This window comes from Podarcis raffonei, chromosome 12, assembly GCF_027172205.1.
Source record: "Podarcis raffonei isolate rPodRaf1 chromosome 12, rPodRaf1.pri, whole genome shotgun sequence".
NCBI classification, from domain to species: domain Eukaryota; kingdom Metazoa; phylum Chordata; class Lepidosauria; order Squamata; family Lacertidae; genus Podarcis; species Podarcis raffonei.
In genome coordinates, this window is record NC_070613.1 from 2,571 (window position 1) to 143,309 (window position 140,739).

A 140,739-nucleotide genomic window follows, 5' to 3' on the forward strand; every position below is an offset into this window, starting at 1 on the left:
GGGGCGACGCTGCCGACTGGGAGACTGTACTCCATGTCTGAAGACGAAATGCAAGAACTCAGGGAGTTCATAGATCGCAATTTGAAGCGGGGATTCATCCGGGAATCCAAAGCAGTGGGGGGCAGTCCCGTGTTTTTCGTGAAGAAGAGAGACACGCCCGAACGGAGGCTCATAGTGGATTATAGAATCATCAATTCCAGGACAAAGCCCACAGCATTCCCCATGCCCAAAATTGACGACCTGCTCGCGACGGTGAGGAAGGGACGGATCTTCACCAAGTTGGATCTACGAGGGGCCTACAACCTTATACGCATGCGGGAGGGCGAGTGGAAGACAGCCATGTTTACGCCTTTAGGAACCTATGAATACAGAGTCATGCCGTTTGGTCTCCAAAATGGCTCCCATTGTTTCCAAGCTTTCATGCACCACGTGCTAGCGGGACTCCTCTACAAGAAGTGCGTCTGCTTTTTAGATGATATCCTGATCTTTTCGGACTCGCAGGAGGCGCACGAGGAGGACGTCAAGGAGGTCCTGCAGAGACTACGGGAGCACAGACTTTACGCCAAACTGGAGAAGTGCCAGTTCGACACGACAGAGGTGGATTTCCTGGGCTACAAGCTGTCCGACAAGGGACTTGCCATGGACAGCGCCAAGGTCCGCTCACTGTTGGACTGGAAGAGCCCGCGCAACCGGAAGGAGGTCCAGAAGTTCGTCGGTTTCGCCAACTTTTATCGCAAGTTCATCAAGGGGTTCGCGAAGGAGACGGCGGCCATCACGGACACCCTCAGCTCCAAGAAGAAGAAGTTCACCTGGACGGACCAGGCGGAGCAGTCCTTTCGGAGGCTCAAGCGTCTCTTCGCGTCCGAAGAACAGCTGCTACACGTAAACCCCAGCAAACCGATGAGGGTTGAAACGGACGCCTCGGACAGAGCGGTGGGGGCGGTCCTGTTGCAGCAAGATCCGCAAGGGGACTGGAGACCGTGCGCATTCTACTCCAGGAAGCTCAGCACGTCGGAGCAGAACTACACCATCTGGGACAGGGAGTTGCTGGCCATTCATGCAGCCTTCAAGGCGTGGCGGCACTTCCTCGTCGGAGCCAGACACACAGTGCAGGTCCGCACGGACCACAAGAACCTGGAGTACTGGCGCATGGCGAAGTTCCTGAACCAGAGACACATCCGCTGGGCGGAGTTCTTTGCAGATTTCGATTTCCGGATAGAATACATCCCGGGAGACAACAACGTCATGGCGGATGCGCTATCCAGGAAGCCGCAGTATCTCGAGGAAGCGGCACCGGCAGCGGCCAAACACATTTTCGCACCAGAGGTGTGGGCGTGCGCTTCAGCCGCAGTGGACCTGGACGCAGTCCGTCGCGCGCTACAGGCGGATTCGTTTGCGCAATCCAAGATGGAGGAGGTGCGAAACGGCACAGCGAGGGACGACGAGTTCCAGATACGCGACGGACTACTCCTCCGCAAAGGGGCTCTCTACGTACCGGGAGACGACCTTCGCGCGAGAGTCTTGCAGCAGCTGCACGACGCGCCCAGCGCTGGGCACTTCGGCAAGGACAAGACGGCGGAATTAGTCACCAGGGACTTTTGGTGGCCCAAGGTGCGGGGAGAAGTTGCGGATTACGTTTCCAGGTGTGACACCTGCCAAAGGGCCAAGCCAGTACACAGGAAGCCGGCAGGTCTGCTGGAACCGCTGCAGACGCCGCTCGAACCATGGGAGAAAGTGGCCCTGGACTTTGTTACAGATCTGCCCAGTTCGCGTGGCAAAACAGCGGTACTCGTGGTCGTAGACCTCTTCACCAAGATGGCGCATTTCATTCCGTGCGCGAAGGTGGCCACAGCGGAACAGACCGCCAAGTTGTTCATAGACCACGTGTTCAAAGCTCACGGCCTGCCGCGGTCCATCCTGTCCGACCGGGGCCGCCAATTCATCTCGAACTTCTGGCAGAAGCTGCTGGGCATCCTGAACGTCAAGATCAACTTAGCGTCGGCACGACACCCGCAGACCAACGGACAAGCGGAGAGGGTCAACGCCATCATGCAGCAGTACCTGCGATGCTACGCCAATCAACAGCCCTCGACCTGGGTGGACTACCTACCGCTAGCCGAGTTTGCCTACAACAACACGAAGCACGGGTCTACAGGGGTGACACCGTTCTTCGCCAACAATGGGCGCCACCCCAGAACCTTCCCGGGGTTGGAGACCGAGGCAGAGGGGGAGCCACGGGGGGCAGAGCACTTAGCCGCAGAGTTACAGGAGGTCCATGAGCAACTCCGAAGGCACTTGGAACTCGCGAAACACGCCTACAAGATGCAGGCAGACAGGCACAGGAGGGTTGGGGAAGACATACAGGTAGGGGACTGGGTCTGGTTAGCAGCTCAGGCAGTGCCGGCCAGAACGCTAGCTAAGAGGAAGCTAGGACACAAGCAGCTGGGACCTTACCAGGTCGCGGCACAAATCAATCCAGTGGCCTACCGGTTGACACTCCCGGAGGGCTCCAGAATGCACCCAGTCTTTCACAGGTCAGTGCTCACGCCTTACAAGGCGCCCCACAGGTTTCAGGCGCCAGGGACCGCACCAGCTCCACGTAGCCCATCGCCAACAGGGGAGGGACCACAGAGGGCGACCCCACTCAACGAGGTCACACAGATTTTGGACTCCAGATGGGGGGAAGAGGGAGTTGAATATCTCCTCGCCAGGGAGGGTACTCCGGCCAGCGCCAACGAGTGGGTGCCGTGCTACGCCGTGGAGGAGCACTACCTCAAAGACGAGTTCCATTCGATCTTCCCACACAGACCCATGCCGGAGGAGTATTTCGACGACTGGCTTTTCACACCCACACTGTCAGCCAGCACGTTCCAGGGTTTCTCCTCAGATGAGGAGCCGACGCCGGGGATGAGCTCCCCGGAGGGGTCGCTCTCGGGGTTTGCCACGGACCGCTCCTATTGGTGGGACACTCAACCAGAAGTGGGGTGGAGCAGGGAACTGCTGAGGGGGCCCTTGCACACAGCCTCACCCGAGGGACCGGGTGGAGAGGAGGACATGGAGGTGTGGGGGGAGGATCTTGGTTTTGAGCACAACAGCAGAGAAATGGAAGCAGAGGAAGTCGACGTCGACGAACCCATCGTGGGGGGGCCTGATCCCGCTGGCCGGTTGCACACCAGGGGGAGAGAACGGAAGCCAGCACTCACACCCCCAGCGCTGGAGCACCTGGAACCCACACCCGAAGAGGGGGAGGGGGGAAGGGGGGGCTTCGAGGGGGGGATGGATGTCAGAGGTTCAGGAGCAGAAGAGCAGGGGAGAGAGCAAATAGAGAGCGGAGGAGAGGAATCGGAGGGGAGCGTAGGGGAATATGACAGTGGACCGAGAGATTCCATGAGCTTCTCCAGCGAATCTGAAGATTCCCAGGAGGGGGCGCCTATGGTAAGGGCGAGGCGAATCCCAGAGGGGACGATCCATAAACAAGGAACCAGAGGGGAGTCCCAAGGGAGTAGCGGAGCAGTAGGGCCAGTTCCCCCACCAGAGCACAGTGGGGGGGAAGAGTCACGTGAGTCAGGGCCAGCTTCTCCTCCATCGGGGAGTGGGGAGACGGAGGGAAGGCCAGGTCCAGCTAGCCTCCCCGAAAGGGGGAGCAGTGACACAAGTGTAACGGTCAGAAGGAAAGTGGGAGGCTGCGCGCGCGCGCCAAGTTCAAATGTGGAGGAGCGCGGGACAGCAGAAAACCCGGATTGGGAGCCAGGTCCTAAAGCCCGAAAGAGGGGGGGGGAGGAGTCGGGAGAATCAGCGTCAGAAGAATCTCGGAGGGCTGAGACTCCGACTAGCAGAAAGACCCAGAGAAAGAAGGAACAGAGGAAGAGGTGGAGTAAGGCTAGAATCTTAAGCTGGTGTCAGGGGGGAGGAGACTCAGATGGGAGTTCTACGGTCTGACGGATAGATGTAGCGTTGCGCGCTGCGCGTCTAGAAATGAGACTGAACTTCAATAAAGACTTTTAAACTTGAGCAAGGAGCAGCGTTGGTCTTGTGTGAGCTGGGACCTTGGGCAGCGCTGACAAGTACTGTTTTTGGGGGACAGGAGGCGGGCAGGTGTGGAGGATTCCCTGGTCCTGAATGGGGTAACTGTGCCCCTGAAGGACCAGGTGCGCAGCCTGGGAGTCATTTTGGACTCACAGCTGTCCATGGAGGCACAGGTCAAATCTGTGTCCAGGGCAGCTGTTTACCAGCTCCATCTGGTACATAGGCTGAGACCCTATCTGCCTGCGGACTGTCTCGCCAGAGTGGTGCATGCTCTGGTTATCTCCCGCTTGGACTACTGCAATGCGCTCTACGTGGGGCTACCTTTGAAGGGGACTCGGAAACTACAACTAATCCAGAATGCGGCAGCTAGACTGGTGACTGGGGGCAGCCGCCGAGACCATATAACACCGATCTTGAAAGACCTACATTGGCTCCCAGTACGTTTCCGAGCACAATTCAAAGTGTTGGTGCTGACCTTTAAAGCCCTAAACGGCCTCGGTCCAGTATACCTGAAGGAGCGTATACCTGAAGGACCCTAACCCTAACCCATCATTCTGCCCAGACGCTGAGGTCCAGCGCAGAGGGCCTTCTGGCGGTTCCCTCATTGCGAGAAGCAAAGCTACAGGGAACCAGGCAGAGGGCCTTCTCGGTAGTGGCGCCCGCCCTGTGGAACGCCCTTCCAGCAGATGTCAAAGAGATAAACAACTACCTGACATTCAGAAGACATCTTAAGGCAGCCCTGTTCAGGGAAGTTTTTAACGTGTGTCAGAGCTGCCCGAGGTCCCAGCTCACAAAGGACCAACGCTGCTTCGTTGTTTAGTATAAAAGTCTTTATTGAAGTTCAGTTTCACTTTCACAGCTGCAGCGCGCAGCCCTACGTCTCAAACTCTAGACCGCTGAAGCTCCGTCTGAATCTCCTCCCCCCAGACACCAGTTTAAGACTCTAGCCTTGCTCCACCTCTTCCTTTGCTCTCTCCTCCTCTGGGTCCGCCTGTCTGTCGGGGTCTCGCCCTTCCTAGACTCTTCTGACGCTGAGTCCCCTGAATCTTTCCCCTCCCTCCGGCGGGCTTTAGGACCTGGTTCCCAATCCGGGTTTCCTGCTGTCCCGCGCGCCTGTACATTTGAACTTGGCGCGCGCGCCCAGCCTGCAACCTCCTGACCTTTGCACTGCTGCTGTCACTGCTCCCCCCTTCGGGGGGGCTAGCTGGAACTGACCTCGCCTCCGTTCCCCCACTTTCCGATGGGGGTGTGGTCAGCCCTGACTCATCTTCTCAGGGCTGATGATGGTGTGAGTGCTGGATGCCGTTCTCTCCCCCGGGTGTGCAACCAGCCAGCGGGATCAGGCCCGCCCGCGATGGGTTCGTCGACGTCAATTTCCTCTGCTTCCATTTCTCTGCTGTCGTGCTCAAATCCAGGATCCTCCCCCAACACATCCATGTCCTCCTCTCCACCCGGTCCCTCGGGTGAGGCTGTGTGTAAGTGCCCCCTCAGCAGTTCCCTGCTCCACCCCACCTCTGGTTGAGTGTCCCACCAATAGGAGCGGTCTGTGACCAACCCCGAGAGTGACCCCTCCGGGGAGCTTGTTCCTGGCTTCGGCTCCTCAGCTGATGAGAAACCCTGGAACGTACTGGCTGACAGTGTGGGTGTGAAAAGCCAGTCATCGAAATACTCCGCCGGCATGGGTCTGTGTGGGAAGATTGAATGGAACTCGTCTTTGAGGTAGTGCTCCTAAACGGCATAGCACGGTACCCACTCGTTGGCGCTGGCCGGGGTACCTTCCCTGGCGAGGAGATATTCAACTCCCTCTTCCCCCCATCTCGAGTCCAAAATCTCCGTGACCTCGTTGAGTGGCGTCACCCTCTGGGACCCCTCCCCTGTTGGCGATTTGCTACGTGGGTCTGGTGCGTTTTCGCGCTCAAATTGCTTCGGAAAGACTTTAGGGATGAGGAGGAGAAAGTGGGTTTCATAATCACTCATCTGCATGGGGAAGCTAAGTCGTGGCTGCGAACCTTGTTACGCGAAAATGACCCCGCCCTCAAAGATTCAAGCACCTTAATTGAAGCCATGGACGCTTGCTTTAAATCAACGGTGGATGTGGATGTCGCTAGAAGGGAAATGCATGGATTGCGGCAAGGAAAAGCGACGGTGCGCCAGTATCATTCCCGCTTTTTTGGGTTAGTAAATGTGCTGGGCTGGCAGAAGGACTCAGCTGCCGTCAGGGATCTGTTCTGGGAGGGGCTGAATGGAGCCGTGAAAGATGAGCTGGCGAGGGGGGAGAGACCCCAAAATACCACAGAAGTAGTCCAAAGGGCGCTCGCAATTGGGGTGCGCCTGGAAGAACGCCCGTGGAGCAGGGAGGAGGGACGAAGAGCACACACGTCAGTTAGAACAACTCCCTTCCTACCCAGAGAGACAGAGCGCGCTCAATCAACGCTTCCGCTGGGGAGGGGAGAGGAGCCGATGGAGATTGGAGGTGCAAGGGCTCAGACAGCAAGCAGAGCCCAAACACCAGGAGCAGTCAAGGCGAAGGCTCCTAGAGGGAGCAGGAAGTGTTACATCTGCGACAGTGCACTGCACATGGCCAAAGAGTGTCCCCAGAGGCTCCAGAAGCACACTGCAGCCTCAGCAACTGTAAAAGGAGCAATTCAGCAGGGGAAACAGCAGCAGGGAAACGACGAAGCCTGGTTGGAGACGGAGGCACTGGGGCTCAACCAGGCGAGTCAGTGAAGCAGTCCCCAGAGATTTTGCAGCCCACAGACCCCCTCCCACCCAAACCAGTGGTGCAACTCACTGCATCGCTCCAGCTGCCCGATGGGCTCACCCTGGAGGTCCCTATTACCATTGACTCTGGTAGCAACGCAGACTTTGTAGGGTTAGACTTCGTCAAGCAGCATCGCATAGCACTCCTGCCAGCCACGACGCCCCTAAATGTTGTCACGGTAGATGGCAGGAAGATACTGGGAGGAGAGGTGGTACAGCAGACACCGCCTCTGGTGATGCAAATTGGAAACCACCGTGAAGTCATCAGTTTCAACGTCACCCACCTGTCGGACACGCCCATAGTGTTGGGCATGAGTTGGCTGGATAGGCACAGCCCGGCATTAGCGTGGTACCAGCGGCAATTGACCTTCTGCTCTTCCTACTGCGCAGCGCACTGCATCCAGACCTGCCAGGAAGAGGAGGGGCAAGAGGATGCACCGCAGCTACACCTAGGCATGGTGCAAGCGGTGCCCAACAAGTACAAGGCCTTTTTGGAAGTCTTCTGCGAGAAGGAAGCAGACAAGCTGCCTCCCCACAGACCCTACGACTGCAAGATTGACCTCCTGCCAGGGGCGACGCTGCCGACTGGGAGACTGTACTCCATGTCTGAAGACGAAATGCAAGAACTCAGGGAGTTCATAGATCGCAATTTGAAGCGGGGATTCATCCGGGAATCCAAAGCAGTGGGGGGCAGTCCCGTGTTTTTCGTGAAGAAGAGAGACACGCCCGAACGGAGGCTCATAGTGGATTATAGAATCATCAACTCCAGGACAAAGCCCACAGCATTCCCCATGCCCAAAATTGACGACCTGCTCGCGACGGTGAGGAAGGGACAGATCTTCACCAAGTTGGATCTACGAGGGGCCTACAACCTTATACGCATGCGGGAGGGCGACGAGTGGAAGACAGCCATGTTTTCGCCTTTAGGAACCTACGAATACAGAGTCATGCCGTTTGGTCTCCAAAATGGCTCCCATTGTTTCCAAGCTTTCATGCACCACGTGCTAGCGGGACTCCTCTACAAGAAGTGCGTCTGTTTCTTAGATGATATCCTGATCTTTTCGGACTCGCAGGAGGCGCACGAGGAGGACGTCAAGGAGGTCCTGCAGAGACTACGGGAGCACAGACTTTACGCCAAACTGGAGAAGTGCCAGTTCGACACGACAGAGGTGGATTTCCTGGGCTACAAGCTGTCCGACAAGGGCCTTGCCATGGACAGCGCCAAGGTCCGCTCAGTGTTGGACTGGAAGAGCCCGCGCAACCGGAAGGAGGTCCAGAAGTTCGTCGGTTTCGCTAACTTTTATCGCAAGTTCATCAAGGGGTTCGCGAAGGAGACGGCAGCCATCACGGACACCCTCAGCTCCAAGAAGAAGAAGTTCACCTGGACGGACCAGGCGGAGCAGTCCTTTCGGAGGCTCAAGCGTCTCTTCGCGTCCGAAGAACAGCTGCTACACGTAAACCCCAGCAAACCGATGAGGGTTGAAACGGACGCCTCGGACAGAGCGGTGGGGGCGGTCCTGTTGCAGCAAGATCCGCAAGGGGACTGGAGACCGTGCGCATTCTACTCCAGGAAGCTCAGCACGTCGGAGCAGAACTACACCATCTGGGACAGGGAGTTGCTGGCCATTCATGCAGCCTTCAAGGCGTGGCGGCACTTCCTCGTCGGAGCAAGACACACAGTGCAGGTCCGCACGGACCACAAGAAACTGGAGTACTGGCGCACGGCGAAGTTCCTGAACCAGAGACACATCCGCTGGGCGGAGTTCTTTGCAGATTTCGATTTCCGGATAGAATACATCCCGGGAGACAACAACGTCATGGTGGATGCGCTATCCAGGAAGCCGCAGTATCTCGAGGAAGCGGCACCGGCAGCGGCCAAACACATTTTCGCACCAGAGGTGTGGGCGTGCGCTTCAGCCGCAGTGGACCTGGACGCAGTCCGTCGCACGCTACAGGTGGATTCGTTTGCGCAATCCAAGATGGAGGAGATGCGAAACGGCACAGCGAGGGACGACGAGTTCCAGATACGCGACGGACTACTCCTCCGCAAAGGGGCTCTCTACGTACCGGGAGACGACCTTCGCGCGAGAGTCTTGCAGCAGCTGCACGACGCGCCCAGCGCTGGGCACTTCGGCAAGGACAAGACGGCGGAATTAGTCACCAGGGACTTTTGGTGGCCCAGGGTGCGGGGAGAAGTTGCGGATTACGTTTCCAGGTGTGACACCTGCCAAAGGGCCAAGCCAGTACACAGGAAGCCGGCGGGTCTGCTGGAACCGCTGCAGACGCCGCTCGAACCATGGGAGAAAGTGGCCCTGGACTTTGTTACAGATCTGCCCAGTTCGCGCGGCAAAACAGCGGTACTCGTGGTCGTAGACCTCTTCACCAAGATGGCGCATTTCATTCCGTGCGCGAAGGTGGCCACAGCGGAACAGACCGCCAAGCTGTTCATAGACCACGTATTCAAAGCTCACGGCCTGCCGCGGTCCATCCTGTCCGACCGGGGCCGCCAATTCATCTCGAACTTCTGGCAGAAGCTGCTGGGCATCCTGAACGTCAAGATCAACTTAGCGTCGGCACGACACCCGCAGACCAACGGACAAGCGGAGAGGGTCAACGCCATCATGCAGCAGTACCTGCGATGCTACGCCAATCAACAGCCCTCAACCTGGGTGGACTACCTACCGCTAGCCGAGTTTGCCTACAACAACACGAAGCACGGGTCTACAGGGGTGACACCGTTCTTCGCCAACAATGGGCGCCACCCCAGAACCTTCCCGGGGTTGGAGACCGAGGCAGAGGGGGAGCCACGGGGGGCAGAGCACTTAGCCGCAGAGTTACAGGAGGTCCATGAGCAACTCCGAAGGCACTTGGAACTCGCGAAACACGCCTACAAGATGCAGGCAGACAGGCACAGGAGGGTTGGGGAAGACATACAGGTAGGGGACTGGGTCTGGTTAGCAGCTCAGGCAGTGCCGGCCAGAACGCTAGCTAAGAGGAAGCTAGGACACAAGCAGCTGGGACCTTACCAGGTCGCGGCACAAATCAATCCAGTGGCCTACCGGTTGACACTCCCGGAGGGCTCCAGAATGCACCCAGTCTTTCACAGGTCAGTGCTCACGCCTTACAAGGCACCCCACAGGTTTCAGGCGCCAGGGAACGCACCAGCCCCACGTAGCCCATCGCCAACAGGGGAGGGACCACAGAGGGCGACGCCACTCAACGAGGTCACACAGATTTTGGACTCCAGATGGGGGGAAGAGGGAGTTGAATATCTCCTCGCCAGGGAGGGTACTCCGGCCAGCGCCAACGAGTGGGTGCCGTGCTACGCCGTGGAGGAGCACTACCTCAAAGACGAGTTCCATTCGATCTTCCCACACAGACCCATGCCGGAGGAGTATTTCGACGACTGGCTTTTCACACCCACACTGTCAGCCAGCACGTTCCAAGGTTTCTCCTCAGATGAGGAGCCGACGCCGGGGATGAGCTCCCCGGAGGGGTCACTCTCGGGGTTTGCCACGGACCGCTCCTATTGGTGGGACACTCAACCAGAAGTGGGGTGGAGCAGGGAACTGCTGAGGGGGCCCTTGCACACAGCCTCACCCGAGGGACCGGGTGGAGAAGTGGACATGGACGTGTGGGGGGAGGATCTTGGTTTTGAGCACGACAGCAGAGAAATGGAAGCAGAGGAAGTCGACGTCGACGAACCCATCGTGGGGGGGCCTGATCCCGCTGGCCGGTTGCACACCAGGGGGAGAGAACGGAAGCCAGCACTCACACCCCCAGCGCTGGAGCACCTGGAACCCACACCCGAAGAGGGGGAGGGGGGAGGGGGGGCTTCGAGGGGGGGATGGATGTCAGAGGCTCAGGAGCAGAAGAGCAGGGGAGAGAGCAAATAGAGAGCGGAGGAGAGGAATCAGAGGGGAGCGTAGGGGAATATGACAGTGGACCGAGAGATTCCATGAGCTTCTCCAGCGAATCAGAAGATTCCCAGGAGGGGGCGCCTATGGTAAGGGCGAGGCGAGTCCCAGGGGGGACGATCCATAAACAAGGAACCAGAGGGGAGTCCCAAAGGAGTAGCGGAGGAGTAGGGCCAGTTCCCCCACCAGAGCACAGTGGGGGGGAAGAGTCACGTGAGTCAGGACCAGCTTCTCCTCCATCGGGGAGTGGGGAGACGGAGGGAAGGCCAGGTCCAGCTAGCCTCCCCGAAAGGGGGAGCAGTGACACAAGTGTAACGGTCAGAAGGAAAGTGGGAGGCTGCGCGCGCGCGCCAAGTTCAAATGTGGAGGAGCGCGGGACAGCAGAAAACCCGGATTGGGAGCCAGGTCCTAAAGCCCGAAAGAGGGGGGGGGAGGAGTCGGGAGAATCAGCGTCAGAAGAATCTCGGAGGGCTGAGACTCCGACTAGCAGAAAGACCCAGAGAAAGAAGGAACAGAGGAAGAGGTGGAGTAAGGCTAGAATCTTAAGCTGGTGTCAGGGGGGAGGAGACTCAGATGGGAGTTCTACGGTCTGACGGATAGATGTAGCGTTGCGCGCTGCGCGTCTAGAAATGAGACTGAACTTCAATAAAGACTTTTAAACTTGAGCAAGGAGCAGCGTTGGTCTTGTGTGAGCTGGGACCTTGGGCAGCGCTGACAATAAGAAATGGAAGAAAGGGGGAATCGCAAAGGAGGAGTATACATGAGTAGCCAATGGTTGCAGAGTGAAGGTCAGGCTGGCTAAAGCTCAGAATGAGCTCAGGCTTACAAGAGAGGTTAAAAATAATTTTAAAAATGTTTTTTTGTCCATGTCCGAAGTAAGAGGAAGAACAAGCAAGTGGTAGGAAGACAGAGAAATGCTGTTGGGTGACAAACACCTACTTTGTCTTTGCCCAAAAGGAAAGTGATGCCCGACCTGGTGATGACACAATAAGTGATGCAAGGAGGGAGCTGCAACCCAAGATAGGAAAAGGGGTGGTAAGGGAACACCTAGATACCTTAAATGAATTCAAATCTTCTAACCAATTGGTCCCTTCTAATCATATTCAGCAGGACCTCCAGATGCCCTCCTTCTTATCTATATGAAACCACTGGGAGACCTCAGCAGCGGGTTGGGGCTGAGTGTTCATCAATATTCAGATGATACTCAGCTCTACCTCTTGTTTAAATTGGAACCAGTAATGGCAGTGAAGGTCCTGCGTGAATGTCTGGAAGCAGTTGGAGGGTGGGGGTGGTTAATGGATTGAAACTGAATCCCAACAAGACAGAAGTACTGTTTCTGAGAGACAGGGGACGAGCAGGTGTGGGGAACTGTGCCCCTAAAAGACCAGGCACACAGTGTGGGGGTCATTTTGGATTTACAGCTGTCCATGGAGGCGCAGGTCAACTCTGCGTCCAGGGTGACTGTCTACCAACTCCATCTGGTATGCCAGCTGAAACTCTACCTTCCTGGCCACTGTCTCGTCAGAGTATTACATGTTCTGGTTTTCTCACATTTGGGCTAAAAGATCTACAATGACTCCCAGTACATTTCCCAGGACAATTCAAAGTGTTGGGGTTAATATTTAAAGTCCCTCACAGCTTCGGCCCTGTGTACCTGAAGGAGTGTCCCCACCCCTTGGTCAGCCCATACACTGAGGCCCAGCTCTGAGAGCCTTCTGGTGCTTCCCTCACAGTGAGATTACAGGGAACCAGGCAGAAGGTTTGTGGAACTGTATAAATTTTCATCTGAAGAGCCGTATCCTGGGAAGCTTTTAATGTGTGAACACAGTCATAGTATTGTAAAGCTGGATGGGACACCAAGGGGCATCCAGTCTTACCCCCTACAATGCAGGAAACCTTCCCACAGCCATCCCTGGGTAGGGTTGAAGTAACAAATCTCTGGTTAACAGCCAGATGCACTGACCCATTTCATGTTGTTGTTGTTCCTGTTACGATATAGAAACAATGCTGCTGCGAGCTGCTTGCTTGAAAACATCACATGATGTTGGGACTGTCCGTGGGAAACAGAGGGCACCGGAATTAGCTCAGAGTGTAATATGAGCTGTACAGGAAGTGTTTGCTCTCTCGACTGCTGGAGTTTGAAGAGAGCAGTCATGTTTTTTTGTAACGCTGCAAAGACAGAAATAAAGGCATGTAAATACGTTTCTGTCTATCTCTTTCCCCTGCTGGGGGGGCAACAAAGAGGGGGGGGTGTTCTTCTCACGCTGAGAAGGATCGCCTATCGCGACCTCTGCCTGGATCCTGCCGCGAAAGCAGACAGGGAGGTCAACAGGAGACCAACAGGAGACCAAGCCGGGTGCCTGGGAGAGTTGCCAGTTTCTCCTGATAAAGGCTTGAATCTCGACATCTGGTAGCATGGAGCCGATGGCATCGATCCATGAAAGCAGCAAGAGAGGTTGATGGATCGTACTTGAAAGAGTTTTGTGACAAGGTTAAGAATATTCATGATGCTAACATTGATTGTCTTTTCACAGATGAAAAGCCAGTTTTTCTTTTACAGGATTTTCAGGATTTCCTGGATAAGAAAGGCATAAGGCACAAGACTGCTGTTTCTGCAGGAGCATGGAACAAAAGTGTCTGTGTGCAAGTGAACAAAGAATTGCAAAATGGGATGAAGGCGCAATTGCTGAGTTCACATCTGCCACATGAGTATTGGGCTGAATCTTTATCTTGCTTTTGTTACTCTTGGTTGAGAAAGGTTTCAAAAGGTTTAGGAAGTTCTCCTTTTGAAAAGCTATTTCATAGAAAACCTTCTGTTGCCCATTTAAAGGTTTTTGGGTCTCATGTCTTGACTGATGCTCCAGGTGGAGTAAAGAATGCTAGAGGCATTTTTGTGGGTTATGAAAAGGGTCTCTACAGAGTAATTTTGTCTGAATCTGGTCAGGTGATTCTCACAAAATTTCTAGAGAGTGCTCCTGAACAGGAGAGAGTAATTGTTCACACATTTCCCACTGAGGACAGTTCAGATGATGATGAGGATTTTACTGATTACAGTGGTACTGAGAGTAACAGTGATAGCTCGAAGAGCTCAGTTGACACAGTCATTGAGAGGAAATCTCACACAATGGCTAGACCTTCACAGGTGAATGATGAACCACTGTTTACTATTGGAACTGGTTCTCCAAAGAGTCCTGAGACTGAACCAGTGAGCAGAGAGGATCAGCACCTCATACGCAGGTCCGAGAGAGTTACAAAGGGTGTACCACCCAAGAGGTATTCAAAAGAGTTTGCTAACTCAGCTGTAGCATGTGTTACTATTGTTGACAACTCAAGACAGGTTAAAGCTGTGTCTAAGTCAGAGACAAAGACACAACTAACCCTAACACTACATTTCCTAGCCAAGGTAATGCAGATGCACTCATTCCTTGGAAGTCAGACAACCAGAGAGGTACACTGGGGAAACCAGTGGCGGGTAGTTCCAAGGGTGGAACTGAAACAACAGGGGAGTGTTATATGTATAACAACTGTTTGTTTTCTTCTCTGGATCAAGCTTTGCTCACAGCGCACATTGATTCATATGGGGGAGTATGTTACGATATAGAAACAATGCTGCTGTGAGCTGCTTGCTTGAAAACATCACATGATGTTGGGACTGTCCGTGGGAAACAGAGGGCACCGGAATTAGCTCAGAGTGTAATATGAGCTGTACAGGAAGTGTTTGCTCTCTCGACTGCTGGAGTTTGAAGAGAGCAGTCATGTTTTTTTGTAACGCTGCAAAGACAGAAATAAAGGCATGTAAATACGTTTCTGTCTATCTCTTTCCCCTGCTGGGGGGGCAACAAAGAGGGGGGGGTGTTCTTCTCACGCTGAGAAGGATCGCCTATCGCGACCTCTGCCTGGATCCTGCCGCGAAAGCAGACAGGGAGGTCAACAGGAGACCAAGCCGGGTGCCTGGGAGAGTTGCCAGTTTCTCCTGATAAAGGCTTGAATCTCGACAGTTCCCTGTTGTCAGCGCTGCCCAAGGTCCCAGCTCACACAAGACCAACGCTGCTTCTTGCTCAAGTTTAAAAGTCTTTATTGAAGTTCAGTCTCATTTCCAGACGTGCAGCGCGCAACGCTACATCTATCCGTCAGATCGTAGAAGTCCCATCTGAATCTCCGCCCCCCTGACACCAGCTTAAGATTCTAGCTTTACTCCACCTCTTCCTCTGTTCCTTCTTTCTCTGGGTCCTTCTGCTAGTCGGAGTCTCTGCCCTCCGAGATTCTTCTGACGCTGATTCTCCCGACTCCTCCCCCCCCCTCTTTCGGGCTTTAGGACCTGGCTCCCAATCCGGGTCTTCTGCTGTCCCGCGCTCCTCCACATTTGAACTTGGCGCGCGCGCGCAGCCTCCCACTTTCCTTCTGACCGTTACACTTGTGTCACTGCTCCCCCTTTCGGGGAGGCTAGCTGGACCTGGCCTTCCCTCCTTCTCCCCACTCCCCGATGGAGGAGAAGGTGGTCCTGACTCACGTGACTCTTCCCCCCCACTGTGCTCTGGTGGGGAAACTGGCCCTACTCCTCCGCTGCTCCTTTGGGACTCCCCTCTGGTTCCTTGTTTATGGATCGTCCCCTCTGGGATTCGCCTCGCCCTTACCATAGGCGCCCTCTCCTGGGAATCTTCTGATTCGCTGGAGAAGCTCATGGAATCTCTCGGTCCACTGTCATATTCCCCTACGCTCCCCTCTGATTCCTCTCCTCCGCTCTCTATCTGCTCTCTCCCCTGCTCTTCTGCTCCTGAGCCTCTGACACCTGTATTTTTGCTGGAAGCCACCCAGAGTGGTTGGGTAGGGTATAAGAAACACACATGATGATGATGATGATTCTGTATTATTTTTGGTATTGGCATTTCTATCCCCTGAAAGGTGTCCATGGCACCAAAACATAATGCAATTATGAAATAAAACAGTGAGAATATAGGAAGAGCATGGCTGTTGGATTAGACCAATGACCCACATCCTGGTCTCACAGGAACCAACCAAATGCCTCAGCTGAAAGCCCTGGCTGGACCGAAGCGCAGCAGCATTTCCCCCTGTGGAGGCAGAGCATGGGCCTCATGGCTAGCAGCATGTTAAAGATTTAAGCCCTCCCAGTCTCTTGAAAAAGCGGGATCAGCCCCATTGGGACCCTCCTGCCCTAACTGTGTGTTTTGCTGCTATGAGGTACAGGCTGTTAGACTAGTTGGGTCTTTGGTCTGATCCAGCTGCAGGGCTCTCATTAGGTCTGTGTGAGAAAAGTTCAGGCCAAACTCCCCCCCCCATAACACACACACACACATTGAGTTATGCCACATATATGAGAAACATGTTTTTATCCAGCTCTGCACCTGCGTCTTCAGCCATTCAAAACTCCAGAAAGTTATTGAGGTGAAACTTCTTCCACTTGTAATTATCAAAATCACAGTGATTTCTTCTTTTAAAAGCTCCAGAGATATTTCTGGAGATTGCATAAGCATCAGAAACAACAACATGATATTAATAACACCGTGGCAGTGAAAGAAAACATTGCTGAAGAGGATATTTCCTGTGTCGGAGACAGACTGAGCCATGATTTAGTGCAAGCAAAAGGCTGGGGAAAGGGGAATATATGTGTAAGATGCAGAGCCAGAATGAGATGCCTGCTGCTTCTGTTGCTGCTTCTGCTGCTAATGATGCACCATGTAGTCTGCAGGAACCGGAAGGCAAAATGCCCCTTGAACCTGGTCAGGGATCAAACTGGTGCTTGCAGCTATTACCGGGCTGGCGACTTTCTCATTAGTGGCATTGTATCTTCAAAACATTTTGTTAATCAAGATGCATATATCTTTTCCAAGACACCCTTTACCAGCACTGAGAAGTATGTCATCCTGTACAGAGGGATGTCACGCTTACCAGTACTTCTGCTGTGGTTCCTATTTATCAAGGAAATAGCCCTTATTTCAGAGTTGGGGGGCTGGGGGCCCTACTGATGTCACTGGACTAGAACCCCCATCATCCCTGACCAGTAGCCTACTGGCTGGGCTTCATGGGATTTGGAAGCTGGGAAAAGAGTCTCCTCAAAACCTCTCCCATTTCCTTGTCCCCTGGGTCTTCCCTAGTAAAATATTCTACTCATGCTGCTGTGTTGCATTTTGAAGGTGGTAAAACAATAATGTAAATGAATCTGGTCTGGAATCAAAAGAATGCACTGAATTATCCCACCTGCGGGGTGGCACAAAACTCAGGCAGTCACCAAGCTTCAATGATTTTATTTATTATTATTCTATTTGGACAATTTATAAACTATTTAATCAGAGTTGTCTTTTAGGAATGTAACGGTTTAAAACATTTTAAAACCCTCTGTGTGACATTTCATGCTGAAAAGCAGAAAAAATATGCTTTGAATTAAACAAATGAAATAATGCAGGTAATATGACTTAATTGTTAGTGGAGTCAGATCTCTAAAATGTGAACAAGAAATATTCATTTTTTTCACACACACATTTTCAACACCACAGGCTTCATCTGTAATTAAAGAGGCATTTTCTGCTTCCTCTCTAGGACACAAATTGTTCCTAACCAACTGTTTTCTAACATTGTGGTCATTTTTGGCAAAACCCTCCTCCTCCTTGACCCCCATTTTTCCTTCTGAAGAACAACTGAGGAATTTACACAGCTCCTCCGGGAAGCAGCCAAGACCACTGAAGCAAAAGCAACCTTTGCGGCTTCACAGTATTTCACAAACTTCATTTTTTAATCAGTTTTATTACATGGAGACTCTGCGTCTGTTCTCCTGTAATGGAGCATGAATTGCCCAATCTTTATTGTATAATGGACAGGAAAAAATATTGGATATAAATGCAATAAGATAATTAAATAAATACTAATCTCTGTTGGTCAGATAATGTTTGTTTTCATTCAGCTGTGAATTGTAGCTTTATACTTCTTTATTCCTTTATTGTAGAGAGTCACCTTGGTTCTACTGGCGCATATCGTCCTTCTTGTTCACCATCCAGGAGATCAACCAGGATCTCAGGCTCTTACCCAACATCACCCTGGGCTACAGCCTCTATGAGAACTACGCAGATGCAAGGATGACTTCAGATGCCATGCTAGAGCTGCTTACAGGCAGTGGAAGCAATATTCCCAATTATCACTGTGGCGATCCAAATGACCTGCTAGTTGTTCTTGAAAGGGGAAATTCTGCCATCTCAAAAGAGATATCAGCCATGTCAAGCATCTACAAAATCCCACAGGTATGAAGGGGTAATGGAAGGTCAGAGAATTTGAAATGCATACAGTAATCTTTTCATTTCCTCACTAGATCAGTTATGGCTTCACTGCCCAGGGTCTTGAAGATAAAACTCAGTTCCCTTTTGTCTACCGGATGCTCCCCAAAGAGAAAACTCAGCACCAAGGAATTGTCGAGTTGCTCCTGCATTTTGGATGGACGTGGATTGGCCTCTTGGCTCCGGACAATAACAGTGGAGAAATGTTTGTGAGCGCCTTGACACCTCTGCTGATCAGCAGGGGGATTTGCACTGCCTTATCAAAAATAATAAAGGAAAATGATCTAGCACTTAGGATCAGCCCAGGTGAACCTTTTTTCATCTGGAGACAAGTCAGTGTATTTGTTTGCTATGTATCTGACACAGTGGGAATCTTCAAAATTGTGTCGATACACGGAATGTATGAAAAGGAAATAGGGGCGAAAGTCTGGATCACAACATCTTTTCAGGAAATCAGTATTAGCTTGTCTATTCCCCCTATGTACTTCCAGTACATTCATGGGTCTCTCTCCTTCGTAATGAAGACCAGAATAAAGAGCACAAAACGTGATTACTATGCAGTACTTTCCAATCTTCTTCAGCATTTTCTGGGGAAAATGTTTCAATGTTCATATTCAAAGCCTGTGTTGTCTGTGAAAGGCCAGACAAGATGCAGAGAGGAGGAGAACCTGGAGGCTCTGCCGCAAGAGGAGCTGGAGAGAGCCCTGTCTCAAGACAGCTACAGCACTTACATCAACGCTCAGGCTGTGGCTCAGGCTGTCAATGCTGCATTTTCATCTAGATCAAAGCGGCTGCTGATGGTGGGGGAAGGAAACAAGGGGAAACATCAAAGGCTACAACCATGGCAGGTATTTTCTTCCCCGTTTTGCAAATTGAATTACACCGTCCTAACTACAATACAATTTAGAGGTCAGGCAAAAAATAACAACCCTCTTTTGGGATTCCAGTGCATATAAAAACCTGTACATATCATACCCTCCAACATTTCTCTGATGAAAATAGGGACGTCCCATTCCATAATAATAATTTTACTATTTATATCCCACACCTCTTACTGGGTTGCCCCAGCCACTCTGGGCAGCTTCCAACACATATAAAAACGTAATAAAACATTAAACATTAAAAAACAAAAACACTTTCCTAAACAGGATTGTCTTCAGATGGCTCAGGAGTTGGATAACTCCATACCCTCCCAACATTTCTCCAATGAAAATAGGGACAGCCTAAGGAAAAGTGGGACATTTGGGGATCAAATCAGAAACTAGGATGGCTTCTCTAAATCAGGGACGTCCCTGAGAAATTAGGGACACTGGGAGTGTCTCTATTCCGTGGTTTTATATACTAATTTTGTGTCAAGGCTCAGATCAGTAAGTCAGCAATAAAACATCAAATCACCAGAAACCAGTAAACTTAACTCTTTATTCAAAGTGAAACAGAAGCAGCTCTGCCCTCATTGTCCCAGTAACACTTCTCTGAAGGTCTGGCTGGATTGAGGCAGTTGCAAGAACTGAAGGCCCCCACTTTCCCTGCCCCCCCATGCTACTCCTGCCCAAGTCACTAACCAGACAAAAGGAAGGTAATGTAGACACCGAGAGAAATAAAAAGAGTCGCTCTGGCCACAGGTCTCAGCAGGGGAGGCTATCAGGGTAAACTGAGTCTGATGCCACAAAAGAAATCTGTGCTTTGGAATTCTAGGGGTTGTGGAAGTGGGAGAAAGGGGAGAAGTTCCTGCAAAGGCCAGTGGCGGGTTCAGGAGGGCTCTCTCTGCAATGCAAGGCCACTGTGTGGGGCTCTTTGCCACTGAGATGACCATGCTGTAAGATCTGGACTCACTCCAGCTCAACTTAAAGCTATGGCAGTCTCTACTTCTCTTGCTTCTCAAAGGAACCCTGACCCTGGGGGAGCACCTGGAAACGCCTTGGAATCTCACTACTGCTCTGAAGGGACTGGGAGTAGTGCATGGCTTGTGGCACCCTTCTAGTTGCTGTTGCTGTTGCTGTTGCTGTTAACTGTCCTTTGTCCAAAGATCACAGGGCAGATCATAGCATAAAAATATAGAATGAGGGGAAAAACCTGTAACAATAAAATAAGAAAAGCAAATCAATAACCCTCCTCTCACAAACTCATTTAAAAGGCCATGGATTGTGATTTAAGATCTGGATACAGAGGAATGCTTTTGTCAGCACTTAAAAATATGTCATGAAGGCAAGCCTCCCTTCCGCAGAAAAGTGCCGCTCTCATGTTGCAACCCTCTGAACCTCTTGCGAAGGAGGCACAGCACAGATGACAAGGGCAGGGTCTGTGCAGGCCTTCTCTGCAGTTACCCTCGTAATGTGCAATAATCTTCACTCGAGATAAAAGAGACTCCTGTGGAAATGCTGCTCTCTCAGCTCGTTCCAATGCACTTATTCCCAAGCACTGTTTTTTAGGATTGTGCCTGTTAGACATTTTGGATGTCTACGTTCTTTGTGGGTTTTAAAATAGTATTGTCATTTGTATTAATCTCATTCTTCAAAGCTCCTTGTTATTTTATATGTAAATTATATAAATACTTTAATCCAGAGGTTTTCAGCCTTTTTTGAGTCCACAGCTCCCTTGACCAGCCACATTCTTTCTGTGGCTCACCAGCGGAGAAACAAGCTCCAGACCTCAGAAGCCCAGTTATTTCAACCTTTGCCTGCAGATCAGGCAGCCCCTCGCCCCTTTTCAAATACCATCCCTTGTGGAGTGTTCCCTCAGTCTCCTCTCCTCTTCTGTCCCTTCTCCTTGGGAGTCCTGCAGGCAGCCACCACAGCCGTCCCTGATCCCTGAGCCACCCCCCCGCCTCAAAGAAAGATGACTCCTCATGCGGCCCCATGGGGGCCTGGAAAGAGCCAGCCTTAGTGGTCCCACAAGCACAAGAAAGGCCAGTGTGGTGCCTGCCTGCCTGGCCTCCCACTTGTTTGTCCCTTCCACAAAGCAAGGGCTGGTGGACTGGCTGGCTGGGCTGCCTCACCCACCTGCTTGCTTACTCCAAGGCACCTCAGCTCCTGGCACCCAACACCCCCTGGCCAGCCCCAGGGGCACCATTCGTCTGGGGAGCTTGTAGACAAGCTTGTAGCCGCTGCAACCAACAGCTGTGCAAGCCTTTGGGAGGCAGAGATGCAAGAGGGCATCAAAGGAGGGAGGGAAGGAAAGAGGGATGGAGACCAGTGTTGCCCACGGCACCCCTGACTATCATCTGACACCCCAGGGTGCCATGGCACACTGGCTGAAAACTCCTGCTTTAATCAATCAAATGAAATGCCTGAATAGGGCTTCTAGTCTAAATGAGTCTAGCCCCAGTTCATGTGAGTAGAACTAAGATATTCAACATGGTTTCTTAATACTGCCTTCCCTGTCATTCCAGCTTCATCCTTTCTTAAGTGAAATTCAGTGTTTCAATACTTCCAGGGGCAGACTTTGTTTGGATGAGAATTGGGAGCTGCCTTCTGACTTTGATATCATGAATTTGGTGATGTTTCCCAATGAGTCTCGTGCAATGGTGAACATTGGGGGCATCAGGAGAGAGGAATCGGGTGTAATAAAATTCACCATTAATCCAGACGCTATCGAGTGGCCTAATAAATTTAACAAGGTAGGGGGTGTAAGAGATGGAGATGCTTAGGCTCTTCCTTGAGCAACTGCTGTAAAATGACATTTTGTGGCCCGCCAATGGTGCCTTAACTACCCAGTCACAGCTGCAACTCCTCATGTCATGAACCCCTGGAAAGTGTGGGTTCACTGCAGGCCATGGGAAAATCATGGGCCACTGGACCCAAACTTTCAGAAGGGTCCTCAGCAGCCTGGGCCAGCTCTCTTGCCATGAACATCCTCTGCCTTGCGACCCCTGCAGGGCTGTTCAGATATTAAATTAGATGGGAGAAAGCTGCAGAAATCACCTTGCGATCATTGGAGGAAAGGTCAGAGGATGATGATAGCAGTGATGATGATTATGATCGCCAGAGGGGGAACTTCTCTGTTATGTAGGAGCTTCCCACAAGAGGTTCATTTCTCCCCTTCTTTCCCAGGACTCAAAATTTATTTTAATAATGATCCAAGAGTCAGTTTTTCATTACTGTATTCAGGTGTCAGTATTTTCAATTAGTAATCTTCATCAGTTTGTTCTGTAGCTGCCCTTTTCTTAATGCTGTGGTTCTAGGATTGCTATTTGCTTTATGTATATTTTGTCCTCTGCCTTGAGCAGACCTTTGTATAGAAAAGTGTGATATAAATGTTAAAACAAGCAAGCAAACACACCCAAGTGGTCTCCCTGCCATGCTGTTCTGCATCAAAAACGATTCTCCGCCAGAGTAGATGGGGTGAGTGGGATGAGAGATCCTGTTTGGTGGGTCATTTCCAAATTCTATGAGGGAATTTTATCTGCACAAATACTCTGGACACTTTCCCCTCAATACATCTTCTTCTCTCTATGGTTAGACTGCACCTCGTTCCAGGTGTACTGAAAGATGTCGACCTGGATATGCCAAGGTGGTTCAAGAAGGAAAGCCTGTTTGCTGCTATGCTTGCGTTCCATGTGCAGAAGGGGCGTTCTCCACTCAGGCAGGTTGGTTGGTTGCTCTAAGGGAAAGGCTCCTTGGGAGAATAAATTCAGGGCGGAGATTCATTCAGGTGCATTTTTTGTGGGAATTCTGAAGACATTGCTGAATGTACATCCTTTCTCTTCTCTTCTTAATCACCTTCATTCCAGGAAGTGATTTGAAAGAAATGCCACAAGTCAGCAATCACTGGGGTTCAAAACGGGAATCATTGCTTTTTGCTATTTTATACTGAGCTTCCAATGATAAAGGAACTAAAACAGCACTAAAAAAGAAATGAATTTAGAAAGTGATTAAGTAGAACTAACAAATGATGAGAAGTGGCAGATTTTTAACACAGTAAAAGCGTAATACAAAATAAATGATACAGTATATGAAAATGATTACAATGCAATAGATGGACTATTCTGATCTCACTAGTATGAGAATTGCATGGAAGCAATAGAAAACTGTTTGCATTAACAAGGATAAGTTAAACAAATGTGCCTTCAGGATTATGCAGGAACCATATAATGCAGTAAACCAATGTGGAGGCCATTGCCTCTCAGTTAATCCAAGATCACAATGTTGCTTTGGTGATTAAAATGAGAATAAGATTGTGCACCCCCTCTATTTCTCTGGAGGAAAGGCAAAATAAAAAGGGTAAACATTTTTCTAAAACCAACAAACTATTTCCCCCTCTCTTTACCTATTTACACATTCTTATCTCCTGACCTATGCCACATCAGCATAGACTTTCAAAAAGCCACTCTGGGTGCCCATATGGAACAACTGCATATCCCTGCATGAGAGGATTCCTTTCCAACTCTACAGTTCTGTGATTCTATTATTCTCTTTCTCAGATACAGAACATTGCACCAAATGCCCAGAAGATAAGCATCCAAACAAGGACAGAGATCAATGTGTCCCCAAGACTGTGACCTTCCTGGCTTCTGAAGAACATTTGGGGATTATATTAGCTTGCATTGCATTCTTCTTGTCTTTAGCAACAGGCATCGTATTAGCAATCTTCATTAAATACAAAGAAACTCCACTAGTCAAAGCCAACAACCGGAACCTCTCCTACATCCTGCTTGTCTCCCTTCTGCTTTCCTGTTTGTCCTCCTTCCTCTTCATTGGGCAACCAAGAATAGCGACCTGCCTTCTCCGACAAACGGCCTTCAGCATCATCTTCTCCGTTGCAGTTTCTTCTGTCTTGGCCAAGACCATCACGGTGGTGCTGGCCTTCCTGGCCACAAGGCCAGGGAACAGGGTGAGGAGATGGCTAGGGAAGAGTCTGGCCAACTCCATTGTCATCTCCTGTTCTGGTGTGCAAGTTCTCATCTGCACCATCTGGCTGGGCTCTTCTCCCCCATTCCCAGAGCCCGACATGCACTCCCAGGCGGAAGAGATCATCTTGCAATGCAACGAAGGCTCTGTGGCCATGTTTTATGTTGCCCTCGGCTACCTGGGCTTCCTGGCTGCCATCTGCTTCATGGTGGCATTCCTAGCCAGGAAGCTGCCTGGCTCCTTCAATGAAGCCAAGCTGATCACATTCAGCATGCTGGTCTTCTGCAGTGTTTGGGTGTCTTTTGTGCCCACCTACCTGAGCACCAAGGGCAAGTACATGGTGGCTGTGCAGATCTTCTCTATGTTGGCCTCCAGTGCTGGGCTCCTGGGCTGCATCTTCCTTCCCAAGTGCTACGTTATTGTGCTGAGGCCTGATCTGAATACCAAGGAGCACCTGGGAACAAGAACTTAAGATGGCATCTGAGGCTTAAAACATTCAATGCTGTCGATGGCCAGCACAGTAGAAAGGAAGCACATGTAGTTGTCTTGGGATTGTAGCTTCACATAGTCCTCTTCATTTCACATGAATCCTGCAGATGAAAATGAATGTATATGTCATGCAATGCCCCCCAAGTAAACTGGGTTCAATGTTTAATGTCCTTTATTACTACCTGATTTCTCACTACATAACTGATCAGGCTTGTTGGTCCAGCTTCTCCAGAGGATTGGGGGGACCCAACACAACATCACATGTGCAACATTACACAAGGCCCTGATGTTATGAGGAGCTGGGAGTGGAGCCAAATGCCCTCTGAAAATTGGTGTGAGTTGGCCCTTTTAGGCCAAGTGAACCAGGAACAGGCTGCATGTCTCTATTTCTGCTGACTTTGCTCCAACATGTTTGGTTTTTGGTGCTGATGTGTTTCCATGTATTCCTCAGCTCTGCTCCCTGGCTATGTCTAGAGTCCTCCTTAGCAGTGGCAGGGCAAAAGGAAGCTCAGTGAGTGGCTACTGTTTGCCAGTGAACATAAATACAAAGAGATGGTGGTCCTACCTCACAGAGCTGTGCTCTCTGTATGCATATGTGTCAGCGCTGCCCAAGGTCCCAGCTCACACAAGACCAACGCTGCTTCTTGCTCAAGTTAAAAAGTCTTTATTGAAGTTCAGTCTCATTTCCAGACGCGCAGCGCGCAACGCTACATCTATCCATCAGACCGTAGAAGTCCCATCTGAATCTCCTCCCCCCTGACACCAGCTTAAGATTCTAGCCTTACTCCACCTCTTCCTCTGTTCCTTCTTTCTCTGGGTCCTTCTGCTAGTCGGAGTCTCAGCCCTCCGAGATTCTTCTGACGCTGATTCTCCCGACTCCTCCCCCCCCCTCTTTCGGGCTTTAGGACCTGGCTCCCAATCCGGGTTTTCTGCTGTCCCGCGCTCCTCCACATTTGAACTTGGCGCGCGCGCGCAGCCTCCCACTTTCCTTCTGACCGTTACACTTGTGTCACTGCTCCCCCTTTCGGGGAGGCTAGCTGGACCTGGTCTTCCCTCCGTCTCCCCACTCCCCGATGGAGGAGAAGCTGGCCCTGACTCACGTGACTCTTCCCCCCCACTGTGCTCTGGTGGGGGAACTGGCCCTACTGCTCCGCTACTCCCTTGGGACTCCCCTCTGGTTCCTTGTTTATGGATCGTCCCCTCTGGGATTCGCCTCGCCCTTACCATAGGCGCCCCCTCCTGGGAATCTTCAGATTCGCTGGAGAAGCTCATGGAATCTCTCGGTCCACTGTCATATTCCCCTACGCTCCCCTCCGATTCCTCTCCTCCGCTCTCTATTTGCTCTCTCCCCTGCTCTTCTGCTCCTGAGCCTCTGACATCCATCCCCCCCTCGAAGTCCCCCCTTCCCCCCTCCCCCTCTTCGGGTGTGGGTTCCAGGTGCTCCAACGCTGGGGGTGTGAGTGCTGGCTTCCGTTCTCTCCCCCTGGTGTGCAACCGGCCAGCGGGATCAGGCCCCCCCACGATGGGTTCGTCGACGTCGACTTCCTCTGCTTCCATTTCTCTGCTGTCGTGCTCAAAACCAAGATCCTCCCCCCACACGTCCATGTCCTCCTCTCCACCCGGTCCCTCGGGTGAGGCTGTGTGCAAGGGCCCCCTCAGCAGTTCCCTGCTCCACCCTACTTCTGGTTGAGTGTCCCACCAATAGGAGCGGTCCGTGGCAAACCCCGAGAGCGACCCCTCCGGGGAGCTCATCCCCGGTGTCGGCTCCTCATCTGAGGAGAAACCCTGGAACGTGCTGGCTGACAGTGTGGGTGTGAAAAGCCAGTCGTCGAAATACTTCTCCGGCATGGGTCTGTGTGGGAAGATCGAATGGAACTCGTCTTTGAGGTAGTGCTCCTCCACGGCGTAGCACGGCACCCACTCGTTGGCGCTGGCCGGAGTACCCTCCCTGGCGAGGAGATATTCAACTCCCTCTTCCCCCCATCTGGAGTCCAAAATCTGTGTGACCTCGTTGAGTGGGGTCGCCCTCTGTGGTCCCTCCCCTGTTGGCGATGGGCTACGTGGAGCTGGTGCGGTCCCTGGCGCCTGAAACCTGTGGGGCGCCTTGTAAGGCGTGAGCACTGACCTGTGAAAGACTGGGTGCATTCTGGAGCCCTCCGGGAGTGTCAACCGGTAGGCCACTGGATTGATTTGTGCCGCGACCTGGTAAGGTCCCAGCTGCTTGTGTCCTAGCTTCCTCTTAGCTAGCGTTCTGGCCGGCACTGCCTGAGCTGCTAACCAGACCCAGTCCCCTACCTGTATGTCTTCCCCAACCCTCCTGTGCCTGTCTGCCTGCATCTTGTAGGCGTGTTTCGCGAGTTCCAAGTGCCTTCGGAGTTGCTCATGGACCTCCTGTAACTCTGCGGCTAAGTGCTCTGCCCCCTGTGGCTCCCCCTCTGCCTCGGTCTCCAACCCCGGGAAGGTTCTGGGGTGGCGCCCATTGTTGGCGAAGAACGGTGTCACCCCTGTAGACCCGTGCTTCGTGTTGTTGTAGGCAAACTCGGCTAGCGGTAGGTAGTCCACCCAGGTCGAGGGCTGTTGATTGGCGTAGCATCGCAGGTACTGCTGCATGATGGCGTTGACCCTCTCCGCTTGTCCGTTGGTCTGCGGGTGTCGTGCCGACGCTAAGTTGATCTTGACGTTCAGGATGCCCAGCAGCTTCTGCCAGAAGTTCGAGATGAATTGGCGGCCCCGGTCTGACAGGATGGACCGTGGCAGGCCGTGAGCCTTGAACACGTGGTCTATGAACAACTTGGCGGTCTGTTCCGCTGTGGCCACCTTCGCGCACGGAATGAAATGCGCCATCTTGGTGAAGAGGTCTACGACCACGAGTACCGCTGTTTTGCCGCGCGAACTGGGCAGATCTGTAACAAAGTCCAGGGCCACTTTCTCCCATGGTTCGAGCGGCGTCTGCAGTGGTTCCAGCAGACCTGCCGGCTTCCTGTGTACTGGCTTGGCCCTTTGGCAGGTGTCACACCTGGAAACGTAATCCGCAACTTCTCCCCGCACCTTGGGCCACCAAAAGTCCCTGGTGACTAATTCCGCCGTCTTGTCCTTGCCGAAGTGCCCAGCGCTGGGCGCGTCGTGCAGCTGCTGCAAGACTCTCGCGCGAAGGTCGTCTCCCGGTACGTAGAGAGCCCCTTTGTGGAGGAGTAGTCCGTCGCGTATCTGGAACTCGTCGTCCCCCGCTGTGCCGTTTCGCACCTCCTCCATCTTGGATTGCGCAAACGAATCCGCCTGTAGCGCGCGACGGACTGCGTCCAGGTCCACTGCGGCTGAAGCGCACGCCCACACCTCTGGTGCGAAAATGTGTTTGGCCGCTGCCGGTGCCGCTTCCTCGAGATACTGCGGCTTCCTGGATAGCGCATCCGCCATGACGTTGTTGTCTCCCGGGATGTATTCTATCCGGAAATCGAAATCTGCAAAGAACTCCGCCCAGCGGATGTGTCTCTGGTTCAGGAACTTCGCCGTGCGCCAGTACTCCAGGTTCTTGTGGTCCGTGCGGACCTGCACTGTGTGTCTGGCTCCGACGAGGAAGTGCCGCCACGCCTTGAAGGCTGCATGAATGGCCAGCAACTCCCTGTCCCAGATGGTGTAGTTCTGCTCCGACGTGCTGAGCTTCCTGGAGTAGAATGCGCACGGTCTCCAGTCCCCTTGCGGATCTTGCTGCAACAGGACCGCCCCCACCGCTCTGTCCGAGGCGTCCGTTTCAACCCTCATCGGTTTGCTGGGGTTTACGTGTAGCAGCTGTTCTTCGGACGCGAAGAGACGCTTGAGCCTCCGAAAGGACTGCTCCGCCTGGTCCGTCCAGGTGAACTTCTTCTTCTTGGAGCTGAGGGTGTCCGTGATGGCCGCCGTCTCCTTCGCGAACCCCTTGATGAACTTGCGATAAAAGTTGGCGAAACCGACGAACTTCTGGACCTCCTTCCGGTTGCGCGGGCTCTTCCAGTCCAACAGTGAGCGGACCTTGGCGCTGTCCATGGCAAGTCCCTTGTCGGACAGCTTGTATCCCAGGAAATCCACCTCTGTCGTGTCGAACTGGCACTTCTCCAGTTTGGCATAAAGTCTGTGCTCCCGTAGTCTCTGCAGGACCTCCTTGACGTCCTCCTCGTGAGCCTCCTGCGAGTCCGAAAAGATCAGGATATCATCTAAAAAGCAGACGCACTTCTTGTAGAGGAGTCCCGCTAGCACGTGGTGCATGAAAGCTTGGAAACAATGGGAGCCATTTTGGAGACCAAACGGCATGACTCTGTATTCATAGGTTCCTAAAGGCGTAAACATGGCTGTCTTCCACTCGTCGCCCTCCCGCATGCGTATAAGGTTGTAGGCCCCTCGTAGATCCAACTTGGTGAAGATCCGTCCCTTCCTCACCGTCGCGAGCAGGTCGTCAATTTTGGGCATGGGGAATGCTGTGGGCTTTGTCCTGGAATTGATGATTCTATAATCCACTATGAGCCTCCGTTCGGGCGTGTCTCTCTTCTTCACGAAAAACACGGGACTGCCCCCCACTGCTTTGGATTCCCGGATGAATCCCCGCTTCAAATTGCGATCTATGAACTCCCTGAGTTCTTGCATTTCGTCTTCAGACATGGAGTACAGTCTCCCAGTCGGCAGCGTCGCCCCTGGCAGGAGGTCAATCTTGCAGTCGTAGGGTCTGTGGGGAGGCAGCTTGTCTGCTTCCTTCTCGCAGAAGACTTCCAAAAAGGCCTTGTACTTGTTGGGCACCGCTTGCACCATGCCTAGGTGTAGCTGCGGTGCATCCTCTTGCCCCTCCTCTTCCTGGCAGGTCTGGATGCAGTGCGCTGCGCAGTAGGAAGAGCAGAAGGTCAATTGCCGCTGGTACCACGCTAATGCCGGGCTGTGCCTATCCAGCCAACTCATGCCCAACACTATGGGCGTGTCCGACAGGTGGGTGACGTTGAAACTGATGACTTCACGGTGGTTCCCAATTTGCATCACCAGAGGCGGTGTCTGCTGTACCACCTCTCCTCCCAGTATCTTCCTGCCATCTACCGTGACAACATTTAGGGGCATCGTGGCTGGCAGGAGTGCTATGCGATGCTGCTTGACGAAGTCCAACCCTACAAAGTCTGCGTTGCTACCAGAGTCAATGGTAATAGGGACCTCCAGGGTGAGCCCATCGGGCAGCTGGAGCGATGCAGTGAGTTGCACCACTGGTTTGGGTGGGAGGGGGTCTGTGGGCTGCAAAATCTCTGGGGACTGCTTCACTGACTCGCCTGGTTGAGCCCCAGAGCCTCCATCTCCAACCAGGCGTCGCCTTTTCCCTGCTGCTCAACTCCCTGCTGAATTCCTCCTTTAACAGTTGCTGAGGCTGCAGTGTGCTTCTGGAGCCTCTGGGGACACTCTTTCGCCATGTGCTGTGCACTGTCGCAGATGTAACACTTCCTGCTCCCTCTAGGAGCCTTCGCCTTGACTGCTCCTGGTGTATGGGCTCTGCTTGCTGTCTGAGCCCTTGCACCTCCGATTTCCATTGGCTCCTCTCCACTCATGAGAGGAGGCGTGGACTGAGCGCGCTCTGTCTCTCTGGGTAGGAAGGGAGTCGTTCTAACTGACGTGTTTGCTCTTCGCCCCTCCTCCCTGCTCCATGGGCGTTCTTCCAGGCGCACCCCAATTGCGAGCGCCCTCTGGACTACTTCTGCTGTATTTTGGGGTCTCTCTCCCCTGGCCAGCTCATCTTTCACGGCTCCATTCAGCCCCTCCCAGAACAGATCCCTGACGGCAGCTGAGTCCTTCTGCCAGCCCAGCACATTTACTAACCCAAAAAAGCGGGAATGATACTGGCGCACCGTCGCTCTTCCTTGTCGTAATCCGTGCATTTCCCTTCTAGCGACATCCACATCCACCGTTGATTTAAAGCAAGCGTCCATGGCTCCAATAAAAGCGCTTGAATCTTTGAGGGCGGGGTCATTTTCGCGTAGCAAGGTTCGCAGCCACGACTTAGCTTCCCCATGCAGATGAGTGATTATGAAACCCACTTTCTCCTCCTCATCTCTAAAATCTTTCCGAAGCAAATTGAGCGCGAAGACTACTTCTGCTCTGAAGTTAGGGTACTGCTGCAGGTTCCCGTCAAAATGGGTCACAAGGCTTGCCCCCCTTTTCCCGAGGCTAACTCCCTCCGGCTTGGCTCCCAGCTGCCCCTCCTTTCCCCATTTGTCCCACCTGGCTTGCAGATCCTGGCAGAGCGCAGCTGTGTCTTCTTCTTTTTTCTTAGACGCAGCCAATTCTGCGTAGAGCGTTGACACCGCTTCCTGCAATTGCTTGACTTTTTCCTCAGTCGTCATCTTTGCCTATCTCCGTGAGCTCGCAGAGTTTACTGAGATGGGAGTTACTGTCAGCGCTGCCCAAGGTCCCAGCTCACACAAGACCAACGCTGCTCCTTGCTCAAGTTTAAAAGTCTTTATTGAAGTTCAGTCTCATTTCTAGACGCGCAGCGCGCAACGCTACATCTATCCGTCAGACCGTAGAACTCCCATCTGAGTCTCCTCCCCCCTGACACCAGCTTAAGATTCTAGCCTTACTCCACCTCTTCCTCTGTTCCTTCTTTCTCTGGGTCTTTCTGCTAGTCGGAGTCTCAGCCCTCCGAGATTCTTCTGACGCTGATTCTCCCGACTCCTCCCCCCCCCTCTTTCGGGCTTTAGGACCTGGCTCCCAATCCGGGTTTTCTGCTGTCCCGCGCTCCTCCACATTTGAACTTGGCGCGCGCGCGCAGCCTCCCACTTTCCTTCTGACCGTTACACTTGTGTCACTGCTCCCCCTTTCGGGGAGGCTAGCTGGACCTGGTCTTCCCTCCGTCTCCCCACTCCCCGATGGAGGAGAAGCTGGCCCTGACTCACGTGACTCTTCCCCCCCACTGTGCTCTGGTGGGGGAACTGGCCCTACTGCTCCGCTACTCCCTTGGGACTCCCCTCTGGTTCCTTGTTTATGGATCGTCCCCTCTGGGATTCGCCTCGCCCTTACCATAGGCGCCCCCTCCTGGGAATCTTCAGATTCGCTGGAGAAGCTCATGGAATCTCTCGGTCCACTGTCATATTCCCCTACGCTCCCCTCCGATTCCTCTCCTCCGCTCTCTATTTGCTCTCTCCCCTGCTCTTCTGCTCCTGAACCTCTGACACTTATGCATGCCCTTCTTTAACTCTCAGCTCTTCTGTAAGTTCCTTATGCAACCCCACTGGTCCCACTTTTCTTTCTTGTTGGAATTGTCTGCATGTTGGCATATGTAAGTCAATTCAAAATAGGGCATTGACCTAATGTGTGTCTAGTACAACTATACTCAGAAGGATACATTTGAGAAAGGACTTCTTTTTATAAAAGCACTAATATTTTAAAATATCATGATATGGACTTCCAGTGAATTTTCTAAGTGAGCATAACATGGAGATGAACTTACATTTTCTCACTTTTTCTGGCCATTATTTGCTCTCTGTTGTTCAGATCAGGCCTCAACAAAAGTATGTAACATTTGGGGAAAAAGATGCAGCCCAGTAAGCCAGCGCTAGAGCATAAGATGGAGAAAATCTCCACGGCCACCAAGTATTTCCCTTTGGTGCTCAGGTAGGTTGGAACAAAGGACAACCAAACACTACAAAACACCAACATGCTGAAAGTGATAAATTTGGCTTCATTGAAACTATCAGGTAATTTCCTGGCCAGAAAAGCCACAATGAAGCTGATTATGGCCAGGGAACCCATATAGCCCAAGACACAGTAAAACATGGTAGATGAACCCTCATTGCATTCCAATATGATCTTCCCATTCAAGGATTGCATGTCCCTATCTGGGAATGGAGGGGAAGTACTTAACCACAGAGCACAAATGGCAGCTTGAATGAAGGTGGAGGAGAGGACAATTGAAATGGTCAGTCTTTTCCCCACCCATTTCCTCATCCCAGATCCTGGCTTGGTTGCCATGAATGCCAGAACCACGGTGATGGTTTTTGCCAATACGCAGGAAAGAGCCACAGAGAAGACAATGCCAAAGACCATTTGGCGTAGAAGGCAGATCCCTTTTCCTGGCTGCCCAATGAAGAGCAAAGCACAGAGGAAGCAAAGAAGAAGGGAGATGAGGAGAGTGTAAGTGAGGGTCCGGTTGTTGGCCTTGACGATGGGCGTGTTCCTGAGTTTCACAAAACTTCCCAGCACTAAAATTGTGATGAAAGAGAAAGAAATGGCCAAGATAGCCAAGATAATCCCTAAATTTTCTTTGTAAGAGAGGTAGCTTAGAACTTTGGGAATACATTGACTGTGGTCCTTGCTGGGATACTGGTCTTCTGGACAATTGATACAAGCTTCCATATCTGAGGGGAGGAATGAAAAGCTGGTTATTTCTAGACATTTACCAATTATTACCTGAACAGTACATTAGAAGAGTCAGATTCATTTTCTACCTTCCTGAAATTCTTTTAACTATTTCAAGAAAAGCATTCCCAGTAATGAGAATGAATCTTTCTGTGTTCACGTGTTCATGTTTGAGTTCATGCTTTGTAATAGCTAAATGTTTCTCTGTGTGATGGTAAGGCACAATGGACAGCAATTCAGTGTAAGATATATTCTTCAAATAAATAATTACTATGCTACATTATCGAAAATTATTAGTATCTATGTACATATAGCTTCCTACCCTCCTGGTTGGAGATCATCCCTTCTGGACACTGAACACAATTATAGCAGCAGAATTTCTCTCCCTCCTTCTTTTTCTTGCTGTAGCCAGGATAGCAGTAGTCATTGCACAGAGAAACAGGCAGCACCTGTGCAGAAACAGGGAGATTAGGAATAAGAGAGATGCCTTATTCTGTATCACATGAAAGGGAGACTAAAGAAGAAGCCAAGGGCTCAGTTCTGTCTACTCCACCTCCACCTCCTGGGAGCAAGGATGCCTTCTTGGCTGTCTTCACTGCCACTCGGTAGGCTTGAGGATGAGCCTCACCAGGGTTGAAACTGCATTCAGTAGACATTAGATAGACTACCGTATTTTTCGCACTATAGGACGCACTTTTCCCCCTCCAAAAATGAAGGGGAAATGTGTGTGCGTCCTATGGTGCGAATGCAGGCTTTCGCTGAAGCCTGGAGAGCGAGAGGGGTCGGTGCGCACCGACCCCTCTAGCTCTCCAGGCTTCAGGAGAGCCCCACCGCCAGCCCCACAAGCTTGGGGGACAGCGGGAGAGGCGCAGCGCGCCCTTCCTGCTGTCCCCCGACTTGGCTAGAAGGCTGGCGATGGGGAGAAGCCTGCTCCTCCCCGTCGCCAGCCCCGCAAACTCGGGAGACAGCGGGAGAGGCGCAGAGCGCCATCCCGCTGTCCCCCGACTTGGCTAGAAGGCTGGCGGGGGGGAGAAGCCTGCTCCTCCCCGTCGCCAGCCCCGCAAACTCGGGAGACAGCGGGAGAGGCGCAGAGCGCCATCCCGCTGTCCCCCGACTTGGCTAGAAGGCTGGCGGGGGGGAGAAGCCTGCTCCTCCCCGTCGCCAGCCCCGCAAACTCGGGAGACAGCGGGAGAGGCGCAGAGCGCCATCCCGCTGTCCCCCGACTTGGCTAGAAGGCTGGCGGGGGGGGGGAGAAGCCTGCTCCTCCCTGTCGCCAGCCCTGCAAACTCGGGAGACAGCGGGAGAGGCGCAGCGCGCCCTTCCCGCTGTCCCCCGACTTGGCTAGAAGGCTGGCGGGGGGGGGAGAAGCCTGCTCCTCCCCGTCGCCAGCCCCGCAAACTCGGGGGACAGCGGGAGAGGCGCAGCGCGCCCTTCCTGTTGTCCCCCGACTTGGCTAGAAGGCTGGCAACGGGGAGAAGCCTGCTCCTCCCCGTCGCCAGCCCCGCAAACTCAGGGGACAGCGGGAGAGGCGCAGCGCGCCCTTCCTGCTGTCCCCCGACTTGGCTAGAAGGCTGGCAACGGGGAGAAGCCTGCTCCTCCCCGTCGCCAGCCCCGCAAACTCAGGGGACAGCGGGAGAGGCGCAGCGCGCCATCCCGCTGTCTCCCGACTTGGCTAGAAGGCTGGCGGGGGGGGGGAGAAGCCTGCTCCTCCCCGTCGCCAGCCCCGCAAACTCGGGGGACATCGGGAGAGGCGCAGCGCGCCATCCCGCTGTCTCCCGACATGGTTTGGAGACTGGCGGAGGGCTTCCTCCTCCCCCAGCCCCGCAAGCTCCCAGAGCGATGCGAAAGCTGCGCGCAGCTTCGGCATGGCTCTGGGTCCCGTTCTGGGGGAGGGGGAAGCTCGGGCTTCCCCCGCCCCAGCCCCGCGCCGGGGGGGAAAAATAAATTTCCCCCCCTTTATTTCCCCCCCAAATCTAGGTGCGTCCTATGGACCGGTGCATCCTATTGTGCGAAAAATACGGTACCTTGCTTCAGAACGAATATATTATTTTACATATCATGTATCACATTTTTTTCAGTTGATTCTCTGCTATTTTATGCTTGATACTGAATTATTTTTAATCCTGTGCATGAAGTTTACCTAATTTTCTCTTGGTTTTTAATGTCATATATTATTCAACCAGAAGGGCTTTGGGAGGGGAAAACAAATGGAGGCGGTGGCTAATTTTTCTCTGATGGAACCAACTTTCTTTTTTCCAAAAATGATTGGAAAACTGTAACAACATTCAAAATCAATGGTTAGAGTTATGCCCTCTTGAAACCTAACCACATTTTTTAAAAAAATGGGAGGTTGAAAAGAGCACTTCTTGGGTCTCTCTCATTCACTTAGAACTGAGCTGGCTTCACCAATGGAGCAACAGGAACCAGGCGGCCCCAAGAGGGGCAGGTTAAATGAAGAGTAAGCAAGGATCAGATCTGAATCAGCTTCCACAAATTTGTTTCATTGGTTTGGTGAGACTGAGCATTAAAAATGCATTATTGTCATCATGTCCAGAATTTGGAAATACCTTACAAGATGTTTGCACTAAGCCCCCAGCAACCCGTGAGGCTGGAGGAGGAGAGATAATCATCCCCCAAGAGTCGCTTGAGGCCAGAGGTTCGTCCCCAGCTCAGAGAACTGCACGCGGTCCTTTTCATTTCATATATGGAAGTGTTTGCAGTTATGGCTCACCTGTTTAGCTGCCAAACAATTTATATTCTTTTACTTAGAAGGGAAGGAGCTGCTATATATATATATAATGCTAACTAGAATCATTCAGAAGCTGAACAGCATGTCAAATGATAAACTGATTTAAAAAATGGGTTTCCCCCCCTTTTATATACACAAGTATTTGTAGCTGTGTCACACCTGATTAAATCTTGGATGCCAAACAATCAGGTCATCATGAATGGTTAATTCTTTGCCCAGAGGAGCCTGAGGTTCCAGTCCTCCAACTTTGACTCGAACCACAGAGCCATTGGGGAACATCACCCAGTTTGTAACATCAAATCCAGTAACTTGTTCACCATTTTCATCAAAGCGCACTGTGTCTCCAGCACTATTATTGATTACCATACTCTTTAGAAACTGATGCACCTAGATTGAACGAAAATATGAACAAGGGGATCAAGGTATTGCAATGATTTAAGTGAGGTTCACAAATGCCTCTCATACTCATTTTTTATTTTAAAAACATGGTGACTTGATATGCCTTGATATCATTTTGGTTCCTTTAGTCGAAAACGGAAAATAAAAGAAAGCCCCACACATTTGTTTATTTTAAATGGAATTGGATTCTGCAAAACTAGAGTGACTTTGGAACAAAATTTAGCATGGTTTTTAAAAAAAAGTTTTGAGTTGTAATTACCTATTATAAACAACAAACAAACAAACAAACAAACAAACAAACAAACAAACAAACAACCTTTGTTGTTTATAATAGTTTTAGAAGTATTAGCACAAATAATAAGTTGTAATCAAGATATTAAAGGTGTAAGAGTGGAACAGAGACAATATAAATTAAAAGCATTTGCAGACGACGTGGTGATATCTGTAGATGAACCAATAGAGTCAACCCCCAAAGTATTACCAGAGATAACAACATTTGGTGAGGTAGCAGGTCTTAAGATAAATATAATAAATATAATAAATCTTAATAAAGAAAAAATCAATTTTTGGTTAAAAATATGAAGGAGGAGAGTAAAAACAAATTACAAGATGTATCTGGTTTAAAAATTGAAAGAAAGGTTAAATATTTAGGTATATGGGTAACAGCAAATAATAGAAAATTTATATAAAGACAATTATCTTAAAACCTGGGAAGATATTAAAAGAAATTTGCAAATTTCGGACAGAATGAATCTTTCATTATTAGGTAAAATGTTGACTATAAAGATGAATGTGTTGCCAAGAATGTTATTTCTGTTTCAAATTATTCCGGAGATTGGCAGGACAGATTGATTCAATGCATGGCAAAAAGATATTTCTAAATATATTTGGCAAGAGAAAAACCCAAGAATAAAATATAAAATATTGATAGATGCAAAAGAAAGAGGAGGTGTCCCCCTACCAGATATGAGATTATATTATGAGGCAACCTGTCTTTGTTGGTTGAAGGAAAGGATGAGGTTAGAGAATTCACATATTTTACACTTAGAAGGTCATGATAATATTTTTTGGCTGGCACGCTTATTTATGATACAAAAAGGTGAAAGTTCATGAAACCAGAAGCTTTTCTTTTGGGAATTATAGGACAGAACTACCTAAATTGTATAGAAATTTATTTATGTATGTTACTACAGCTGCCAGAATGCTACTCGCCCCAAAATTCAAAGAAGCAGAAGTCCCAGCAAAGGAAGAATGGATACAAAAACTTATGGACTATGCAGATATAGTGAAACTTACCAGAAGAAGAATAAATCAAGCTAACTTCTTATAAAAGAATGGAAATGGTTTATTGAATATTTACAGATAAATTGCAAACAGATAAAACATTGGCAGGATTATTGTAATAACCTGCAGTTTCATAAGAGTATATATTTAAAGTAGATAATTAAATGAATTTGGATATGCAGAAGATATTAAAAAATAAATTTAAGGAAGCACAGAAAGTGGGGGAAGGAATTCAAGTTTTGTAATGTTTAAATGACTGTAAAATTAATGAAATGCATCAATTTGAAAAATATTAATAAAAACTTTTAAAAAGAGTTGTAATTACCTGCCAAGACTGCACATTCTGAAATGCCAGTCTGTCTCCTCCCAGTCTTCTGTGTTTGGTGATGGATTTGTATATAGCATTCAAAGCATGTGTCAGAGCATAGACAGCATTGTAGACATTGTAGCTGTGGCCTGTCATTTTCATTTCAAATAAAATTCCAGGAATGCTTTCCAATTTCTCCTCCCCAGTGCAGCTTGTCTTCTCCTCTTCCTCCTGTCCTTTAGGCAGTTTTAATGAACAGCTGAAGGATTGTTCCCAGAAGTCCTGGATAAAACCATCTCTTTGGGCCCAGGAAGGTCTTATCATCTGAAGGAACTCTTGGAATCCTACCAGCTGGTTTGAGTGAACAGTGAAGGTTAGGGAGCCATGAAAGGTTTGTATATCAAACTGTTTGTGAAGAGATTGTGATGCAAAATCCCAGTGGGATGTAACAAGCCAGACTTTACCCAGAGGTGGTGATGAATAATATAATGGTATTCCCAACAGCATAATTCTCAAAATCATAAAGGAAGGAGGTTCTCCATAAATAAATACTACATTGGCTTTTCTCTGAAAGGCACTTACATAGTTTCTCAGACTTTCAATGCCTAATTCTAGCATTTCATCCACATAATTCCATTTTGGGATTCTGACTATGAAGTCATAACAAATATGATTCTGCGAAAGCATTGGTACAATTGTCTGTAAAAACTTGTCCCCTTTGTCATCATCCACAGCCAAGAGCCCAATCCATGTCCATTTGAAATGCTGAAGTAACAGCACCACTCCCTTGTGCTGGTGGGCTTCATTTGGGACCATCTGGTACAAAAACGGGAACAGCCTTTTGGCACCTTGTACTGGCAGAAATGATCCATAAGTAAGCTGAAATAAAATGCATGAATATTTTTTCAGATGGAGAAGATCATGCTACACCTGTGAATCACAGTTGCAGGGCCATTTTTGAGAAGCATTACAAGATAATTTTAATTATAATGTTCCAGAGAATCCAGCAGGTTGTCATGTTTAACATCCTGCTTAGACTCATAGAATTGCAGCGTTCAGGTCCTACGCTCTGGAGCAGCAGAAAACAAGCTTGCTCCATCTTCCATGTGACAGTCCTTGAGATGGGACCCCTGGATCCTTTTCACATGTACTGCTAGTAAGCTTGGTGTCCCACATCTTATACCGCTGCAGCTGGTTCTTCCTGCCTAAGTGCAGAACCTTACATTTGTCCCAATTGAAATTCATTTTTAAGCTTGGTCCCAGGTCTCCAACCTGTTACAGTCATTTTGAATCACAGTTCAGTCTTCTGCAACATTGGCTACCCCTCCCATTTTGGTGTTCACCTGCAAATTTGATGAGCATCCCCTCAATTCCTTCATCCAAATCATTTATGAAGATGTTGAACAACAACGGGCCCAGGGCAGAACCCTGTGACACCCCACTTGTCACTTTCTTTCAGAATGACAAGGAATCATTAATGAGTCCTCTTTGGGTTTGGTCAGCTACAAATCTATTTAACAGTTATCTTGCTCCACACACATTTTAACAAGCTTCCTTGCAAGAATATCATTGGGGACTTTGTCAAAAGTCTAACTAAAAGTGAAGGGAGAAGGAAGGGTTAAACTCAATATTATCTGCACCCAAACTAACTTCTGCAGTTGTGGTAAAGCAGCTAGCAAAAACCGCAATTGCTTCAGTTCTGCAAGCCAGAAGCTGCTTCTTGTTTCATGCTTCTTGCTTCAGTAACGCAAGAGAAGAAAGGGAGGGGGGCTTAGCTTGCCATATAACCATATGGCATATAAGGTAATAAGTTATAACCTTGCCAGCTGATTGGGGGGATTGGGGAGATGAGTGTATGCTCTCAGGTATAAAAGAATGCTTGTTTACGTGTATTGGCGCCGCCAGTCTTTGGAAAGTATTCCACTGGCTGCCTCTGCGCAGATCTCAATAAAACTCTTTTCTCCGAAGAAGAAGTTGCTTCCCTGGTGCTTTTGTTCTCTCCTCGGTCCTGGGGCAAGCGGGCAAATGAATCCCCTGTAAACTAAGGCTTCAAAATCATGATACACTATGTCTACAGTGTTCTCCTGATCTACTAAGCTTGTAATTCCATAAAAAAAGAGAGATTCGTCTGGCATGACTTATTTTTGAGAAACCCATGCTTGGCCTTAGTAATCACTATTCTGCCTTGGCCAGGCCATACTTGAAATACTGTGTCCAATTCATTAGAAATATTAATAACCCTTCCACTTTTTTTACCAGCTGCACATTGATATAGATTCTTTCCAATCTTTCATCTGAGTCATTGATTCAAAATTTCAGTTCAGTCCCAGAATATAGTTTTTAGGGGGACTCCATTTAACCTCCCTCCATTTGATGTTAAGCCATCGCTGAACACTCAGTGAGTACTGTTTTCTAAAGAGCTATGTATTCGCTAGATAAGCTAACACTTAGTCCACATTTAAACTGTTCATTAAAGAAAATATATCAGGGAACATTTTCAAAGCTTTGTGGGCATCTAGATTGTGTGTCACAATTGTGAAATCTCCACACTCATGCACACAGCTTACCTGTGGAGTCTTGTAGATGTCTGAAATGATGGCCACATTGGCAGAGATTTCAGAGATGCACCCTCCAATGAGAGCTATCAGATTGTTGTGGTTGTGACACTTGAAGTTGGGGACAAAGTGACGTTGTGCAGAAAAGAGGCTGAGGGTGGCCTTATAGGTCATCCTGGCAGTGTAGTAGCTGTTGAGGATTTTGAAGCCAAGAGAGATATTTGATAAGATGTTGGGATTCTCATTGATCTCTTTGACAGCAAATGCTAAGGCCAGAACATGCTGGTAGTTCTTTGGCACTGAACTGAAAAAGGTACAGCCTGTTTTACTGAAACAGCAGGAGCAGCAGCAGCAACAACATCATCATCATCATCATTATGAATAAAAACATATTTGTAGATTTCATCCTTAGTTACCTGGAAGCTTCCAAATTGGAGGAGTAACTTAAAACTATGTAAGATGATAGACTGAACTACAATAAATGTAATACATGAAAGAAACATTTTTTGGATCATTCCAGTTGCTTCATAAACTATTCCAAGCAGTTAATGGAATTACCACCTTTGGCTTAAACAATGGAATTAAATGAGGGTAAGTAGAAAACTGAAGACAGGAGTGCCTGGTGTGCTCTGGTCCATGGGGTCATGAAGAGTCGGACACGACTAAACGATTAAACAACAACAACAAGTAGAAAACTATGGGCTGGCCCACCCATGTGGTAGGAGGAGGCAGTGGCATCAGGCGGCAGCTGCAGTCTCGCCCAGGCCCACCTGCCGCAGCCTCCTTTTCCTACCCCACAACCTTCACAACTGGGGGGTGGGGGGTGGCAGGAGGGCGGCATTTTGTTTTCCTCAATTGGCCAAACACCCTTGGTTGGCCCTGACAAAATCTGCCTAACCTTTGCCGAATGAACCCAAATGAACAGATGGAAATTCTTGTCATTTTACTCAGTACATTCTTATTTAAAACCTTTTACAGGTAAAAAGTCATTTTTATATCTGAAATCTGAGATACCATAATACAGATATAAAGACAACTTCCATAAGTTCATGAAATTAGAGAAGATTTAAGGAAGTGCAAAGGGGATGCTCAGAAGTTCCCACAAACTTGCCTGCTTTGAAAGCCATTCTCCTGAGATGGGCCTGGTGCTCAAGGACCTATATACATTTTTAAAAGAAGAAGATCAAACTGTGATATATTTTTCTTGCAGGGGGGGGGGCGTTGAGTGTGGACTTGATTAGTATTGGCAAATGTGTGTGCAGCATTTATCTCCCACTCATCACCATAAATTGTACCTGTGTGAGTCACAATATTCAAAGTGAATGCGGGAATCCATCACATATACAATACTTAATTTTTTTTTTAAAATCCAAATATAAAATGGAATATATATTATTGCATCTGTCACAACTTTTCCTAAACTTTTGTCTGATCTCCAAAATTCTGGTAGGGAAAAAAAGCCAAGGGTTATTCAAATCCAAATTATTCTGATTCATTCTTCTTATAAAGATTGGTAGTATCCTCTATATGTGATAACTTGGAATGGAATATTGAAAAGACAATAAAACTAGAAAATTTGGAGGAGGGAGAAGGAGGACAAGGATTCCAAAATGTGGAAAGAACAGAACAATTGGGAGGGGTGTTAAAAAGGACAAAATCCACCATGTTGTCATATACCCTCCTTAAAAAAGGGTAAAAGTAAAGGACCCCTGGGAGGTTACGTTCAGTCAAGGCAACTATGGGTTGTGGCGCTCATCTTGCTTTTCAGGCCAAGGGAATCAGCGTTTGTCCACAGACAGCTTTCCGGGTCATGTGGGCAGCAAAACTCAACTGCTTCTGGCACAATGGGACACCATGACGGAAACCAGAGCGCACAGAAACACTGCTTAGCTTCCCACCACAGCAGTACCTATTTATTTATTTATTTATTTATTTACTTATTTATTTACCTGCTCCCCACCCCCACACCATGGTTGCAGTAACCCCCTAAGCAGTCTTCTACAGTTATTCTGCGGAGGTTCTAAAAATACACAGGATCCATGGATTTTAATGGGCTTTGGTGAAGGGAAATTTGTTTGTGCCCACATTGTAATGGAGAAGACACTATATGTATTATCAATCCAAAATGCTTGTTTCTTCATTCCCAAAAAGTAAATAAAGAATGGCATTTCTTAGTGATGTGTCCTTAGTAATTATGGACTGTACATCATTTAGAATGAGAGGAGTATAAAGAATAATTACTTACACAGGCTCATCAATCAAGTTCTGTGTCGGCTGTTTCCTCAAATCGAGTGTATCGTGCATGAAGACAACTTGAGAAACAATCTCGCCAATGACCAGGTCTCCTGGCTGGTAATATTGATGAGGGATCGGGAGGGGATCATCATATATGCTGCAATTAATGGATTGTGTCTTGCATGCAGCATGATCTAGCAGTATGAGATGCAACATCAGCAGATGGATGGCCCGGTTGACAAAACTTTGCTTTCCCATCTTTCAAACTACAGTATTATTTCTGGCTATCAGTTTTTCTATTGCCTCTGTTGATTGGAGTTACTACACTGATTTAATGGTGTTGCTAAGTGGCTCTGACCAGCCCTTTTCCTTGTTCTTGATTTATCTCAAAGAGCGAGGGAGAATAATATATATGTATTATTCTTAACATCTTCACACAAAGCTGTTCAGCTACGGGTATTAACTTTTTCTCTGTCTGAAAAGGGGGGTGGGGGACACAACCTTGTGAGATCTCTAACACCTATCCAAAAGCACACCAGGCACAAAAGGGCAGGGTCCAGGTGTGTGTTAATAATCACTGGTCAGCCAGCTCTAAGTTTTCACATTAAGAATATTTGGTGCAGAAGATTAACTGCACGAGTAGAAAGACTGAGAATGAGAGATAGTCATTCTTTAGATAAAGATTGTGGCAAAATTAACTCTATAAAGAAAAATTCACACAAAAGAATGCCTGCAGTGTATATGTCTAAATAGGGTTCTCAACATCATGAAGATTTTATATATTTTTAATCGTATGCTGATAATTCATGGCACTAACAGGCTCTGGGTGTACACTGTATAAGAGAATGAAAACCAGTAATTTTCATAATGATAGGAGTTGTAATTTTCCTAGTGTGTTTTTGACTTCTGAATTTGCCTCACACGTGAAATAAACTGTTAAGAGTCAAGACACACATGTAATTCCTACAATTCTGAGGGATAATAAAATAGCTAGAGGGTATATTCCAGTAAGTCCAGGTTAGCTCTGCCAAGAAGTGAAATTATGTTCACCCACAAATCATAACAGAATTGTTAGGAGATCCCTATTCCTCTGCCAGAGCTTCAGTTCCCAGGATGGTTTAGCAATCAAACTCTCTTTATGGGTAGCTCTGGGGATTGTAGGCTTCAAATGCAGGGCCAGTTAACAGTACTAGATTTATCCTACACATTTTATAATGAGCAACTTTATCCAGTGGTGCTCAAGTAGGTTGGAGCAAAGAATAACTGTTTCCAAAAAGGAAACAAAAGCAAAACCCTGTGCTGCTATTGTAATAAATTTGACTTCATTGATAACTTCCTGGCTAGGAAAGATGTTTAGAAGACGACGATGAAGAGAAAGGCCTCATTGCCCAATATGCACTAAATTAAGCAGTTGAACCTGCAGTATATTTAATAATAATAATAATAATAATAATAATAATAATAATAATAATATAATTTATTATTTCTACCTCGCCCATCTGGCTGAGTTTCCCCAGCCACTCTGGGCGGCTTCCAGTCAAGTGTTAAAAACAGTACAGCATTAAATATTAAAAACTTCCCTAAACAGGGCTGCCTTCAAGTGTCTTTTAAAGATAGGATAGCTGCTTATTTCCTTGACATCTGATGGGAGGGCGTTCCACAGGGCAAGCGCCACTACCGAGAAGGCCCTCTGCCTGGTTCCCTGTAACCGCAATAAGGGAACCGCCAGAAGGCCCTCAGCGCTGGACCTCAGTGTCCGGGCAGAACGATGGGGCTGGAGACGCTCCTTCAGGTATACAGGACCGAGGCCATTTAGGGCTTTAAAGGTCAGCACCAACACATTGAATTGTGCTCGGAAATGTACTGGGAGCCAATGCAGATCTCTCAGGACCGGTGTTATGTGGTCTCGGTGGCCACTCCCAGTCACCAGTCTAGCTGCCACATTCTGGATTAGTTGTAGTTTCCGGGTCACCTTCAAAGGTAGCCCCACGTAGAGCGCATTGCAGTAGTTCAAGCGGGAGATAACCAGAGCATGCACCACTCTGGCAAGGCAGTCCGCAGGCAGATAGGATCTTAGCCTGCGTACCAGATGGAGCTGGTAGACAGCCGCCCTGGACACAAAATTAACCTGCACCTCCATGGACAGCTGTGAGTCCAAAATGACTCTCAGGCTGCGCACCTGGTCCTTCAGAGGCACAGTTACCCCATTCAGGACCAGGGAATCCCCCACACCCACCCACACCCTGTCCGCCAAAAACAGTGCTTCTGTCTTGTCAGGATTCAACCTTGATCTGTTAGCCACCATCCATCCTCCAACTGCCTCCAGACACTCACACAGGACCTTCACCGCCTTCACTGGTTCTGATTTAAAGGAGAGGTAGAGCTGGGTGTCATCTGCATACTGATGAACACCCAGCCCAAACCCTGTTTAGTGACTGCACACCCAAACTTTCCCCCCACGTATTTCCTGCTTCTTGGATTTTTGTTATATCTTCAAACAGTCTCGTTTCACCTGAGCACTGGAATTGTTTCTGGGGTTCACATGACGTGAATCCAAGCTCCATTAGCGCATCAGTTCCCATCACCCTTGAAAGCAAAGAATGGGCAGTATCTGGCAAGAAGGTTAAAAGAGGAATAGTATACCCTCCAAGTCTTCTGATTTTCCATGGACAGTTTCATAATTCCAAAAGAGCCATCATGGCTTCTGATTTGATCCTGCATTGTCCCTATTTCCCAAGCCAGTTCTGTCAGCACCAACTCGGAAGGAGGATGAGCCAGGGCTTGTCCTGAGTGGTGGCAACAGTGGAGGTGGCCAGGAAGCCTCCTCTTGCCTCTCCATGGCTGCCGCTGCTGGCATCCTCCCTTGGGCAGCTCATAGCAGCTGCTGGGGAGCAGGTGGGGAGGAGAGGCTGTCTCTGCCCAGGCCAACCCTGCAAGGCGCGCTGACTTTGAGGGGCAGGCGGAGAGCAGGGCTCCCCTGGGTGGGGAGAAAGGGGAAGGGGAGCAGAAGGGAGCACAAGGAATCTTGATTTTTTTAATAACGAAAATGCTTTATTCATCTGCATCTAATCTTGTCCCTTTCTAACATTTATTTTTGGGTGTGTGTTTTTCTTTTGAGGGTGCCCAAATACCTTGATTCTGAATCTCCATTTTGTCCAGGAAAGCATAGAAAGTGATAAATCTGGAGACCAGGGAAGTTGTATTCTATACCAGCTGACTTCATTTTACATTGATCAATCAAAGGGACTCTTGCTCCATATATAAAAATTGTAAGAACTCCAGATCCTGGAAATGTCTCTCTGACCTCATGATCCACTGCCCAATTTAGCCAACCACAGCTACAACCTCAATTTGACTTATTTAGAACCCTGCACTGTGAACTGAAGCAATGGCCACTACTCAGGGCTGCCATATATCTGGGTTTTCCCAAACTCATCCAGGAATTGGGCAACGAAATGGCATCCGGGCTGATTTCCGCTGAATTGGCAAAAATACCTAATTGTCTTCAACTGGCAATTCAGAATATGTGTAGTTAATGACTTCACTGTGACTGTGGTTTTACTGCATGTAATTGATGTTCACGAAACCGAGATTTTATGTCTTTATGTCTTAAGATTTTATAGTTTTATGGCAGGATGCATGGTTGGTTTGGGATGAGAAAGCCAGAGTAACAGAATGCAGGCCTGGACTCTGGCGCTGCCATCAGGATTTGAGATGCCTTTCACTCCTAATTTATTCCCAACATGAATTGAGGAAAACCCTGAATAAAAAATCAGCTTTGGGTCCTATTCCAATCTCTCTGGAAACCGCCAACATAGAAGTAGGGATGGGGGTATTTGTGGCACATTGACTGAGTCAAGAACCACGCTGAAAGGAGTTTCCCTAAGCAAATACGCATAGCCAAATCCTCTCGAGATCTCCATCATCAGCATTTGTCTAGATGCACAATGAAGAGATGGCCATACTCTTTCATTTTGCTTTTCTTATGAGCTGCTCCCTGTCGTTCAGCTCAGGCCTCAGCAGAACGATGTAGCGTTTCGGAGAAAAGATGCAACTCGGTAATCCAGCACCGGATGATAAGATGGAGAAGATCTCCACAGCCACCATGTATTTCCCTTTGGTGCTTAGGTAAGTTGGGAGGAATGATAACCAAACACTGCAAAATGCCAACATGCTGAAGGTGATGAACTTGGCTTCATTGAAACTATCTGGCAACCTCCTGGCTAGGAAAGCCACAAAGAAGCTGACAAAGGCTAGCCAGCTCATAGAGCCCAAGACACAGTAAAACATGGTAACTGAACCCTCATTGCATTGCAGGATGGTTTTCCCTTTCAGTGAGTGTGTGTCCCTATCTGGGAATGGAGGGGAAGTGCTTAACCACAGAGCACAGATTCTGGTTTGAATGGAGGTGCAGGACAGGACAAGAGCATTGGCCGGCCCTTTCCCCACCCATCTTCTCACCCTGGATCCTGCTTCCGTTGCCATGAATGCTAGAACCACAGTGATGGTTTTGGCCAAAATGCTGGAAAGGGCCACCGAGAAAATGATGCCAAAGGCTGCTTGTCGGAGAAGGCAGACCACCTGTCAGAGCTGCCCGAGGTCCCAGCTCACAAAGGACCAACGCCGGTTCGTTGTTAAGTACAAAAGTCTTTATTGAAGTTCAGTTTCGCTTTCACAGCCGCAGCGTGCAGCTCTACGTCTCAAACTCTAGACCGCCGAAGCTCCGTCTGAATCTCCTCCCCCCAGACACCAGTTTAAGACTCTAGCCTTGCTCCACCTCTTCCTTTGCTCTTTCCTCCTCTGGTTCCGCCTGTCCGTCGGGGTCTCCCCCTTCCTAGACTCTTCTGACGCTGAGTCCCCTGAGTCTTCCCCCTGCCTCCGGCGGGCTTTAGGACCTGGTTCCCAATCCGGGTTTTCTGCTGTCCCGCGCGCCTGTACATTTGAACTTGGCGCGCGCGCCCAGCCGGCAACCTTCCTCCTGACCGTTCCACTGCTGCTGTCACTGCTTCCCCCTTCGGGGAGGCTAGCTGGAACTGACCTCCCCTCCGTTCCCCTACTCTCCGATGGAGGCATGGTCAGCCCTGACTCATCTTCTCTCCCTGCTGGAGGAGACGCTGGTCCTGACACATGGGACTCTTCCCCCCCACTACGCTCTGGTGGGGAAGCTGGTCCTGATCTCCCGCTGCTGCTTTGGGAGTCCCCGCTGGCCCCTTGTTTCTGGTGCGTCCCCCCTGGGACCCCTCTTGCCCTGACCATCGGCGCCCCCTTCTGGGAATCTTCTGATTCGCTGGAGAAGCTCATGGAATCTCTCGGGTCACTGCCATACTCCCCTACGCTGCCCTCGGATTCTTCCCCTTCGCTCTCCATTTCCTCTCTCCCCTGTGCTTCTGCTCCTGAGCCCCTGACACCACCTTTCTGGGCTGACCAATGAAGAGCACGGAGCAGAGGAAGCAGAGAAGGAGGGAGAGGAGGGGGACGTAGGTGAGGCTCCGGTTGTTGGCTTTGACGATGGGAGTGTCCTTGTGCTTCACAAAAGTTCCAAGTACTAAAAGAGTGATTAAAGAGAAAGAAATGGCAAAAATAGCTAAAAGGAATCCTTTGCATACTTGTCATCAGGACAATTGGCACAAACATCCACATCTGAAAAAGAGAAAAAACAATTTTAATACTTCAGGATATTGACAAACATCCATCAAATGGAATCTGTTGTAGCAGCTAATGAAAGAGTGTCTTAAAAAAATACTCTTTAAAAACTTCTTGATGTTTTTAACTTGAGCTGGTAGACTGGACTGACTGATTGATTCTCTGTACACCAGGAAATTCCTGATTACCGGTAAATGAAATAATGCCTAATGTTCATCAATCATTATCTGTGTAGGCTGTTCTGTGAAAGAGAGGTTACTGTAGAGGAAAAAGACCTGAGAAACAATTCCCCCAATGACCAGGTCGCCCGGCTGGTAAAAATTATGAGGAATAGGAAGAGGATCATCAAGGATGCTGCAGTCAATAGAATGTGTCTTGCACACCGTATGACAAAGCAGTAACAGCAGAAACACCATAACCAACACAATCCTATGGAAAACACTTTCCCTCCCAACATAGACTGTCATGTTTTGCCTCAATCTTCTTATCTGTTTTGCTACAAACTCCCTTGAATGGTGCCAAATGGTGGTGCTACACTGATTTACACCAGAGCCTGGCATTTTAGGGACTGCATGAACTATAGCCTGGTCTTTGCATTTAGTAATGGCTCTGTGATCATCAGTGTTCCTGAAGAGGGTGTTCTATTTCTCCCTTCACTCCCCCTCCCCCCCCAAAAAACCTGCTGAGTGCCAGGTATGTAAAAAATGATGAAGAACAGTGTATACTTTGGGGGTTAAAATCACGGCAGAATCATCTGGTGGGAAGCAGACCCTAACCTGCACAGGGAAAATGATGATGCAGGTGAATGACAGAGCCCTACCTGTGTCCAGATCCACTGGTCAACAACACAAGGGTTTTATATCTTTCTTTCTTGTTCAGATTCTGACTGATGGTCTTGCCAATGACACACATTGTGTACGAGGATGGAAACCAGTAATTTTGACAGTGAGAGGAGTGATGATAATTTCTCCTGAGTGTTGATGTTCCTTGAAACTGCATCATGAGCAATTGAAGTAGTAGGGGGTTTTTCTACCTGAACTCTACAACTATTTTTTCTTCCTTGAATGACATGCATTTGGTTGCACTTAGTTAGGAAGGCTGCTTTGTCCCTGATTAGAGATAAATTATCACACGTGGCTCACACACACTTGGCATACACCTACCTCATCATCATCTTTACCCAGACTTCTCCATAAAGTTCCCAAGTGAGTTGTACACACACACTGTCAAAAGTCTGGGCTTAAAGCGTAAGTTACATTGAAATCAATCTAGGTATTACCAAAATCACAGTGGGCGGAATCTAAAACCTGTGATGTAAAGAGCTGATATAATACAATCTGCAGATAAGCTATGAGTTTATTTTGCCTAAACTGAGATGGAAGGAAGTCAATTGAGTGATGTTATGTTGGTTTGTTTGTTTTATGTTTATAGGCGTTGTTGTTGTTGTTGTTTGTTCGTTTGTTTGCTTTTCTTCTTTTCAGTCTTTTTTCTTTTTTGTATTGTTTGATGTCGTTTCCAAAATATCAATAAAAAGATTAGTAAAAAAAAAAAAAAGTCTGGGCTTAAAGCAATGGGCACCCAAGTGGTGGCTGTTGACACCCAGGGTGTCATCAGTGCCTCCCATGGAGCCCATAAGGGATATTGTTTTTCCAATTCTGATGGTTTATGACATTTGTTTGCAAAATGCACAAGAATATATAAACTAGCCATTTTGGCATGGATAGGTGTTATTATAATTTCCCTTGTGTGCTGATGTCATTTGAAGTTGCATAATGAATGGCTAGAGTTTTTCTTTTCCTTTTTGAACCCTGGCTTGAGAGCAGTACATGTGAAAAGGATCTAGGAGTCTTGGTTGACCACAAACTTGACATGAGCCAACAGTGTGAGGCAGCAACTAAAAAAGCCAATGCAATTCTGGGCTGCATCAATAGGAGTATAGCATCTAGATCAAGGGAAGTAATAGTGCCACTGTATTCTGCTCTGGTCAGACGTCACCTGGAGTACTGTGTCCAGTTCTGGGCACCACAGTTCAAGAAGGACACTGACAAACTGGAACGTGTCCAGAGGAGGGCAACCAAAATGGTCAAAGGCCTGGAAACGATGCCTTATGAGGAATGGCTAAGGGAGCTGGGCATGTTTAGCCTGGAGAAGAGGAGGTTAAGGGGTGATATGATAGCCATGTTCAAATATATAAAAGGATGTCACATAGAGGAGGGAGAAAGGTTGTTTTCTGCTGCTCCAGAGAAGCGGACACGGAGCAATGGATCCAAACTACAAGAAAGAAGATTCCACCTAAACATTAGGAAGAACTTCCTAACAGTAAGAGCTGTTTGACAGTGGAATTTGCTGCCAAGGAGTGTGGTGGAGTCTCCTTCTTTGGAGGTCTTTAAGCAGAGGCTTGACAACCATATGTCAGGAGTGCTCTGATGGTGTTTCCTGCTTGGCAGGGGGTTGGATTCGATGGCCCTTGTGGTCTATTCCAACTCTATGATTCTATGATTCTATTCTATGATTCTATGAAGCCTACAACAATTTTCTTCTTTGAGATATATGTACTCAGTGGCACTTGATGAGGAAGTTGAAGGCCACTTTTGTCCTAGAGAGAGGTTGCAGTTACTACTAAATTTGTTGCCTGCATCACACTCTAAATTCCAGAGGTGCCAACTTGAATAAAATATGGGGGGGGGCAGGTAAGCCCCACCCCACATAACTGATCACAAGATGTGGTGCACTAACACCATTTGAATGGCAATGCCCATTGACCTGAGGGAGCCTGGACCCCTCAAATATTTTTTGATCAATCTATATTTTTGGCAGTTATGTATAGTTTCTGGCCCTGATTTATAAATCTGGATCAGACTCTATAGGGTCCAAACTGACCCAAACCTGATTTGCCCTGCACTGCATCCACATCCAGATCATGATCATGATCCAGAAAATAGTTCCTGAGTCTGGAGGTGGTCAAGAATAAGAAACCAACACAGAGGAAACTGATGAGACACAAATTTATTCAAAGATCAAGATCAGAGGTCAGAGTGAATGATAGCCCAGGACTACTCAAGCTCTAAGATATGAACACACACAGAGAGAGAAACAAAAAACAAACATTATTTTCTTCCCCTTATTAGGCTTTCCTTGTTGTTCAAGTCAGACCTCAGCGCAATGATGTAGCATTTAGGGGAAAAGATGCAACCCAGTAACCCAGCACTGGAGGACAAGATGGAGAAGACCTCCACGGCTACCATGTATTTCCCTTTGGTACTCAGGTAGGTTGGAACAAAGGTCAGCCAAACACTGCAGAAAACCAACATGCTAAACGTGATAAATTTGGCCTCATTAAAACTGTCAGGTAACTTTCTGGCCAGGAAAGCCACAAGGAAACTCACAACGGCCAGAAAACCCATATAGCCCAAAGCACAATAGAACACGGCAGCTGAACCCTCATTGCATTCCAGGATGATCTCACTCTTCAGTGACTGCATGTCTGTATCTGGGAATGGAGGGGAAGCACTTAGCCAAAGGGTGCAAATGCCAGCTTGAAGGAAAGAGCAGGAAAAGACCACGCAATTGGCCAGCCCCTTCCCCACCCATCTCCTCATTCTGGAGCCTGGCTTGGTTGCCATGAATGCTAGAACCACGGTGATGGTTTTGGCCAGAATACTGGAAAGGGCCACCGAGAAGACGATGCTGAAAGTCATTTGTTGGAAGAGGCAGGTCCCTTTTCCAGGCTGACCAATGAAGAGCAAGGAGCAGAGGAAGCAGAGAAGGAGGGAGAGGAGGAGGAGGTAGATGAGGCTCCGGTTGTTGGCTTTGACGATGGGAGCGTCCTTGTGCTTAACAAAAGTCGCCAGCACGAAGGTGGTGACCAGGGAGAAAGCCAGAGCGGAGACAGCTAAGCTGAGCCCTAACTTTTCTTGGTAGGAGAGGTAGCTCAGCCCCCTTGGAACACACCCTGTTTGGTCCTGGTTTGGGTAGTTTTCTTCTGCACACTTGACACAGGCATCCATATCTGGAGGGTGGAGGAACAATTAAAAATGTCAAGATGATGACCTATGTACATCTCCTGAAAGAAGCAGTTACGGCAGGCAGTGAAATTCCTCTCCTTCCTCTCCTTTCCCCCTTTCCTTTCCTTTCGGTTTCCTTTGCTCTGGGCTGTTGTTGGGGGATTGTGAACACATGGGGAGCAGATGGATGGTGGGAGGACCCTGAGTGAGAGGCAGGGAAGGGAAAACCTCCCAGGGTGAGGGACTGGGAAAACGAAAGCTCCCAGGTGAGAGCTAGAAGGGCCCCCACTTCCTGAGTGAGACCAGAGTCAAGAGCAGCTTTGGAGGGAGGACTCGGCATTCTATCTCTAGCTCTCCATTTTCATGTAGAGCGGCTTCTTTTGTATTATTGTATTGTGAAAAAGCTTTGATAAAATCTTATTTTAAAAAGAAATGAAAGTGCTCTTTGTGTCCATGCAGTTGCATGTCACGGCCCCAAGCCCTCCCCCATTTCTTGTATAATAAAACACACGGACACCAATATTTTGGGTTGATGGGATAATTAAGGCCACAACTTTATTGGTTACAGATGTGAGCAGTATTGGTAGGCATTGGAACGGAACTGACTATACCTGACTCCTGGCCGCCATGCAGGAAGTCTTGTAAGGGTCAACCACCAGTAGGGGGAGCCCTGTTGATGTATATCCGCTACGAGCTCCCCCAGGGTTCCAGTTTGGGGACAAGGGAAGGCCCTAGCATTTACCTGGGCTTCGGATAAGATCCACACCCCCAGATCCCTTTAACAGAATACCCTTAAATGGGAGAGGCAGGTTTTACCAATGCCTAACTGCCAAACCTTACAAAGTTGTGACAATTGCTATGAGGCAGGCAAAAACCACATGGCAGGTGCCAATTCGCCAAGTGGAAAAATTCCTACCTGGCTCCCTCAACAGGCGACCAACCGTGGTCCAAAGCAGGGCCAAATGGCGAACGCATGAAAATAGGGCGGGAGGGCGGGAGATCCTACAAAGGAGGAGGTAAGGAGAGGGAGTCCCCCGGCTGCATGGCAGTTCAAATAGCGTAAGCCATGCTCCCCGGTCGACTGGATTGGTCGGCCGGGGTGTGTGACACAGCTGGGACTCCCAGTGATGCGGGCAGCTTTGCCATGCCCCCCGCTGTTCACGGGGAGTACACAAGGCCTGCCTCTGGGAAGAGGAGCAGCCTTCTTTGACCAACTGAACCACATAGGACACTCATGATTTCAGTGAGAAAGTTTGGATGATGCTGAACTGGTCTACTAGATTGTTTTTCCGTGAGATAGTAAATTCTGCTCTAATTGAAAACCATGAATACACTAGGCTGTTGTCCTAGTCCAATACTTTATTATTATTATTATTATTATTATTATTATTATTATTATTATTATTATTATTTTGTGGCTGTTCCTGTTGTTGAAAGTATCCATAAATTAAACTGTATTCCAAAGGGGAAAAGGAAAGTTTGGTGAAATTTCTGTAGGTGTGGTGCAGAGCTTTTGTTGCACTTATTTATTTTTCTGGTTGCTGGGGTTTTTAGATGTACTTTCCTTTATTCTACAACCCTTCCCACACACCCATGCTTCCTGAATACCTATTATACCCTCAGCTGAGCTTTATTTCAGATACCCTATCATTCACCTGACAGCTGTTCATTTTGACTCAAATATTTTTACTTCCAAAGAAACCAGAGCTGAAATACATTTCTTAAGGTAAAAGGAAGAACTTGTTTTTAGCATACAGCCTGTTAACATTTTCAACATTTTCAAGCACTTGAAGGGAGAAGGAAGGGTTAAACTCAATATTATCTGCACCCAAGCTAACTTCTGCAGTTGTGGTAAAGCAGCTAGCAAAAACCGCAATTGCTTCAGTTCTGCAAGCTAGAAGCTGCTTCTTGTTTCATGCTTCTTGCTTCAGTAACGCAAGAGAAGAAAGGGAGGGGGGCTTAGCTAGCCATATAGCCATATGCCATATAAGGTAATAAGTTATAACCTTGCCAGCTGATTGGGGGGATTGGGGAGGTGAGTGTATGCTCTCAGGTATAAGAATGCTTGTTTACGTGTATTGGCGCCGCCAGTCTTTGGAAAGTATTCCACTGGCTGCCTCTGCGCAGATCTCAATAAAACTCTTTTCTCCGAAGAAGAAGTTGCTTCCCTGGTGCTTTTGTTCTCTCCTCAGTCCTGGGGCAAGCGGGCAAATGAATCCCCTGTAAACTAAGGCTTCACACTTAGTATTCAAACTTCAGTTAAAGCCAGGAGGAGATGTTGTGACAAAACAAGGAATTGAAAGCAACCAGGGAGACTGAAGGAAATGGTAGAAATATTTAATGGACTTCAAAGAAAACCTACACACCCCAGACCAAATGGCCATGGAACTAGCATCATAAACTCTCTTCCAGGATTTTCCTATGATTAATTGGGGTAAACATTCACAAATTATTTTTGATTGCCAAGTATAATTTGTTAAATGTGTTCTTTGCAGTTCTGGTACATTTTATTCCTAAGGCATGGACCACACAACAGCCCCATGTCCATTTTCTTGAATTTTATTAAAGAAAGAAGACAGGACAAATTGTGCAATAAAGATAGGTGGAGTTGAAATTAATGTGAAAATCTACAGATGAATTAAAGTTATTCCCATTGTTCTCATTGGGAACCAAGCACAACCAACTTAGTCTGGATGCAACACACCCATCTAGATCTAGAAATACCAAGAGTAGGATAGGCTCCTCTAGCCACACAAATCTGTTTGTGCCTTGAGGACTCCAATGCTCCTTAGCTTTGGAAGTCTCTTGGCCTTTTGGAAATGCTCAGTCATTTGACAAATGACATTGCTGAAGTGTGTGCTTCTAAAGATACCATTGTTTTATTTTTTTAAAGTAAAATATATATAGTGTTACTTTTTATTCTGCATATATTATTTCCCTCATTTGATCCTCAAAACCCATTTAAAGTGTTTAGACTGAGAGACAGTAACTGACATAAGGTTACAGTGCTCTCTTTTTGAAACTATTGGAGAAAAGAATGTTACTTGTTTAAAATATGTACAGTGGTACCTCTGGATACGAACGGGATCCGTTCTGGAGCCCGGTTCGCATCCAGAAGCAAATGTAACTAGCGATGGCACGTCTGTGCATACGCATGTCACTTTTCGCCGCTTCTGCGCATGCGTGTGACGTCATTTTGAGCGTTTGCGCATGCACAAGTGGTGAAACCTGGAAGTAATGCGCTCCGTTACTTCCAGGTTGCCATGGAGCACAACTCGAACGCGCTCAACATGAAGCATATTCAACCTGAGGTATGACTGTATTGCATAATATATTTAAAGGAATACACTATTTTCAAAGGAGGAAATAGCAAACAAGTCATATTAAATACACATCATTATTTCTCTGCACATATTGCCTCCTACCCAGTACTTTTTTTTCAGGGGGTACTGAAGGGTACGCAATGTCAGCACCTCTTTCAGCTATTGTTAAAAAGTGTGGCATTTATTGCAACAACTTCATGTTTAGTACTGTCACCTATTTTTCTAGAAAAAAGCACTGCTCCTACCCTTCTTGTTAGAGATGGTCCCTTCTGGACATGGAACACAATCATAGCAGCAGAATTTCTCTCCCTCCTTCTTTTTCCTGCTGTAGCCAGGATAGCAGTTGTCATTGCACACAGAAACTGGCAGCATCTGCACCAAAACAAGAAAGGAAGATTAGCAAGAACATATTATCTGTCATTCGACTGTCACATGATTAGGATTATGTGCTGAGGAAAGTGAGCATGGAGCAGTCAGCTGTTCCAGCTTTCCTCCACATGTTGAGGGCTGGATATCTGTAGCAGGGAGTGTCCCCTACAATAATCCATTTTCAGAACAGTTTTAGGACCCTGCATTCAGAGCTCAACACCCGGAGGGAGACAGGGATGGTCCTGATGGAGAGGCGACAGTCAACAGCTCCCCCTGTCAGATCACTCCACTTGTGTCAGGAACGAACGCCTGAAGAGGGCTGGCCTGCCCTAAGAATGAAAGGTAGTGGCATGCTGAATCCCAAGGATGTGGAATCCTAGCTGGCTTCAGAAGGAAGCCTGGGCTGATCTGAATAAAGCATTGCAGAAAGGTTTATGGAGGCGAATCATATTCTCTGCCTCTTTCCAATGTCATAGCTCAGCTGCCACCTGTGCACTGAACAAATGCCACCCCAGAGTGAAATGTGAAGGACTGCCATCCTCTCTCCATCACATTATTCTCCAGTATTCCTGCCCTTGTCTTCATAGCAGGTTAAGGAGTCAATGGCCTATAGATAGCAGATGCTCATGGAGCCTGGCAGCTGTGAGCCCAGAACCTTGAGAGACAACCAGGAAGTCATGGGCCCTCACATCATCTGGGCTTTGGACAGATATAGCCTTTCCCACCACCCCTCAGTATCCCTGAACAGAATCCCTTGGTGGCTCTGTGGGGCTCAGGTACTTTGGCACCCAGAGGCCCCTTGATCTGATGGAGATGGTGCAGAGGAGCAATTCTACCTGCCAAAGCAGTCAGTCCACGTTTTGCATCTATACTAGGGGAAACTGAGGAAAGGGGTGGGTTTTTTGTTTTTTGTTGCTTCTGTCCAGAGAGGGTTTAAACAGAACAAATTCAACTGAATTGATAAGGCCCAAAGCTTAGCAAAGTTATTTTATTGACACCTAATGAGAATTAAAGATGGGCAGATTAAGGTGGTACTTCCTCTGTATCTTACTCACTTTGGTTGGGTTGGGCCAGGAGGGTATTGTTTTTGCTTGTTACTTTGGTATTACCAATGAAGGGCAGTATAGAAATGTAACAAATAGTAATAATCATTCCTGGGGAGAAATGCCAGGATGGGGGGCGGGGGCTTCTCTTCATGCCTCAGGTTTCATCCCAAGTCATGCTTTCCATGACCCCCTCCCACCAGCCCTGCTCTCCGCCTCCTCGAGCTCTTCTGCTTGGCCAGAATGTGGCCCTGAACAGCGATCATCCATCTTGCTTGCCTCTCTGGAGAATAGAGAGAAATATTGGGATGTATCCAGAAGCCTCTGTGTTTGGAATGGCTGGAATGTAGCCTATTCAACACAGGCCAGAGTCATGCCTGCTACTTCACCCTCTTTGGGCGCAGTCACTTCCCTCTTCCCCACCCACCACCGGCATATGATCCCTGGATGGTGTCCCCTAAGAGAATGTGGGCAAAGGACTGAAAAAGATTCTGAGCTCCTGGTTTAATTGGCTTTATTAATAAGGAGATAGACTTCAGCATGGCCATGAGTGAATATGGAAAATGGATTACTAGCATCATGCCCAGAATATGGAAATATCCAGCAAATGGACATTCTCTCTGGATACCCCACACCAGAAATCAAGCAATTAAAAAAAAAGATTATGTGGGATTTTACCAAAATTAAATCTGGAACACAATAAGGAATTTTCAAAAATTTTGAAGCTGGTCTCAAAACTTGTCATTCAGGCTTCAGCTCCCAGATACTGGTGCATTTTATTACACCTCCCGTCCTCCTTGATTATTGGCTAACCTGCCTGGTGATGATGGGAGTTGTAGTCCAACAACCTTTGGGACCCAAGGCTGATTTTCATGGCAATATCTGGTCTCACACACAGCTATGTCTCACCTGATTAAAGCTTTGATGCCACTCAATCTGATCATCATGAATGGTTAACTCTTTGCCGAAAGGAGCCTGAGGGTTCAGTTTTCCAACTTTGGCTCTAATCACTGAACCATTGGGGTAAATCCTCCAGTTTGTAACATCAAAACCTACAACTAATTCTGCATTTTCATTGAAGTGCACACGATCTCCAGCAATGTTGTTGAAAACGATGCTCCGTAGAAAACGATAGACCTGGATTGAAGGATAACAAGAAAAAAGGACAACCATTTCACAAAGGCACAAAGGCAGGAGTTTTTTAAACAGCAGGTGTCAGAGGTGCAGAAACCTCTGGGCCCTCAGATGTTGCTGAACTACAACTTCTATAAGCCGCAATTGATTGAGTTGCAATTCAGCAACACATGGAGAGCTGGGCGTTCCCCACACCTGGCACAGGTGGGGGCTTCATCCATCGGACTCTACTCTTGAATTGTACATGATGTGGGATCATTTGATTTTCTTTTCCTTTCATTGCCTCCACATGGAGTAGTAGCTAACCATAACCTTTGATAAGCAGCCTTCATTATGCATTTTGGGGGGGATTTCCACTGCCCCTTTGTTCCCACTATTATTTCAGCTTTTGCTCATTTCTCTTGAGCAGAGTGCCTCAAGTTCCCAACACAATCACCTGTTGGGATACTGCCAGGGAGATAAAGTCCATCTGAGCCCCCAAGCTCCTGCCGGACGATCCATCGATCTCCCGTAGACAGGCAATATCAGCAATCAGCGACACGAAGCCTCAAGAAAACATTGCCACATTCTTGGACTGGTGCACACTCTATCAGCAGAATTCACACAGCAAAAGATGCACAGCAGGAGAGCATATTTACAGTTTATTCAGCGTTGGTCAGAACAAAAAATCCATGACCGTCTGCTCAGGCAACAAGAAGCGAAAGCAACTGAAAACATAAACATAAACATCCTGTGAGACAGGAAATACGCAGGCTGTGACACAAACATCCTGCTCCCTTTTAAGGTGGAACAGAAATATCCTAACATCACCAACCTAATTCCAATACAGACCACAACTTCCATACATTTCAAGAACACTTTTGAGAGAAAACTAGGAATGCTTTATACCACCAATGTGCTGTAGATGCCTCTTTTCTCACGCCAGAAATGATCAAACACAATTGCTCCTTAAATATAAATTCTCAGTAACTATACTTGGAACTTAATACATAAGCGGCATGAGTGAGGTGGAGAGATGGTGTCTTACATTGACTCATTAATCACAATCTGTGTTGGCTGTTTCAGGAACGAGAGGAGATTATGGAGGAAGAAGACCTGAGAAACAATCTCTCCAATGACCAGGTCTCCAGGATGGTAAAATTCATGAGGGATCGGGAGGGGATCATCTTGTATGCTACAATTAATGGAATGTTTCTGGCCCACAACATGACACAGCAGAACAAGCAGAAGCATTGCAACCAGCATGATTCTGTTGGAAGAACAGAGCCATGAAACGCAGCCTCCCATCTTTGCCTCTGCAGCATCACATACCACGTTCATCAGGATTGACCTCAACAGACCCCTAACAGACAGAGGGGAAATGATCATAACAGGAATGATAGAGTCCTGCCTAGACCCAAATCTAGTTCTAAATAATGTGAGATCTTTATAACTTCAGGTGTTGATTGTTGATGTAGCTGAAGAGCTCTGGAAGCACTTTGTGTTTTTCAGGATGGAAACCAGCAATTCTGGATTATCTGTTCCCCGGGGTGTTCCTTGCTTTGGAAGTTGCATCATGCCTGGTCAACCTGTGAGGAGTCATCCTCCCGACTTGGAATCCTACAAATCTTATTATTTCTTTTGAAGAGTAATTAGCAGGAGGTGGCACTTAGCTCAGTAGGTCCAAGCTGCACCTCCCCAGAACTGGAGGAAATTCATCTACACATCCCTGATATTGGGCATAATCTAGAAAGCCTTCATTTCCCCCCAAAATGTGAAGGCCTGGAGCAGGAGTCTGTAACCCGCGGCTCCGGAGCCGCATGTGGCTCTTTTACACCTTTGCTGTGGCTCCGGGGTGGATACTAGCGAGGGGAGGAGGCGCATTGTGCACCCCGACACTCCCCACTGTGGCGGGCGCTGTACTGGCTGTGACGTTGCATGGGGGCAGTGCGTGCGTTAGTCATGCACCATCCCAAGGTCACCTTCCCGCCCGCCCGCTACATTGTAAGGGGCATGTACACTGGTCACTGCATTGAAAGGGGGCATGTACGCTGGTCACTCTTTTGAAGGGGAGTGAAGAATACACACACACAAAAAGGTAACTTGTTAATTTAATGTTTATTTCTATGAGGAGGAGTAATTCTGAGGGGTCAAACAAAGAGATAATAAAAAAGTGACAAAAAAGTTATTTTTATAATGACGAGTTTTGCGGCTCCCAGTTTTTTTTTCTTCGGAAACGGGTCCAAGTGGCTCTTTTTGTCTTAAAGGTTGCAGACCCCTGGCCTAGAGTTAAAGGTACAATCACAGCCTAGGGAAATTCCAGGTTCAGATGCATCGTGATTATGGGCTCATCTCTTTAAATGATTTGCCCCATTAAATTTTATTTGTGTATTGTGTTATTATCAAAAGTATTTGCTTATGAAGTATTATCAACATGAATGTCATCAAATAACATCTACACATCATTTTCATATAGTTTTCCCTTAAACCATAGCTTCCTGTAGACTTCAGATCTATATTCCACAACCGCACCCATGTCGACATGAGAGAAGGGGAGAAAGGACTGTTTCACTGTAGCTGCAGCAGCATCTTTTTACTGCCCTCTCTCCAATGTGAAGGAGAAGCAAAATTACCTCCCTGCAAGCAGGAAACTGTGGCAACAGCTTGGCCAGCAGACAAGTGAGATCCAAACTGGGAGGAGCTCAACTGAGGCAGCAAGACAGAAGGCAGAGTTTGGCAGAGGGGCAGCACAGGAGTGCCGCCAGGGCAAGACTTTGGGGCAAAAGGCCAGGGCCCAGTTGGCAGAAGGAGCAGGAGGCCCCTGACATCTGGAAGCAGGTGAGGTGCTACCAGGACTGCCTCAAGGAGGGAAGTGGGGTGAGAAGGGGCCCCTGAGCAGCGATCCTTGGGACAAGCAGAACAGCATTTCTCAAAATAAATAAATAAATGAATTCCTTCCAGTAGCACCTTAGAGTGCATGCACACAAAAGCTCATACCAATAACAAACTTAGTTGGTCTCTAAGGTGCTACTGGAAGGAAGTTTTTACAGTATTTTGTTTTGACTACGGCAGATCAACACAGCTACCTGTAACTAGCATTTATCAAAACTTTGAAAAGGTTGTGCTATGTACTGAAGTTCTCACCCTGGGCCAGCAGGGGGATACTGTAGATAGTTTTTACTCAGGTCCACATATGCAAATAAGGGATCGAAAGTGATGTTCAGTGATTGGATAGTTACAGAAAGTTGTTACAGTTACATAACAACTTTATATAAGCAGCTCTATATAAGCAGGCTGACGGAACCCTTCAGTTCAGTTCTGCATTGGAGAGAGACCCCCAAGGCAAGGAGCAGAGGGTCCTGCCCCCAATTCCTCTCTGCCAAGTCTCCTCTCTCTTCCCCCTGAGGGTGCCATAGGGAGAAGGGGGTCCCAGGGGTGCAGGGATACTGCATGGGGGTCCCTGTTCATGCATGCTGGGGGGAGACCTCCAAGTCAAGGAGCAGAGGGTCCTCCCTTGTCCTCTCTGCCAAGCCAGGGTGGGGGCCAGTTCGCAGGAGGTCTGCAGCTCTGCTCTTCCTTGGGATCCAGATGCCGCCTTCCTTTTTGGGGAGGGGGCTTTGGGGCAAGAGGAACAGGGCATGCAAATGAGGCCCCTTCGGATTGAGGGGAAAGTCGCATTGAATAACAGAGATAAGCATCCAAGGAACTGGAGGCAGGAGGAGCCCTGCGGAGTGGGGAGAGGCAGCCCCCTATGTGGGGAGACTGGATGGGAGACCCTCTCCCCCCCCCTCTGCCAAACGACAATTCCCAGAGTTCCCTGGCAAGAAGTGTGGATTGCTGACCCCTCTGGGAATGGCAGCCTTGGGGATGCAGGGCGGCAGGACTGGACGTGTCTCCTAGCCCCTCTCATTCCGGTTCCCGGGATCCTTTGGAGGAGCCACTAGGGCTGGGTGAGATCTGGTTTCCAACTTTGTAATGGATCAGCAGCTAAACATCCCCTGCCGCCTCCCAACTGAGCAAGCCCACATACTGCTCCAGCATGTGCCACTCTCGGGAGCAGGAGCTGCATCCAGCCTTGCTCAGCTAAGTATTTTTAGGAAGACCCCTGCCTCCCTGCCCTGGCAAGGCACCAGGGTGAAGCCATCAGCAGCCAGTGTGAAAAATCATAATCATAATAATGTGCCACTCATCTGACTGGGTTTCCCCTGCCACTCAGGGCAGCTTCCAGCACATATTAAACCACACTGAAACATCAAACATTAAAAACTTCCCGATACAGGGCTCCCTTCAGATATCTCCTAAAAGTTGTGGTGCTCTTTCTTGACACCTGATGGGAGGGCGTTCCACAGGGAGTGTGCCATCACCAAGAAGGCCCTCTGTCTGCTTCCCTGTAACTTTGCTTTTCACAGGGAGGGAACCGCCAGAAGGCCCTCGGATCTGGACCTCATTGTCCGGGATGAATGAAGGGGGTGGAGACGCTCCTTCAGCAATACAGGGCCAAACTGTTTAGGGCTTTCAAGGTCAGCACCAACACATTGAATTGTGCTCAGAAACATACTGGGAACCAATGTAGATCCTTTAGGAGGGGTTTTATATGGTCCCAGCAGCCACTCCCAGTCACCAGTCTGGCCTCTGCATTCTGCAGAAAACTAAATGAATGACACAGAAGTTGCTGTAGACTAAAGTTAGAAGAAGCTTTAATTGCTACAAATGGTATAAGGAAACTTGATAAGGAATTAAGGGAGTACATGGTGTTGAGTACATGGTTTTGCCAACAAAGGTCTGTATAGTTAAAGCCATGGTTTTCCCAGTAGTGATGTATGGAAGTGAGAGCTGGACCATAAAGGCTGATCGCCGAATAATTGATGCTTTTGAATTCTGGTGCTGGAGGAGTCTCTGGAGAGTCCCATGGACTGCAAGAAGATCAAACCTCTCCATTCTGAAGGAAATCAGCCCTGAATGCTCACTGGAAGGATAGATTGCGAAGCTGAGGCTCCAAGACTTTGGCCACCTCCTGAGAAGAGAAGACTCCCTGGAAAAGACCCTGATGTTGGGAAAGATGGAGGGCACAAGGAGAAGGGGATGACAGAGGATGAGATGGTTGGATAGTGTTCTGGAAGCTACCAGCATGAGTTTGACCAAACTGTGGGAGGCAGCGGAAGACAGGAGGGCCTGGTGTGCTCTGGTCCAGGGGGTCACGAAGAGTCGGACACAACTAAACGACTAAACAACAACAACAACATGGTGTTGACCCGGAGTGCCTTTGGAAATCTTGTCACAAGAGGAGCATAAAGCTCACCGCTGGAGTTGTTAAAGGGTATACATGCCTTGTGTTCTTAAGAACACAACAGATTTAGGACATGTGGAAGAGCTATACTTGGATGGCTTCCATGTCGCCACCCGAGAAGGCCGGAGCATCAGAGTGGCCTCTCGGAGAGCCCCACGCTCCTCCCAGGGCTGTCCTCCTTCCAGAGCAAATTTGCCCGCAGCCCAGACCCAAAAGGAGTCCCTCCGACCAGCCTCTCCAGCGCAGGGCCAGGGCAACGCAGCGGGAGGGGTGCCCTGTCTCTGCGGGTGGGTGCTGCGCAGGCAAGCAGAGCCATGGGGGTACTTCCTAGCTGGGGGTCTGCTCCCCCACTTTGCTCTCCAAAGACAGGACCCCATCCCTGGGGGCGTCTCTCGGCTGGCAGGGAAAGTCCCCTGCTGCCAGAATCCCTCTGGAAAGAAGCTTCTGCCAGACAGAGCAGACCAGACTCAGCGCCATCACCCCTTCCTGCATTGCAGGGGTGGGACTAGATGGCCCTTGTTCTCTCCCAGCCTGACCCCCCCCCTTCTGCTCTCTTGCTGACTCTCCTGCAAGACAGGAGGTGCAGCCTCCGCTCTCTCGCCCATGGAGCCTCTCCCCTTCACCCCGCTCTGGCTCCAAGACTTCCCTGCTGGTTTCCCACAAGACATTTCCAGAAGCATCCTCACGGCACCAGAGATCTGTCCCAGAAAGGGGTGGTCTCAGGTAGAACCTGAGCTCCAGGCTTGGCCCCGGCCATCAACTCGAGCTCCCGGGTCCCGGAGTCAAGTCCAAGAGACAGCTGGGGATTCCGGGGGGCTCACTCACCCCTCCGCTTAAGCCCCACTTCCCCGGGTCCCCCATGCCATTGTGATACAACAAGGCGACTTCTTAGGAATGTCTAAAGTTTCACAAGATGGAGCTGTTTCCAAAGGTCTGTGGCAGAATACTAGGGGGAACCGCCGCCTTCCTTGCGGTTAGTCTGGATGAGGTGGGGGCTCCTTGGGGCAGAGGGAGGAGAGAGGGGGCAGCCCCTCGAGCGCAGGCGCAGAAGCAGGAGGGCTCGGGGCTCTCGGCTTTGCAAAGGTTAAAAGGAGCAGAGCTGGATTCCTAGAGAGGACAGGAAGTGAAGGGGAAGTGAAGGTCCTCCTGGCTAAATTCCCCCCTCCCCCTCCCTTCCTGCTTGCTTCTCTCTCCTGGACTCGGGTGAGTCTCCTCTCTCCTCCCCCCGAGGGTGCCATGGGGAGAAGGGGGTCCCGGGGGGCAGGGAGGGGGCGTGGGGTCCCTCTTCAGAGCATGCCTGGGGGGGGGGAAGACCCCCAAGTCGGGGAGCAGAGGGTCCTTCCTTGTCCTCTTCATTTTTGGGAGGGGGCTTGGGGTCAAGGAAAACTGGGCAGGCAAAGAAACCCCCTTCAGGTGGAGGGATAAGTCACATTTCTGAAGAGAGGCTGCAGCCAGACGGGAAGATTTGCACATGGGGGGGGAGCACAGGGAGAAGAAAAGCCCTTCTGCATCGGCAGCAGCAGAACCGGACCACTTCCTGTCTCTCCCCTATTCAGACTAAACAATAGACGAACTAATGTGAAAGCAAATGCTAAACAAGGATAAAAGACTCCTTCTCCCAACCTTCTGGGACAAATGAGGAGGGCTTATCAGTCATGGGGTGCCTTGTACTACTAACAGAGGACATGGAATGCATTAAATCCTTTTTGGCAAACAGTAATAAAAGTCTTACCATCCTGAAAGGTACTTGTAAAACCTTCTGGGGAAAATCTGGCAGAGAGTCTGTGGGATTTGATAAACAAGAATTGGAAATTGGTGCTATCTCTATCAAGCTACCCTAAGCCTTTGGAAACCTTGTCACAGTTGCCAATTGAATCAATTGCCAAAAAGACAAAAATTAAATACCATTACAAACCTGGAAGTAGAAGGAAAAGACATACATAATCCAAATGAGATTAGAAATTGCTTCCAGAAGTATTTTAAACAACTATATGCACAAGGGCCACAGAATGAAAGGGATATTGAAGAATTTCTGAAAACAAATGGATTACAAAAAATTTCACAAGAAAGTAAATTATTGTTGAACGGTAAAATTTCTGACCAGGAGATAGAAGGTGCCATCCTAAACATGCAATTGGGCAAGTCTCCGGGACCGGATGGGCTGACTTCCAGATATTATAGATCTTTGAAGGACTGGCTAATTCAACCTCTGAAGGAGGTCTGCAATGAAATTTTGGAAGGGAAAAGGGCACCAGAAACGTGGAAAGAGGCTTATATTACACTTATACCGAAAACAGAGACTGAAAAGACTCAACTTAAGAACTACCGTCCCATATACTTATTAAATGTGGATTACAAACTTTTTGCTGATATTTTGGCTAAGAGACTGAAAAGAGTATTGATTGAAGAGATCCATAAGGACCAAGCGGGCTTTTTACCGGGAAGACACTTATCTGATAATTTGAGGAATGTAATTGACATTCTGGAAAAGCTAGAAGTGAACATAAACACTAAAGCTGTCCTGATATTTGTGGACGCGGAGAAAGCCTTTGACAACATTTCTTGGAGTTTTATGAAAAAGAATCTACAGGGTATGGGGGTAGGCCAAGGTTTTGAAAATGGTATAGGTGCAATATATTCTGAACAAAAGGCTAAATTAATTGTAAATAATGTGGTTACGGAACAATTTAAGATAGAAAAAGGGACACGACAAGGGTGCCCAATTTCCCCTTTACTTTTTATATCGGTCCTGGAGGTTTTGCTGAACATGATTAGAAGGGACCGGCTGGTTAAAGGTATTCAGGTCGGAGCCAAACAGTATAAATTGAGAGCATTTGCAGATGACCTAGTTTTGACGTTACAGGAGCCAGAATCTAGTACCAAAAGAGTTTTAGAACTAATTCAAGAATTTGGTCAGGTGGCAGGATTTAAACTGAATAAGTCAAAAACTAAGGTTTTAGAGAAAAACTTAACATTGTTTGAAAGAGAGAAGTTTCAGAATGAAACAGGTTTAACTGTTGTGAAGAAAGTGAAATACCTGGGGATTAATATGACAGCTAAAAATGGGAATTTGTTTAAGGATAACTATGAAAAATGCTGGATGGAAGTGAAAAAGGATTTAGAAATTTGGTCTAACTTGAAGCTTTCCTTGATGGGTCGAATTGCAGCCATAAAGATGAATGTATTGCCTAGAATGTTGTTTTTGTTTCAAACATTGCAAATTGTGGACAAGATGGACTGTTTCAAGAAGTGGCAGAAAGACATTTCTAAATTTGTCTGGCAGGGCAAGAAGCCCAGGATAAAATTTAAGATTTTAACTGATGCAAAAGAAAGGGGTGGATTTGCCCTGCCAGACCTTAAACTCTATTATGAGTCAGCAGCGTTTTGCTGGCTGAAAGACTGGCTGCTTCTTGAGAACACAGACATTTTGGACTTAGAAGGTTTTAACAATCTTTTTGGGTGGCATGCATATTTGTGGTATGACAAGGTTAAAGCACATAAAGCATTTAAAAATCATATTGTTAGGAGATCTTTGTTTAATGTCTGGATTAGATATAAGGATTTACTGGAAAATAAAACTCCAAGGTGGTTGTCGCCAATGGAAGCGAATGCTCAGAAAAAGCTCAATATGGAGGCCAATTGGCCAAAATATTGGGAAATTTTGGAACAAGAAGGAGACAGATTGAAATTACAGAGTTTTGAGAAACTAAAAAACAAAGTGCAGGACTGGCTTCATTATTATCAGATAATGGAGGCTTACAATTTGGGCAAGAAAATTGGCTTCCAGGTGGAAAAATCTAAATTAGAAACAGAAGTGTTAGAACCCAAAACCAAGATTTTGTCAAAAATGTATAACTTGCTGTTGCAGTGGAATACGCAGGATGAAACGGTTAAATCTGCAATGATTAAATGGGCACAAGATATTGGTCATAACATTATGTTTGCTGACTGGGAACAGTTGTGGACCACCGGTATGAAATTTACGGCATGTAATGCCTTAAGAGAGAATATTATGAAAATGATATATAGGTGGTACATGACACCAGTCAAGCTTGCTAAAATCTACCACTTGCCCGATAATAAATGTTGGAAATGTAAGGAGACTGAAGGTACATTCTTTCACCTTTGGTGGACGTGCCCAAAGATTAAGGCTTTCTGGGAGATGATTTATAATGAAATGAAAAAGGTATTTAAATATACCTTCCTGAAGAAACCAGAGGCCTTTTTCTTGGGCATAGTCGGCCAATTGGTGCCAAAGAAGGATAGACCTTTCTTTATGTATGCTACAACAGCAGCAAGAATACTTATAGCAAAGCACTGGAAGACGCAAGATTTACCCACTCTGGAAGAATGGCAGATGAAGTTGATTGACTGTATGGGATTGGCAGAAATGACTGGCAGAATCCGCGACCAGGGAGAAGAGTCGGCAGAAGAAGATTGGAAGAAATTTAAGGACTATTTACAGAAACATTGTAATATTAATGAATGTTGAAGGGGGTTGGGTTGAAATTAAGTGGTCTCTAGCTGTTATGGTAAAAGAAAATGGACGAAATGGTTTTGTATAAGTAATGTTTAAGTCACAATAATTTAAGAAGTTGAATAGAAAACAAGGTGTTAGTTAATTGTAATGCTAAGAGATCAGGATTTGCTGGATAAATAATTTGAACTAGAAAACAAGAAGGGGAGGTATGAGGAAGTCAAGGAAGTATGTTATTGAAAACAGGTTTTGAAATTTCTGTGTTTTTAATATTTTTTTCTTTCTTTTATGTTTTTTTTCTTTGTTTGTATAAAATGGAAAACTCTAATAAATATCTTATAAAAAAAAAGGAAACCTTGTCACAGGAGGAGCGTAAAGCTCATCTCTGTAGTTGTTAAAGGGTATACATGCCTGGTGTTCTTAAGAACCCAACAGATTTAGGACATGTGGAAGATCTGTACTTTGATGGCTTCCATGCCAGGGTGGGGACCACATTTTGAGACTGGAGACTTGTGAAGATGGTGTATAAACACAGACAGTATCTAAGAAGGAGTGGTGTATTAGTCTCAAGATTATTCAGAAATGTGGCATCACCAGCTCCTCTGCTTCTATATACAGCAACACCTCCAGAAAGTCCTCAGTCCAAGGCAGACCATCCTGCTTTAGTTGACAAAGATTCTGCAGGTGACACGTCTGACTAGCCAGCTGACCTGGACCCCAAGGAACCCCCTAACTCAGACACCCCTGGGTCCTTGCACTTGAGGAATCTGGGGAATGACCTTATTGACAGAACTGAAAAGAATTGATTAGAGTCCTGTGCTCTGCCACAAGAAGCCCAGAATGAAATACTCTCCAGATTGGACCTCTGACGTTCCTGCCTGATAAGTTGGAAGAAGGAACAGAAAGGCTCATGCAAGCCCACCAGATAGACCACCGTGAGCTGAATTTATGGGCTCAAAAGCTACGCTCCCCTCCCCCCCCCCAGGTTACTCTTTCCTACCTTTTGGAGATGAAAAGCTTTCCCGAAGATTTGGTCCCCATGCAAGAGGCAAATATGGCCACATGTGCCTGGCTTGCAATGAGAGAGCTCAAAGAGCATCAACAGGGCTCTCCATACAAAGCACCTAGCATGGGGGAACCCACATGTAATAGCTACTTGTCTGTTTTCTGCCCATGCTCTGGGGTTGCAGCTTTCAGGCTTGGGACGGTGAGTGGTTTTGGCACCAAGTTCTGTCCAAAAGCCCCACTGAGTTCAAGGGGATCTACTCTCAGGTCATTACTGTGCAGACCATGCCAGCCTTAGGAAGTGGGGTGAGGAGCAACCGGAGGTAATTAGAACCACTGGAGAGGTTTAGAAATGGGGCTTCTGTTGGGAAGGGGCTGCCCCATTTGTGCTTCTCCAGGGGCAGGAGAATATCTAGGGCAGGAGAACCCCTGCAGGGCCTCTGAGGCTCCCTTTGCTTCTTCCTCTCTCCCAGGACCCTGCAGCTTGTTTTCGCTCCTCGACTCCTCAGGAAGGATGAAAGAGACGGATCCTGCAAAGCTAGTGAGGATGGAAGGGGGAAGATGGACGGTTGACCTGGTCAGGTTGTCTCCCGCATCCCTCCCCACAACCTCTGAGCGTTCCCTCCCAGGGAACTCCGAGAGATCTGGTGAGTCCCAGGGGAGGGGAGATGGGGACATGGATGGGTGGAGAGTGGAAGAGGGGAAGCTCTCTGGCCAGAAATGAGATAAAGCAGGGATTTTGCTGTGGAAGCTGTGGATGGGGCCCCCAACATATTGGGAGGCTTCCCCTCCAGCCAGAAAATCCCTGCAGGGCCTCTGAGGCTGCCTTTGCTTCTTCCTCTCTTCCAGGACCCTGCAGCTTGCTTTGGCTCCTTGACTCCTCAGGAAGAATGAAAGAGACGGATCCTGCAAAGCTAGCAAGGATGGAAGGGGGAAGATGGACGGTTGACCTGGTCCGGCTGTCTCCTGCATCCCTCCCCACAACCTCTCAGCGCTCCCTCCCAGGGACCTCCAAGAGATCTGGTGAGTCCCAGGGGAGGGGAGATGGGGACCTGAATGGATGGAGCCAGAGAGGGATTGGGGCTTGCTCGGATTGGGGGTGGGGGGAGCTAGGCAGCCGGATGGAGATGGAGAAGGGGAGCACCTTTTTGGGTTCCTCCACCTGCCTGCGCCTTTGTCATCTGCAGGCAATTTGGGCTAGGAATACATCACAGCTCTCCAGCCACCACAATGTATTGGCAGCTCAAAATGTCTAAAACCAGTACCGTGATCTGAATGTATTGGCAGCGGTTGTCAGCAGTATGCTGATTTCACTCAGCTCTAGTTCTCCTTGACACCTGCAGGTGAGGCAGTGGAAGTGCTGGACCAGTGTCCTGCCTTGGTAATGGACTGGATGAGAGCCAACAAACTGAAGCTCAGTCCAGATAAGACTGGGGCATTGTTAGTTAGGGGTTCCCTAGACCCTGATGTTGGGAAAGATGGAGGGCACAAGGAGAAGGGGATGACAGAGGACAAAATGGTGGGACAGTGTTCTCAAAGCTACCAGCATGAGTCTGACCAAACTGCGGGAGGCAGTGGAAGACAGGAGTGCCTGGCATGCTCTGGTCAAGGGGGCCACGAAGAGTCGGACATGACTAAACAACAACAAGACCAGATGGCTGGGAGGTCACCTACACTTCCTCTGAAAGAGCAGGTTTGTAGCCTGGGGGTCCTTCTGGATCCTTTGCTGTCGCTTGAGGCTCGGGTGGCCTCAGTGGCCCGGAGTGCCTTCCATCAGCTTCGGCTGGTGGCCCAGCTGTGCCCCTATCTGGACAGGAATAGCCTAACTACTGTTGTCTATGCTCTGGAAACCTCAAGGTTAGATTACTGCAATGCATTATACATAGAACTGCCTCTGAAGACTGTTCAGAAACTTCAGCTGGTGCAGAATTCAGCAGCCAGGTTGCAAGACGGTTTGAGCATGTTACACCGATCCTGGTCCGACTGCACTGGCTACCAATTAGTCTCCAGACCCAATTTAAAGTGCTGGTTTTGACCTATAGAGCCTTAAATGGCTCAGGACTGCGATACCTCAAGAACCGCCTCTTCCCATATGAACCCACCTGGACCCTGAGATCATCTTCTGAGGCCCTTCTTTGTGTGCCTCCTCCTCAAGAGGTCCAGAGGGTGGCAACATGAGAACAGGCCTTCTCTGCAGTGGCTCCCCGTCTATGGAATGCTTTCCCGAGGGAAAATCGCCTGACGCCTTCATTATACACCTTTAGGCACCAGGGGAAAACGTTCCCCTTTAACCAGGCCTTTGGTTAAAACATCCAAAACCAACAGTCTTTTAAAATGTGGCTTTTGGGGGGGGGGTATTGCTTTTTCTTTGATTTTGTATGCTGTGATCTTGTTTGTGAACCGCTCTGAGACCACCGGATATAGGGGAGTATATACTGTATTTTTCGCCCTATAGGACGCACTTCTTCCCATCCAAAAATGAAGGGGAAATCTGTGTGCATCCATTGGGGTGAATGCAGGCTTTCGCTGAAGCTTGGGGAGCGAGAGGGGTCAGTGCGCACCGACACCTCTCGCTCTCCAGGCTTCAGGAAGCTATCCGCAAGCCTGGGGAGCCTGCGGGAGTTCCTGCAGGGCTCCCTAGGCTGCGGATAGCAGCCTGCTTCCTGGAGTGCGGGGCGTGCTGGAAGCAGAGCGCCCGGCGCTTCGGGAAAACATCCGCAGCCTGCTTCCTGGAGTGCGGGGCGTGCTGGAAGCAGAGCGCCCGGCGCTTCGGGAAAACATCCGCAGCCTGCTGCACGGAGCACTTCAGGCAGCCCCACAAGCTCGGGGGGCAGCGGGGAGGCGCAGCGCCGCCATCCCGCTGTTCCCCGACCTGGTTTGGATTCCCCGACCTGGTTTTGGGGGGAAAATAAAGGGGGGGAAATTCCCTTTATTTCCCCCCAAAAAAACTAGGTGCGTCCTATGGGCCGGTGCATCCTATGGGACGAAAAATACGGTAAATTGAAATTATTATTATTTTAAAAAATAAAACCAGTACCTTGATCTGAATGCCCTGCCAATGTCTGACTACTTACAAATCCATTGCGCACTAGAAGCCACGACTCTTTAAAGTAACCCGATCCTTATTTCAAGATTGATTGCAGATGGGGCCTCCATGTGTTGCCTTTTTCTTTTTCTTTTTTTGGAATAACTTTTTTTTAAAAAAAACACCTAAATTTTATTAACAAAATATAACAATACACCAAAACAAAAACAAAAAAAATCAAGTCTTACAGATTAAAACACAAAACAAAGAATGAAAGAAAATAAAAGAAAAATAAAAAATAAAAAAGTAGATAAAAGATAAGAAAAAAGACAGACATATTCCCAATACCGTATTCATAACCAAAATTGTTCCATAACCAAAATTGTTAAAACAAAGATCTCCACCGACCTCACAACACTTCATTTCAGTCCTGTTATATCTTTCTGTATTTCCTTATTATCTCAAACCTAACTTATTCATGTATGTATGTGTCAATATTCCTTTTCCTTTCTATTCACGATGTCATTCTAAACTCAACCAGATTTTTACCCTTGAACCTGGTCTTTTGAAGTATTCATTCAAACAAGTTTTGAAGTATTCATTCAAACAATCCCATTCCTTCTTCACTAAACTTTTTGGTTTTTGTCTTATGATGTCCCTCAGTTTGGCTAACTCCAAGTATTCCCTGGTAGGTATTTGTTTCCCTTTCCAGAACTTAGCTACCACAATTCTTGCCGCTGACGTCGCATATAAGAATAATTTAACTTTATCTTTTGGAATGTCATCATTTAATATTCCTAATAGGAATGCCTCTGGACTTTTACTATAAGTTATTCTTAGTATTTTCTTTATCTCTTCATGGATCATGCCCCCAAATTTCCTAATCTCCGGGCATGTCCAACACATATGGTAGAAGGTTCCGTTTTGTTTCATACACCTCCAGCACTTATTGTTGTGCGTTTTGTTCATTTTGGCCAGCCTTTCTGGTGCCAAGTACCACCTATGATACATTTTCATATAATTTTCTCTTATTAAATAACATGCTGTGAAGTTTGTTTTTTGTCCATAATTTTTCCCATTCTTTGCATTCTATTGTATGGCCTAGATCTTGTTCCGACTTTTTGATGGCATTTCCCTTTTCTTCTTTTTCTGGTTGTCCATTCTGTAACAATTTGTAGATTTTTGATATAGTCTTTTGATTATTGTATAATATTTCCATTTCCCATACCAATTTTTTTTAATCAAAACCCTTTGACTTTTTATCCTTCTCGAACGTTGCTGTTAGCTGGTAATATTCTAGCCAATTCACCCCACTGTTTAAGTGCTTCAAATTTTTTCACTTTCTGGCAATAATTTATCTCCTCCTTGAGTCACTATATGTTAGCCAATTGTCTTTCATGTTGTTTCTATGGATATTTGGAATAACTTTTTATTGCTTTTAAAAGCAAGGATCCTAGCAATAATAAATGATACAAATATGTAGACTGAGTCTTCTCATGTCATTTGTATATCTCAAAAATAGCAGAATAAATTTGCAGGAATATCTATAAGAGGCATGTCCAACACGTCGATAGCGATCGATCCGTTGGTCATGGGATGAATGTTCATAGATTGCGGTGCCTGAGGGGCTGTTGCAACACCACGTGTGGGCCCAGTCCGGGAAGCAACCGCCAAGCTCCTCTCACAGGAGGGGATGTTTTGCCGCTGCGCATGCCTGGCATGTCAGGGGAAGCAATCAGCACCAGGGGAAGCAGTCTGGGTGCCCCGCCCCCTCAGAAGAAGAAGCCGGTGCGTGCCCACCTACCTTACACCCATCCCTGGGTGGTAGATCACTGCCAGTTTTTATATTGGATCGTAGATCACAGCCTACTTCAAGTTGGACATGCCTGATCTATAATATGTGGTTCATCATTAGTAGTCAGTGTATGAGTTTTGGGTTCATGAAATGGTTTAAACGGAAACAAAAAAGGGGAAACAGGAGAGAACAGAGAACATTGAACACCACATAGCCGAATGCCTAGACAGGAGCTCTTGTGGCTGTTGTGCTTTGATTAAGTGTGAGTAATAGTCATTTTCCCTGGTCTCCTCATGAACATGCGGGGGGGGGGGTTCAAAGTGAAGAAGGTAATTTACATATAAATTTAAATTTGGACCAACCAGATTGAGGACACTGCTGATGGGGCATGTGCAGGTGAAGATGTTGCTGTTTGTTTTACAGACAAGGTGTGGACGTTGCTGGATCCTGACCAAAGAGTTCTGCATAAGGAAGTCAAGGAGAAGAATTGTGGGATCATGGACTCTCTCGGTAAAACTCCCTATTGGATCATAAGATCAGTTTTGAAACTCCATACATACCTCTGTGATGAGCCTCCACTGTTTGGATGGAGACCAACAGCACCTGAGATGCTAACATCCCCGCCGTGAGCCCTGAATGGAGGGATATCAACTCTTTCTTCTCTGAATTTTCTTTGTCTAGTCATTCCTTTTAAAGCAATGACCAGGCTTGTCTGAACCTCCCTGGTCTTTTTAAATGTCGGTCTCAGAGCTTTAAGGGAAGTTGAATTAAATTCTGTCAGGTTTGTGGTTTTTCCTTCTGTTTGCCTTTGATTAACCAAAGAGATGACTGACCTTGGAGACGGAATGGATTCCAGGATTGAGCGAAACAAAATTTATCCCAGATATTATTTTTTTTAAAGATTTTTATTAAAGTTTTCAAAATATTACAAAAAGAAAAAAGAAAAAGAAAAAATACAAAGTAAAAAACAGTTAAAAACAGTTCAATCTTTCCGCGTCTTATCTTTCATTCGCTTGTTCCCCAGACCTCCTCACACCTCCCTTTTTTGTATCCAGTTCAATTAGTTGGTTCAGCAAATCCTTCCCCTCTTTGTTTTTATCCTAATATTTAATCTTAATATATTATAACTTTAGATTATCACCTGTTAACAATCCATTTTTACACATCTTTATAACATTACTGCTGAAAACCACTTAACTTCAATCCAACATCATGCTAACATTCATTCATTTTGTAGTATTTCTGTAAATAGTCTTTAAATTTCTTCCAATCTTCTTCCACCGACTCTTCAAAATTTATCCCAGATAAAAGCCAGCAATATGTCAGTAAATACCAGCCAACAAAGGCAGTGAAAATTATAGTAAGGCCTCACATCAAACTCTTTTCAGTTTTTCCTCTATCACAAACATTCATTAACTTTGTTCAATAATGTGGAGCTCCATTTCTTCCTGAGGCTCTAATTAGCTTCTCTCTTCATTGCAGATGTTGATGAATTGGAAGGGAAGAACAAGGGGGACCACACCAGAATCCACATAGTGGTGAAGTCAAATAAATATTCAGAGTGTGGAAAGAACGTCTGTCAGAGCTCCCAGTCCACCTCCCATCAAGGAAACAGCTTCATTCAGAGTAATAGCCTCACTTCACATGAAAGAACTCACAGTGGAGAGAAATTGTATCAGTGCAGAGAATGTGGAAAGAGCTTCAAACACAGTCAGAATCTCACTTCCCATCAAAGAATTCATACAGGGGAGAAACCCTATCTGTGCTTCAAATGTGGGAAGAGCTTCAGTCGGAAATATAGTCTCACTTGCCATCAAAGAATTCATACAGGGGGGAAACCATATCAATGCGTGGAATGTGGAAAGAGCTTCAGTCAAAGCACCCATCTCACTTCCCATCAAAGAATTCATACAGGGGAGAAACCCTATCTGTGCTTCAAATGTGGGAAGAGCTTCAGTCGGAAAGGTGGTCTCACTTGCCATCAAAGAGTTCATACAGGTGAGAAACACTTTCAGTGCTTGGAATGTGGAAAGAGCTTCAGTCAAAGCACCCATCTCACTTCCCATCAAAGAATTCATACAGGGGAGAAACCCTATCTGTGCTTCCAATGTGGGAAGAGCTTCAGTCGGAAAGATAGTCTCACTTCCCATCAAAGAATTCATGCAGGGGAGAAATCCTTTCAGTGCTTGGAATGTGGAAAGCGCTTTAGTCACAGGCAGAGTCTCACTTTCCATCAAAGAATTCATACAGGGGAAAAACCCTATCAGTGCTTTGAATGTGGGAAGAGCTTCAGTCAAGGCGCCCATCTCACTTTCCATCAAAGAATTCATACAGGGGAAAAACCCTATCAGTGCTTTGAATGTGGGAAGAGCTTCAGTCAAGGCGCCCATCTCACTGCCCATCAAAGAATTCATACAGGGGAGAAACCCTATCTGTGCTTGGAATGTGGGAAGAACTTTGGTCAGAAATCCCATCTTCTTTCCCACCAAAGAATTCATACAGGGGGGAAACCATATCAATGCGTGGAATGTGGAAAGAGCTTCAGTCAAAGCGCCCATCTCACTTCCCATCAAAGAATTCATACAGGGGAGAAACCCTATCTGTGCTTCAAATGTGGGAAGAGCTTCAGTCGGAAAGGTGGTCTCACTTGCCATCAAAGAGTTCATACAGGGGGGAAATCCTTTCAGTGCTTGGAATGTGGAAAGTGCTTTAGTCACAGGCAGAGTCTCACTTTCCATCAAAAAATTCATACAGGGGAGAAACCCTATCAGTGCTTGGAATGTGGGAAGAGCTTTCGTCAGGGTAGTGATCTCACTTCCCATCAAAGAATTCATACAGGGGAGAAACCCTATCAGTGCTTTGAATGTGGGAAAAGCTTTCGTCAGGGTAGTGATCTCTCTTCCCATCAAAGAATTCATACAGGGGAGAAACCATATCATTGCTTGGAATGTGGAAAGAGATTCAAACATAGTCATAGTCTCACTTCCCATCAAAGAATTCATACAGGGGAGAAACCCTATCTGTGCTTCAAATGTGGGAAGAGCTTCAGTCGGAAAGATAGTCTCACTTCCCATCAAAGAATTCATACAGAAGGAAAACCAAAAAAGAAAAATAATATAGCAAAAATTATTAAACAACCCTCACAAAACACAATTGTATAGAAAAGAGAGGGGGGGAGAATAACTTAAAAATACCCTTGTCAGGGAACTGACAAGGATCGCGGGAAACAATTTACTTTCCGGTTCTGGCGGAAACTCATGAGCTTGCTACAGGTCGAGGTGAGCTTCTCGACGGCGAGGCACCCGGAAACGAACGGACAAGCCGAAAGAGCGAACGGCATACTCCAGCAATACCTGCACTGCTATGTCGGCGAGAGACAGAACGATTGGGTAGAGAAATTAGCTTTGGCTGAATTTGCGTACAATAACGCTGAACACGTGTCCACGGGCATGAGCCCTTTCATGGCCAATTACGGGTGTCACCCCAGGGCATTCCCAGGGCGGGGGGAGGAAGGATGGAGCGTACCGGCGGCTGAGCAATTTGTGGAGGAAATGGAGGCTTTACACCAGCAACTCAGGCTGAACTTAGAGCGGGCCAAGGAAGTTTACAAGAGGCAGGTGGACAGGCACCATCGGGAGAGGGAGGCCATACGGGTGGGAGACCGGGTGTGGTTGTCATCCCAAGGGTTGCCCATAAAGGGAGGGTGCAAGAAGTTGCAGCCTAGGCGGCTAGGGCCTTTTGAGGTCATGCAGCAGGTGAACCCAGTGGCGTTTAAACTCAAGTTGCCTGACAGCATGAAGATACATCCAGTGTTCCACAGGTCCCTACTTTCACCATACAGGGAGGGGCGGGAATTCCCGGGACGGGAGGGAGGGGTTACCACCCACCCCCGAGTCGAGGAGAGGGAACACTGTAACGAAGCCACGGAAATACTCGATTCAAGGTGGCGAGGTCGCCAGGTAGAGTACTTGGTAGCCTGGGAGGGGAAACCCAGGTCGGAAAACACGTGGGTCCCTGCTGAATAAATCACTGCAGAGTATCTGGTGGAAGAATTCCACAGTTTGTTCCCGGATAAGCCCAAACCATTAGCTAGATTTTGGGAGGAAGAATTTGGACCCACAGACGACGAAGGGGACTTTGTGGGTTTTCCTGCCTCTGGAGAGGAGGGAGAGGAGGTGTCCGAGGGAGAAGAATCAGACTGGGAAGTTCAACCAGCGGGAAGAGATCCCAGTGGATGGGAGGCTGGTTTTGAATCCTCAGAAGAGGATGATAGCTCTTTCAGGGGATTCCCCGCATTGTCGGCCAAGGAGAGAGAGGAGGTTGTGTCGGAAAATCGCGCCGGGGATGGGAGGGGTCCTGGGGAGGAGGTGGATGTCGGGGAACTGCCATCAGTGCCAGAGGGAGAGAGAGAGCTCCAGAGGGATCCCAGAGAGCGTCCCGGGATTGGGAGAGGCAGCCCATCTTCTGGGGAAGGGAATCAGCTCAGCTCCAGTGGAGAAGGGGGGCAGATGGGGGAATCTGAGAGGGAGTCACATGACTCCTTGCCGGGAACCAGCAGGGGGAGGAAGGGTCCTCCGCTGCCTACGCCTTCCTTGCGCAAAAAGGCTTCCGTGCAGGGAGAGTAGGAGGAGACTGGGTGTGAAAGAACTTCTATGTTGGAAGAAGTTTAAGAAACGCCCACTGACGATGAACACCAATGTTGAAAAAAGAGTAATCTGGGACGCAAGTAAAGCCGTTATGCGAGGATTTCTGATACAACAAAATGCAATAAAAAAGAGAAGCCAAAATGAGAAAAAAGATAAGATCTTGGAGAACATAAAAGAAGGGGAAAGGAAACTAAGATCAAAACCAAAGTCCCAAGAGATTTTGAGAGAAATTAAATTATACCAAACACAATATATGGAACTGATGAATCAAGAAATAGAATGTAAAATTAAACAAATGAGACAAAAGACATTTGAATCAGCAGACAAATGTGGTAAACTATTGGCTTGGCAAATGAGGAAAAGACAAAAACTAAATACGGTTACAAATCTAGAAGTGGAAGGAAAGAACATTTATAATCCAAATGAAATTAGGAATTGCTTCCAGAGATATTTCAAACAATTATATTCACAAGGGCCGCAGAAAGAAATGGACATAGACCAATTTCTTAAGACACATGGATTACAAAAAATTCCTAATGAAAGTAAAACAGTGTTGAATCAGAAAATAACTGAGCTGGAAATAGAAGGTGCCATTCAAAATATGCAATTGGGCAAGTCCCCAGGACCGGATGGGCTCACTTCCAGATATTACAAAATGCTGAAGGAGTGGCTATTACAACCTCTGAAGGAAGTCTGCAATGAAATTTTGGAGGGGAAAAGGGCACCAGAATCGTGGAAAGAGGTGTACATTACACTTATACCGAAGACAGAGGCTGAAAAGACTCAACTTAAGAACTACCGCCCTATTTCGTTACTAAATGTGGATTACAAAATTTTTGCTGACATTTTGGCTAAGAGATTGAAAAAAGTTTTGATGGAGGAGATCCATAGAGACCAAGCGGGCTTTCTCCCGAGAAGACATTTATCAGATAATGTAAGGAATATAATTGACATTCTGGAAAAGTTAGAAGTGAATATAAACACTAAAGCAGTTTTGATATTTGTGGATGCGGAGAAAGCCTTTGACAATATTTCTTGGAGCTTTATGAAGAAGAATCTCCAGGGGATGGGGGTAGGTCAGCGATTTGAAAACGGTATAGGTGCAATATATTCAGAGCAAAAAGCAAAGCTAATTGTAAATAATGTGGTTACGGAAGAATTTAAGATAGAAAAAGGGACACGTCAGGGGTGCCCAATTTCCCCAATACTTTTTATATCAGTCCTGGAGGTTTTGCTGAACAGGATTAGAAGGGACCGGCTGGTTAAAGGGGTACAGGTAGGAGCCAAACAGTACAAATTGAGAACATTTGCAGACGATCTGGTACTTACTTTACAAGAGCCAGAATCTAGTACTAAAAGGGTTTTAGAACTCATACAAGAGTTTGGTCAAGTAGCAGGATTCAAATTGAACAAATTAAAAACCAAGGTATTAGAGAAAAATTTAACACCTATTGAAAGGGAGAGGTTTCAGAATGAGACAGGTTTAACTGTGGTTAAGAAAGTGAAATATTTGGGGATTAACATGACAGCTAAAAATGTGAATTTGTTTAAAGATAACTATGAGAAATGCTGGACAGAAGTGAAAAAAGATTTAGAAATTTGGTCAAATTTGAAGCTTTCCTTGTTGGGTCGAATCGCAGCTATAAAGATGAATGTATTGCCTAGAATGCTATTTTTGTTTCAAACACTGCAAGTTGTGGACAAGATGGACCGTTTCAAGAAGTGGCAGAAGGATATTTCTAAATTTGTCTGGCAGGGCAAAAAACCCAGAATAAAATTTAAGATATTAACTGATGCAAAGGAAAGGGGTGGATTTGCCCTGCCAGACCTTAAACTATATTATGAATCAGCAGCTTTTTGCTGGTTGAAAGACTGGCTGCTTCTGGAAAATACAGACATTTTGGATTTGGAAGGTTTTAACAATACTTTTGGGTGGTATGCATATTTGTGGTACAAGGTTAAAGCTCATAAAGCTTTTAAAAATCATATTGTCAGGAAAGCATTGTATAATGTCTGGATTAAATATAAGGAATTGTTTTTCCCAAGGCCTTTGTAAACGCTTCTTCCGAAGACATTGTTTTCACTCTTGCCTTTGTGACAGCTGCAGTTCCCGAGGCCCCTGATATAGAGGCCCTTCTTTGCATAGAAGAGTCCACTTTGTATTGTCTACCAGATCTCAAAGTTGTTTCTTGTGAATCTTCTTTCTGTTTACCATCTGCCATAACAAAGTCTTTCGTTCAAGGTCATTCCCACACTCTTAAGCTGTCAATAGTGAAAAGTTCTCAGGTTTTAAATTCCACTTGGTTGCTGAAACTGACCAAATCCTCTAGAGGGCGTAAAATCAGTTCCTAAACTTTAAATTGTTCCCACACTTCCAAAAAGCAAAAGCCCTCCCAGTCCCTTTCTTTGTAAAAGATCCAAATCAATAGTGTCCTGCAAATAACTTACAATGTAGCCAAATACGATGTTTCAAGTTGAGAGTAACCAAAGTCTATGTATCAGTTACTTTCTAACCTTTTTTGTTGCGACCGTCCTTAGCCGGTGCCTTTCCTCCGGCAGTCCGACCCCCAGGTAGATAAGCGGCGGTAAACAGTTCAATCTCCTTTAAAACAAGCAGGAAATCCCTTTAAAATCTTCTTCCCCCCCTTTCCTGCCTTCTGGGGGGGGAGTTCTTTGCTTGGTGTTGGGTTTCTTGGCTCATAAACTCTCCTGTCAAAAGTTACAGCTTAACTGTCTTTCACTTTAATCTTGCTGCAGGACGGAAAGCAGACTTCCTTTTTAGTGCTTTTCCGTCTCGGTGCCAAATTCCTTAATTTTAGTGTCCAATTTATAATGCAAGCTCAATCCTACTCACGGAAAGTTGCTCTTTTTTAATCCAAAATCTTCGGAAGAAGTCAGCGCTCTCCGCTAATGGCGACGCGGCTTCGCTTCGCAGGCTGGGTGAAAGCGACTCTCAGCACCGCTCCGCGCACCCTCCGCTGATCTATAGCCTTTAAAAAGGCTATTTCACAACGTCGGGGGGGAGCAAAGGTGCCCGCCGAGTCTCCGGTTCACAGGCTACGCGCCTGTGACTTTTGGGGGTCCTTGCTCCGCCGTGAGCAACGGGACCCGAACCCGCGAAGCAGATCTCTCCCGGAGCTCCGGGAGAAATCCGCCATTCACGTCAAGGTGAAGATTGAGGGTCAGCTGTGCGACATGGAGGTGGACTCCGGATCTGGATTCACTATCGTGTCGGACCAGACCGCGAGGACATTCTTCCCCAGGGGTAAGTTGCCCCCTCTGGAGCCCTTCCCGGCAACTTTGCAGTCATACTCAGCGGGCCGCATCCATGTCATGGGAATGTGTGCCGTGAGAGTACAGTTCCGGGACAAACAGGCGGTACTCAAACTGGTGATTGCGAAGGGCAGTCGCCCCAGTCTCCTGGGCACTGACTGGTTCCCTGCCCTGGGACTGAGTATATCAGGGCTTAATTCAATCCAAACCTGCCCTGAGATGAGCGAGGCATTATGCAAAGAATTTGCTGGTCTCTTTAATGGAAAACTGGGTTGTTATAAAGGGCCCCCAGTTGACTTCGAATTGGACCCTGGGGTGGCCCCAATCCGACTCAAACCAAGGCGAGTGCCATTTGCACTGCAACCCAAGATCGAAGCAGAGCTGGATAGATTGGTCAAGCAGGGAGTTCTCTCACCCGTGGACTCTGCTAAGTGGGAGACTCCAATCGTCACGCCCCTTAAAGCAAATGGGGAAGTCAGGATCTGTGCAGATTACAAATGTACTATCAATAAGGCACTCAGGGGAAACTCATACCCCATTCCAGTCGTATCACATCTGTTGGCTAAACTGGCTGGGGGCAAGGTGTTCGCCAAAATTGACCTGGCACAAGCTTACCAACAGCTGCCAGTAACCCCACAATCAGCGGAAGCACAGACTATTGTCACACATAAAGGGGCGTTCAGAGTTAACAGATTACAATTTGGAGTTTGTGTGGCCCCAGGGATTTTTCAAGGGCTCATGGAACGCCTGTTAAGAGGTCTGCCAGGGGTCTTGCCATTTTTTGATGACGTTTTGATTGCTGGAAAAGACCCACAGGAACTGGGTGCGCGTGTCCGTGCAGTGTTGCTCAAGTTCAAAGAGGTGGGGTTGCAACTGAAAAAGGAAAAATGCAGTTTTGGGGTGCCAACTGTGGATTTCTTGGGGTTTAAAATTGATGCATCAGGCATCCACCCCACAGATGCTAAGATTAAGGCCATCATCGAGGCACCACGACCACAGAACAAGACGGAGTTGCAGTCATTCCTGGGACTTATTAACTTTTATCATTCGTTCTTACCCCAGAAAGCTTCGGTAGCTGAACCATTACATAGACTGTTGCAGAAAAAGAATGTGTGGCGATGGGGGCAGGGGCAGCAGAAGGCTTTTGACTCCTTGCGAGGAATGCTGAGTAGCAGGAGCGTCCTTGCTCATTATGATGAGTCGAAGCCGCTGGTCCTGGCATGTGATGCCTCTCAATACGGCCTGGGGCGGTGCTGAGTCATAGGGAACCGGATGGGTCGGAAAAGCCCATCTCTTTTTTTTATTTATTAAATATTTATTAGCATTTTCAAGAAACACACAACAAACAAAAACAAAAAATAAACAAAACACAAAAAAAGGAAAAAAAACACAAAAATCCATAACAAAACTCGACAGCAAAAGAAAATATAAAAAACACATAAAGTTTCTAATACTTATTATTCTTAACCTTATTTCTCAGACCTCCTCACCTCTCCCCTTCTTGTATTCCAATTTAAATTGTCAGTTCAGCAAGTCCTTAACTTATTTCTTTACCTTAACTTATACATTTGTTCTAACATACCATTATTTTACTTTGCTTCTTTTTCCCATTTCCTCAATTTGTTTTTAACAGTCTTATTTTCAGTTAATTTAAAATAGAAGAAATCAATTTTACCTTATTAAAAACACACATCAATACTTATACCTCATTAATTATTCTTAAGCCTTTTTCCTAAGGTCGACCGAAGTTTCCCTTCCATGATTTACCCAGTTTCCTTACCACTAACTAAATATAAAAAGCAAATTATCCTTATGTGCCCTTTGGATTCCCAACCTCCACCCACCCTTTTCCCGGTTCCAGTCCCCAACCAATATCCGTCAGTCTTTATGTTATTTATTTAGCCTGGAGATCTCACGTCTGAGGCCCTTATATCTCTCTCAGTTCCTTTCTGCCGGTCTCTTTGATAGTCCTTGATGTTGAGCCCCAAATCTCGGAGGGGCTCTGGCCCAACAGAATCCACGTTGCTTCCAGCCAGTCCTCCATACTTAAAAGCAAAGCCTATGGGGAGCTCCAACTCTTGTTTCAAATTTCTTACAGATCCAAATGTCCCCAAAGCTCCAGCTTTCACCTTCAACAAATTTGTAATCCTCAGGTCTTCAGATCTCCTCCAGAGGAGATCTCTCCATTTTCCAGACTCCCATTCAGACCAGGCTTTCCACATCCAATTTTTATTGTTCTTTTTTATCATCATGTCAGGCCTCATATTGTAGCTCTCCTTTAACTCCTGCAAATCTCCTGCTCCTCCTTCATTTTCTTCAAAAACAACACATTGCTCCATCGTTTCTACACTTTCAGTTTCATTTATTTGTTCAGTTGAATAGGCTTCCTGTTTCAAGTCCTTATCAGGCTCAGAACTGTTGTTTACTGTCCAGTATAGTAGTGATACTTTTGTAGACAAAACATTGTATTCATCTTTCAGGTTTCCCAAGAGAACGAATGCTCTGTCCAGTTCTGCTTGGAATTTACATACTCCAGTCATTTTTGTACTGTAATGACCCTATTGCCCCTCTAGGGGGATTTTAGTTCCTTAATGTTCCTTTCAGCCCAAAACCAAAAGTCCAGTTATTTTGTTTCAGCCCTCCTTGTTTTCAATAAAATTGTACCAAATGAACCAGCAGAAACAGCAGAAACAATGTTCTCTTTTTCCAGCTGACAACTAGCTGACTAGCAGCTCACTTGACAGCTGTCAAAATCTTCCATTTACCAGGCTTCTCATAGGACGTTCCCGGGTCTCGGGGGGGGGGTGAAATTTCAGTCCCCAAATTCTTTTTATCCTCCAGTAAGTCTTCTTATAGTGTCAAAACCGTGAAATCAAGATCTTTTCAATAAAAGTCAAAAAGCAAATTCTCCCGACCTTAGCTGCCCAGTCCTTTGCTTTAAGTTGTTTACAAAGAGGGGGGGGTGTGACTTCCTTTTTAGCCCCTTCCCGCTCGTTCCAAATCCAAAATTAAATTTTTAAAAGTTCCAATCTCCGTATTACTCACGGGTTTATATTTTAGAGTCCAATCGGTCTTGGAAGAAGTTGGCGCTCTCTGTCAATGGCTTGCGGCTTCACTCCGTAGGCGAGGGAGTACTCTCAGCACCACGCCTCACCCTGCCTCCGTTCCGAAGCCTTTAAAAAGGCTCCGTCGCGGATTGGGGGGGCGCAAATGGTGCCCGCCGAGTCTCTGTGTTCACAGGCATCCGCGCCTGTGATTTTAAGGGTCTCCGCTTCGCCGCAGCGGCCAGACCCAGACGCTACGGAGCCGATTCCCTCCGGAGCTCGGAGGGAATCCGCCATTAAACACTGGCGCCAACCCGGAAGTTTGGAAAAGCCCATCTCTTTCTATTCCCGTACGTTGTCGCCCACGGAGCGCAACTATGCTCGAATTGACAAAGAGGCGCTTGCAATTGTGGCAGGAATCAAAAAGTTCCATGATTATGTGTATGGTCGCCATTTCTCCATTGAAACGGACCACAAACCACTGTTAGGGTTGTTCAACCCGAACAAACAAACGCCACAAATTCTCTCCCCCAGAATGTTGCGTTGGTCTATATTCCTGAACGGGTTCCAGTACACCTTGACCCATGTGCCGGGGAAACAGTTGTGCCACGCTGATGCGCTGAGTCGATTGCCTCTTCCTGGCGGGAGCAATGAGGATCCTGCTCCAGCGGAGCACATAATGATGCTGGAAACACTTCCGGGGGCTCCTGTAACGGCTACTGATATAGCTGAGAAAAGGAGGAAAGATGCTGTTCTCTCCCGTGTGCTCACTTGGGTGGGGAGGGGGTGGCCAGGTGGTCCGCATGAAGACAAATTCAGGCCTTATGCGACAAGGCAGCACGAGTTGTCCATGCATAAGGGTTGTCTCCTGTGGGGAGATAGGGTGATCATCCCAGCACCACTGAGAAACAGGGTTCTTGAGACGCTTCACATGGGACACCCGGGAATGGTCAGGATGAAGTCGCTAGCCCGATGTTATGTGTGGTGGCCTGGAATGGACCAGAACATAGAACAATGGGTACGAACATGCAAGGCATGCCAAGAGGTGCGGCCTGTTTTGATCTCTTCAATTGAAAATGATAAGTGAATGTTGAGATATTTCCTAAGTTGCACACTGTTATCATATATCAAACCAAAATTGCACCATGTGTCTGTTTTTTTGCAGGGGGTGGCGTTCCTGTCAATACTTATTCCCCTCCCCTAGCGTTATAATAATAAATTTTATTTGTATCCCACCCTCCCCAGCCAAAGCCGAGCTCAGAGCTGCTAACATCATATAAATAAGACCATATGCATAATACAATTAATCAGTCAAAATTAAGATACATCCCACAATTAATTCAAACAATTAAAACTAAAACTAAAACTGGACAAGTGGCAATCTTCAGGTTAAAATTGGAAGCGGTTAATATTTGCCAAGACCAACTGTTTCCACTGATATTATAAGGACCTATGAGTGGGCTGGGAACCTCCTTCGCGCTTGTTCTTATACAAAGAGAAAATGAGTCAGACTGAACCCTGACCAAAGGCCTGGCGGAACAACTGTGTCTTGCAGGCCCTGCGGAAAGATGTCAAATCTCGCAGGGCCCTGGTCTCTTGGGGAAGAGCGTTCCACCAAAAAGGCCCTGGCTCTGGTCGAGGCCAGTCTGATCTCCCTGGGGCCCAGAATCTTCAGGGTGTTATTATCTGCAGACCTTAAGGTCCTCCATGGGGCAGAACAGGAGAGGCAGTCTTGTAGGTACGAGGGTCCTAGGCCGTGAAGGGCTTTAATTAAAACCAGCACCTTAAACCTGATCCTGGACTCCACCAGGAGCCAGTGCAACTGGTATAGCACTGGGTGAATGTGATCTCGCAGCGAGGACCCCGTAAGGAGTCTCACTGTGACATTCTGCACCCGCTGGAGTTTCTGGGTCAGTCTCAAGGACAGCCCCACGTAGAATGAGTTACAATAATCCAGTCTGGAGGTGACCGTCGCTTGGATCACAGTGGCGAGGTCGGGGCAAGAGACGTAAGGGACCAACTGCTTAGTTTGGCGGAAATGAAAAAATGCCACCTTTGTTGTCTTCTTGATCCTTGTCCATCCTGGCTAATAAAAGCAAGCCGGGAAGGGCTGGGCGATGGGCTCTGTGGGGTGGTGAATGCTTCTCTCTGTGAGGGAGCCTTCCCAGGCCCACTGAAAGAGGCGGTCATTAAACCACTTTTTTTAAAAAAAATCTTTAGACCTGGCTAATATGGCCAACTATCACCCAGTCTCAAATCTTCCATTCTTGGGCAAGGTGACTGAGCAGGTGGTTGCTGAACAACTCCAAGCACGCCTGGAGGATGCGGACCATTTGGATCCCTTCCAGTTGGGATTCAGGCCTCACCACGGGACTGAAACTGCCTTGGTCGCACTGGTTGATGATCTCCGGTGGGCTAGGGACAAAGGTGAGAGCTGTTTCCTAGTTCTGCTGGATCTCTCAGCGGCGTTTGATACCATCGACCATAGCATCCTTCTGGACCATCTTGAGGAGCTGGGAGCTGGGGGCACTGTTATACCAGCTCCATCTGGTATGCAGGCTGAGATCCTACCTGCCTGCAGACTGCCTCGCCAGAGTGGTGCATGCTCTGGTTATCTCCCATTTGGACTACTGCAATGCACTCTACGTGGGGCTACCTTTGAAGGTGGCTCAGAAATTGCAATCACCGTATTTTCTGCTCTATAAGACTCACTTTTTCCCTCCTAAAAAGTAAGGGGAAATGTGTGTGCATCTTATGGAGTGAATGCAGGCTGCACAGCTATCCCAGAAGCCAGAACAGCAAGAGGGATTGCTGCTTTCACTGCGCAGCGATCCCTCTTGCTGTTCTGGCTTCTGAGATTCAGATTTTTTTTTCTTGTTTTCCTCCTCCAAAAACTAGGTGCGTCTTGTGGTCTGATGCATCTTATAGAGTGAAAAATACGGTAATCCATATTACGGCGGCTAGGCTGGTGACTGGGAGTGGCCGCCGAGACCATATAACACCGGTCCTGAAAGATCTTCATTGGCTCCCAGTACGTTTCTGAGCACAATTCAAAGTGTTGGGGCTGACCTTGAAAGCCCTAAACGGCCTCAGTCCAGTATACCTGAAGGAGCGTCTCCTCCCCCATCATTCTGCCCAGACACTGAGATCCAGACACTGAGATCTGGCCTGCGAGAAGTGAGGTTCCAGGGAACCAGGCAGAGGGCCTTCTCAGTAGTAGCGCCTGCCCTGTGGAACGCCCTCCCAGCAGATGTCAAGGCAATAAACAACTATTTTACTTTTAAAAGACAACTGAAGGTGGCCCTGTTTAGGGAAGTTTTTAATGTCTGGTGCTGTATTGTTTTTAATATTCAGCTGGAAGCCGCCCAGAGTGGCTGGGGAAACCCAGCCAGATGGGTGGGGTAAAAATAATAAATTATTATTATTATTATAGTTGTAACCTGCACCTACACAGAAAGGGAGACATCGAAGATTACACCCAAACTCTTGTCGGAAGGCACCAGCACTAATTGCATCTTCGCAAAGGATGGGAGTTCTCTTTTCCATCTGGACTCCGCCCAAAATGTTGGTCTACAAAAGCCACTGAGGATCCCAGAGAATCAAAGCATCACTCTCCAGGGAATCGCAGAGATGAAGATTCTGGTCCTCACCCTCTTCTGCCTCCTCCTTGCAGAGAATGAAGCCAAAAGGTTTGATAAATGTGAACTGGCTAAGCGTATGAAACAGGAGGGGTTGAATGGCTATCATGGCACCAGCCTGGCTGACTGTGAGTTTGCTCTTCCTTTCGCTTCAACTTTGCAACTTCTGGTGTTTTAAGGGCAAAGCTGAAATGGGGACTTCTTTTCGGGAAAAGGTTCACACACCCTGCTGCCCATCAAAATCTCCCAACTTTCATTTGTTGTTTGTGCAAATTTCTATTTAAGGCCGGGGGGGGGGTAAACGTTACAGGCAGCTTCCGTAGTGAACATTGAAAGAAAGTTTTTGAATTATTCTGTTTCAAAATGCTGCAAATTTGACCAAAAAAAAGTGCACCCCGAGCGTATACCCAAATTGTAGCCTTTTTCTTGTCCACTTTGTTCCAGGGGTCTGTACTGCTTTTTATGAAAGCAGATTTGACACCAGTGCCGTTGGGCCACCAGACTCCGATGGCAGCCGTGACTATGGAATCTTTCAGATAAGCAGCCGCTGGTGGTGCGACAGTGGACATCGCCCAACAGCCAACGGGTGTAAAACCTCCTGCAATGGTAAGCAACTTGATACTGCAGGGATTGCTAGCTCCCTCTTCTTTAATTCAGTTCACATTTGAAGGTGAATCTACCTAATTTGCACTTTCTGAAATAATACACGGACAAACACACTGCACATTCTTCAAAACTCACACTTCTAATCTTGCAGTGCACTTCTCAAGCCAACTGCATTGGGCACAGTATGCCTACAAATAGATATATTTGCAAAAGTTACATACAAAAGTACATTAGATTACAAAAAAATTGCATACAAAGCTGTCATTCAGGAGAATTTCACACTAAAAAACTGCTGAATTTACATGAAGACTTTTTAAAGAAAGAAATCCCCAACCTCCCTGCCTCCACCCCCAGCTGTCTCTGTCCAGCTCTCAGGACTGTCCTTAGTCAGTGGTCCCCAATGTTTTTGGTATGGTGACCCACAAAGCCAAATTTGCAAGACATGGTGACTACAGATTTATTGTCAAATGAATTTTGGACCTTAGGACTTCCATAAATGCTGGTACCATTATCTTAATAAATTTTAAAATGTGTCTCCCACACTTCTCTCTTCCTGTGCCCCCATCTTTGTTGAATTTGTGATGAACTTTTAATGACAGAGTTAATAATAAAAATTAAAACTACATAATGAAATTCAAAATGTTTCACATAGTATAGGTTCCATTTATTCATTTGAGTTAAAGCCATTGGAGTGAGCACAGGAAAAATTGTAGAGAGTACAGTCATTGCTGCTTTCCTCCCCCCCCCCCACTTCATGTTTACCATGGGAAGCCAGCTGTGCCCTGTTTGTCCTGACTGTGCCACTAAATATTGTTTTTACATGCAAACATACACACTGGTACTGCTGTTGTTGAATAACACCAGGGAGTACTCCTAGTACCAGGAAAATCTATACAAGGTAGCTAGACAATACTATTGCATACACACAGAGCACACACCTAATCATCATCATCATCATCATCATCATCATCATCATCATTTATTTATACCCAGCCCATCTGGCTGGGTTTCCTCAGCCACTCTGGGCAGCTTCCAACAAAAGAGTTAAAATACATTAAAACATTAAAAGCTTCCCTAAACAGGGCTGCCTTCAGATGTCTTCTAAAAGTCTGGTAGTTGTTATTCTTTTTGGCATCTGGTGGGAGGGTGTTCCACAGGGAGGGCGCCACTACCGAGAAGGCCCTCTGCCTGGTTCCCTGTAACTTGGCTTCTCACAGTGAGGGAACCACCAGAAGGCCCTCAGAGCTGGACCTCAGTGTCCGGGCAGAACAATGGGGGTGGAGACGCTCCTTCAGGTCTACTGGACTGAGGCCGTTTAGGGCTTTCAAGGTCAGCCCCAACACTTTGAATTGTGCTTGGAAACGTACTGACACATACAGACCACAGACATACAGGCAAGTTTTGTGTCTCTTGCTCCACCTTATACTACACAGATATACAATCACTCAGATATGCCTCTCTCTCTCTGCTCAGGCGCTTGTCTTCCTCTCTCTTATGCACCACACATGCAAGCGTGCATCCCTCTGCCCTCACCAGCAGCGTAGTGTGGGTTGCTGCCCCCTCCCTGGTTGGGGCAGGGGGTGGCACGCAGAGCCCCCAGAGGGTGGACGGAGCCCGCCCCCAGCAGGCTCTTTGACTGCTGCCTCCATCCACCTGCCCACCAGACCAACCTGCCTGCCGCTGTGCCTCGACTGCCAGGGCTCGGTGCCTGTCATGGGGATCTTCTTTTTCTTCTTCTTCTTCTTCTTTCGCTTCTTCTTCTTCTGTGGCAATCACTCCTAGCCGAGTAAGATTGTCTACCATAAACATGGTTTTAACAGTGAATTGTAGAGGCCAATTCTGGATCCACATGTCCTTCCACAGGGGGGACATTGGTTTCTGGGCAGGAGTTGATCACGGTGCGGATTGGCCAAGCGTGCCTTCCTCTTAGCACATTTCTCCCTTGTGTCCTGAGTTCGAGTGTCTTCAAAGCCCAGGACACCTTTGGTCAAGGCTGGTCTCCAGCTGCAGCGCTCACAGGCCAGTGTTTCCCAATTGTTGCCTGCCGCTGTGCCTCAGCTCCCAGGTCTCAGTGCCTGTCGTGGGGATACCTGATTGCACACCCTCAAAAATGTGTGCTGGGGCGATGACCCCTCTGGCTCCTCCACGCTACACCTCAGCCCCTCTCACACACTGCCCTCTTCCCTTCTGACCACACATACATGTAACCCCTTTTTCTCACTTGCACAAAACAACGTGTAAATCTGTCCCTCCCTTCTTCCATCACACACACACACACACACACACACACACACACATTACTTGAGCGCTAATATCCCAATTCTAAAAAGCATCTTCATAGGGCTAAAGAACCATTTGCCAGCAGCGCCACCTAGTGGGCAGCAAGACCCCTTACCATCCGAGGAGACCTCTGCCTCTCCTTCACTTCTCCAACCCTTTTAAAAACAAAACATCCCAGCACAAGGCAAAGGAGGCACCTGCTTGTGGCTGATGGATAGCAGAATCCTGAATGTGCCGGGGCAGCCCTGCTGCTCCTCCCCATCCCACCCCTTCCATTTAGTCTTACTGATCATGGGAGAAACAAGGCACTCACTGCTTGCTGGCAGGCAGCAGCAGCAGCCGGAGCAAGCAGGGATCACCCTCCATCGCCTTCCTTCCTTTCATTTTATTTCAAGTAATCTGGAGGCAGGCAGCTGTGCGAAGAAAGGTCCTAGCACTCCTTACCAAAGTATTCCAACCGGGGGGGGGGGGGAGCACTGAAGAACTCAACCCACAGCTGGTTTGGCTGCCCACTTGCAGGTCGGGACCCCTAGGCCATGACCTTGACGTTTGGTGCCTGCTTGAATCTAAGGCTCTGGCTCTGGGAGAAGGCAGACCCCCTTTGGGGTGTTGACGCTGTGAACCCCTTCATGGCAGGCCCAGGTTGTAGATATGTGTAAGTAAACCATATAATATTGGTCAGGCTGGCCCCCTCCAAGGATGCAGGTCTGGGGGTGGGGTGCAAAATTGTGCCTCTCCACTCTGGTTCAGAGTGGCTCGCATCCCACCAGGCCATCCGCGTGTTCCCCAGACCACTGGGCAATACAGCTCCTTACCCAGGGTTCGAGGGACAAGGAGGGTGTTGATGCAGGGCAGAAGAGGAGGCAGCCATGGGCATAGCCATGGGGGGCAGGGAGGCAGAAAGAAAGACTGAACTAACTGACCAATCACGTCCAAAAAATGGAACTGCTGTGTCCTTGACCTCTGACATTTGACCTCTAACCCTCTAATTCAAGCTTGGGTGGACCTCTAGGAAAAGGCATTCCACACTTCAGAGGCAGCCTCTGCAACCTTGGGGGTGTTTGTATTCTGGGGTTTGCATTTTAGGAATCCCCAGTAACCTCCTTTGCTTTCTGACAAATCTTTGCCAGCATTCTTAAACGATGACATCACAGATGATATCAAATGTGCCAAGAGGATTGTCCTTGACCCCCAAGGGATGAACGCCTGGTAAGTGCTAATATCTCAGTGCTTGGAACATTCAATACCTGCCAAGTTTTCTGTTCACATAACTGTGTAGAGGAAGGTGGTTTCACTTGACTGTTGTACAGCTGGCAGCTAAAGATCCTTCCCCAACAGGCACTGACAAGGGCTAAAGATGCTTCCTTAAATGTACAGCCAGTAGTGCCCTCACTGCTCTGGGACCCTGCTGCCCTTCTCCACTTCCTCTGAGTAACTGGCAGCATCACACAGTGCTGGGAAGCCAGGAAAAGACCGCAGCCCCACCCGCATCACAAAGCCAGCCACCACTGTGTGCAGCAAACACTTGGTAGCTGTCTTGGTGGGGATTTAAGGAAATTATTTGGCAACTGAGCCAATGTGTAGTAGTGGTAAGAGAGGACCTGGGAGACCAGAGATCAAATCCTGACTCAGCCAGGAAGTTCACAGGTTGACATTGAGTCAGTCACTGTCTCACAACGCAGCCTACACCAGTGTTTTTCTAAGGAGAAGAACCATGTATGCCACCTTGAGCTCCTTGGAGAAAAGGGGGGGGGGGTATAAATGTAGTAATAAATAAACTGGAATGCAGGAAAGGACAAGACAGTCTAAGTTCTGTCATGGGCTGGAGCCAAGTCCTGGGGCAGATGGTTCACTTCCCAAGTTTGCTTGGAGGTCTTTCACAGAAGGCTATCAATGCTTAGCAGCCACAATGACTCTGTTCCACCTCCATTGTTAGGCACAATGTGCCTCTGAATGTGCTTCTCATTCACTGGATCATCACCTTGTCGTGGTGTGTGGGCTTGCACGTTCCTATGACCCTTGGGAGTGTAGCAGGAACCCCCCCCCCCAATCATTCTGTTTGTACAAACTTCACACACACACACACTCACACACTACATACGCCACATTTCTGTTATAAATTCATAGAAAATCAACCATACATCGGATTTGCACTGTTCCATTTTATTTTACTCCATATGACAAGAACTATCAAAGGGGGGTGGCTTGGTCCTGGTCAGCCATAATCCCTTCACCGTCTCAGCACATCCACAGGAGCCCTGCCCAGTTGCTATGCCAACCCTGATGATCCCAGACAGAAGACAATCAAGATCACCAAGAACTTGCATATGGGAGTGGATTCAGCATGGACTGAAACAATGGACAATGATCAGATCTTCCCTCTGGGGGCAGGAAACTGCAAACTCCCCTTTGTCTCCTGGAAGTGACTCATGGGGAGGGGGGAAAGGAGGAACTAGCCAGGTGACAAGACACTCAGGTTACCACCAACTCCTCCCTCAACCCCTCCTTTCTGTAATGTATGCATGATGTTTCTGGGGGTGGGCTTGACCTAGAGGAGGGGAATTTCAAAAAGTTTTTATAAGACCTTGCACACTATTTTTCTGGGTCTTTCCTCTCTCTTGCAAGTGAGGGGAACACCCTGTTGCAACAGTTCAATAAAGGCCAAGCCTACAGGCTGCTGTTTTGCTCCAAGTTATCCTGGTTGGTGTCTTTACTTTTTGTCCAAGGGAGCCCTCGGATTTTTCCGGTAACAGGAGCGAGGCAATCGGGAGTCTCGTACTCCCAGCAGGGTCCCCCAAGGCGGTAGGGTCAAAGGGGAGGAGCTAGACAAAGAATGATCCAGGAAGTCCTCAGTGGCAGGACCGTGAAACTGGAAGCCCCTAGTCATGAACCGGCACATGGGAGGTGGATACAGATTCAGTTGCTCAGACTCAAGGAATGAGGCAGTTGAGCAGCTCGACAGCTGTATCCATGACTGACCAGTAAAGTTCCATGGGATGGGATGGGAAGCAAAATTTTGCTAGAAGGGCATCATGGGCTGTTAGTAGGTAGACTTCCTGTTGACCACCAAAACTGATCATCAGCATGAACAGAAAGAATGACCCTGCAGCTGACGCAAATGCCTCACTTGGAAATGTTGTGGAGCTTTTAAAGAAGATCCACCTCACTTGTAGTTAGTTATCCAAGCAACAGTCATGTGGCTTCCCTTGCTTCATTTTTTGCTCTTATTCTGACTTTTAGGGTTGCTTGGAGGAATCATTGCAAAGGAAAAGATCTCTCTGGGTGGACAAAAGATTGCAATCTCTGAGTTCCATGGTCCTGAATGAATTCTAGCATTTCTCTTGAGATCCCCTTTGATGAAACATCTACCTACTGCCATATAATCAAGATCCAGCTGCTTCTTTCTAGACTAGCATTTGCATGTTGTGCCCCACCCCATGGTGGAGGGAAATGGCCCTCTTTCTATATGAGGGAAAGTGATTATTATTTTTGAGTGTGTCTGGGGTGGTGAGACATCTTGCTCTGGATTGAGAGCTTCTCTGCTTGAAAATCTTCAATAAACTGAACATAAACAAAACTCTTTTCTTGCTTGATTGGTAAATAGAAATAACAGAATTAGGTTGAGCATCATCGTCTCATCATAATTTGCAGGGAGGTGCCGAGGCGTATCTAGGTCCCTTGCACCCCGGCAAGGAGCTGTCTGGGCACAAACACACCAGAAAAATCACTTCTTGCACATGTGATCTTGCTGCGACAGCAGCAACGCACTGCCACACACATAAACATAATAATCTCCCGCAGTCTACCTTCATGCTTCCTTGCCATCTCTCCCACCACTCAGCTCCCAGCTCTATCTAAACTCATGACATTATACAGATAACTAGTGTCAGCGCTGCCCAAGGTCCCAGCTCACACAAGACCAACGCTGCTTCTTCCTCAAGTTAAAAAGTCTTTATTGAAGTTCAGTTTCATTTCCAGACGCGCAGCGCGCAACGCTACGTCTATCCATCAGACCGTAGAAGTCCCATCTGAATCTCCTCCCCCCTGACACCAGCTTAAGATTCTAGCCTTACTCCACCTCTTCCTCTGTTCCTTCTTTCTCTGGGTCCTTCTGCTAGTCGGAGTCTCAGCCCTCCTAGATTCTTCTGACGCTGATTCTGCCGACTCTTCTCCCCCCCTCCTTCGGGCTTTAGGACCTGGCTCCCAATCCGGGTTTTCTGCTGTCCCGCGCTCCTCCACATTTGAACTTGGGGCGCGCGCGCAGCCTCCCACTTTCCTTCTGACCGTTACACTTGTGTCACTGCTCCCCCTTTCGGGGAGGCTAGCTGGACCTGGCCTTCCCTCCATCTCCCCACTCCCCGATGGAGGAGAAGCTGGTCCTGACTCACGTGACTCTTCCCCCCCACTGTGCTCTGGTGGGGGAACTGGCCCTACTCCTCCGCTACTCCTTTGGGACTCCCCTCTGGTTCCTTGTTTATGGATCGTCCCCCCTGGGACTCGCCTCGCCCTTACCATAGGCGCCCCCTCCTGGGAATCTTCTGATTCGCTGGAGAAGCTCATGGAATCTCTCGGTCCACTGTCATATTCCCCTACGCTCCCCTCTGATTCCTCTCCTCCGCTCTCTATTTGCTCTCTCCCCTGCTCTTCTGCTCCTGAGCCTCTGACATCCATCCCCCCCTCGAAGCCCCCCCTTCCCCCTCCCCCTCTTCGGGTGTGGGTTCCAGGTGCTCCAGCGCTGGGGGTGTGAGTGCTGGCTTCCGTTCTCTCCCCCTGGTGTGCAACCGGCCAGCGGGATCAGGCCCCCCCACGATGGGTTCGTCGACGTCGACTTCCTCTGCTTCCATTTCTCTGCTGTCGTGCTCAAAACCAAGATCCTCCCCCCACACGTCCATGTCCACCTCTCCACCCGGTCCCTCGGGTGAGGCTGTGTGCAAGGGCCCCCTCAGCAGTTCCCTGCTCCACCCCACTTCTGGTTGAGTGTCCCACCAATAGGAGCGGTCCGTGGCAAACCCCGAGAGCGACCCCTCCGGGGAGCTCATCCCCGGCGTCGGCTCCTCATCTGAGGAGAAACCTTGGAACGTGCTGGCTGACAGTGTGGGTGTGAAAAGCCAGTCATCGAAATACTCCGCCGGCATGGGTCTGTGTGGGAAGATCGAATGGAACTCGTCTTTGAGGTAGTGCTCCTCCACGGCGTAGCACGGCACCCACTCGTTGGCGCTGGCCGGAGTACCCTCCCTGGCGAGGAGATATTCAACTCCCTCTTCCCCCCATCTGGAGTCCAAAATCTGCGTGACCTCGTTGAGTGGCGTCGCCCTCTGTGGTCCCTCCCCTGTTGGCGATGGGCTACGTGGGGCTGGTGCGGTCCCTGGCGCCTGAAACCTGTGGGGTGCCTTGTAAGGCGTGAGCACTGACCTGTGAAAGACTGGGTGCATTCTGGAGCCCTCCGGGAGTGTCAACCGGTAGGCCACTGGATTGATTTGTGCCGCGACCTGGTAAGGTCCCAGCTGCTTGTGTCCTAGCTTCCTCTTAGCTAGCGTTCTGGCCGGCACTGCCTGAGCTGCTAACCAGACCCAGTCCCCTACCTGTATGTCTTCCCCAACCCTCCTGTGCCTGTCTGCCTGCATCTTGTAGGCGTGTTTCGCGAGTTCCAAGTGCCTTCGGAGTTGCTCATGGACCTCCTGTAACTCTGCGGCTAAGTGCTCTGCCCCCCGTGGCTCCCCCTCTGCCTCGGTCTCCAACCCCGGGAAGGTTCTGGGGTGGTGCCCATTGTTGGCGAAGAACGGTGTCACCCCTGTAGACCCGTGCTTCGTGTTGTTGTAGGCAAACTCGGCTAGCGGTAGGTAGTCCACCCAGGTCGAGGGCTGTTGATTGGCGTAGCATCGCAGGTACTGCTGCATGATGGCGTTGACCCGCTCCGCTTGTCCGTTGGTCTGCGGGTGTCGTGCCGACGCTAAGTTGATCTTGACGTTCAGGATGCCCAGCAGCTTCTGCCAGAAGTTCGAGATGAATTGGCGGCCCCGGTCGGACAGGATGGACCGCGGCAGGCCGTGAGCTTTGAATACGTGGTCTATGAACAGCTTGGCGGTCTGTTCCGCTGTGGCCACCTTCGCGCACGGAATGAAATGCGCCATCTTGGTGAAGAGGTCTACGACCACGAGTACCGCTGTTTTGCCGCGCGAACTGGGCAGATCTGTAACAAAGTCCAGGGCCACTTCCTCCCATGGTTCGAGCGGCGTCTGCAGCGGTTCCAGCAGACCCGCCGGCTTCCTGTGTACTGGCTTGGCCCTTTGGCAGGTGTCACACCTGGAAACGTAATCCGCAACTTCTCCCCGCACCTTGGGCCACCAAAAGTCCCTGGTGACTAATTCCGCCGTCTTGTCCTTGCCGAAGTGCCCAGCGCTGGGCGCGTCGTGCAGCTGCTGCAAGACTCTCGCGCGAAGGTCGTCTCCCGGTACGTAGAGAGCCCCTTTGCGGAGGAGTAGTCCGTCGCGTATCTGGAACTCGTCGTCCCTCGCTGTGCCGTTTCGCACCTCCTCCATCTTGGATTGCGCAAACGAATCCGCCTGCAGCGCGCGACGGACTGCGTCCAGGTCCACTGCGGCTGAAGCGCACGCCCACACCTCTGGTGCGAAAATGTGTTTGGCCGCTGCCGGTGCCGCTTCCTCGAGATACTGCGGCTTCCTGGATAGCGCATCCGCCATGACGTTGTTGTCTCCCGGGATGTATTCTATCCGGAAATCGAAGTCAGCAAAGAACTCCGCCCAGCGGATGTGTCTCTGGTTCAGGAACTTCGCCGTGCGCCAGTACTCCAGGTTCTTGTGGTCCGTGCGGACCTGCACTGTGTGTCTGGCTCCGACGAGGAAGTGCCGCCACGCCTTGAAGGCTGCATGAATGGCCAGCAACTCCCTGTCCCAGATGGTGTAGTTCTGCTCCGACGTGCTGAGCTTCCTGGAGTAGAATGCGCACGGTCTCCAGTCCCCTTGCGGATCTTGCTGCAACAGGACCGCCCCCACCGCTCTGTCCGAGGCGTCCGTTTCAACCCTCATCGGTTTGCTGGGGTTTACGTGTAGCAGCTGTTCTTCGGACGCGAAGAGACGCTTGAGCCTCCGAAAGGACTGCTCCGCCTGGTCCGTCCAGGTGAACTTCTTCTTCTTGGAGCTGAGGGTGTCCGTGATGGCCGCCGTCTCCTTCGCGAACCCCTTGATGAACTTGCGATAAAAGTTGGCGAAACCGACGAACTTCTGGACCTCCTTCCGGTTGCGCGGGCTCTTCCAGTCCAACACTGAGCGGACCTTGGCGCTGTCCATGGCAAGTCCCTTGTCGGACAGCTTGTAGCCCAGGAAATCCACCTCTGTCGTGTCGAACTGGCACTTCTCCAGTTTGGCGTAAAGTCTGTGCTCCCGTAGTCTCTGCAGGACCTCCTTGACGTCCTCCTCGTGCGCCTCCTGCGAGTCCGAAAAGATCAGGATATCATCTAAGAAGCAGACGCACTTCTTGTAGAGGAGTCCTGCTAGCACGTGGTGCATGAAAGCTTGGAAACAATGGGAGCCATTTTGGAGACCAAACGGCATGACTCTGTATTCATAGGTTCCTAAAGGCGTAAACATGGCTGTCTTCCACTCGTCGCCCTCCCGCATGCGTATAAGGTTGTAGGCCCCTCGTAGATCCAACTTGGTGAAGATCCGTCCCTTCCTCACCGTCGCGAGCAGGTCGTCAATTTTGGGCATGGGGAATGCTGTGGGCTTTGTCCTGGAATTGATGATTCTATAATCCACTATGAGCCTCCGTTCGGGCGTGTCTCTCTTCTTCACGAAAAACACGGGACTGCCCCCCACTGCTTTGGATTCCCGGATGAATCCCCGCTTCAAATTGCGATCTATGAACTCCCTGAGTTCTTGCATTTCGTCTTCAGACATGGAGTACAGTCTCCCAGTCGGCAGCGTCGCCCCTGGCAGGAGGTCAATCTTGCAGTCGTAGGGTCTGTGGGGAGGCAGCTTGTCTGCTTCCTTCTCGCAGAAGACTTCCAAAAAGGCCTTGTACTTGTTGGGCACCGCTTGCACCATGCCTAGGTGTAGCTGCGGTGCATCCTCTTGCCCCTCCTCTTCCTGGCAGGTCTGGATGCAGTGCGCTGCGCAGTAGGAAGAGCAGAAGGTCAATTGCCGCTGGTACCACGCTAATGCCGGGCTGTGCCTATCCAGCCAACTCATGCCCAACACTATGGGCGTGTCCGACAGGTGGGTGACGTTGAAACTGATGACTTCACGGTGGTTCCCAATTTGCATCACCAGAGGCGGTGTCTGCTGTACCACCTCTCCTCCCAGTATCTTCCTGCCATCTACCGTGACAACATTTAGGGGCGTCGTGGCTGGCAGGAGTGCTATGCGATGCTGCTTGACGAAGTCCAACCCTACAAAGTCTGCGTTGCTACCAGAGTCAATGGTAATAGGGACCTCCAGGGTGAGCCCATCGGGCAGCTGGAGCGATGCAGTGAGTTGCACCACTGGTTTGGGTGGGAGGGGGTCTGTGGGCTGCAAAATCTCTGGGGACTGCTTCACTGACTCGCCTGGTTGAGCCCCAGAGCCTCCGTCTCCAACCAGGCGTCGCCGTTTCCCTGCTGCTCTACTCCCTGCTGAATTGCTCCTTTTACAGTTGCTGAGGCTGCAGTGTGCTTCTGGAGCCTCTGGGGACACTCTTTGGCCATGTGCAGTGCACTGTCGCAGATGTAACACTTCCTGCTCCCTCTAGGAGCCTTCGCCTTGACTGCTCCTGGTGTTTGGGCTCTGCTTGCTGTCTGAGCCCTTGCACCTCCGATCTCCATTGGCTCCTCTCCCCTCATCAGCGGAGGCGTGGACTGAGCGCGCTCTGTCTCTCTGGGTAGGAAGGGAGTCGTTCTAACTGACGTGTTTGCTCTTCGCCCCTCCTCCCTGCTCCACGGGCGTTCTTCCAGGCGCACCCCAATTGCGAGCGCCCTTTGGACTACTTCCGTGGTGTTTTGGGGTCTCTCCCCCCTGGCCAGCTCATCTTTCACGGCTCCATTCAGCCCCTCCCAGAACAGATCCCTGACGGCAGCTGAGTCCTTCTGCCAGCCCAGCACATTTACTAACCCAAAAAAGCGGGAATGATACTGGCGCACCGTCGCTTTTCCTTGCCGCAATCCATGCATTTCCCTTCTAGCGACATCCACATCCACCGTTGATTTAAAGCAAGCGTCCATGGCTTCAATAAAGGCGCTTGAATCTTTGAGGGCGGGGTCATTTTCGCGTAACAAGGTTCGCAGCCACGACTTAGCTTCCCCATGCAGATGAGTGATTATGAAACCCACTTTCTCCTCCTCATCTCTAAAGTCTTTCCGAAGCAATTTGAGCGCGAAAACTACTTCTGCTCTGAAGTTAGGGTACTGCTGCAGGTTCCCGTCAAAATGGGTCACAATACTCGCCCCCCTTTTCCCGAGGCCAACTCCCTCCGGCTTGGCTCCCAGCTGCCCCTCCTTTCCCCATCTGTCCCACCTGGCTTGCAGATCCTGGCAGAGCGCAGCTGTTTCTCCTTCTTTTTTCTTAGACGCAGCCAATTCTGCGTAGAGCGTTGAGACCGCTTCCTGCAGTTGCTTGACTTTCTCCTCTGTAGTCATCTTTGCCTATCTTCGTGAGCTTGCAGAGTTTTTAGTCAGATGGGACTTACTGTCAGCGCTGCCCAAGGTCCCAGCTCACACAAGACCAACGCTGCTTCTTCCTCAAGTTAAAAAGTCTTTATTGAAGTTCAGTTTCATTTCCAGACGCGCAGCGCGCAACGCTACGTCTATCCATCAGACCGTAGAAGTCCCATCTGAATCTCCTCCCCCCTGACACCAGCTTAAGATTCTAGCCTTACTCCACCTCTTCCTCTGTTCCTTCTTTCTCTGGGTCCTTCTGCTAGTCGGAGTCTCAGCCCTCCTAGATTCTTCTGACGCTGATTCTGCCGACTCTTCTCCCCCCCCCCCTTCGGGCTTTAGGACCTGGCTCCCAATCCGGGTTTTCTGCTGTCCCGCGCTCCTCCACATTTGAACTTGGGGCGCGCGCGCAGCCTCCCACTTTCCTTCTGACCGTTACACTTGTGTCACTGCTCCCCCTTTCGGGGAGGCTAGCTGGACCTGGCCTTCCCTCCATCTCCCCACTCCCCGATGGAGGAGAAGCTGGTCCTGACTCACGTGACTCTTCCCCCCCACTGTGCTCTGGTGGGGGAACTGGCCCTACTCCTCCGCTACTCCTTTGGGACTCCCCTCTGGTTCCTTGTTTATGGATCGTCCCCCCTGGGACTCGCCTCGCCCTTACCATAGGCGCCCCCTCCTGGGAATCTTCTGATTCGCTGGAGCTCATGGAATCTCTCGGTCCACTGTCATATTCCCCTACGCTCCCCTCTGATTCCTCTCCTCCGCTCTCTATTTGCTCTCTCCCCTGCTCTTCTGCTCCTGAGCCTCTGACAACTAGTGACAGATTTCTGGGGTGACTTACAAATGTCAGATGGATTGGAAAATGGGCCTCAAGTTTGCAGTCAGTTTAAAATTGGAACACATCCTATAATATTCCCATTATTTCCTGACTGACTTTCTCCTGCTTATTACTTCTGGTACATCCTATTATGAAGTTTTCCAGGCATTCTATTATCCCTTCAAATGACCAGGCCTGCCTTGATTTGGACTGGGTCTGCAGTGCTGAGGAAGAGGCCTAACCCTTTCTCCCCACATCAGGTGCAACTGCCTTCCTGAAGATGTCAGCTGAGGGGGAAACTCAGACGTCAGGTGTGGCACCACAAGATAGCTATATCAACCAACACACGTCTCTCCTCTTAAGTGCAGGGGAACTGCTGGGTTTAAGCAGGGTTGGTCAGTGGGGATCAGGGGCATGATGGATGAGGCCATAAATTTCCCACTGCAGTCATAAATGTCTGCCCACGTACTGCAGCAAAATAGTAGTCTGGCTACGAACAGAATTGCTGTGCTTGGACAGAGAATGACACATCAGACGTGAAACCTAAAACAGGATATAAGTAGGAGCCCAGGGCCCTTCTGACCCCATGTCTTTGTGCTTGAGCTTTAAAAATGGAGAGGTTCCAGCTTTGCAAACGTTTTTTGGAAACATTCCTTATTTCCCCAACTGCTCAACTGAATTGAACCTTGTTCTGATGCTTTGGATTTATTCGGTTGGGGTGGTGCACATCTCTTTGTTTTGTTAACGGAGAAATCCAAGGGCTCCCTTGGACAAAAAAACAAGGACACCAGCCAGGAATACCAGAGCAAAACAGCAGCCAGTAGGCTTGGTCTTGATTGAAGACTGTCACGACAGGACTCCCACCTGCCACCAGGTGAAACGAAATGGAAGCCCAGAACAAAAGAAGACCCCAACTTTTATTAGTTACTAATCCCCCAAGCTACACCCCTAGAACTACATCACTACATCATGACTACATCATTGACACATCACAAATAGGAGGGGTTGAGGGAGGAGTTGTGGCGGTAAGTATCTTGTATCTAAGTATCTTGTCCCCAGGCTGGTTCCTCCCCCCCCCCCACTGAGTTATTTCCAGGGGACAAAGGGGAGTTTGCAGTTTCCTGCCCCCAGAGGGAAGATCTGATTATTGTCCTTTGTTCCAGTCTATGTTGAATCCACTCCCATATGCAAGTCCTTTGTGACTTTGATGGTCTTCTGTCTGGGACCATCAAGGTTGTCATGCCGACTGGGTAGGGCTCCTGAGTACGTGTTGGTACGCTTAAGGGATTATGACCATCCTGTATCCAGTAGCCACCTTTGCAATCTTATCTCCGAAGGGGGAAACTGTTGCAGGAACACCCCCCATCATTCAGTTTGTACACACACTCACACATGACATACGCGATGTTTCTGTTATAAATTCATAGTAAATCAACCGTACATTGGATTTACACCAGTCCACATTTATTTTGCTCCATGAAGGAAGGACTATCAAAGGGGGATGGTTTGATACAGGATGGCCATAATACAGGACGGTCTACAGCTATTTGCTCTGGTTGGTGGCTGGACTCTTTCCTTTATTCCGCAGGGACCCGTGGGCTCTGCCCGACGAGCTGGGTGACTGAGCAGCCTCACACCTAGATTTTCCCGTAACAGGACCAAGTATTGGACACTGGAGAGATGAGCCATTGCCGTAGCTGCCTTGCCAATATGCTTGTTTGGCTCAGCGTCAATGGAGTGGTTGCTTCTAACGGTGGAACCCAGGTAGACAACATCATCTTCCACCTCATGCATAGAAGTGTTGTGTTGGAAGGCATTTCAAGGGTCACCTAGTCCAGTGATGCAGGAATGATGTGTCAAGTGCTGGACATATCCTGACCCAGAATGATGGCCTTCGCTGCTCTGGTGGTGAGGCCAAACTCTCTGCAGACTTGAGCAAAACAGTGAGTGAGTCTCTGCGGAGCTTCCTCAGAGTGCGCTGTCAAGGCTGCATCATGCAACTCTTTCAGCTCTACAATTTGATGATTCTGTGGAATATCTGAACAGCTGCCACAGGGAAGATTTAATAAAGTTAACACTTTTTTATCCCTTTGGAGCTGCACTGTATCTTTGTACTTTGTCCTTCCAGTCCGTGGTGCTTTGTGGTATAAATCTTTGATTCTTCACTTTCCTTCTTTTTGTTACCTTTGCACTTTTGCTTGTGTGTTAACAAATCAATAAAATTCTTTAGGAATAAATAAAGAAGGGCAGGGGAGCCCCCTGTGCTCCATGTTGGGCCACCCTCAGCTTCACTTGTTTTATTTATTTGTTTGTAAAAGTATTTATGTACAGTGGTACCTCAGGTTACATACGCTTCAGGTTACAGACTCTAACTCAGAAATAATACCTCGGATTAAGTACTTTGCTTCAGGATGAGAACAGAAATTGTGCAACAGCAGCACAGCAGCAGCAAGAGGCCCCATTAGCTAAGGTGGTGCTTCAGGTTAAGAACGGACCTCCGGAACGAATTAAGTACATAACCAGAGGTACCACTGTACTGCTAAAGCACAAAATCTCTCAAAGCAGTTTACATTTAAAAGATTTTTTAAAAAAACCTACAACAAAATCATTTCAAAAAATCAAAACTAAAAACAACTGAAAAGCAAATAAAGATTTACCAGTCTCTGCAGCTTCCCCTCCAGCTCGCGTGTCTGCAGCCTGATGAAATAATAATTAATTGCCCCCCCCAGGGGTCCTTGTCTCAGGAGGAGGACTGGGACCTCAAAAGGAGTGCAATTGGAGGCTCCATGCCGGTCGGGAAATGACATAGAGACCACAGAAGGATTTGGAAAAAGCAAAGCCTGATCCTTTATTGGGAAAAAAACAGAAGAGAAACAAAAACTGTTGCAACAGACGTAATGAAACGGAGTGAGACCCCGAAGAAAAGGACTGCCTTGACTCTTATACCTTTTGGTTTCCACACAAATCAAGAACAGTGGAGGTGGCGGGAAGAGACATGAATGGCATGAGGAGTGGATTAACATAAGGTAAGTAGGATGTTGAAAGACTTTTGGGAGGTGTCAGTCTTGCTGACGCCTTTCGTCCCATTTAATTCTGGATCTACTTATTGGCTTCTCCTTTATCTACAGGAAAATACCTCCGCAACTGCTCATAATCAGCATGCAGATGCTCAGGAAATGGCTTCAATGTAAATGTGAAATCCTATTCTGCATTGCTATCAATTTGGGTGTGATAGTCCGATGTTTGCATACTTACTGGAAAATAAAACCACTTTATTTTGAGCCGGCATTTGTGTGTATTCATGGCATTATTTGCAGACTCAGTAGGTGGCCGTGTGGTGGAGAGTGTTTTTGGCAGCCTTTTGGATACAAATTGAGTCAAGTACATACATTTTTAAATACTTTGGTTGATACATTCTTCAAAACTACATTTTGGATACATTCAGAAAAGTACAGCATAATACAACATTTCAATAAAGATACATTCACGATTACATTTTGTAAGGAAAATACATTTGAAAAGAGATACACTTTGTGGAGAACGAGATACATCTCAGTAAGGGCACCTCAGCAAGAATATATTCAGACTCCTTTCAGTAAGACGGACATAGCAAAAGGCACATTAAATCACACTCAACGATACATGAAAATACGATGCATTCTTCAAGGCACAGTTTATTTTTCTTGTGGGGCTTTTTTGGTAGAATGATATAATTCGGATATTAGTAGGGTCATTTTCCTTTATTCCCCTCTCTGCCCCTGACTTTCTTACAACACTAACAAGCAAAGAAAACGGCTTTGCTCACTTTGGATGTCAGCAAGGTAAAGGAAAGGTAGAGGGACCCCTGACCACTAGGTCCAGTTGTGACCAACTCTGGGGTTGCAGCGCTCATCTCGCTTTACTGGCCGAGGGAGCCGGCGTGCAGCTTCCAGGTCATGTGGCCAGCAGGACTCAGTCGATTCTGGCGAACCAGAGCAGCGCACAGAAACGCCGTTTACCTTCCCGCCGGAGTGGTACCTATTTATCTACTTGCACTCTGACGTGCTTTCGAACTGCTAGGTGGGCAGGAGCAGAGCAATGGGAGCTCACCCCGTCGCGGGGATTCGAACCGCCAACCTTCCGATCAGCAAGTCCTAGGCTCTGTGGTTTAACCCCCAGCGCCACTCGTGATGTCAGCAAAATGAGCGCCAATTCTCAGCTGGAGAGCGCCCTGCGCATGCGCCCAAGGCTAGGCAAGTTCTATGACGGAACCGCTCTACAGCGCAGAAAGATCGCGCCTTGGACTCCAGAGTCACTTCCGGCACTGCAGAGCCGGAGGCACTTTGCTGCCAACATCCGCCCAGAGAGGCGTCACAGTCCGTGCAATGTGGGGGGCGGGGCCTCTGTCGTTGACACCGGAAGTTCTCCCTCCGGCAATCTCATTGGGCGACAATCTAGAGCAGCTCGACTCCTCCCCGGGGCGTCACTGGGAGGGCGCCGCCTCCGTCGCCCAATGAGGAGAGAGGCGTGGCCCTCTCGCCCCGTCGCCCAATCGGAAGAGGAGCCGCTTGAGGGGCGGCGCCCTTGGCCAGTCGGAGGACGCGGCCTGTGCGCTTCCTTCCCCGCGCCAGGCTGCCTCCTCTCCCCGCTCGGACACGAAAGTTCTCAGGGCTGCCGCCAGGCCACGCCCCCGGAAGTCCGCCCCGCCGCCCCGCCCACCAATGCCACGTGACCCTGGATCATAGAGTTGGGCGGGATCCGGGGGTCTTCCTTCCTTCCTTCCTTCCGGTCCCTGTGAGCAGGCGAGAGCGGGGCGTCGGCGCAGGATGGCTCCGGCGGGGCTGCTGCGGGCGCTGGCGGCTCCTCTGCGCTGGGGTAGGTGGCCGCCGGGAGAGCCTCTTGCCCTGCCTCTCGGAGGGGGCCGGGAAGGGGGGCAGAGCCGGGGGCTCCCGAAGGGCCTTTGTGCGAGTGGGACCTCAGTCCCCCGCCTGCCCTGGGCGCCCTCTCAGATAAGGGGAGGAACCCGAGGAGAGCGCCCCATGCAGGCCAGCATCCTGTCCCCGCGGTCACCAACAGGGTGCGGGATCGGAGCACAAGGGCAGCGCTGTTTCCGAGCATGGAGGCAGAGCACAGCCACCATCGAGAGCCCTCCTCTCCTCCCCTGTAAATTTGTCTTAAGTTGGTGACCATCACTGCTTCCTGGAGGAGCAAGTTCCACAGTTTAGCTGCCCTGCGTCAAAAAAGTCTCCCTTTCATCTGTCCTGAATCTTCTAATGTGTAGCTTCATTGCATGTCCATGAGTTCCTAAGGAGAAAGAGAGACGCTTTTCTCCTTCCACTCTCTCCATGCCAGACGTAACTTTATCAACTTCTACCATGTTGCCTCTTACTCACCTAAGCCAAGAGGCCCCAATTGCCACAGCCTTTCTTTCTAGGAGGGTCTCTCCATCCCCTTGATCATTTGGGTGGCCCTTTCCTGACCCTTGTATTTTTCTTTTGCCAGGAGCAGCTGCCCTCCCTCGCAGCTTCATTCCGCCACCCTGGCCGGTGCTGCCACCCCCGAGCTGCCCTATGGCCACCCTCAACCAGATGCACCGCAAAGGCCGCCCCAAGCTGCCTCCGCCAAGGCCCGGCCCCACCAGTGGCTGCCCCCAGCTCAAAGGGGTGGTGCTGAAGACCATGATCCGAAAGCCCAAGAAGCCCAACTCAGCCAACCGCAAGTGCGCCCGTGTGCGGCTCAGCAACGGCAAGGAGGCCATCTGCTTCATCCCAGGCGAAGGGCACAACCTGCAGGAGCACAGCATCGTCCTGGTGGAGGGCGGGAGGACGCAGGACCTGCCAGGGGTCAAGCTCAAGGTCGTGCGGGGAAAGTATGACTGTGCCCATGTACAGAAGAAGAAGTGAGCCCAGACTGGGCCAGGCATGGAGCCAACTGGGCCTGCGCTTTCACGCGCAGCTTCCAGAAGCCTCTAGGGCTGTGGATTGCAGTGAAGGAGGCAGAGCAAAGGATCTCTCTCTGGGAGAAAACTCCCATTCCTGGAGACTTGGCTTGGAGGGTGCCTGGAACTCTTCCAGCTGGAATTTTTCAAGGCATTTGGCTGCCTCTTCCTTCTTATATGTATAGATGGCAGATGCAGCATGCCAAGAGAATGAGGAGGATTCCAGGGCATGGGGGGGGGAGGGGAGGTTTTGTGTTCCTAAATAAAGAGTGCCATGATAACTTCCCTGCCTCAGACTTTTGGAGAGATGGATTCAAAGCCGCGTGCTCCTCTCAGAGTGCTGCATTGCAGGGGGTTGGACCAGGTGCTGCCTTGGGTTCCTTCCAACTCTGCAATTCTACACTCAAGCTTGCCCTGGCCTGTTTCATACTCAGTCTCTCCTGTAGTTTCCCCAAATATTCTTTGATCTTATGACTGTCGGGGACATTCCCAGATAGCTTAATTTGGTTGGAATTATTTTTTGGGATAACCAGAAGGAAACTAGATCAGCGCGGTTCAGCATAGCTTCCCATTGATCTTTTGCTCCTTTGCAGTGGCAACTCTGGGCAAGGCCAGAGGCTTCCTGAGGTGGCGTGAAGTCTACCTTGGTTTCCTTTCTTCTAGGTCACAGCTAGATGTCTCTCTCCACCACCACAGCAGATGCAAGCTGCCTTCATATTCTGTGACTGTGTGTGTCAATAAAGGGAAACACACCAAACCATTAGTCTTCCTTCATTTCCTTTCCTTTCTCCCTTCTTTGCTGTCAACACCATACAATTATGAGACAAAACACAGAATAGGGATTGAAAACTGGACAATGTTAGTAAAATCCTTTATTCTCTTAACATTAGTCTTGCTGGATTCCAGACTGTCCATACTTATCATTTGATATGGGTGCTCATAAGAGAAGCTGTTTCTGATGCTTAGAGATCACCCTTTGTCAGGTTTAAGGATTGTGCACCATCTTCAGAAACAGGAGGCAAAAATTCTGTGGCAGAATCCCAGCCAGTTTTGCTTTAGTCTTAGGTATCCATCATTCACAGAAAGGTGTTGCTAGATGTCCCTGCAGAGTCTGCGCTGGCCCTTTCACTGTACCCACACATAGCTGTCAACATTTCCCTTTTTTAAAGGGAAATAAATTCCCTTATTCCGAATAGGATTCCTTGCAAGAAAAGGCAAATCTCTTTGGACAGAATGGCCACAGATACAGCAGCGACTCTTGCCCTTCTTGAAGCAGCCCGGTAATACTGATCTCAAATATTTGCTTGCTTGTTCTCTCCTTTATTTATTAGATTTTATACCTAGATACTGTAGTTCCCCTCAAAACCTTGACCTGGCTAGCTATGATTTTGCCTCACTGTGTGTGCCTAGAGGGCTGGCAACTGCTGTTACGGTGGCATTCTACTAGGGAGAGCTCGAAGCACTGGTTGTGGAAAGTTAATGGCAGCATGGATGCAAGCCCCTCTGTGCTTAGCTGCTGAGAAGGTGCTTTGCCTCAATGTTCAGCAGTAGAGAAATTGCACCCACCTCAATGGTTATAGCTACCCAAGTGCAGTAACGGTACACCAGTGAGAGATTTTCTTGCTGCAACAAAGGTCTTGCCGCAGTGCCTTCAAGGACCATTCAGGGGCAAGATGCATGCAGAGTGGGGATGTTCGCTGATGCAACAGGATGTGCCTGTCCTCGTTGCTGGTTAGACGAGCGTTGGATCAGCTGCTCTCTGCCCAACCAGACCCAAAGACCAGTCACTTGTTTGGCCAAAGCCAGAATGATAGAGCAAGGTCTCTCTTCCCCAAGTCAGGCTGAGGAGGCAGAAATTGGTCTCTTCTACCTGACTTGCAACTCTCCCTTCCTGGAGCACCTGCTGCTGCCGCCGCTGCAGCAAGCGCCTCCTCCAGTGCCCCATTGCAGGACTTCTCTGAGACAGGTTGAAAAACACTCCTGGAGGTGTAAGGAATAATTGTAATTGCTGAGGGGAAGACACCCCTCACGTGCACAGAGGCACTCTGAGTATAAAGAATGGGCAGAAATCACAGAAATTAACAGGAGGACAAGTTGGCTGCACTGATGGGCAACAGGGAGATGAGCCCTCCTAACTATGGTGCTCCAGTTTCCCTCAAATGTGAGAATCAAGGTGCCTAACCAGTGGCTCTCCTCAGTTCAAACACTGTGGCTGATGATCCAGGATGATGGGAATTGTCGTCTGGTGATCCACTGGTTCTCCACCCCTGCTCTAGAAAATGTGCAGTGGGCTTTGGGGGCAGACCTCTGGGCAAGAGAGCTTGGCAAACTCTGGCATGGGTGCACCATGGAACTGAAGCAGCAGAACCACTCGTCGCTGAGGACAACCACAGGCCTGGGCTTTGGGGAGGAGGGGGCAACAAGGGTCTTCCTGGGTGGAGAGGGGCTCCCCACAGGGCTCAGGGGCAGAAGAGGACATACAGCACTGGGGCAAGAGTTCCCAGCCTGAGCTAGGAGGGCGAGTCGTTTTATGGGGCGGGACTTAATTTTTGCACATTTCTTCAGGGAGCGGTCTTAAGAATATATTTCTGGGCATGAAGAATTCAAATTTCTTAAGTTTGTGACTAGATAATGTTTAGCTTGGCAAATCTACATTTGATGAAAAAGCACATCAACTGCTTTCGGAAAACCAAATAATTTTAATTTTACCTTTTGAAAGTGTCAGGTAATGCTAAAAATGAAAAGTATTAATAAATAAAAGTAAAAATATTAATGTAAAATATAACTGCAGTCATTTTTAATGATGTCCATGCCATCTTACACACAGTTTACTTACCAAGCAAAACTAAGTTATATTAATTTAACCAAGAAATCTTTTGAATTCCCAAGTCATTACACCTTTGTTGTAAAAATCAGCACACCCTACTGAACTTGTCCCTTCACTGCGCTCCCCCCCAGCCCTTGTGCTCATTCACATCCTGCACCAAGCTCTCTTTTGCAAAGGGAACTGGGGGCTCCCTGCCCCCCCCCGCATCCTGCCAGCCTCATTCATGACTGGGGAAACCTGAGAAATTTCACATTTAAGACACGCCCACCAAAGTCCTTTCAAGAAGAACAAGGATTTATTGAGGTCCAGGGTGAAAACTTCCTACTAAGCCAATTTTTATAAAAGGTTTATAAAAGGTCAAAACAGTGCAACCGGTAAGCAGGGGGACTTCACCGAGGGGGACCCCTGGATGCTGCCCCCCTGGGAAGTCATGGAAGAGAATTGTAACCTGAGTTAGCCTGAGTTCCTGTCCCCCCTTCTTGGCAGCACCCACAGGGTGGGGTGGGGAAGGGGGTGTCCTCGCACAACACACACAACGCACAGCGCCCCTCAGAGCTCCTCCGCCTGCTGCCTCTTCTCGAAGAATGCGCAGTAGGCCTCGCGGACACCGTGAGCCTCCCCGGCCCCTTCTTCCGCGTCCGAGAAGGCGTCCGCGTGACCCTCAGCCGAGGGCAGGTCGGCGTAGTCCATGCCTTCCTCCCAACCCTCCTGCATGGCCTCGTTGCGGCTCTCGCAGATGTTGTGCAGGATGCAGCAGGCGACGATGACCAGCGGGACGTTCTTCTCGGCCACGTCCAGGCGCTTGAGGAGGCAGCGCCAGCGGCCCTTGAGCCGCTCAAAGGCGTAGCTGACGGCCATGCGGCACTTGCCCAGCAAGAGGTTGAAGCGCTGGCGGGGGCCCTCTGGGGCCTCTGGGTAGGGCTTCATCAGCCACGGCCGCAGGGGGCAGGCAGGACCCCCCAGCAGGACGGGGCCCACGGCCACACCCTCGATCTCCGTGGTGGTCTGGGGGCCAAAGGTGCCCTTCTCCATGCGCTCGAAGAGCGGGGAGCCCCACAGCCGGCCCGAGTCCTGCAGGCCGCCCGACCAGCCGGCGTAGACGTCCATGAAGCGCCCTGCGCTGTCGACCAGGGCCTGCAGCACCATGGAGACCAGCCCCTTGCCGTTGATGTAGGCCGAGGCGCCGTGGGGCGAGCACAGGATGGGGATGTGGGTCTCGTCCACGGCACCAATGCAGTTGGGGAAGCCAAGCTGCTCAAAGCCCTCCATGACGGCCTGGGCGTCCCCCAGGTGGACCACGTGCCGCAGCAGGACGTCGTGGATGGCCTCGCACACCTCCATGACAATGACCGAGGCGGTCGACACGCCCACGCCAAACTGGTTGGCCACCGAGCGGTAGCTGTCCGAGGTGGCCAGCTTCCAGAGCGTGAGGGCCACGCGCTTGTCGACGGGGATGGCGGCCCGCATGTTGGTGTCCTCGCGCTGCAGCACCGGCCGCAGCCTCTCCACCAGCTCCAGCACCGCCTCCCGCGACATGCGGAAGTAGCGCACCCACTCGCCGTCATCGGCCGGCCCGGCCACCAGGTTGTCCCACCAGTCCGTCTTCTGCGTCTTGCTCCACACCGTCCGGTCGTTGGGGCGGTAGCTGGCCCCCAGCAGCACCCGTGCCATGGCGGCCCGCTGCCTCCTGCGGCGCAAGCGGAGGTCACGCATCCGCTTGGCAGAGGAGCTGGGGGCCTTCCCAGGGTGCCAGGCTGACGGGGGTGGAAGGAAGAAAAAGAGAGGCGTGAGTTGCTTTCTAAATACAGTGGTACCTCGGGTTACAGACGCTTCAGGTTACAGACTCCGCTAGCCCAGAAATAGTACCTTGGGCTAAGAACTTTGCTTCAGGATGAGAACAGAAATTGTGCAGTGGCAGCAGGAGGCCCCATTAGCTAAAGTGGTGCTTCAGGTTAAGAAGTGAAATAAAAACATAAACATATAATCCCCTTTGACTCCCCCCCCCCAGTTGTGGATCTTAATATAATGATTTTCCCCTCTGCTCTAATTTTGTTAGTTTAGCGTATGATAGAGGTTTTCCGGTTGTTTACTGGTCCTGCTTATACGATTTTGCAGTTTTTGTATATTGTGCTTCTGTGTTTATTTTTACCACTTTGCTCTGGGGTGGAAAACGCTCAATGAAGGGCAGGCTGTAAATGCTGTGAAGGAATAAATATACCAATAAGCAAATACTCACGCTGGGCGCTTCCTGGGGCTGCCACGCCAGCGGGGTTCTCCGTAGTAGTCATGCTGGCGATCTCTGACCAGAGGCTGCTGGTGGCTGAAAGCCCATTGATGGGGCTCAGCACCAGGTCCTGGCTCTGGAGGCGAGCGGCTGCCCGGCAGGACTCCACGGCAGGGGAGGCGTCTGGGTCCTGTGGCCGCAGGGAGAAGTCTGCCAGTCGCAGGGCGGGCGAGTCCTCGTCTTGCCCCTCCAGCGGGCAGCCGGGCAGCCCCACAGCGTTGGCCGGGGGGTCCTGGTCGGGCGGCGGCAGCTGGTAGCCAGGGAGGCCGGCCCCCTGGCGATACTGGCTTGTGAAGCGGCTCTGCAGGTGGAAGTCGGGGAGCGCCAGGGCATGGAGGTATGGATCCTGCTCCTGCAGCGTCAGGTCCCGCAAGTTGGGGTGCTGGGCAGGCAGGGCAAGCAGGAAGGGGGCATCTCCCCCCTGGGGCTCCTCCCTGCGCCCCCTGCCCTTGCGCCCCCTCTGCTTGGTCCTGTTGACGCACACCTTGGGCACCACCAGCCCCCGGCTCATCAGCAGGAAGCGGTCCAGGAGGGCAAAGAAGGGCATGGTCTGGCGCGCCCGGTTGGAGTGCAGGTTCCCGTCCTGGATCTCCTTGAACCCCCTGCGCAGGTCCTTGGCCCGCTGGCGGCACTGCTCCAGGTTGCGGTGGAAGCCCATCTTCCGCATCTTGTCCGACAGCCGCTTGTACTGCACCTCGTTGCGATAGTTGTCAAAGAGTGCCGTCTGGACACGGTCGTCCCCCCACAGCTCCACAAAGGCCTTGGTCTCCGAGGTGGTCCAGTGGGCGGCCCGCTGGCGGACCTGCTCCATCGCGCGCTGGCGGCTGAGGGATGAAAAGGAGAGGGGGCAGTGAGGCAGAATGAAGGGGCTGGAAGGGACCTCAGGGTCATCCAGGCCAACCCCCGGCAATGCGGGAATCTCAGCTCAAGCATCCCTGACAGGTGGACAGCCAACCTCTGTTGAAAGACCTCCAAGGAAGGAGGGCCCACCATCTCATAAGGGAGACCCTTCCACTGTGGCACAGAGCTTACCCTCCGAGAGCTTATTCCTGATATTTAGTCAGAATATCCTTTCTTGTAACTTGAATCCATTGGTTTGGATCCTGCCCTCCAGAGCAGGAGAAAACAAGCTTGCGCCTTCTTCCCTGTGACAGCCATGGAGATATTTGAATATGGCTCTCCCCAGGGGGCTAGATAACCCTGGGGTCCCTTCCAGCTCTAAGATTCTATATCTCCTCTCACTCCTCTTTTCCAGGCTAAACATCCCCAGCTCCTTCAATTGCTCCTCATAAGGCTTGGCTTCTAGACCCCTGATCGTCTTGGTTGCTCTCCTCTGCCCACATTCCAGCTTGTCAACATCCTTTTTAAATTGTGGCACCCAGAACTGGACACAGTATTCCAGGTGTTTGTCTGACCAAGGCAGAAGAGGGGGGACGGACTATGACTTCCCTTGATCTGGACACTAGACATCTGTGGATGCAGCCCAAAATAGCATTAGGGTTTCTTTTTGCTGCTGCCTCACACTGTGGACTCCTGTGAAGCTTGTGGTCCACCAAGACCCCTAGATCCTTTTCACATGTACTGCTAGTAAGCCAGGTGTCCTCCATCCTATATTTGCGCATCTGGTTCTTCATTCCTAAGTGCAGAACCTGACATTTGTCGTTTCTGAAATTCAATCTTGTTAGTTTTGGCCCTTGGATGGAGGAGGGCTGCGAAGAGAATGACTAAAGGCAGGAACTTTGAAGCCACCCTCCAAGTGCAGGAGCTTTTTATTTTAAAAACCCAAAAGATGAATTTCTCAGGCCAGAGACACCCAGAGCTGATCCCTGACTCCGTGACTATGGAGAATCCCTTCCCGCCAGTCCCAGACTCCTCACCTGTAGAAGGTGGCATCCAGCTGTCCCAAGGGGGGGCAGCCCTCCTGCACGTCTGGCTTCTGGTCTCTGGCCAGGAGGGCGGCGATCTTGCAGCTGCAGCCAAAGCACTTGAAAAGCTTCCCCAGGGCCAGCTGGGCGTGGATCCGGGCCGCCTCCTGCTCCTCATAGACAAAGTTGCTCTTGCAGTCGATGCAGGTGAAGACCCGCTCCAGGCAGTGGGTGCTCTGGTGGGCGGCCAGGCTGCTGTCGCTGCCAAAGAACTTTCCGCACTGCGGGCAGGGCAGCGCTCGCTCGCCAAAGTGGGTGCGCAGGACGTGGGAAATCAGGGCGTCCCGCTGGGGGAAAGTGCGGCCGCAGTCCTCGCAGCGGTGGGTGGCCGGCCCCTGGGGGCCCCCCCGCTGCTCCTCACACTTGATGTGGGGCTTGGCGTCAGCTGGGGAAGGAGAACAGAGGAGAAAGGGAAGGTCAATACAGGTGAGAGACAGGAGTGCCAGCCATGGCCCCGCCTTGCCCCCACCTGCCCAGGACCCTTCAAGCCAGGAGCTGAATGATCTGTGGCCCTTGGGGAAGGAAAACAGATGTATTTTAATACTTTTGAAACAAGATTTAGCGTGATTTCTGTTCTGTTTGCATCAGTATCTTTGTAGTTGTGTTTGCATTGTCTGCTTTGCCCCAGGGTGTCGTTTTAGGCCAACAAATGAATAGGGACATGGCACAACGTCTAGATGCCAGGGCTAGAAAAGAGGGTGGACCCCAAGCTGGGAAGCTCAAGGTTCCCCAGCAAAAAAACAGACAGGTGGGGGGGGGGGCTGGGGGAAGAAATAAAAGGCAACCTTCCTCTATAAGTGTTGGCTTTTGCACGTCGCCCAGTGACCGCAACCTCTGTGAAAATCTACTCTGCCCATTTCGGACCACCCCGTTTCAAGTCACAAAGGGGCACAAGCAGCCTTGCTCTGGAGGGAGGCCGAGACCCTCTGTGTCCCTGGAGAAACTCATCTGCAACCCAAGTAGGCCCCCCCCCCATTTGCAGAGAGCTCCCCCTTGGGCTCCTGTGCCCCTCCCCCACCCCTCAGGTTCCCTTTCTGGCCAGCCTGATTCACCCAGCGCCACCCCCTCCCAGGAGGGCAGGGAGACACCCCAGGGTGGAGAGGGGGCACATGCCCCATACCATCCAGCGGCACGCCTTGTACCGAGTCAGATGCTTGGCCCATCTAGCCAGGATGGCCTGCACTGACCGGCAGCAAAGGCTCTCCAGGGCTTCAGCAGGGCCTCTCCCAGCCCTTCCTGGAGATGCCAGCGGGACTTGAACCCGGGACCTTCTTCCTGCAAGGCAGGGCCTCTGCCACTAAGCCTTCCCACGGGGGCCACCAAGTCCCAGCACAGTCCCAGTGAGGCCCCAGAGCTGCAACAGGCCTCCTGGCACCACCACTGCATGCTGCCTTGGAAAGCCTTCTGGTGCCTCTCACCCAGAGCGTCCCTCTTGGCTTTTTCGGGCTGAGTCTTGCTGCAGGGATGCTCCGCGCCTGGTCCTCTCCTGACCTCCAGCTGCCGCTTAGCCCCAGAAGCTGCACCCAGAGGAGAGAGTGGGAGAGGGAAGGAGAACGTCAGGAGCTCAAGGGAACCTTGGAAGGTAGAGTCAAATTGCAGCTACCTGTTTTTAAGAACTAGGGATTGAAAGAGGATTCCTAGAGCTACTATTAGCGTCCCTTAACAACTTGGGACTCGTCTCCCTAGGAGATCGCCTGACCCCACAGGTGCCACTTGGATCAGAGGAACTGGCACAGTTCCAGGTGCCACCGAAGACCTGTTCCGCATCTGTCAGAACTTGATTGTCTAGTGCGGCAGGAGCTGCCCTTTGGAACTCCCTGCCTATTGACACTGGGCAGGTACTTGCCTTTTCCCCTTTCAGAACCTGCTAAAAAACATTCCTGTTTAGACAAGCCAACCAGGTGCTTAGAATGCTGGCGTGAGTTTTAATTCTGCTTTTAGTCTAGTGTTATTTTCCCTTTTCAAACGTCTTAAATTATTGTTAATTTTTCTTCACGGTCATTTTATGGGCTTAACTTTTTTGTAAACTGCTTTGAAGTTTGCTTGCTTGCTTGCTTACAATCAAGTTGTGTCTAAATTGAATGCTGGAGGAGTGAACCCCAAGGTCTGCGAGGGGAGGGAGTGCCTTTGCCACTGCAGGGGGCTGGGGGCAAGTCCTACCGCTGCCAGCTAGAGCCACCTTTGGGGGGGCGTATAAGGGAAGCAGGAGAGAGTCACCCCCAAGGCACACAGGACAGGCCGCTGTGCTTGGAGGGAAGCCCTAACTCCCTGACGGAGCACTTGCTCTGGGCGTAAAAGGTCCCGTTAAACCCCCGGAGGCCTCTCCAGAAAAGGCTGAGGAAACACCCCACCCCGAGCCAGAAACCCTGGAGAGGCATTGCTGGTGCAATCTGGGTGTATGTGCAAAATGGCCCTGGCTGCTGGGTCTGGGGCTTGAGTTGCTCTTCCCCAAAATACTACTACTACTACTAATAATTTATTTACACCCTGCCCATCTGGCTGGGTTTCCCCAGCCACTCTGGGCGGCTTCCAACAAAACACTAAAATACAATAACCTGATAAACATTAAAAGCTTCCCTAAACAGGGCTGCCTTCAGATGTCTTCTAAAAGTTAGGTAGTTATTGTTCTCTTTGACATCTGAAGGGAGGGTGTTCCACAGGGCGGGTGCCACTACCAAGAAGGCCCTCTGCCTGGTTCCCTATAACCTCACTTCTCGCAGCAAGGGAACCGCCAGAAGGCCCTCGGATCTGGACCTCAGTGTCCACGCTGAATGATGGGAGTGGAGACGCTGCTTCAGATATACTGGACCAAGGCTGTTTAGGGCTTTCAAGGTCAGCACCTTTGAATTGTGCTCGGAAACGTACTGGGAGCCAATGTAGGTCTTTCAAGACTGGTGTTATGTGGTCTCGGCGGCCGCTCCCAGTCACCAGTCTAGCTGCCACGTTCTGGATTAGTTGTAGTTTCCGGGTCACCTTCAAAGGTAGCCCCACGTATATTGCATTGCAGTAGTCCAAGTGGGAGATAACCAGAGCATGCACCACTCTGGCAAGCCAGTCTGCGGGCAGGGAGGGTCTCATCCTGCGTACCAGGTGGAGCTGGCAGACAGCTGCCCTGGACACAGAATTGACCTGCGCCTCCATGGACAGCTGTGAGTCCAGAATGACTCCCAGGCTGCGCACCTGGTGCTTCAGGGGCACAGTTACCCCATTCAGGACCAGGGAGTCCTCACACCCACCCGTCTCCTGTCCCCTAAGAACAGCACTTCTGTCTTGTCAGGATTCAACCTCAATCTGTTAGCCGCCATCCATCCTCCAACCGCCTCCAGACATCTCGTTTGTGTTCAGGATGGCGGTTGGGGGGGGGGGGAGGCTGTCTGAAGCAGCTCAAGGCCACAGGCTCTGGCACGATCCGTCCTCCCTCCCTTTCTGCCAAGAAGGTGTGTTTGTGCATTGGTGGGTCTAAAGCCAAGGCGGCCGTCAGCACTGCGTGTGGAGTATGGCATATCGAGCCAGATCCCGCTGTGTTTCTGGATCTCTTGCTCGGTTGCTGCAAGGAAGAAGAAACTCCGAAGCTCAGCCGGACATCACTGATGGGCACGACAGCCAAACGCTGCCAGGGACTGCTGCCAGCCAGTGCAGGCAATCCTAAGCTCCAAAGGCCAACGCAAAGCAGCTTTCTCTGCTCCCTGCTGGTCCTGGATAAGAGGCCACACCTCAGGGGTGGAGTAACCCTGGGGGTAAGACCCCCCCAGACTCCATGCCACCCCCTGACTTGCCTGCCTGTCAATGGGCTTCTCCTGCAGATGCACAAAGCAGACAGGAGCTCCAGAAAAGGATTCGCACTCGCTGCTCTCCATAGTCAGCCCAGAGCAGCCCAACCCACATGCGCACCAGGATCTGTCTCCTTCAGGTCGCCAACTGACGCCAACTGAGAGGCATCGGGTTCAGCAGTGGCCACATTTGCTGCTCACAAAGTTGCAGAGTTTGAAGGGACCCCCAAGGGTCATCCAGCCCAACCCCCTTAAAGGCAGGACTCAGTCAGGACCGTCACCCCTTGAGGGGCCTCACTCACCTGGGCTGGGCACTCGGGGAGCCTCTTCCGGCTTTTCCTCCATGGGGGCCTCAGAAGGAGGGGCCTCCCCTCGCTCCATCCGGCCCAAGACCTCTGGCTCGGGGTCACGGGCAGGAGCTGCGTGCGAGGAGAGAAAGTGGAAAAGTCACCACCTGCGGGAAAGACTTGGGCGCCCCAAGGGGGAGCCAAGGGCCTGAAGGGGGCAGATGTGGGGCGGATGTGGCAGGTCTGGAGGAGCAAGAAAGCAGGGGGAGGGCCCCTAACTGCTCTCCCCAGGAGATCTGCCTCAGGCCTTCCTGGCCACGGAGAAAGAGTTTGGACGCAGAAGCAGAGTCGGAAGGGGTCGCCAAGGGACATCTAGTCCAGCCCCCTGCAATGGAGGTCGGCCGCCACCCTGAGAGGGGACTCTTGCCCAAGAGGAGGAAGAGGAGCCTGGTGGCTGGATCAGAGCAGGGCCCCATCCAGCCCAGCCCCTGGGTCTCAGAGAGCAGGGCCCAGCCAGCAAAGCGTGAAGGCCACAGCCCTCCTCGCATCTCCCAGCACCCGGCACTCCCAGGAAGACTGCCGTGGGACATGGAGGCTCCACCTAATGGTCGCGGCTGGGGAGGCCATGTGACTCAGCCCCCTTTGAAGCCGCCACGTTGCATGGCAGCCCTCAGAGACGCTGCCCAAGTCAGGCCAGGCTTAGCTGGAGAGGCCTCAGGGGGAGGCTGGAAGGGGAAGGGAGGACACAGAGCCTTCAGCTGAAAACTTGTCTGATTTGACTTGAAGGGTCCGCCATCACCCCCACCCCACCTTCCGGGGTGTCCTGGGGCCAGCGGCTGCGACCCTCCCCCCCTCCCCAGGGGGCTGTCCGAGGGGGACCCTCACCCAGCGAGGCCACCAGGTGGTGGTTCTCCTTCATCACGTCCCAGTAGAGGGCCTTCTGCCAGGCCGTCAGCTGGGCCCACTCTTCAGGCGAGAAGTAGACAGCCACGTCCTCAAATGTCACCTGGAAGGAAAGCAGGCCGCATTCTGCTCGGTGTCAAGGGAGCCAGCACCCTTTGCCCATCCCCTGAAAATCAGCCTCTTCCAGAGGAGGGGGGAGAACGTGGCAGCTCAGAGCTTGGGCTGAGCGTCCCCAAACATCCGGAGCGAGGCAGAACGCACTGAGAGAGGGGTCGTCCCCCCCAGGGGAGGAAGCGCAGCAGCAGGACAGCCAAGGCAGCTCTCCTGCAAAGACCCCACGCCAACAGGGGAGGGCGCCGTGCACAAAAAGAGAAAGGCACAGAGAAGTTCCATCTGCCCAGGTGCCGGCTGTGGGAGAGGCCAGCAGCCCCAGTCCTGCTCAGGAGGAAGCTCCCTGCGTCCCCAGCAGTGCCTCCCGCTCTGCCCTGCCCTGGATGGAAGAGCAAGAGACAGGGCTGCAGGATCAGGCCAAAGGGAGCCCCTCTAGTCAGCCTCCTGTTCTCAGCAGGAAAAACTCCCCAAAGAACCTAGGAGTCCAGATAGACTGGACCTGGAGGCTCCATAAGAAGAGAGGAAGAGTTCTGCTGAGTCAGGCCAGCAGCAGGTCTAGTCCAGGATTCTGTTCTCACAGGGGCCGACCGGGGGCCCATTATGGGAAACCCACAAGAGTCTCCTTCTCCCCTCCGGTGGCTTCCAGCAACTGGCAAGGGAGTGTTGTTGTTGTTTAGTCCTTCAGTCGTGTCCAACTCTTCATGACCAGAGCACGCCAGGCACTTCTGTCTTCCACTGCCTCCCTCATGCTGGTAGCTTCGAGACCACTGTCCAACCATCTCGTCCTCTGTCGTCCCCTTCTCCTTGTGCCCTCCATCTTTCCCAACATCAGGGTCTTTTCCAGGGAGTCTTCTCTTCTCACGAGGTGGCCAAAGTACTGGAGCCTCAGCTTCACGATCTGTCCTTCCAGTGAGCACTCAGGGCTGATTTCCTTCCGAATGGAGAGGTTGGATCTTCTTGCAGTCCATGGGACTCTCAAGAGTCTCCTCCAGCACCAGAATTCAAAAGCATCATAGAATCATAGAATCATAGAGTTGGAAGAGACCACAAGGGCCATCGAGTCCAACCCCCTGCCAAATTCTTTGGCGATCAGCCTTCTTGATGGTCAGCTCTCACTTCCATACAAAGGATATCTCTTGCTTATTCCCCCTCCCACTGCCCACTCCCTCTGCTCACCTGAGCGGCCCGCGGGGGGCTCTGGGCCGCCTGCTCCTGCTCCAGGAGCTCCAGGACTCGTTGGCGCCAGCACTCCCAGGTGCAGAGGCCCCGCCAGGCGCCAGGCGGCTCTGGAGGGCGGGGGGACATCCAGGGGGGGCCTTTGCAGCCTAGAGAGCAAGCAGAGATAGGGTTGAGCAAAACAGTTGTTGAGCTTTTTGTGTGCAAAACCAACACTGCCAACTTTGGATTTTCCCGGACATTTCGCTGATTTTTGCCCAGACACAGCTTGTGACTTCAGTATTCTGGCTTTGTCCAGGAAATTCCGGATGTATAGAACCCCAAGTGGAGAGAGAGGGCTGCTCTGATGAGTCATTTCTTCCGTAAGATTTTCACAGTTAGAAAGGAAGAAGCTTGACCAAAAAAAGAGATAAAACAATACTTTACCAGTAAGAGGAACTCATAACTTTGGAAAAGCTAAAACAACAGACGCAAAGCAGATTAAAACTCCCATTGGCTTCCTGAACATCTGGGCAGGCTTATCTAAAACAGGGATGTTTTTCAACAGGCACCGAAAGGAGTGCAGCGAAAGCGCTTGCTGGAAGCTGGTGATTAGCTGTGGGAGGAGCTTATCAGAGCTTGTAGGGTAGCGGTGCGCGCCACTAGGCGCGCACACTTTGATTCATCTTTAGATTTAGGGGAGCTAGTCTCAAACGTTTGTTGGGGGAGACCTAGGTTTTTTGGGGGGGGGGATTTTTTTGTCCTGTCTTCATGCTTTTTATGATGGAGGACCGTTGTAGTCACCCCCAACGACACGTTCTCAAGATGGAGGGTGAGGGAACAGCTGCAGTCGCCTGCGGTTCCTGCGCAATGTTTGCCATCTTGCCAAAGGTTGCAGGCAGCTTTACCTGCAGCAATTGCATGTTGATTGCCCTCTTAAAAGACAAAGTCCAGCAACTGGAGGAACGTGTAGCTACGCTCCAAAGAATTAGAGAGCTGGAGCTCTTCTTGGAAGCAACAGAGCACACTGTCTCCACCAAGGAGGAGACAGGGGACTCCCCTGAGAAGGAGGCTAGTTCACCAACACAGGAGCCAGATATATGGAGAAACGTGACTCAAAGAAGTAGGAGGCCCAGGGTTCGCTCTGATTGTTTAGAAATACGCAATCGCTTTGAGGTCCTTTCCCCTAGCATGGAAGACGAAGAGCAGACTCCATTTGAGGATCTCTCCCTCATTACAGTCGATCAGGTATATGAAGACGAGCAGCAAAGTCAGTCCTCAGGGAATGTGCAGGCGACCTTGGAACGGACAGCTCACAGAAGAGCCCCGACCAGACCTAAGAGGAGGCGTGTAGTGGTGATAGGGGATTCCCTACTGAGGGGAACAGAAGCAGTGATCTGTGGGCCTAACAAGATGTCTCGGGAAGTGTGCTGTCTCCCCGGGGCTAAGATCCAAGATGTAACTGAACGACTGCAAGGAATCATAAAACCCACTGACAAATACCCCTTCCTCTTGGTTCATGTGGGAACCAATGACACTGCAAGCAATAGCCTCCAGAAGATCAAAAGAGACTATGAGGCTCTGGGCAGGAAATTGAAGCAATTAAATGCACAAATTGTCATCTCATCTGTCCTCCCAGTTGAACGACGTGGCCCAGGGAGAGAGGGAAAAATAGTGGAAGTGAACAGCTGGCTTCGCAAATGGTGTAAACAGGAACGGTTTGGATTCTTAGATCACGGACTGCAGTTTCTTGAAGATGGACTTCTGGCAAGTGATGGGCTGCACCTCACAATGGTTGGGAGGAATGTTTTTGCCAAAAATCTCAGAAACCTCATCAGAAGGGCTTTAAACTGACTAATGTGGGGGAGGGAGACAGTGCTCCTGAAGGTAGGAGTCTATCAATTGATGAAGATGATCATCCAAATGTCATAGACCAAATGGAGCAAACAGCACGCAGACCTAGTGGTGAGAGGAAAAAATCCTTAAATAAGAGACACGGGGGAATGATTCATGGACTTCAATGTCTGTACACTAATGCGCAAAGCATGGGAAATAAACAAAATGAGCTTGAGCTCTTGGTACAGCAAACTAAATATGACATAATAGGCATCACTGAAACCTGGCGGGATAAGTCCCACGATTGGAATGTAATAATGGAGCGATACAATCTATTTCAGAGAAACAGACCAGACAAGAAAGGAGGAGGAATGGCGTTATATGTCAGGGATGTGTATACCTGTGAAGAGATCCAAGATTTAGAACCTCAAAGCCAAAGTGAGAACATTTGGGTCAAAATTAAGGGAGAGAAGAATAACAGAGACCTCACTGTGGGAGTTTACTATAGATCCCCAAGCCAAACGGAGGACATAGATGATGCCTTCCTGGAACAGATGGCCAAGCATGCAAAAGGAAGGGAGATAGTAGTAATGGGGGACTTCAGTTACCCGGATATTTGTTGGATGTCAAACTCAGCCAAGAGCATAAGGTCAAACAGATTCCTCACTGGCCTTGCAGACAACTTCATTGTCCAGAAAGTGGGAGAAGCAACAAGAGGAACAGCCATTTTAGATCTGGTCCTAACCAATGTTGATGACCTGGTTAGTGGGGTAGAAGTGGAAGGATCATTAGGCGCGAGTGATCATGCTCTTCTGAAGTTTACTATACAGCGGAAAGGAGCAGCCAAGCATACTAGGACTCAATTTCTTGACTTTAAGAAAGCCGACTTCATAAAACTTAGGGAAGTGCTGGGTGAGATCCCATGGACAGTAATACTAAAAGGAAAGGGAGTTCATGATGGCTAGGAGTTTGTTAAGAGGGAGATAGTAAAAGCACAACTTCAGGCAATACCAATGAGACGGAAACATGGAAGGTGCCTAAAGAAGCCAAGGTAGCTATCTAAAGAACTTTTAACTGAGTTAAGATTAAAAAAGGATGTGTACAAAAAATGGAAAAGGGGGGAAACCACCAAAGAGGAATTCAAACAAATAGCCAGCACATGTAGACACAAAGTCAGAAAAGCTAAAGCACAGAATGAACTCAGGCTTGCTAGAGAGGTTAAAAGCAACAAAAAAGGCTTTTATGGGTATGTTCGTAGCAAAAGGAAGAACAAAGAAGCAGTGGGGTCACTCAGAGGAGAAGATGGTGAAATGCAAACAGGGGACACAGAAAGGGCTGAACTCCTCAATGCCTTCTTTGCCTCAGTCTTCTCCGATAAAGAAAACAATGCCCGACCTGAAGAATTTGGAGCAAAGGATTCAGCAGAGGAAACACAGCCCAGAATAACTAAGGAGACAGTACAAGAATACTTGGCTAGTTTAGATGTATTCAAGTCTCCAGGGCCAGATGAACTGCATCCAAGAGTATTAAAAGAACTGGCAGATGTGATCTCAGAACCACTGGCAGTCATCTTTGAGAATTCCTGGAGAACAGGCGAAGTCCCGGCAGACTGGAGGAGGGCAAATGTTGTCCCTATTTTCAAAAAGGGGAAAAGAGAGGACCCAAATAATTACCGCCCAGTCAGTCTGACATCAATACCAGGGAAGATTCTGGAGCAGATCATTAAGCAAACAGTCTGTGAGCACCTAGAAAGGAATGCTGTGATCACCAATAGTCAGCATGGATTTCTGAATAATAAGTCATGTCAGACTAACCTGATCTCGTTTTTTGACAGAATTACAAGCCTGGTAGATGAAGGGAACGCAGTGGATGTAGCCTACCTTGATTTCAGCAAGGCATTTGACAAGGTGCCCCATGATATTCTTGTAAAGAAGCTGGTAAAATGCGGTCTTGACTATGCTACCACTCAGTGGATTTGTAACTGGCTGACTGACCAAACCCAAAGGGTGCTCATCAATGGTTCCTCTTCATCCTGGAGAAGAGTGACTAGTGGGGTGCCACAGGGTTCTGTCTTGGGCCCGGTCTTATTCAACATCTTTATCAACGACTTGGATGATGGACTCAAGGGCATCCTGATCAAATTTGCAGATGACACCAAACTGGGAGGGGTGGCTAACACCCCAGAGGACAGGATCACACTTCAAAACGACCTTGACAGATTAGAGAACTGGGCCAAAACAAACAAGATGAATTTTAACAGGGAGAAATGTAAAGTATTGCACTTGGGCAAAAAAAATGAGAGGCACAAATACAAGATGGGTGACACCTGGCTTGAGAGCACTACATGTGAAAAGGATCTAGGAGTCTTGGTTGACCACAAACTTGACATGAGCCAACAGTGTGACGCGGCAGCTAAAAAAGCCAATGCAATTCTGGGCTGCATCAATAGGAGTATAGCATCTAGATCAAGGGAAGTAATAGTGCCACTGTATTCTGCTCTGGTCAGACCTCACCTGGAGTACTGTGTCCAGTTCTGGGCGCCACAGTTCAAGAAGGACACTGACAAACTGGAACGTGTCCAGAGGAGGGCAACCAAAATGGTCAAAGGCCTGGAAACGATGCCTTATGAGGAATGGCTAAGGGAGCTGGGCATGTTTAGCCTGGAGAAGAGGAGGCTAAGGGGTGATATGATAGCCATGTTCAAATATATAAAAGGATGTCACATAGAGGAGGGAGAAAGGTTGTTTTCTGCTGCTCCAGAGAAGCGGACACGGAGCAATGGATCCAAACTACAAGAAAGAAGATTCCACCTAAACATTAGGAAGAACTTCCTGACAGTAAGAGCTGTTTGACAGTGGAATTTGCTGCCAAGGAGTGTGGTGGAGTCTCCTTCTCTGGAGGTCTTTAAGCAGAGGCTTGACAACCATATGTCAGGAGTGCTCTGATGGTGTTTCCTGCTTGGCAGGGGGTTGGACTCGATGGCCCTTGTGGTCTCTTCCAACTCTATCATTCTATGATTCTAAGTGTAAAAGATCTGCAGTACAAGATCGAGTTCTGACAATGGCAGAGCCGGCATGATGTGGTTCTGCAGTGGAGCCAGTGCTGCCCAGTGAGGGGGCCGAGTCACATCTGGGGGCTCAGGCAGGGAAGCAGGCATGCACTTTGGTGAAGGATTGCTCCAAGACGCTTCCATTTCATTCATTTATTTATTTCATAAAAATTATAACCACTTTATTGTAAAAAAAATCCAAACCCTCAGAATGTATATTTTCTACTTTATTTTGGAACATTTTAATGTAGGTTGTAAACCGTTTTGAAGGTTTTTTGTTACAAATAAAAAGTGCTTATACCTTGGTTTTCTAACAGCTCAGTTCTTGAACGTTTTGGCTCCCAAACGCCGCAAACCTGGAAGTGTCTGTTCCGGTTTGGGAACTATTTTTGGAAGTTGGACGACCGATGGGGCTTCTGCAGCCAATCCGAAGCCGCGCTTTGGTTTCCAAACGTTTTGGAAGTTGAACGGACTTCCGGAATGGATTCCGTTTGATTTCCAAAGTACGACTTTGTTGTTTTATATTTATTATATATAAATTTAATTTTCCCCTGACAGGGACTCAAGGTGGCTTACAGATATATAGAAACAGTGTGGGCGGCTCTGATCTGAGGGATGGCTTTTCCCTTTGCCCCTTACATGCAGCCCAGGCTCCAAGGAGACCCCCAAGTGGTACCTGGGCTGCTGCTGGCGGAGGAGGAGGCTCCTTTGCCCGGTTCGTCCTGCGCAGGGGGGCCAGCGACGGCTGCCTCTCTCTCGCCAGGGGGCTCCCCGACGTACATGTCTCCCTCCATCGCCCAGTGGGCCCCCCCTTGTTCCTGCGCGTCCTGCTCCTCAAGGTCACAGGCGGCTGCCTCTTTGCTGGATGCGGAGTCTGCCAGGAGGAAGAGCCGGGTCAGCCGCCCTCAAAATTCCCCAGCCACCTCCACCTTTCTGAATCAGCTTCTTTACTGCATTTATCTCCCAAGGAGCACATGGGTTCAGGCCCCTCCCTGAGTTAACCCCTCCAACGACCCTGTGAGGTAGGCCAAGAGGCTGCGAGTGACTCCAAGGTCACCTGGTTAGACTTGGGACGGAGTGGGGATTCGAACCCTGATCTCCCAGGTCCTCATCCGATACTCTCACCACTGCCCCACACTGCCTTCCTGGAGTTCTTCTGCTGTGGGGAAGCTTATAAATGAAGTCGCCAAATAAATATGGGGAAAGCAAAATGTCACTTAGAGAAGGATCTGAAATATTCTCCTTGAAGCTTGAGTTTTTGGTTTTATTTTGTTCTGGATGGTTTTATTTGATGTTTCAATGTGTTGTAAAGCACTTTGAGATTTTTTCTTTAAAATATAAAATGCTATAGAAATTGGAGGGATTCAGAGATGAAAAAATGATGCCTAGAGATTCCATTGTGGTCCCCACAACTGAGGTTTAAGGTACCATTTGGCAATCAGCTTACATATCTGAGTTTCTAACCCTGGGGGTCAACGTCTGCAGCCTGAACCAAATAGTGGCCAGCTAGCAGCCTTCTGGGTCTCTGCAAACCCCACCCACCCACTCGATCCTGATCCTGGCTCTCCCTCCACCACATGGCGTCTCCTTTTCCTGCAGGTGTGGCAGCTGAGAGATCCGCCAGGCGACACTTCTCTGTAAGCAGCGTGGCACAGTGGTTAGCAGGCCAGGCTGGGGGTGACCTTGAGTCCAGTCCCTGCCTCTCAGCCAAACCCCCTCGCAGGGTCATTGTGAGGAGACAATGGGGAGGTGGAGACCTCTATACACCACCTGGACCTCCCTGAGGAAGAGTGGGGTGCAAATGGAATAAACCACCAAACAAATGGGGGGCTCCAACCAGCAGTATGTTTCCAAAGAGAGAGGTGCTGGGGCAGAAGCTTATCCGCAAGCCACACGCTTTGCCTTGACTTAGAAGCCTTGAGGCTTCTAAAATATAACATCCAAAAGATTTTATTCCAGAAAGTGATCAATAAATAAGTGTCCAACCTTCTAACTGCTGCTAAGATTACAACAGTTATAAATTCGGGGAGCACATCTCCTGCTCTGTCCAAACGCATTGAGAAAACAAGGTCCTGAGTAATTATGATTTAGCTAGCTTATTCCAAAAGAAAGTGTGCAAACCAGCCTAACAGGTTCAGGGGGGGGGGAATGGTATGGGGGGAGGAACAGTTTGGGAAAACAAGCTCAAGGATCACGTCCAACCTAAGGCGGCTTTCTGTCTGCTGTCACCGCATCTCTTTGTGCTCTGTCTTTGGTTTATTAAGAAATGATTTATACATAAAAAGAAAGAAAATAAATGAGAAGTCCCATGTGGTGTGTGTGTGTGGGGGACTCTTCCCAGTTACTCCGCAGAGAAGGGAGGTTCCTGCCTGCCCCCCAACCAGGCACTTTGCACAGCACAACCTGCCCCCAAGAGGTTCTTCCCATGGAGAATGAGGGCATTTTGAAGCTGACATCCCTAGCCGCTCCCTAGTCCCCCTTTGGGGCGCAAGGACTCAACACTTGAGTGTGTGCAGGCCGACTCCACAGGGTTTTTTCCTAAGACACAAGCTTGCCCATGCGCAAACAGCAGCCATCCTTCTGAGACCCAGAGCAGAGGCCATTATTCTGCCGCTGTCACCTCTGTCTCTGCACAGGAAGGTCTCAGTGGTGCTGCAAATCTGGAAAGGCCAAAGGAGTCTGGAGAAGGGAGCACAAGTGTTGGCACGGCACTCCGGGAAGCACTGGGGCCACAGTTCCTGCATTGCAGGGGCTGGACTGGATGACCCTCAGGGTCCCTTGCAGCTCTACAAGCCTATGACTCTGGGCCCCTGAGGATATGAACACCTGCAGCTGAGCTGACATTGGCACCCAAGACTCCCCCCCCCCCCCGCTCAAATGGTCCAGGCAGAGCAACCGGAGATGCCCAGGTGCCCCTCAAAGAGCACCCCCTCACAGCTCTCCCAGACTGACAGCCCAGGCCCAGAGCGTTTGTCCTGATGCCAGAGATGGACAAAGGGGCATCTGAGCCGCCTGCAACCCCCCGCTTTGGGGGTTCTTGGCCCCCCCCCCGCACCGCAAGGAAGCCAACAGCCTCCCCTTTGAGGGTTGCAGTAAGCGCAGTGCTGCAAGGGGTGTGTGTGTGTGTGTGTGTGTGTCTTCTGTCCTACTGGGGTTTCGGGCTCTCCTGACTCAGGGCTGAGTCTCATTCCCCTCTCTGCTCCACAGCCTGAGTTTGAACCCGAGGTGCGACTCCTCCTCCGCTGATGCCTCCAGAGATGAGGAGAGGCTCCTTCCCGCACGTCCTGCAAAGTCATCCTCATGAGGCGGGGGGAGCCCAAGAACCCCCAAAGAGCCCCCAAAGGGGGACCATCAAGTTGCGCGGCCAAATATCCCTCCCTGCCTCTGGCCCCGGAGTTCCATGAGAACGTAAGGGAAGCCTGCTGGATGAGGCCAGGGGCCCGTCTGCTCCAGCCTCCTCTTCCCTCAGATGGGAAACCCACAAGAAGGACCTGAGCAGCACAAGACCCACTCTCCCCTCCTGGGATTCAGAAGCCATTGCTGCCCCTGACTGGGGAGGCAGAGCCATCCTGGGGAGGAGTCGCCCAGAGCCCTCTTCTCCTCCAGGGATTTGCTTAACCTGCTTTTAAGCCACCAGGTCAGAGGGCCTCACCGGCTCCTGCAGGAGGGATTTCCACAGTTTAGCTGGGTGCCATGCCAAGGAGGAGTGTGCAGCTGCTGTGTAAAACTGGGGTGGATAAGTGACTGCGGCGCAGAGGGAGGCGTCTCTGCCTGGCTCCTGGCAGTGCCAGGGCTTGGACTTGGCCCTCTGCCTCCCCCACAACCACTATCCAGACCCACACTGTCCCAGCAAATCTGCCCCCTAAGTGCCGACTTCAGCAGCTCTCACCTGGGCAGCAAAAGCCCCTGGGAGGAGGAGGAGGGGGAGGAGGAGGAGGAGGAAGAGGAGGCAGCCCCCCCCAACAAACTTCCGCTTGTTCTGGGCTGCTTTATCCCAAGGGTGTCTGGCCTGGCAAGCTCTGCTCCTCAAACGCGCCTGGAGGAAGCCCGGTGCCAGGGCGCAGCAGGTAAAACCCCTTCCGACCTGGCTCCCAAAGGTGTCCCTTGGCCTCTGGGAGCCTGACTCACATCCAGGCGGGTCCCACGTTGGCGGTGCTTGCATTCCCTTTCCGAAAGAGAAGGCCGGGAGCAGCTGTCCCCATTGATTCATTGCACTTATATCCTACCTGTGTCTCCAAGGAGCTCAAGGCCGCGTGCAGAGTTCTCCTTCCTCCCACTAGATCCCCACAGCAACCCTGCAAGGTAGGCTGGGCTGAGAGGCAATGACTGGCTTCTAAAGGAACCCCCAGGGAGCTTCACGGCCAAGCGGGATTCGAACCCAGGTCTCTCCCAGGTCCTGGCCTGGCATTCTAATCACTGGGCCACGCTGGCACCTGATCAAGAATGGCCGGCCAACGGGAAGCCAAAGGGAGGCAGATTTATGCTGCAGGGGAGGGTGAAAGATTACAGAAGGCAGGCAGAAGGCTCTCTCGCCCCACTCTTAAAATCCTAGAGCCCGATGGGGCTTCCAGCAAAACTGAACACTGAAGAGTCAGGACAGATCAAAGAGGGCAATTCTTCACACAGTGGAACTCACGGCCACCAGAAGTACTGATGGCTACCAAACTAGACAGGATTGAAAGAGGACTGGACAAATTCATGGCGACAAGGCTAGGCATGAGGGCAGAGGCAGCAGGATGCCCACAAAGGCCAGTTGCTGAGAATCATTGGGAGTTGGGCAGGGGGAAGAATCATAGAATCTTAGACTAGGAAGGGACCCTCGGGGTCATCTAGTCCAGCCCCCTGAAATGCAGGAATCTCAGCGAAAGCATCCAGGGAAGATGGCCAGCCAACCTCTGCTGAAACACCTCAAGGAAGGAGACTCCACCGCCTCTCGTGGGAGTCAGTTCTACTGCCAAACAGCTCTGACTGTCAGAATTTTTTTCTGTAGGTTTAGTTGGCATCTCCTTTCTTGTAACTTGAAGCCAATGGTTTGAGTCCTGCCCTCCAGAGCAGGAGAAAACAAGCAGGCTCCCTCTTTGCCCTTAAGATATTTAAAGATGGCTCTCATATCTCCTCTCAGTCTCCTCTTTTCCAGGCTAAACATCCCCAGCTCCTTCAACTGCTTAGTTTCCAGACCCTTCATCATCTTGGTTGCCCTCTGCCCACCTTCCGGCTTGTCAACATCCTTCTTAAATTGTGGAGCCCAGAACTGGACACAGGACTCCAGGTGTGGTCTGACCAATGCAGAATAGAGTGGTACTATGACTTCCCTTGATCTGGACACTAGACCTCTGTTGATGCAGCCTAGAATAGCGTCAGCTTTTTTTTGCTGCTGCATCACACAGTGGACTCGTGTTAAGTTTGTGGTCCACCAAGACCCCTAGATCCTTTTCAACTGTACTGCTAGCAAGCCAGGTGTCCCCCATCCTATATTTGTGCATCTGGTTCTTCATGCCTAAGTGCAGAACCTTGCATTTGTCCCTACTGAAATTCATTTCTCCAATCTGTTAAGGTCATTTTGAATTCTGATTCTGTCTTCTGCAGCATTACCCACCTCTACCAGTTTGGTGTCATCTGCAAATTTCTTGAGCATCCCCTCAATTCCTTCATCCATGTCGTTTATAAAAATGTTAAACAACCACTTGCCCAGGACAGAACCCTGCGGCACCCCACTTGTCACTTTTCCCCAGGATGACGAGGAACCAATAAAGAGTCCTCTTTGGGTTCAATCAGTCAACCTGCTACAAATCCACCTCACAGTTACCTCATTCAACCCACATTTTACCAGTTCCCTCATGAGAATATCATGGGGGACTTTGTCAAAAGCCTTACTGAAATCAAGATACACTCTGTCCACAGCATTCCCCTGATCCACCAAGTCTGTAATTCCATCAAAAGAAAAAAAGAAATCAGATTGGTCTGGCATGACTTATTTCTGAGAAACCGATGCTGGGTCTTAGTAATCACAGCATCCTTTTCTAAATGCTCACAGGCCAAATGTTGAATTATCTATTCTAGGACCTTCCCTGGTATTGATGTCAAGCTCACCAGTCGGTAGTTACCTGGGTCTTCCTTTCCCCCGTTTCTGAAGATGGGGACAACGTTTTCCTGCCTCCAGTCTGTAGGGACCTCACACGGCTGCTGCTGCTGCTGCTGCTGCTGTGACCTTCCTGCCCTTCTGTGGGCTTCTTCCCACTGAGACATGTGGCTGGCGCCTGCGAGAAGGGGAGGCTGGACATTTAACTTACGCTGTGAACTGCCCTGTAATCTTAAGGGGAAGCGTAGCATATAAATTTAATAAATATGAATGATAATGTGTTGCTGTGGGCATCTGTCTGTCTCGAGACAGAATGGAGTGCTCCAAGAAGTCAAGCAAGCAGCACTGAAGTGACCTCCCTGGGGCACTGTGCATGCGAGTCCTGGGCTGCCCAAACCCGCGAGTCGGCCTGGCTGATGGGGTCCAAAAGAAAGCAGAGCAAGATGTGGGGCACCAGCTGGGCTGCAGGAGGCATGAAGGCGCCACCCAACTGTCTTAGGGACTCCACTCCAGAGGCTGACTGTACGTGGGGCAAATGTTGCCACTGCAGGCCAGGCCTTTGCTACGCCGGCACCTTCCATACCTTTTGGGCTTCGCAGAATCGTAGACTTGGAAGGGACCCCAAGGGCCATCTAGGCCACCCCCTTGCAGTGCAGGAATCCCTTGTGGGCTGCGCACTTTTCTCTGCTTTGGCTGGAGGTGAAGCTCCTTCTGGAGTCAAAGCAGCGGCACTCCTTCCCTGGGACACGGGAAGCCTCTGGAGGAGTCACCCGGGCGCCTTCAGGCAAGTGCCTCAAGCGAGGAGGGGCTCAGAGGCTCCGTCCCCAGTGACTCATGCGCTCCTTCGGCAGCGCCAATGGAAGCCACTCAGAAGGTGTGACCACACCCGCAGTCGGCCCTCTTTCTCGGGGCGCAGCTTCTGCACCTCTCTCTTTATGCAACTCACCACAAGGCATTTCTCAATGCAGGTAAATCCCGCAAGAAAGTCATGGGGTGTTTTCAGTCCTCCTCCTGCAAGGGAATCCAGGGCATCTGGAAGGAAGCTCTAGAAAGGGGGGGGGGCGGGTTTCCACAGCACTTCCAAATCCTGATGGGATGCATCACTTTGCGTGCATGCCCAGGTGCCTGATGAGCATGTTCATGCACACACAGCGAGGGCCGCGCATCAGCCTGAAGCAGGGAAGGGCCTCTTCCCCAGCCTGCAGATTCCCCAGGATAACTTCCATGCTGGCGTTTAATGTCACAAAGCTCAGCTGCAGCACCGAGAGAGACTGCCTGGAGGAAGCGCCCCAAAGGTGGAAACCAACCTGCCCCGGTTTGTTCTTGACAGACAGGCCTTTCCTCCAAGGATGAAGGGGGGCTGCCTGGGTCCCAAAGAGCAAGGAGAAGCCATCGCTCGGGGGGGGGGGGTTGGGGATTCCCTTTGGTTCCCCTTGCAGAGTTCAGCTTGGGAGAGGCTGCTCCTGCTGCGGGCGGAAGAGGCTGTGTTTGGGGGGTGTGGCAGCTGCTTCTGCCAGTTCTTCTGCTCTGCTCCTCTTGCATGGGGGGCCCTGGGCTGCTTTTTCACAGAACTGTAGTGTTGGAAGGTACCCTGAGGGTCATCTAGTCCAACCCCCTGCGATGCAGGAATCTCAGCTCAAGAATCCCTCACGGATGGCGACCCAACCTGTTGGGGGAACCTCCGAGGAAGGAGGGAGTCCGTCCCACTGCCAAAGAGCTCTGACCGGCTGACAGAGAAGCACTCCACAAAGGGAAATAGCAGACTTTGGCTGTGGGGCCACACAAGGATTTTGCATCCCACTGGACGGGACGGGGGGCTGTACAGAGATGCCCAGGGCAGGTGAAGCCCCACCCCGGCCCCTTCCCTTCCCACCCTCTTTCCCACACACCTCCCCTCTCCCTTCACCATCCACCGTGCCCACGCCCCGCCGGCCGACCCACTCACCCCTTTCCTTTCTGAGGGGCTAGCTGCCCCTTTCACCCCTAGCAGCCCTCAGAGCTCTGCTTCCATCTGCCTGTCCGCCTGCCTCTTCCTCTCCCTTATAGCTTTCCCACCTGGGGAGCAAGGTCACACCTGCCCTTATTCACCCCACATCCTTGAGCAACCACCAGGATGTGTGAACCTGCCAGCATCAGTCACCAGGCAGTGAGTCACCAGAAATCTCTGGCCTCCAGCCACGCCAGGCAAACGTCCCCAAAGTGCCAAGCCGTTTATTTGCGGGTTTTCAAATGTGCCTGACCATGCAGGTAAAGAAGAGCAAAGAAGAGTGGATTTGTAACTGGCTGACTGACCGAACCCAAAGGGTGCTCATCAATGGTTCCTCCTCATCCTGGAGAAGAGTGACTAGTGGGGTGCCACAGAGTTCTGTCTTGGGCCCGGTCTTATTCAACATCTTTATCAACGACTTGGATGATGGACTCAAGGGCATCCTGATCAAATTTGCAGATGACACCAAACTGGGAGGGGTGGCTAACACCCCAGAGGACAGGATCACACTTCAAAACGACCTTGACAGATTGGAGAACTGGGCCAAAACAAACAAGATGAATTTTAACAGGGAAAAATGTAAAGAATTGCACTTGGGCAAAGAAAATGAGAGGCACAAATACAAGATGGGTGACACCTGGCTTGAGAGCAGTACATGTGAAAAGGATCTAGGAGTCTTGGTTGACCACAAACTTGACATGAGCCAACAGTGTGACGCGGCAGCTAAAAAAGCCAATGCAATTCTGGGCTGCATCAATAGGAGTATAGCATCTAGATCAAGGGAAGTAATAGTGCCACTGTATTCTGCTCTGGTCAGACCTCACCTGGAGTACTGTGTCCAGTTCTGGGCACCACAGTTCAAGAAGGACACTGACAAACTGGAACGTGTCCAGAGGAGGGCAACCAAAATGGTCAAAGGCCTGGAAACGATGCCTTATGAGGAACGGCTAAGGGAGCTGGGCATGTTTAGCCTGGAGAAGAGGAGGTTAAGGGGTGATATGATAGCCATGTTCAAATATATAAAAGGATGTCACATAGAGGAGGGAGAAAGGTTGTTTTCTCCTGCTCCAGAGAAGCGGACACGGAGCAATGGATCCAAACTACAAGAAAGAAGATTCCACCTAAACATTAGGAAGAACTTCCTGACAGTAAGAGCTGTTTGACAGTGGAATTTGCTGCCAAGGAGTGTGGTGGAGTCTCCTTCTTTGGAGGTCTTTAAGCAGAGGCTTGACAACCATATGTCAGGAGTGCTCTGATGGTGTTTCCTGCTTGGCAGGGGGTTGGACTCGATGGCCCTTGTGGTCTCTTCCAACTCTATGATTCTATGATTCTAAGATTCTATGATTCCACAGATTCACTGTACAGTGTAAAGGACTTTCTTCATCTGTCCTGGATCTCTCAACGTTCAGCTTCCTTGGATGTCCACGATTTCTTATGTGATGAGAGACAGAAAAACTTTCCTCTCTGTTTTTAAATTTTTGTGGTTTATTTTTGTTTGTTTTTTATTTTGATGTGATATGTGTTTTGTCTTTGTTTTTTTGATTTTGGTTTTTATTGATTGTATTGTTTAACTGAGGTTTGTCTTTTTAATGCTTTTTTGTTTTTTCTTCTCTTCTTTCTTTCTCTATTTTTTTTTGTAATCTAGAAATTCTCAATAAATATCATCTTTTTTTAAAAAAAGAAAAACTTTCCTCTCTCCACTTTCCCCAGGACACACATCATTTTATAAACCACTATCATGTTGCCTCTCTGTTTCCTATTCTCTAAACGGAAAAGTCCCAAATGCTGCGACCTTCCTTCGTACGGAGGGTGGACCAAACACCTGACATGGCGTGTGATGCTTTCCTCTGTCCTTAAGACGCCCACGGAGGCCAGGCTGTCCTCAGCAGACATTCAAGCCCAGCCTCCTGGCCTGAAAACAGGAGGCAAAAGCCCCGAGCTGCCCCGGGCTCCTTCCATGTGGAAGCAGGAGCGCAGTCGGGCCTCCTGCCCTTTGAGACTTCCTTGCTTTGGGCCATGGCGTCTCCCAAGGGGCCACGAACGAGCAGTCGGGCCAAGCTCCCAGGAGGGGGCAAAGAACGCCCTGCCTTCCAGGGTGAGGGAGGAAGCCAGGCCCCCTCCATTCCCTCCGCAAGGAAGAGAAGGCCGTCTCCATGGCAACTGGCCTGGGTCCTGGCCTGGACCATGGAGGGAACCCAGCGCTAGGCTGGCTTCAGTCCCTTGTCAGGCCTGGAAGCCGAATCCATGCAGAGTCCGGCCTCCCTTGGGCACCTGGCGGAAGATCTGGGGCACGTCCACAAAGCAGATTCAATCCACATTCACCCTGCGGAACCAAAACATGGATTTGACTTCCAGGCCCAAAGCGAGTGCCAAAAGGAGAGGCCAAGGTCTTCCATTTCTCTTTAGCAACCGGGTTTAGAGAGGTGCCCGCCCTGTGGAACGCCCTCCCATCAGATGTCAAAGAGATAAATAATTACCTGACATTCAGAAGACATCTTAAGGCAGCCCTGTTCAGGGAAGTTTTTAATATGTAACGCTGTACTGTTTTTAACACTGATTGGGAGCCGCCCAGAGTGGCTGGAGAAACTCAGCCAGATGGGCGGGGTATAAATAATAAATTATTATTATTATTATTATTATTATTATAAAAGAAGACGACGACCCTCCAATGTAGGACAAAGGGAGGAAGAAGGGGAGAAGGGGAATCCTCCTTACTTGCTGCACCTCCAGAGCACCAAAAGTCTCTCCAAGGCAGCTGCTCCCTTGTGACTCTGAATGCATATTTTCCCACGAGGTATCCTAAGACACCTGGACTGCACAAAACAGCTCACATTTCAAATCTAAAGATAGTCAGAATTTAAAAGCGAAATAGCAGAGCTGGCAGGTTCGGTCAGTCAGCACTCAAATAAAGGGGCGCACAAAAGCCACCAAATAAAGAAACCCACAAATCTAAGTACCGAGTGACGCATGTCGCAACTGGTCGCGCCCCCCACCAACAAGATACAGTGCCTCATAAAAATGACCCAAGTGTACCAAACAAGCACATTGCAAGCGTACCTTTGTGTAAGGCGAAGGGGGGGTGCCTCCTGCACACCTTCGCCCAAACTCAGGCCAACAAGGTGTATACCCTGACACACCACGCGTGTGTGAAGGGAGCCACTAAACTCGGGTTGAGCATTTTGTGGACGGGACGCCCCAAATGGTAGCCAACCCTGGTCTGCACTCAGCCCAAGTTCAGACCCCACCATCCAGCTTTTAGAACATCTTAAATTATTGTTATTTTTTTCCTACTGATAATTTTATTTTTTTCTCTCTCTTGTAAACTGCTTTGAATTTGTTTTTTTTTTTAAACAATCAAGCGGTGTATATATTTTATAAATTTTATAAATAAATCGCCCACGTTGAAGGACTCTGTCCAACTCAAGAAGGGGGGGGGAATGACATTGCAACTCCCCACCCTTGGAAATCTGTAGAAATAGTAAAATCCCCCTTAAAACTAAGGGAACTGTATATCAGACGAGCCAGAATGGGTCTGTGAAAACAGGTCACAGGTGGTTTATTTGTTTCCTCCTTTTTTGGTTACATTCACGCATAATGCCCCCCCCCCCATTTCACTATAAATTAAATACAATATTCATTTGATTTTAAATATAGTGGGGGGTTGGGATGTGTGTGGGGATCTTAGAGTTGGATAAAGAGGGACTGTCAAAGAGGCCATTTCTCCTCCTTCCCATTCGTGTGTCCCCCCCCAAACCGCCACACCTCAACTTCCCCACTAAGGAGAGATATATTCAAATGGGCATCCAATTTACCCTCCTTTCTGATCCACTCCCTGCTCTTCCTGGACCCATTTTAGTGGCCAGACTGCCTGTCAGCAAAACTTTACTGACACTTTGCTAGTCTGTGTGTCTGTGCAGAGCGGAGGCCTCGGACCCTGAGCTCTTCACGCAGCAGACACCCCCAGCTCTCCCCCCCCAAAAAAAACTATCTTTGATAAAGAGAGAAAAGAGGGGTGTCCTCACCCAGTGGGGCCACTGGCTTGCGATTTTCCAGCATCACCTCCCTCTGCATTTGGACCCCTTCTGCCATCCTTTTGCGCCTCCCGTGGGAAAACAGGTCTGAGTGTCCTTGAGGCACCTGCAAGATAGAATCACAGAACTGCAGAGTCAGCAGGGTCCCGGGGTCATCCAGTCCAACCCCCTACGAGGCAGGAACCTCAAGCAGGCACAGCGATCAGCACCCCACATTTGTAACTGGGCTGCAAAAGACATCCTGCTCTAATCAACTGAACTGGATCGGTTACCGGGGCCACATAATCCCTGCTCTGCATTTGTAAGAATTCAATCTTGCAGTGTGGCAGCACCCACACTGTGGAACTCCCTGCCTCTTGACCCCAGGCAGGCACCTGCTAAAAACATCATTGTTTAGACAAGCCTACCTAGATGCTTAGGAAGGTGATGCGAGCTTGAATCTGTTTCCAATTATTGCCATTTTAACTTTTTGAAAGTTTTTCATTGTTGTTATTTTTCCTTATGGATAATTTTGCTTTATCTTTTTGTAAACCACTTTGAGAGGTTTTTTTTCCTTTTCTTTTAACAATGAAGCGCTGTATAAATTTTATGAAATAAATAAAACGAATAAAGAAACTGGGCAGCGGCCACCCTAAGGCACCCACTCCTTCATGTGAGGTTTATCCTCTCCCCCTCCGCTTTCTCCCTCTCTCAACTTACTCCTGATCCAAAAGGTCAAGCAGCATCCGGATAGAAGACAAAGGGAAAATGCACACCAAAAAGCCTGCCCTTCTATGCCAGACGGATTTCAAAATAGCCAACAACCTCTTCTTATAAATGCAACAATACAGATTTAACAGGCACAAACAATCCAGCCCCCAGGAGACATGATCTCGGGGGTGCAGCCAAAATGGCACTTGAACTCGCATCTTTCAAGGTCACCGCTGCTGGCAAAGGCCGGGGGGGGGGCTGACTTGCGAGGGGTGGATGGGCCAGCAAAAGGGCCTCTGACACAGGGGACACCCCCCGGTCACAACCCTCTCCTCTACTTTTAAGGGGCTGTTTGCAAACTGAAGTCTTTGGTATGAACCTGAAAAGGCAAGCCTCCAGACTGAATGCATCTTCCAGTTGCAAACTCAGATTTGTCCCATGTAAGCTGTCAAATGTGGCCCTGCAGGCCGAGGGGCGCCTGTGTCAGGAGAGAGATTTCTTATCTTCACGTGGGCAAAACGGACCCGCTTGCCACGCAAAGGCCTCGGCTAGGTTGTTCCACTCTCACACACCCCTTTTTATTCCAAATCAATCAAGTCCTGCACCCCATCTCCTGCCGCATGGAATGGATTGCTTGGGACCTGTGTGCGAACTCTGCCTGCCCCTTGGGCCCTTGACCCGCCTGCCTGGAAGAATGTCAAAATCCACTTGCAGGCTGAGATCCACGGCTGGCCTGAGATAGATTTGGAAGTGTCTGCAGGGCAGGAAGAGAAGCCCGGCCAGATTTGGGGGGGGGGCTCGGCCACATCTCCCCCCCCCCCTTGCACTCTGAGGAGGGCTGTGCAAGAGATGAGCTCCGCTTCTTCAGCCCGAGATGCAGCAGCAGCAGCAGCAGCAGCAGCAGGCAGGTGCCCAGCCGCCCCGGAGGGTGAGGGGGGGTCGCCCGGCAGCCGCGGACCCCGCCCCCTCCTCCCTCCCCCGGCGGCGGCTGTCACGGGCTCGCTGCGCCCGGCGCCCTTGGGGGGGCTTGGCATGGGGGGCTGCTGCCCTCCTCCTGCGCCCCCCCGCCCGGCTCTCTGGGGGCGGCGACCCTGCCGGGATCGGGGCCGCCTTTGTTCCGAGGCCGCCCCCGCCCGCGACACCCCGGGGGGAGGGAGGGGAGGGGTCGGGGCGGGGGGGCAGGGGCGGGGGGGTCAAGCCCCAGGGTGGGGGGGTCAGCCTCCGATCGGCCCCGCCTGCCGCCCCCCGGGTGGGTGGGGAGGGGGCGCCCCCCTTGCGCCATCCCGGGGGGGGCAGAGGGGCTGCTGGCCGCGCAGGGGGCGGAGGGGACCCACCTGGGGAGGGATCGGCCAGCCCCCTCCCTGGCCCGGGCGGCGGGGCGGCGGCGGCGGCGGCGGCGTCTCCCGTCTCGGCTTCCCGGGAGGTCGCAGTCACGCTCCTTGGCCGCGCAGGCCCCGCCCCCGCCGCGGTGCACGACGGGACTTGGAGTCCTGCCCCGGAGGGAGCGCGGCGCCCGGAGGCGGCTGACCCGGAGCCCCGAGGAGTCCGGCCTGCAGAGGCCAAGGCCGGCCAGGGAGCCGGGATCTTCCGCTGGCTGCTCGCCGCTGGGAGAGGAATTGGGAGGTCGGGAGGTCTTTGTGGTTGTTGAGTCGTTTGGATGTCTGATGCACCCCAGGCAGTGTGGTTGCTGACCCGGAGCCAGACATCCTGGAGAGGGAAGTCAAATGGGCCTTGGAAAGCATTGCTAATAACAAGGCCAGTGGAAGTGATGGTATTCCAGCTGAACTATTTATAATTGTAAAAGATGATGCTGTTAAGGTGCTACACTCAATATGCCAGCAAGTTTGGAAAACTCAGCAGTGGCCAGAGGATTGGAGAAGATCAGTCTACATCCCAGTCCCAAAGAAGGGCAGTGCCAAAGAATGCTCCAACTACCGCACAATTGCGCTCATTTCACACGCTAGCAAGGTTATGCTTAAAATTCTACAAGGCAGGCTTAAGCAGTATGTGGACCGAGAACTCCCAGAAGTGCAAGCTGGATTTCGAAGGGGCAGAGGAACCAGAGACCAAATTGCAAACATGCGCTGGATTATGGAGAAAGCTAGAGAGTTCCAGAAAGACATCTACTTCTACTTCATTGACTATGCAAAAGCCTTTGACTGTGTCGACCACAGCAAACTATGGCAAGTTCTTAAAAAAATGGGAGTGCCTGATCACCTCATCTGTCTCCTAAGAAATCTCTATGTGGGACAAGAAGCTACAGTTAGAACTGGATATGGAACAACTGATTGGTTCAAAATTGGGAAAGGAGTACGGCAAGGCTGTATATTGTCTCCCTGCTTATTTAACTTATATGCAGAATTCATCATGCGAAAGGCTGGGCTGGATGAATCCCAAGCCGGAATTAAGATCGCTGGAAGAAATATCAACAACCTCAGATATGCAGATGACACAACTTTGATGGCAGAAAGTGAGGAAGAATTAAACCTTTTATTGAGGGTGAAAGAGGAGAGCGCAAAATATGGTCTGAAGCTCAACATCAAAAAAACGAAGATCATGGCCACTGGTCCCATCACCTCCTGGCAAATATAAGGGGAAGAAATGGAGGCAGTGAGAGATTTTACTTTCTTGGGCTCCCTGATCACTGCA

General features: G+C 49.7%; 5 protein-coding genes across 21 annotated transcripts; 2 read left to right on the top strand and 3 right to left on the bottom strand.

Moving 5' to 3' along the window:
* Positions 1–31,581: 31,581 nt before the first annotated feature.
* LOC128398346 (vomeronasal type-2 receptor 26-like) lies at positions 31,582–48,760 on the bottom strand. The gene is made up of 9 exons (XM_053359346.1): positions 48,669–48,760; positions 47,838–47,845; positions 47,631–47,750; positions 42,216–42,399; positions 39,983–40,274; positions 37,434–38,294; positions 35,585–35,812; positions 32,999–33,125; positions 31,582–32,675 (listed from the first exon to the last, which is right to left on the bottom strand). The coding sequence occupies exons 1-9, from the start codon at positions 48,758–48,760 to the stop codon at positions 31,765–31,767; spliced, it is 2,823 nt and encodes a 940-aa protein (XP_053215321.1). The 3' UTR covers positions 31,582–31,764.
* Positions 48,761–55,339: 6,579 nt separating this feature from the next.
* On the bottom strand, positions 55,340–59,041 carry LOC128398347 (vomeronasal type-2 receptor 116-like). The gene is made up of 3 exons (XM_053359347.1): positions 59,033–59,041; positions 57,497–57,724; positions 55,340–55,547 (listed from the first exon to the last, which is right to left on the bottom strand). The coding sequence occupies exons 1-3, from the start codon at positions 59,039–59,041 to the stop codon at positions 55,398–55,400; spliced, it is 387 nt and encodes a 128-aa protein (XP_053215322.1). The 3' UTR covers positions 55,340–55,397.
* A 5,535-nt stretch (positions 59,042–64,576) lies between these two features.
* On the top strand, positions 64,577–76,483 carry LOC128424001 (zinc finger protein 883-like). 5 transcript variants are annotated; one of them, XM_053409742.1, is made up of 5 exons: positions 64,577–64,730; positions 68,943–69,116; positions 69,319–69,492; positions 73,713–73,799; positions 74,772–76,483. In XM_053409742.1, the coding sequence occupies exons 1-5, from the start codon at positions 64,643–64,645 to the stop codon at positions 76,448–76,450; spliced, it is 2,202 nt and encodes a 733-aa protein (XP_053265717.1). In that variant the 5' UTR covers positions 64,577–64,642; the 3' UTR covers positions 76,451–76,483. The 5 variants fall into 5 exon arrangements, with proteins under 5 accessions (XP_053265717.1, XP_053265720.1, XP_053265718.1 ...); XM_053409741.1 differs by lacking the exon at positions 64,577–64,730 and having other exon boundaries at positions 68,511–69,116; XM_053409743.1 differs by lacking the exons at positions 64,577–64,730; positions 73,713–73,799 and having other exon boundaries at positions 68,505–69,116.
* A 29,518-nt stretch (positions 76,484–106,001) lies between these two features.
* Positions 106,002–107,913, top strand: MRPS12 (mitochondrial ribosomal protein S12). Its single transcript, XM_053409810.1, has 2 exons — positions 106,002–106,093; positions 106,721–107,913. Exons 1-2 carry the CDS (start codon positions 106,045–106,047, stop codon positions 107,119–107,121), a joined length of 450 nt encoding a protein of 149 aa, XP_053265785.1. The 5' UTR covers positions 106,002–106,044; the 3' UTR covers positions 107,122–107,913.
* A 1,922-nt stretch (positions 107,914–109,835) lies between these two features.
* On the bottom strand, positions 109,836–139,544 carry LOC128423991 (uncharacterized). 13 transcript variants are annotated; one of them, XM_053409704.1, is made up of 13 exons: positions 139,425–139,544; positions 138,470–138,568; positions 137,392–137,506; positions 131,408–131,560; positions 131,178–131,225; positions 125,980–126,177; positions 120,440–120,588; positions 119,135–119,255; positions 118,265–118,381; positions 115,611–115,709; positions 114,145–114,577; positions 112,220–113,091; positions 109,836–111,737 (listed from the first exon to the last, which is right to left on the bottom strand). In XM_053409704.1, the coding sequence occupies exons 3-13, from the start codon at positions 137,456–137,458 to the stop codon at positions 110,533–110,535; spliced, it is 3,462 nt and encodes a 1,153-aa protein (XP_053265679.1). In that variant the 5' UTR covers positions 137,459–137,506; positions 138,470–138,568; positions 139,425–139,544; the 3' UTR covers positions 109,836–110,532. The 13 variants fall into 13 exon arrangements, with proteins under 13 accessions (XP_053265679.1, XP_053265678.1, XP_053265680.1 ...); XM_053409703.1 differs by lacking the exon at positions 138,470–138,568 and having other exon boundaries at positions 139,425–139,542; XM_053409705.1 differs by lacking the exons at positions 138,470–138,568; positions 139,425–139,544 and adding an exon at positions 138,799–138,897.
* Positions 139,545–140,739: the final 1,195 nt, after the last annotated feature.

What these genes read in the sequence shown, in the direction of transcription:
- MRPS12 (XM_053409810.1), top strand. Translation starts at nt 106,045, where the DNA reads ATGGCTCCGGCGGGGCTGCTGCGGGCGCTGGCGGCTCCTCTGCGCTGG. An exon ending in GGCGGCTCCTCTGCGCTGGG is followed by an intron (nt 106,094 to 106,720) that starts GTAGGTGGCCGC and finishes TTCTTTTGCCAG; the next exon opens with GAGCAGCTGCCCTCCCTCGC.
- LOC128423991 (XM_053409704.1), bottom strand. Translation starts at nt 137,458, where the DNA reads ATGGCAGAAGGGGTCCAAATGCAGAGGGAGGTGATGCTGGAAAATCGC. An exon ending in CAAGCCAGTGGCCCCACTGG is followed by an intron (nt 131,561 to 137,391) that starts GTGAGGACACCC and finishes CCCTTCTCGCAG; the next exon opens with GCGCCAGCCACATGTCTCAG. An exon ending in CAGAGTGTATCTTGATTTCA is followed by an intron (nt 126,178 to 131,177) that starts GTAAGGCTTTTG and finishes TCCTCCTGGCAG; the next exon opens with ACTCCGCATCCAGCAAAGAG.
- LOC128424001 (XM_053409741.1), top strand. Translation starts at nt 68,822, where the DNA reads ATGGGGCTTCTGTTGGGAAGGGGCTGCCCCATTTGTGCTTCTCCAGGG. An exon ending in AGGGAACTCCGAGAGATCTG is followed by an intron (nt 69,117 to 69,318) that starts GTGAGTCCCAGG and finishes CCTCTCTTCCAG; the next exon opens with GACCCTGCAGCTTGCTTTGG. An exon ending in TGGGATCATGGACTCTCTCG is followed by an intron (nt 73,800 to 74,771) that starts GTAAAACTCCCT and finishes TCTTCATTGCAG; the next exon opens with ATGTTGATGAATTGGAAGGG.
- LOC128398347 (XM_053359347.1), bottom strand. An exon ending in GGCATCAAAGCTTTAATCAG is followed by an intron (nt 55,548 to 57,496) that starts GTGAGACATAGC and finishes GTTTTGGTGCAG; the next exon opens with ATGCTGCCAGTTTCTGTGTG.
- LOC128398346 (XM_053359346.1), bottom strand. Translation starts at nt 48,760, where the DNA reads ATGTGTGTCATTGGCAAGACCATCAGTCAGAATCTGAACAAGAAAGAA. An exon ending in CTGCTCCGTGCTCTTCATTG is followed by an intron (nt 42,400 to 47,630) that starts GTCAGCCCAGAA and finishes TCATACTGCTAG; the next exon opens with ATCATGCTGCATGCAAGACA. An exon ending in GGCATCCAAGATTTAATCAG is followed by an intron (nt 33,126 to 35,584) that starts GTGTGACACAGC and finishes GTTTCTGCACAG; the next exon opens with GTGCTGCCTGTTTCTCTGTG.